The following is a 135,228-nucleotide window of genomic DNA, read 5'->3' on the forward strand; positions in this document are numbered from 1 at the left end:
GGTGGTATTTGTTGGGTGTGATGATCACTGAGGTCATTTAGCTGCCTATGTAAAGTGAACTGTTTTCTTACTTTATTTTCCTTCCGTGGAACAGCCCAGTTCAACAAAACAACAAAACAGTTCCAGATTGAGCACCAGATGAGAGATGACAGGATCATTTACACCATAAACTACCAACTACCCTAATTGGTACTGTAGTTTATGGTTGGTACCAAAGAGGGTAGTTGGTACCATCTATCCTCTTTGGTACCAACTTTTGTACCACTAACGTAATTCAGTCTGTGTACCTAACTAAGTCAAGTACGAGTTGCGATCAGCATTGTCTAGAAATCATTTCAGCCAAATATGCTGTCTATTTTACTTAAATATTTAGGAAGTGCAAACTGTCTGCTGGTTAGGCTTAGACTGTTATTGGTATGTGATATGTTTTTAATTATGCATTTTTAAATTGAGTCATCTTTAATTTATGAGATATACAGATAACTCCCTGGAGTGGTGAATGGCATTAAAGGAAGCAAACAGCACAGACTGAAGAAAGTGTGGAGCCTCCGACAGTACATATCCAACATGATTTATTATGCAAAACAAGCCTAAACCTATCTGTGTGATACTGTATTTGTTTTCCAGCCATTCCATGCATAGCACAGTTAATTACAGTGCTTGTATTAATGAGCATCTTCTATTAATCCGACAGAGTGTTACATAAATAGTCGCAACCTTGTAGCGTAGCTAACAGGGCCTGATCACAATGTGTAAAACTAACACTAAATTTATCATACAATAATGCACATACACAGTAACAGTTACACACATACACACAAACACAAGTTTGCACAGACCTTGCTGACTTAAGAGATTTATAGGTGATTTTGCACCCAGTCCATGAAGCATGTTAGATTCTATTCCCACAGGGCACTTTAATTAACACGTTAAATATTACAACATGGTGCAATATTAATGTCTCGCACATAGTGCTACCCGCCTTTCTTCCGCTTCATCGTGTATGGGTAAATGCTGACTATGTGTGTGCATGTGTGTGTTTAAGTGCATGCACATAGAATATGTCTGTGTGTGTTTGTATATAAATGGATTTCTTTCAATATTCAAACTAACGAGGCGCTGGAAACACATCTACAGTGACAGCCAACTGCCAAAAGCACTGCAAAAATGTTGATTGATTTTTGTTTTCTAATTTTGTTTTGGCACTTGTAAAAAAGGTGGCATTGTGTCTTGGGATGGAATGATAGATGCTTCTGGAGAACATTCTGTGAAATAACAATACAGTCCATATCCAAGGCCTTCAAACAGCTCTAATAACACGTTTTCCCAATTGAGCCTTCGTTAGCTGATTGTCTTTGTTGATCCGGCATCAGCAGCAAAGATACACAAGCTGTTGACAGCAGGCGCAGCCAAGTACTATGAGTCGAATATCCAAAAATATACCAGGTCAACTATTAGATAAAAATAGATAGTAGTTTGGAGCGTGACTGGAGAAATGACTGTACTTTCTTCACAGTGGCTTATTTTTTTTATTTCTTTTTACCTCCACTCTGCTTCTTGGGTTTCAACTTATTAGATTCTATTTTGAACTGATAAACTGTAACGTTTTGGTCTGTATCTTGTCAACTTTCAAGAAAGCATTCAAACAATAAAAATGCATCCCGAATGCCAATATTCTAAAGCTTACATGGCTCAATGGAATTCTTTATTCACAAAGCGACAGACACCTTATTATCTGTATAAAGTACAGTGTTCAAGCAGCTTTCCAAAAGCTCTTTGTTTGTTTGAATAATGACACTAAAATAAGTTTACATCAGGGAACAAAGCAGCTGCGTTTGTCTTCATCAAAAGGACACAGAGTATTAAGAGTTCCTCCTCTTTATTGATTTTTAAATGAAATTTTAGGCAAAATAAGCTGTAAAAAAAGTGTCTATTGATTTTGTCTAACTCAATTCAAGATCATTAGATAGACCTTGAGGAGAGATTAAGAAAGAAGTACACTCAGCTCCGTCTCAACACACTAAAGAGAAAAATGCATCTTTCACAACACCAACACTTCAGATGTGTTTAACACAGCTGTAATTTGCACATCACATCTTTAACAGCAGCGAGCTAATGGACTTGGGTTGTGACTCCTCTAACTAGAACTGTTGTTCCCTTCATTTGCAACAACACATTGTACAAACAGGTGATAAATGATCCTGATGGCTTGAAATTTGGTCATGAGGAACATTGGAAATGTTGGCCATTCACAGGTAAATGATTCAAATCAATGCAAATGATTAGTCACATCATAAATCATGATGCCAGTGATGCTTTCATCACTAAATGAAGGCTTTTAGTAATTAAAATAAAATAAAAAGTTTTCAGGATGCCCATTATCCTACATGTGACTGATATATTATGCAGTCTGAGTGTACCACTGACATAATTACTGACTTTTTCAGCATTTAATTATAATGGCTTGATAAATGTATTAATTAAATTTGCATTTAAATGATACATAATAAATCAAAGAGGAAAAAACATACTTTCAAAAATCATTTTCTATTCTGTTTTTAATTGATAAATTATTAGAACTTACCAACTATCTTAAAAGGCCTTTAAATGTATTTTTGAAATTGCATTTATTTAATATGCATGCCTACCCTGTGTGTGTCTGTTAATGTTTTTAATTTGCTATAAAAAAAGGTTGGTTATTTAAATTTGCATTTTAATGTTCGTCATAATCTAAATCTTAATGTAAAGTGCCATTAATTCCCTTTGTATATGAAATGTGCTGTACAAATAAACTTACCTTATTCAGTCTTACAATATATTTGCCTCCTAAAATATTTAGTTTTTTAATGAAAAGACAGCTCTAAGTCATTTCAATATGCCAAAATGTCATGTGTTGCTATTACCTGTCTATTCTGTTCACTTCTGTTTTGTTCTTTGTGTTCCTCTGAGATATGTCCTTATAGCACACACGTGATGGAGGGAGGAGAGGAAGCTAGCAGATAACAGAACACACCCCAGTTTAAACATGCATTGTATTAAAATGCCTTCAGCTATCAGCATGCTATAAACGTACATAAAACTATTTTACAGTCTCTAGTTAATAACTATTTACAAATGTGAGTTCTATTGGTTGTATTTGTTTATCATATGTCTCAAATGAATAACAATGGGGCAGTGTGGAATATGAGAGATGATGAAACTTACAGTAATGAACCTAAATCCCACAGCAAACATAAAAGGCATATTAGAGGCTCCCTGTGGCCTAATATGCCTAACAAAGATATTGAATGTATTTCTTTGCTCATAAAACATTTGCAGTGCTGGTTTAATTAAATATTTGGCAAACTTACTTTGTTTACATCCATGCTGTTATTCCCTGCCTTTCACTGGTGCAGTGCTACCAACTAGAAATAGTGCGAAACTGATGGACGTCATGTGTACTACAGTATGCATTTGCATTTGCATGGCATGAATGTTTAAGCCATCACCAATCTGCTTGTGCGTATACACTGCATATATGTCATTTTGTGTGCGTTAATGAACCAATACACATGGACTGCCTCCTTAAAACATTGTTGCTAGTCATAATCTCCGACAGAAATTACAATTAGTCTTCCCTTTTTGCAGTCAAACAAACTGTCAAAGGGATTTTTTAAATTAATTGTTAATAGTTTTTTATCATCAGAAGAGAGGAAATTGGTCTTTCTTCCTTTGTTCCCATGGCCTTTAAAGGAACATGCTGGTGTGTTTGACTGACAGCGGAGCCGGCAGGCTGAGCCCCAGCAGGGGCATTGGAGAGACAAAGTAAGCTGGATAAGATAGCTTGCAAGTCATGGCAAGGGGAAAACATTTGTAATGAAGCGTGAGGACCACACCAGCATTACAAATAACCAGCTTTTAAACTAACTAAAATAACTTTTAAACTGTTGTAAAGTGCTGCAGCTAACTAGCCAATTAGCTGTCACGCCTGCAAGTAGTCTGTGGTCCTCTGACATTACTTCTTTGAAGTCTTCAAATTGATTATTTAAAGATAAGTAAGTTTCTCTTTTTTGGGTTGTGATTTTTGTTTTTATGTCAAAAGGAGTTCATAGGACATATGATTTACACTGCAGATATGTATGCTTATTTTAGTTAGACTTTAAGGGCCACTTAAGATACAGACAGACTGAGAAAATCGGGGAAAATGTCGCCTCCAATTGTTTATGACATCTACAACCGAAAAGACGGATGAATAGCTCAGCAGCTCTCAAATCTCAAAGCTTCCGATTCTATAATTGTTGTTGTTGGCCCTCTGCTGACGTGTCTGCCGTACTGTATATTAACAAGCTTGCTGTATCTATTGTGTGACTTTCATCGCACAGCAGGACTTCAGGTAATGTTTGCTTTGGTTCACTTCACAGAGAAAAGAGAACACATTAAAAGTCCGTTTACTAATCTTGTCAATGCGATAGTGGCTCCAGGACACAGCTGAAGCTGGATCAGCCTTTTGTGCACAAAGGCTTGTACCATTGTTTGCTCCACAATGCCTGGCAGTGTGCATCATTCAGCTGTGTTGCTGAGGAAATCATCCTAGCTTGTGGTAACAATGGCGATACACACAGCCGATCTGATTGCAGTGCAGGAGCGTTGGCTTTCATCTGTAATGCTGGAGAACAGATCATGTAGCCGGAGCTCTTATCTTAAAGATAGATGCTGACAGCCAACACAAGTTTCCTGCACTTTGCCCTGTTTTTTTTCTCCTCCTAGCTCTTAATCTTTTATTTCCTCTTTTGGCCCTTCCTCGAATTACCGTTGTTCTTTTGCCCTGTACTTTCCACCTGTCTCTGCACCTCGTTATGCTTTATGGTCCTCCTCAGCCTACAAGGTGGCTTTTCGTATCCATGATTTCTGTGACTACCTTTTATTCCCTTTACCTATCCTCCCCCTTTTTGTTTCCTCAATCTACCCAGCCCACCTTCCATCGTTTTTTCCCACACCCTCTAACCTCTCTCTCCCTCTGCCTCATTCCCCCCTCTTTTCTTACCTTATTTAATATCTTCACCTCCTCCAACACCCTTTATCACCTCTACCTTACACTTCCATCCACACTTCTCATCCACCCATTGTTTTATCAGTCTGTTCATCGCATTGCTCGGGCCAGCTACAAGAGCCAAATGTAGCCCCCCCATCGCCTGATCTTGAGAAGATAACTGATCCCACTGATGCTATTTTAAGCCTGTCATGCATACTCTCCCTCCTCTTCTCTTCCTTGGAGAGCTGGCAGCCACAAAGAGGGACATGAAACATGCATTCTTCCCTCACAACCAGACTTTCTCTTCCTGATTGTGACTTTGAAATCAGTATAATTAACTGTATTGTCAGGGGATGAGCCACTCTAACAGAAATAGATTTCTCTCCATATGCCGTTGCTAAAAAGATGATTTAATTGTCTTGAAGTTTTGTCAGAGGACTTAAAGTAGGTAGAAGACAAGTTTTTTTTGTGGTTAATGTGGATTTTTTTTAACCAGTGTTCTGCATAATTCACTGAGAAAGAAAAAAAAGTCATCTCCTATGCCTGATTAGTCCGGTGCTCTGCGAACAGAACCCTCATAGACTTTAATAGACATTACCTTCATGATAAGTGCCTCAGGTGTAATAGCATTTCTTTATGAAGATTGGGACAGCAGAGATTGAAATAATTATCTTGGCCAGGAAGGTACATGAGTCATATAGTGTTTGGTCTTTGTCTGAATTTAATAATTCCCTTTGTAATATTAGTCAACATAATGAGACCTTCATTTTACAAAGACCAGACCGTGCTTTCTGCTGCAAGCTTTTCCATCTCTATCCATCGTGTTCTCTCTAGCTCTTTTTAATATTTTTTTCATGACTGACTCGCCGTCCTAGCATAAAGGCTTCAAAAGTCCTAAAGCATTGTCGGTTTCAGAGTGGGAAAACCTTGAACCTTCACAGACTTGCCAAAAGTAGAACTGTGCCCCTACTACATATTACATATTATTATTATTTTTGCTCCCATTTTCATGGGTTCAACTAAAGATAAGACTATGCACACAAAAGGTTTATTTTCAAAACTCAAATTCTCATATGTTAAAATATGTGTTAGTGAGCACTTCTCTCTTTATGCCAAGATAATGCATTTACCTGACAGGTGTGGCATTTCCCCCTCCTGATGACTTCGCCTCCTGGAGAAAAAAGGGGTATCTGGAGCTATGTAAAATATCCATAGTTCAATGCCTAATAAATGTCTTTTGTCATATAAAGCTGCACATTTTAGAGTGTCTTTTTATTGTGACCAGTCCACGCCACACCTGTGAATAATCCTGCTGTTCAGTCAGAATCTTGATATGCCACAGCAGTCAGGTGGATGGATTCTCTTGGCAAAGTGCTCACCAACACGGAGTTTAACAAATGTGTGAAGTCAATCTGAGAGAAGTAAGCCTTTAGTGTGCATAGAAGTCTGAGATTGTTGAGATCAACTCATGAAAATGGTTTACATTTTTCACATTAAAAAATGATTTAATAAAGATTATTGTCAGTATGTGGACTTAATTTGCTTTATATTTAACAGTTTAGCTCTATTAGCATGAGCCTTTTAGGTTTTCACTATGTTGAGCTGCCATGTTTCTACAGTAGCACCAAATGGACAAACCAAACAAGACTAGATCAGGTGTTTTTTTACACAGCCAATGTAGTTTTCACTATGTGCTGGTAACGAGGAGATAAGGCAAGGCAGTTGTGATCACTACACGGATAGATTCCTGCACATGACGTAAACCTAAAGGAGCTGTGTGTACAACGTGACAGAGTACTTTGTAGTATGTAAGTGCATAAGCTTGGGCTTGGGTTTTTATGGACTTTACTCACCTCATTTCCAATCCTGCACTCACTCACCTGCCCAGCAGATAGCATTGTCAACCTTTCCCCTTCACTCCAGATCACCTGATTTAATCATTTGCCCATACAGCTGCCTTTATTTCCTCACTGGCCTCTCAGTACTTACAGTGGGCAGTTTACACATGTTGATTGTCAGATTGCCCATCTTGCTCGAGCACTATAGCTGCTGTTTCCTGATTACCTTCTTGCCTTAACCTTCTTCTTGCCTTATGTTATTTTGGCCAGCCTGCTATGTTCAGCCTGCAGGCTTTTTCTTTTTTTTTTTTTGTGGTCATATGTGATTCATATTTGTGTGTGACCAGTACAAATCACTTGGAGTCTGATATTTAATTGTACTAATTTGTACATGTGGTCCTAAATCAGATACAAGCCTGTTTTTAGTTAGTCATATTGGAATTCATGCAACTTTTACTTTTTTACTCATTTGCCTGAATTGAATGTTTTCCCACATGATTCATCCAAAATAGCATAATCCTTGTTATCGTTTGCATGCAAATGTACTGTCTTCCCAGGCTTACGGTGTGAATGTGTCATCTAGTTAGTCTGCTCATGGATCCGAGTTCTATTGTGACATGTGACAAAAGAAAAACACCACGACTGTGTCTGAATCGCTTTCTTCTTCAATCATTCACAACTTCTTATAGTAAAGACAACTGGGAGCAGTAAACTGAGTGTTTAGACGCTCGTCATTTTGTGTCATCACATACATAGAATCAGGTATAAAATGGGACAAATTGCATTGTGACATTGTGAGCATAAAGTAGTGCACGTGCTAGGGACATGACAATTTGATACTCAGAATTTGGACATTAAAAAATTGACTTAGACAAAATATAGTGTAGGGTAAGGGTAAAGTATAGAAATATAGTATTATACCACAACACTATACACAATAAATGGTGTGAAAATAATTTTGGACACAGACCACAATTCACTTTTCTCCCTAAACATAACAAAAATAAAACTATCCCTGCAGATTACCACAACCTCCTTCTTAATACATGCAGTTGCAGGAATGTTGTATTATTCCAGTATGATCTAACCACAAAGGCTACAGCCAGTGACTAATAACACAACCACCCAAATAAACACTAATACAACATATCATCAGTGTTGCGCTTGTAGAGATTGGTATGAGCATGATGTCGTTTTACCGCTGAGATGGAGCTGATCATCTGCTCATCTGTGAGACATGAATTTTAAATGAACAATCAATTTTTATATTGTTACTGTCTTTCCTGATGATGTGTGGAGCCCAGAGGATTAGTAACCACCACAGCAAAGGCTGATGGGATCTAGGAATAAATAGAAGTCTCAGTCGCTGTACAGAATGTCTTGTTTATTGGTTGTCGTCATACATTTTCAAAATTACTATATGCTTTGTATCTAAAGACTCTCAGATGATTTTTACTGTCTCTAAAGGCAGACGTAATAACACCTGGAATACAAGGCAACTCTCACCACGGATGTTTTGGTAACATTCAGTTTGATTTCTAGAAGTCAACCTACATAGAATTTCAATCAGAAAAACTTTGATAGACAGGTTTTTATATAATTCCATAATTAGCAAAATAGTATTAATTATTATTTTCTGAATGATTCATGGTGAAAGAAGTATTTCCATCACCATACGCCTCTGGTGAGAATCACTCTGTTTTGCAGGAGCTCGGTCACTCTGCAGAGTTTTTATCTGATAATGTTATACACCTGTGGAGGAACAGCAGACACTATCAACACATTTGTGCTTATCTTTTTTTTTTTTTTTTTTTTTGCAAGTTTTCTTTTTTTCTGTTAAATATCAGATCTTTTTCCACAAGAATCTTTTTTCACAAGAACAGACTAAGTTAAATCTGTTATAAGTTTTGTATACCAACATGCTCACAATGTTTCTGAACCATTTTTTCTTTTTTTTCTTTTTAGTGTCAGAACAACAATAATCAAAACAGACGTCCTTTTTGTTTCGAAACAGTATGTGCCAGATCTACCATGGTGGTGTCAGAATAACGTGATCTTTCCTCGTGTGGTTCGCAGGCTCATCAAAGGCAGGAGGAAAACAAGACGACTGCCTGCGGTCATGTACGCAGGCTCCACTAGCAGGACGTGACTATAACTTCAGGAAAGAAAATCACACACTGTAGTCGAGCACTCGCAAAACAATAAACTGACAAACTCAATATCAGTTCACAGTCTGTTTTCCTTTTCATACATCACATTTGACTTAAAACAAAATTTCAGTCATTTATCAATAAGATTTACATTATCTGTTCTTTTCAGGCCCAAAGAACCGAATATCATGTGCTCTGAAGGTGAAAACTTGTCAGCAAGATCTACAATCTTTCTCTCTGATGACAGACACATTATTCGTGGCTGCGTTGTGCATGTAAAGTGATTATGAACATATTTATCTCTTTTCAAATACTTTCTTGTTTGTGTTTCTTTGTTCAACTTTATACATTGTGCAAAAACAGCTGTAGTCTACTCTAGAAGGCCACCAGGTGTCTTTTTTTTTTATTTTTTATTCTCTCTATGTCTGTTCAAGAGCATTTCCAATCACGTCTTATGACGAATCAGTGTTTGAAAAATGCTCTCAGATTTCTGTGACTGGTCGACCTTGTTGTTGAATTATTAGAAGTAAACAAACCCAACACATTTGTGAAATTGCAGGCAGAGTCGAGCAAACGCGTTTCCTAATATCGACTTTCTCGCTTAAACTGGGCTGAATATGAACAGCGCGACACTACTGCTGATGTCAAAAACAAATATGTAAAAAGCTACGACAATCAGAGACGTTCACCTTCCGAATGAAAAAAAAGCGTGCACCAGTTTGTGTTCACTGCGTTTAGACCATTTGACCAGGTGAAAATTGCACCAGCCACTGAAAACACGTTTCATGGGTAAAAGGAGAAAATTTTGATATATTATCACAAGTCAGCATGCTGTTCTCAGAAAGCTTAAAAGCAAAAATCAAACAGAAGCAAACTATTGTCTGGCCTAATGCTCAAAACCCAGATATTTCCTCCTTTATTTATACATGTAACTTTTAATCAGAAACTCTTGTAACTGATTAGTGAACTGATTACTGTAAATGTGTGGAAAAACCAAAACAGGGAATACCTGTACAAAGATTTCTATAAAATGCAGTCGGGTCTGTTCTCTCCACTCCAGCAAATAAGATTTGAAATGAAACAGAAGGCGGTGTTAAAGTTCTGAGTCTCTCAGCTTTAACTTGAGTGAGAGAACAGGTTGGGAAATGTAGAAATGTGGCCCCCAAATTAGGTTGTCTTACTCAATGTTTGGTTGCAAATCCAGTCCATAATGCTCACTCTGTCAGGCCTATGGTGCAGCTGTCACTTCTTGCTGGTTTTAGGCTCTTTTTGCAATCGGTCTGAATCAACAGCATTGAGGCAACTGAGCTGTGTCACCACTCCTGCATGTTTAGAACCATTGTCCTGCTGCATTTACCTATTATTTAAGAGGAAAGGGCTTCTATACTGAACCCAGTATGGATGTAAACACTCTCAAAGTCTGTTAGAAGCTGAAAGTCAGCACTTTCACCTCATAGTCACTTCAAAGCCAATGTTCTGGAGTGTAGAGCCCAGAGAACAGAAACACATCACTGTCCTAATGCTTTCTGACTGCACTGTATGGCCTCAAAAAACAACTCCAGGGTTACAATTTTTTGAGTTTTGGACCAAACCTTCCTTGTTCTGTTTTTTTGTTGTTTTTTTCTAAATGCACATTTTCAGATCTTTTGATTGCACTTCAGCATCGTCTAGTGGCTTCCTCTGTGGCACTGTCAGACAAATGTGCTGACAGTCTCTTTATGACACTGTTGTCTCGAAAAGCACATAGCTTATCATGTATTATAGTGGTAAATGTGTTATAAGTGTGTATTATATTGTCACTCATCCCTGATGGCCCAACACTCTAAATGATAAACAAGAATGGCTGTAGTACATTAGCGTCAGTCTACTGCATCACTAAGAACAGCGGAGCAGCCACACCTCATGGATTTGCATGTTATATACAGAGTATAATACATTATTCTGGTTAGGTATGATTTATGGTGTTTATTTACATATGATATGTAGTCTGGATTAACATAACAACTCCAACTGATAAGATAAATGACTTTAAAATGAAAATGTAATATCCCAGCAATGTAGAAAAATAAGTCATATCCGTTGTATTGACATGAGGAAAATGGTTGGTTTGTATCTAGCACCTATTGCAACCATATTACTTACGTACTATAATAAACCACCGCAGACACGTGGGCACCACTGAATAGAGCTAGAAATTTCTTACTACCCATGAATCACTTCTCTCAGGAAATACATTTTTCATACATTTCAACATAAGGGCATTTTATGATCTATTAATTTAGAATTTTAGATAGAAAAATAATAACATTTTCCTTTGTTATTAATATTTTTAAATAAATTGATCATTGAATAACTTTATAATATGCATACTTTAATATTGTTTGTGTGTGCTTTTAATTCAAATGTATACTTTGTGCTTTGTAAAAGCTATGATTGTTTGTAAAGCCCACTTTCATAAATGATAAGTTTTAATCATGTTCCTCTGTGAAATTTCTGTCCACTGTCTCCTGTGTTTATTATCCTTCTGTACAAGTCACGTTTATCAATAATTTCTATAACTTCTTAACCCAAACTCTATCATTCATCAAAGCTGTTCAGAAATACCTTGATTTTTACCCGAAGCTGTGATCAGAAAAAGCAGTTTCTTCTCTAAGCAGTCATTTACCAATCTTTTCAGCTATTTCCTCTTCTGGAAACTGAATCTGATCATATTTGTGTCATACATTTGATATAATAAAGGTTTGGAAGCTTCCTCCTACAGTACTTTGGAGAGCATGCTTTTTTTATAAGTCAGATTTTCTTGTACCGATGAAAGATTTTAACCTTTCATCTCACTATTTCTTTCCTTGTTGTTTTGACGGATTTATAATCTGCTGTACAAGATGTTCAATCCTTTTTATATGCTCTCTTTTTATGTATGCCTCTCCTAAAACAGAGATTGTGATGTCAATAACACTACCTGTGTAAATAAACAATTAACTATGAACAATGATTGCTTTGAATGGCATTTATCTTTAACATTTTATCACCATTTTATTTTTACAGCATCACTGAATATCTGTATACTTTTTTTTTTTTTACCATGCTTGATAATTAACTTTGCACCCTGAAATAATCAATCGTTCTGTCAGGACCATTTTATCCAGCGAGAGTCTTAAATAGAGATCAATCAACCTGCTATGGAAATTTTATTGTATTCTTGAATTGTGCTCTTTTAAAATAACTGTCTGCCTATCTCTGTGTGTTTACCACATTACATACATGAATGCATGAATAATGGTTAATTTTCATTAAATAGACAAACGGCTTGTCTTTGTGTGTAACCAATGGGCTTCATTTATAACTGTAAACAAGAACCACATCTATCTGCTCTATCACTGGACCCTATCATCAATAATTATTGATTACTGTGTCAACCGTCAGGGTAGAAAGCATCCGTCTGCGTGATGACGGGGTTAGCCTGTGTAGCAATCCTGTCCCATTCTGTGTGCATGTGCCGCGGCTGTCATATTGTGGGCTTTTGTTCATTTTGGGAAAGTAATTGACAAAAATGTCCATTACGCCGTGTGTCTCTGAATTCCTTTTACATTGTAACCTCGGTATTACCCCACATCCAGCCAACACGGCAAAAATCAGTGCAATGCAGGGCAGTTAGATTTACTCCAGGTATGTTTCCAATATAACTGATATTACAAGAAGAAAATAAATTGCGGCGCTGATGAAATTGTACCTCCTCCTGCCTCAGAAGTCCCAAATCTTGCCTAAAAGTTAAATAATCGACCTAGCTGTTTACGCCCCCCCTGGCAGCAGAGAGCTTTGGGTGTATTTATAGTGAGAGCACTGTCGGGACAGCATGAATTATTAATGGGTCCTGATGCAGATTTATCTGTGACCTCTAGGCCACCTGGGTGTGAACACACACACACACACACGCACACATTCACCTAAACTAAATCAGTGTTTGTCTTTGTGGTTTTACAGTGAAATGATGACAGATGACGGTGTGTGCAGTCCAGTAACCCTCAGTAACCCCCCAGTGTAGCCATTAGCCAGCCTTCGGTTGGTTGATTGGTTTATGGAGGATGTCTTTCGTCCACCTGGATTGGTCCTCAGGGATAAATTATTCAAAGCTCCGAAGCATTCAGCAAGGTACAGCACATACTTACAGTACATACAGTAGGCCTAAACTACATACACACACATACGTACTACATATGTCAAGAAGAGAACAGTCTGGTTTTTATGCTTCTTAGCTTCTGTGTAGACCTTCATCCTACTGGCACAGTTTCCTGCAGAAACTAAATTCAAATGAGTTTAGTGTTATCTCCCTTTTGTTGCAAAAGTCATGATCAAAAAACATGTAAACTGATCCTTGGCCTCATGTGTTTGCTCCCTCTGTCCTTTCTGCTGGCTCAGAGACGGTATTTTCTCAACAGGTCTGCCTGCCACATGTACTTCCTCTCGGGGAACCTTTCTGGGATCTTGATCTTGCGGAAGTCTTGAATGCACTTTTCCAGCTCTTCCTCAACCGTCAGCTTCTCTTTCGCCGGCCTCTTCTTGCAGGTGCTGGTGTCACGGGAGCTTGCCGTAAGCGTGCGCAGCAAGTCACTCTTCCGCCTATGTTCGGACTGCTGGAGCATGGCAATGGGGCCCTTTTTCGGCGGCCTGTCCAGGGTTTGGACGTTGGCATGGGGGTGTGACTGGCGGCTGACCGGGCCACGGATGACAGTTCCCTGGGGAGAGCTGGCTTCTGACTGGCTCTCAGAGCTGGACGTGGAGAGCTCGTTGAAGGAGGTGCCGCTCTCGCCCTCGCCATCGCCTTTGTGGTTTTTGCAGCAGCAGTCACATGGAGGGGAGGACCAACGTGATGGACCACCTGGAAAGACATAGAACCAGAATGGGAGCTAACATTAGAGTCAATGAGGAGCAAATTTTTTTCCCACCTTTTCTTTCTTTTGGTGCCATTCATCAAGAGAAAACCGTGACAATGACACAAAGAGAGCCACAAATTAGTCAGACAGGAGAAGAAAGGCGAAGTAAGAAGCGCTGAAGACTGACAAAGAAGAAAAGTCAGCTAATGCCAAATGGCTATCACCTAGAACAAAGTGACATGGCATTAAGGACAACTGGCTTGCTTCCAGTCTAATCATGGAAGTGAGCTGGCTGACTGTTTGACAAGCCTGCATTGTTCAGGGAACTACCCTCTAGATCCAACCTGTCACATTAAACAAGTGGAAGCCTTGTACACGAAGAAGGTCCAAGATACATGCTGTAAATGTATTTACTGTAAGTTACTGAAGACAATTCTGTTTAAATTGAATGAAAGAGGAGCCACCGAGCTTTTGATTTTGCAAAGATCTTTAACTGCGCGAGGAGGAATTGTAGCAATACTGGCACAGGATGTTTGTTAGACCACAAATTGATGTTGTGAATTGAAACTTCAATGAAAACTACACAGTTAGCATTGATTTAGTGATACGCAGGTCACGAGATGTGTAAATATTGTTTCAGCAGCATTCAAATGACAGTAACAGTACATTTTCAGTCCGTTGCAGGTACTAACTAACATGTCTATTAAATAAAAGTAGAGCTTGTTAGATGTCTCCTGATCTGCAAGACACCAAATCAGTGCTTGCTTGGCAAATGTGTTAATTGAGTGTTTAAAAAAGATGTTGCAACCCTTTTGCTTTCTTTGAAACTTTTGCAGTATTTTCCATCACCTCTCTAAAAATGTTTTGAAATCTTGTGCAGTGGGTGGAATCGAAGTGGTACAGGTCAGCGCAGAGTTTTTATTAAACTGCTTTCCTCTCAAACATGTGATCATATCGGAGTCTGCGACTCTTTTTACCTGACCTGGACCTTACCCTGAACTGGAATTTCTATCAAACAAAGTAGCAGTGTCTTGGTGACGATGAGGTTAAAGCAGCTGCCCAGCAGTTGCGGTTTCGCCCAATAACGAGACAAAAGCAGTGATCCGCAGTCAATCGCTGAAAGGAATCAATTGCACAGCCTGGCCTCTGTGTGAACATACAGTGGACTGAAAGACTCGGAGGAACCAGAGCAGCACACCACACCTCTCACTGCAGGAAGCAGCCATTTATTTTTCATGCTAACCTCCTGAATAATTGAAGGGGTATCTGTTGCTGATGGACTCCTCTCTGTTAAGTGAGGAGAGTGAGATCTAAACCCTTGCGGCAAACACACACATGCTACATCCCCAACCCTCCCTTTCTGATTTCGAGCCCCACCCCTCACCATAAACATTACTACACACACACACATGCAAGCACAGGCTTTCACATCAGGTTCAATGGTACCATTATTTCTTTTCATGTGCTGCTGTGCATTTTCCTTCCAATGAGATGGCACAAGACTATAAATAATGCTGTTAAAAATACATGCCCCTTTGCTTTTGCTTCTCTTTGTCCTCAGCGGTGTGTTTAGTTTGTTTATGAAGAAACAGCAGGACAGAAATCAATTCATCCAACCAAAATCTGTTCCTCAGAGTAGCACTCATAAACAGCTACGCTTTATAAATCCATTCATGTGAAAATAGAAGAAATATTAGTTGACACTGTTATTCGAAACTGCAGGAGGTCTAGCGTTCAGTATAGCGCTAAATATCCATACTGGCACAAACACACACACATAATGTATATGAAAGACACATCACCCATCAAAGACAGTGACAGAAATAGAACGTAACACCCTTTGCCAGTCGTAATTATAGTGATCCAGATCTGCTATGTGTGCTGTACATTTCCAGCTTTCACAAAAAAAGCACATACTCATGCAAAGACAGAGCGTAGTTGGCAGGTACGTACACAATTAGTAATGTATCTGACTCAGATAAAAAGATGTATCCGTTATACAGTTAGGAGACAGAGAATGTAACCAGATGCCAGACCCAATTACATCTTCCAAACCTTTGTTTAGGGACACGAGTTAATTTTAGTCAGGAAGTGAATAGGTAAATAGCTCTGATCAATGAGATGCAGATTCGTAATTGGTGTTTTGAAAAATGGCCCCAGACAGTGGTGAATTGCTGAATCCACCAGTACCCAATCTGCCTGTCCAAATAAAATTAACACGATGAGACGGGTAAAGGTGCTGTAACAAATGTCTTAAGCCTTGAGTGCGTGTGTGTGTGTGTGTGTGTGTGTGTGTGTGTGTGTGTGTGCAGCCTTGTATCTGTACATTTGATATACGACATTTTGATTAAACTCTGGCGTTAAGTAATTATGTCCACCTCTATATAACACTTCATGCTCTAAGTCTTGACAGTGACATGGTGTTTTAATTTACAGGTATTGTGAATGGCTATTAGCCTCGCTAACACTAAACACTACCAGGGAGAGATCTGATTTATCATTTTGACCGGCTGGATTTCCTGTCAAACCTTTAGCTTCATGACAAATTGGCTGGGAAATAATTCAGCTGAGGACAGCAGACGTACAGGGACTTTAAAATCGAAGCACTGATAACTCCAATTTGTTATATAAGTCACTGAGTGGTGTGTTCTTACCTTCATCTTAACAGTGATACTGTAATTAAGTTCCCAAAAGGATGCAGTGTTGATGCGCTGTAGCACATCGCAGCATGTCAATAGTAAAACTAATTTCCTCTGCTAATTGAAGTGAGAGAAAAAAACCATGTTAATGTGTAGACCTGCACTTTCTCATTCGTTTTTACACTGTATGGTTATAATGTCTTGCTAATTGAAGTGAAAATTAAACCACTGTTTATGTTATGTTCATTCAGGTTTTTTCTGTCTACTTGAACTAATTTCTATCTTTCTTTATTGCTTCTGTTGCTCCATTTTTCTGCATCATACCAGAACTCCTCCAATATAGGAAGTCACAAAGGAAGCATAGGGCCCTCAAGTGCAGTCTGTGTCCACATAACTTTATAAAACTTTAAGTAATACTGTAATACCGCCACTAAATTTATTTTGTTGTCTGAGACAATGATGCAATTTGGCAGTGTTCTCTGGAGGCTCCATATTTCCATGATGATGGAGGTGCCATAATTAAAGGTCATGGTTTTAGAATCTAAAGGCTATAGCTGCCACACAAACTGTTTGATTCTAATTATACTGGCGAGGAATAATGCATCTTGTTACAGACTGGCCCAAAGGATGAAGGCATCCATCACTCTATTGAAAGTTTTTCTGTTCTTCAGCACCTGAGGTCATTTAAACTGCAGGAACCACTGATAAACTTCTCTGCAACATGGGGCATTATCCAATCCATGTGCTGTAGTCGTCTAAGGCAGTGGTAACATATATGTACAGATCTTTCATGTGTACTGAAACAAGCTGAATTTCCTCGTGCAAATAAAAAGCATGATTATTAAAAAAAAAAGACCAGGTTCCTGTATAGTCCTGTCTAGTATTTTAGCTGTCTAAATGCCAGGAGTTTGACAGTTTCTCTCTGTGACAGGTAGGCGACTCTCCTGAATGATCTACTCACTCAAAAAATAACCCAAAGTTCATTGTTCATACCAGTCAGGAAATGTCTAGAGGAGGGGGGCATTCCCACTTTCTGTCAATCACACCCACACGAATGTCAGAATATTTGAAAAGATGTAGAATAAATCACCTGAGGCGAAATGCAGGTGCAGTTGCTGGAACAGGGACGTGTCTGAATTTGAAGTGAATGTTATTTTTTAGTAACTTATGCCATCTTTTCAGCATATAAATAATAAAATTACAGTTTTATTTCATTTCTAACTGTGATACCTGGTTAAAAAATATGTCACTTAGAAAAAGATTTGTTATATGCACCATCCAGGTACTCACAGTACACTGCATTTTTACACAACTGTGTACGTTATGTACTCAAAATAGCATGTGTAAGGATGGAAGTATCTGAACTGAGACACAGTGTAAGTCGAATCTATTCAAACTAGATGACAGATAGATGTATACTGGAGTAAGGGCCAAATAGATCACCTGCATTATTTAATGCAAAAAAAAAAAAAAAAAAAAAAAAAAAAAAAAAAAAAAAAAAAAAAAAAAAAAAAAAAAAAAAAAAAAAAAACAGCAGCCTAAAGGTAGAGAAGTGAGTTTGTGGCTGGAAGGCAGTCAGTTCAAACCCAGACCCTGAGGAAAAAAAATTGGGCAAGAAAGTGAATCAGGAGAGCTTGCTTTGAGTCTTGAGCAAGGCAATTAATCCACAAACTGCTCCGGGGACCGGCACCAAAGACTGAGCTGTTCCTGAGTCAGATTGTGTTCAACCGTGTAAATTCCAGACAAGCAAAAAAAAAAAACACATTCATATTAATGATTTAGTCTCATATATGGTCATGAAGTAATTACACTTCCTGACTTTGGTATAACATGCTTGTTGATTTGTTTATTTTCAGCCCACATCAAAAAATAAATAACGAAATAAAAAAAAAATAAGATCATTTCACGTATGAAAAGTTAATTTGTGTGTTTCTGTGCTGCTTAGTCATTCCAAATGTACATGTGTTTCTGCACATGCATCAACATGTGTGTGTAAATGTACTGAAAATGTTATATATGTGTAGGCCTAGTGCATGTACCACCCTGTGCTCTCATGCTTAAGTGAGGTCATGCTTTCCTTCAGGGCTGAGTACATATTTGCGTGGTTGTGGGTGTGTGTGTGTGTGTGTGTGTGTGTGTGTGTGTGTGTGTAGGAATGCATTATATGTACGTGCACATGCATGTATCACTTGTGAGTTGATGCATCATGTGCCTGATGTAGGTCAGTTTGTGTGCTTCACTGCAGCCTCCTTCCTCCACATAAATCATACATGTTTTAGTTTGACATGTGTTTGTGTTTCTGTGTGTGTGTGTGTGTGTGTGTGTGTGGCCTGTGGTCATCCCTCAGTGTATAAGTGACATTGGCCTTGGAACTATTATCTGTATGCCGTTGGGCAGAGAAAGGGAGGCTGATGTCAGGTGGGGTTCCCATTGATGTCATCAGAGGTGTCAGACTGTCGGCCGTGCCTCTGGCTAGCATCACTCAGCACACGCACCCTCGCTTTGTGTGTGTGTGTGTGTGTGTGTGTGTGTCTGTGTGTGTGTGTTGTGTTACACTGTATGTGTAGCAGTTGATTCATGTGATCTCATGTTGTTTCTCTTCCAGGGAGGTTGGCAGGAGGTCTGACTGAAGTCTAATGATTGTCACATGCTATTACGTACACACATACACACACGCGCACACGGTGTTTCCTGACAGGTGCTCGAGGCTCTGATGTATTGATCTCAGCAGGGACCTCCACAACTTGTGTTAGCTCTGGCCAGTAAAAAGAGCTGGCTGTCTCACACTGCACTCACAATGAAATAAACACACACACATACTGCACACACTGTGGACAAACCTAATTTTCTATCCATAACTGTCATCCATCATTTCAGCTATTATTCAAAGGTCCTTTCATTTTCTTGAACAAGCAGTCGTGAAGCATGTTATCTAATATATTCATGTAGACAGATGCTTTGAGTGTCAATATTTATGATGACTGTGCAACTATAATACAGGCATATTCCATAACAATACACTGACGCCAGTGCTGTAGTACTCAAGACTGAGACCTTTACAAAGTGGTCTTGAGACTGTTTTTAAGGTCTCATTTCAGAATCGACCGCGCTTTTACTCAGACTCGTTTTCTATTCTAGCTTGCCACATGTGTCTTGAGGTCACTGTAGGAATAGTGTTAAATCTTGGGTGTTATGGGGACACTGCCTTCTCTCCCTGAGACACAGAGCAGCTGTATGTTTGCCGTTGCATCCTGATCATTACTATGGTAACCAAGGTCAGAGGGTAGAACTGTCTCACTCCCTTGACACAACAGGTAGGTACATAACAAAGAAGAATCAGAGTCAGATAACAATGTTGGACCACTAAGTGTAAACCATTAATGACCATGTATGGACATAGAGTGGTTGTGTCACTGTCCTGAGGGCATATAGACAAACCAGAGAGGACAGCCTCTTCAGTCTTGAAGTCTATTGATAAATCCTCCATTCTCCTTGGCCCAACTTCAATAAACTTTTCCAGCATACAGTAATACATCTTGGACTCCTGTGCTCCTGTCTCTCCACATCACAGGGATATCACTAAATTGTCAGTGCATTGTCTGATTTATGTAATGTGATGTGATGTAAAAGCTCTTGTAAAAATTCAACCAATAGCTGAACTTTGTAATTTTGAACATTTTGTTTCTGTTAAGAGCTGTCAGTCCTCCTTCACAAAGACTCTTACAAAAGTGAATGTGGGAGACAAAAGAAGAACCTGTGGTTGTTTAACAGAGATGTCAGCCAAATCTTCTGTAATCAAATTTGGCTCCCACAAAGATTTCAGCTGCAAAACTGTCAAATCTGCAAGGCAACGACTGGGACCACAGACCAGATTTGGCAAATATTAGCTACATCCTGCCTTTGTTTTGGCCTTGACTTGGTTTCAGTTCAGGTGTTTTTTAATAACAACACTTGCTGATACTATATGCCTCAAAAATGTCTTGCTTCATGAAACTGCCTTTATAACCCTCGATTTTAGACACTACAGGCGGAGTACAAATTCTGCATCCATCTGGAGGTAAGCATTACCTGAGAACGTCGACAAATCAACGACTGAGTGCATCTTTGTTTCTTTCATCTTCTTTCATTTTCATTTGGGATGGCGCACCACCAGAGTTTTCAAAATCAGAGTAGAGCAGAGATTCAAAAACCACATTAAATTGCATGTCATCTCCTGCAGCATGATTTTTGCCCACAAAGTACAGCATGTCGTACCCAAACAGACTCAGATATTTTCCTCATTATATTGGGTTATTCTGGGGAAAAGAAATAATCGTGAGCGAAAGGATTCAATTGCTGAAGTACTTGGCAGTCTTTCGAACATTAGAGGACTTCTGCCTGGTACTTGAATGAGCAGATAGACACAAGCACAACATTCATTTTAAAGTGGAGGTTTCTCTTCTCTTCTTTTTTCTTGCACCTTCTTTTTTTCCGTTGTTCTTTTTTTGACTGCACTCTTTTTTTTTTACATTTCTCTCTTCATCTGCATATGCATCACCTTTACCCTTTCCCTTTCTAATGCCTGTATCGATGGGTTGGTGCGTCAGTGGGTATGAGTATGGATGATTGCCCTCTGATTGATTTCTGTCATACAGCCTCTCAGCACTGGGAGGCTGTTCACCCGAGATAAATGATGTTGGCTCAACAAAAGCAAATAAAACTCTTCTATCTATCACTCCTTGTCTGTCAATTTTTTTCTGACTCCCACCTCAACTCTGCACTGGCTTCATTTGTCTTGCTCCCCACTGCTTCTCTTCTCAGTTTCTGCTTTCTCTCTCTCTCAGCATTTTTCAGATTTTTTTCTCTATTCTTTTTTTAAAAATGTATTCTCTCTCTCTCTTTGTAACTTTCTGTTCTTAGCTGCTTAATTCTGACAAGTCAACAGCCTAGGGCTGCAACTAATGATTATTTTGGTTGCTGACTAATCCATCGATTATTTTTTAGATTAGTCGATTAATCACGATTATTTCTACTAAAATAGAACAAAACAGAAAGATGCATCATTTCAGAAGCTAAAGTCTATGCATCATGTTTATCACAGTGTAATACCAATTATTAGTGAATTGATTAAATACCTTATAAATTAATTATGAATATGCTCCAAATCACGGATTACCACTGACACAAAGTGGAGGTTTACTATTCAGTGTAATATCCAATTCATATCCTGCACATTAATTATTATTGATATCGTCGCTGTTGGGCAGCAACTTCTTATTTGGCGAACTGATTCTACTGGCCACCCTTCAAGTCTGTGCACATTTACAAGTGAAAGTATTCAAAGAGTGTGACCTGATCTCCATTGCACCTCTTGTCTGATGACACTGGGGGGACACTTGCTCCGGCTGAAATCTTTGAAAAATATTTTATTTAACAGTATGTGATCGTACAATGGGGTTTTACAATACGACACGTCAACACTAAAATTCCACGTCGACAGATTTTTGTTGACGATGTAATTGATTACTTTGACTAATCAATGCAGCCCTACAAAAGCCCTGATCAAAGGTTTTGTCTGTCAATCTATCTAAACTATCTCATGCAGCAACACCATTCAGTGTCAGAGTTGAATTTGCACACAGTTTAGATCATTAATAACTTCTTCTATCAACGATTTTTTCCCAGCATTTGTCATAAAACCTTCAGAAACACTCACAGACTGTGTGTTTGTACTTGTTGCATAAAAGTCAGCTTCACTTGAGGAAAAGTGAGTCACTGAACTCAGAATATCTTCCGGCTGCATCCATTACTCCCTTGTAACAGATGTCTCACTGTTTGACAGTTGAACACTACCGCAAAACGGAAGAAGCATCAAAGAATGACAAAAGCCCTGGTGAGTCCCAGGAAGTGACTCCTTGATCTGATCATGTTTGACACAGTTGTAAATTTTGCTACCAATTTCTGTACAATTTAAACATTTCAAACGTAGCTGCAAAATATGTAATGTTGATAAAAATTAGGCCTATACCACACCAAGTTAGAGAATTCAGTTCAGTAGTATAACAGTGTAACTTTAACACATGCATTTTTTGTTGCATGCTGTATGTTTCTAACAGTAACAGATCATTGTGTCAAACTGTCCTCCATCCTGACTCTTGAAACTGAAACACAATTCAGCACGTGTCTGTAAAGCACCAAATGTTAGCTTTTGTACAAAAAACATCTCTCTCTAAACATCTTTGACTTTGGCCTAACATTAACCTTTATAAGGCACCGGACCGTAAAGCAAAAGAAAATGTGAGCCTTAATTAGCTCTAAGCTCTTCTGGATAAATGTTAATTGTCTGCACCAGCCACCTGTTCAGAGTTTTTTTTTTTTTTCTATCAATACACAACGGATATGTAAATCATGTCAATATTTTTCACTGCACATGTGATATTAACTGCTTCATAATCAATAATCCTACACAATATGTCCATGTTTTTTTTTCTTTTCAACAGCACATATACGATGGGTCAGACTATTTAGTACAGAAGTACTGTAAAAGGGCACAATGACAACATACCAGAAGGATAAAATATGGTTAATGCTTGATGGAAACCATGCATGTATCCTCTCCATCTATGATCAGAATTTAGAATCTTATCAACCACTGAAAATGATGTTACATGATTTATGTAGGATAGATAGAAGGAAGATAGCTTTGGATAGATATCATTTAGAGATTTGAGCCCAGCATAGACAACAACCTCTGTGATCTCTCTGAACCGAGTCAGACTGATACACCATGTGAGTGTCAGATGGCCATTAGCCTGGATTATGCTGATTTCCATCTAAAATTGTAAAATAACTTTGATTAGGCCAATGTGCAATGTGGATGTACACAACATTGCTATTGATAATTTACCAAATGAGGTGGACATTAACCACCACACATCATTAGAACCATTAATTAAGAAAATCAAAGGTTCACTGATACATACTGAAACACAGATTTTTATTTCTGGTGCTAAATGTGTCTTATTACATTGTTTAGGTTTATTTTTGTAAGCTAGTTTCTAAGAAAAAGAAAAAAAAAGATTTTTGGACATACATGGTTTTCAGAATACAGCAATGATATAAGCCACAGGCCTTTCTGTATACGCCTCAGTTTCTACGGTATTTCACAATTACAAGAGCAGTGGCTTTGATGGATCACCATGCTCCAATTTAAAACTGAACTAATGGACGCTAAGCTACTACCCCAATTCCAATAAAAACTGAGATTATGTGACTGTGTGCTCAGTCTACCCCAACAAAAACAAAAGGAGAGACTGAAAGAAAGAGTTTGTTCTTCCTTTGAGTATCTGACTGATGTGTCGTACCATAGAGAATCAATCAAAAAAGAAGGAAAATGAGAAACTGGCTGTACCCTGTGTGATTTTCTGGGCATATGAGTCCATTTTCTGGTTCAGGGCTGATATCACTGGAATAAAATGGATTTTATTTTAGTTCAAAAGCTCAGACAAGCACTCTTTGGGTCCATAAAGTCAGTCTTCTTTTTATTGCTAGCAAAGCAGCACTAAGGTACAACCTCATGTCATCACAGGTTAAATGTAATAAAAATGTGATAATGTGTATATCCCTATGAGGAGATCCATTTCTTTTCCACATAGCCTCCTCTGTTCAGCGGTCAAAAGAACAGCAGCTAGAGTTGGCAGTGATTCCTTGTCTTGCCCAAGGACACTTCAGCGTGACAGATGCTGGTCAAGTCAGGAGTCTGAATCTGCAGGAGCCTGCTTTACATCTCAGCTGTCTGGTCTTTAGCTTTGGGAGAAGCTCAGTGGGTCAGATATTGATTAGACTGTCCCTGGCCGTTGGAATGAGCTATGGACAAAGATGTCAGCTGTCAAATAAAAATTCAACAGAATGCATGCATTCCTAAGCAGATTGTTTTGGTTGGAGCTACATATATTTGCAAGGTTGGCATAATAGATAACAAAAATCAATCATTTCTTCCCCCTTTTACTGTTGATGAAGCATAATTAGTCCCTCAAAAGGCAGCGTGAAATGATGACTGTTTGGGCTTCTTTTATGCCAACATTTTCTCACCCCTGTATTTAATGACTGTATGCCTCTGTGAGTGTGTTTCTGCTCTCGCACTTGTTTTGTTTGGTGTGTTTGCCGAGGCGAAAATGCCCCTTTTGCCTACAAGCAGGTGTTACATTTCACTTCAGAGAGTGACACTACATGGTGACAGGAGTTTCCATTTGTAGCGGCACATTTCTTTCCCTCTTACCCTCTTTCACTCCCTCATTATTTCTGTCTATTGATTGCCTCTGCTCCTCCTCCCCTAGAGTCTATACTGTAAGTGTGTTGTCAGTGCATCTATTATAAACCCACAGAGACCTAAAGCGTTGTGTCTAAAAATGTATACAACACATGCCAATACAGAATTCACCATATGTTGCAGAAACGCATTGGCAGCCTTTTTACTTTTCGGACATTATGAGAAGTACTTTGGCACCACGTCTGATACCACTGGCACTCACTTTTATTGTATTTCAAGGGGAACGTGTAGATGAAATGATTCTCATTATTACTGTAGGTGGAGAACGGAACAAATAGATACAGAAAGAGATTTGGTAATATTCTAAAATATGGTGGAAAGTTCAAGATAGTTTGAACATGAAGGAAAACGAGCAATTAATGTCTGACACGGTTCAGCAGTGCCCTGTCCTCCTCACATGTAGTGAAGCTAATTATAACACTGGAGACTCGAGGTCTACACATATATGAATATTATTAAAAACGAATAATTTCCTCTATGATTTAGCTCTGATTCATGCTCAAATGAAGTTTTAGGTCACTGAAATGTTTAAAACACCTTTTATGGCATATATTTTTTTAAACTCAGTGTTTCTGTGTATCCGTATGTGTTGATATGGCCAGTAACATCATCACTTCAATTTGTGCATGCATGTTGTTGCTTTGTGTAAGGAGCATGCAGCTGAAACAACAGCAGTGGTGGACTACTAGTTTGTTCATGTTTGGTGACGATGAAGATATAGATGTCAAATAACTGTAATTAAATAATTAGTAATTACTAATGTTTGTTGTATTTTTAAGTACGTAAAATAAGTATAAATATGGACGTCGTACCCGTGATGTCACCCACAGGTTTCTGAAGAGTTGTAAAGCTCAAAGTGTGGTGGCTCTGGCCACCGCCATCTTGGCAGTCCTGCCACTCCTGTCTACCGGCTAATCTAAAAATGGGCAAAGGCATTGATCATTGGTGGATCTGAGGAAGGCTCAATGAAGGCTGAGCGCTCAAACAAGCCATATGGAGCCAGTTTCAAGTGGCCCCTACGAGGAACTGCACTTTTTGGCTTTACTTTACAGCCACAGAGGCTGCCGCTTGCTTACTACAAATACTCAGAAGGCTCTCTGACACGGACTGAATAGTTTTTGCATTCTCATTATGCAATTATGTATTTTGTAAAATCAAGGTCTTTTCGTGATTTAGAGGAGGGGAACAAAAAATTGTGGGCACGACCTTATTTTCGGAGTTGTGCTAATGCAGGCACGGTGAAACTTTCCTCTTAAAGACCAATCCTACTGATTACTAATCAAGACTCCACTCCAAATGTTCAAACAGTTTCCATTTTAGAGCTTTTTTCACAGACACCAGCCTCTTTTCGCATTCATTAATAATACTTGTGCAAATTATCCCTTTCAAACCACCATATCTGCTCTCTTAAACATTCATCCTGATGCAAATTAATAAGAAAGCATCAACTCTGGTCTGTCTCCCCCAGCTCACACTGAACGTCAGGCCATCAGTGCTTACACTGTTACTTTTTATGTTTACATTTTTCTTAGCCTGCTTGTAATAATAAATGGTAGAGATAAATCAGTAGCTTCATAAATTCTTCTTACTTGGTCATTCAGAACACCTAATGGTTACACAGAGTGAAATAACAGCTGGTAGGACTGTGACTTTGACAGATTTATGCATGAACCAGCCAAAAATAAAATATGTATTTAGTTTTTTGGCTATTTATAGGTCTGTTATATTATCCCAAGGGTTAATTACAGCCATCCATTGGTCCAAAAACCTGTCAATCAATCCACCGTGTATTATTTCTCCATTAGTGCTTTACCTTCGACCCATCCATTGATTAATCATCCATCTATCTGTCTTTTCTATCATATTTATCCTTCTCTATGTACAGTGCATTTGTATGTTTAAAATTGGGACAGCAAACATTAGTGTTATTTAACATGTGTCAGATGAAAATGTTAAAAATGCCCCCCAGAGTTAACCAAACAAAAAATTCATATAGTGCATGTAAGTACAGATGGAGATTTGATTTAAACAATGTAGTCTGGCCAGTTCTTTTTGCACTGATTTCAAATGTGAATGTGACTGTGTTGTCCCCTGTGGGCTAACACGGGTGATTAATAGAAGCTCGTGACCAGGTGATTCTTTACAGTGAGAAAAAAATAGAGCAGTTTTTAATCTGAAAGCAACCAAGCGGACTGAAGGAGCAGAAAATGTTGGCACCACACAACCAGTAGTATAAATAAATACAGACCACACATACAGCAGAGTGCTGTGTTAACAATAAATAAAACAGCAAAAGGCTGGAGGAATAGAAGCAACCCCTGAAAGGCCTCTTTAGCCAATTGATTAGTATTCGTATGACTTCAAATAGAAAAAGAGCAGAGTCCATTAAAAAAAGTTCATTTCTGTGGGTGTTATTGTGTTTAAAAGTTTAAGCGCTTACACGCTGCAAACATTTGTACAATGTGCGAAGACATGTGTACACACAGTTATGTATACAGTCCGTTTATGTTACATTTATGGTAATAAAAGTGCATGGTGCATATTGCTCCCAACAAACAGAAACAGCTCTGGCACGGTGTCCAGTGTTGAATTATCTATGATGTCAGCACCAACAAACGGGCTGTAATCGGCAAACAATTGCTCGAGCATTATCACTGCCCAGCAGAGCGCTCACCAGCCGCTATCTCTGTCCCACTGTCACACACAGTCACTCATTATCCATCTGTTACACAAACACACACACACGCACACACACACACACACACACACACACACACACACACACACATAAGGTTGGGAAGGTTACTTTAAAAATGTAATTGCTTACTGATTTCTGAATGTGTCTTCATGACTGTTGTAATCCTGAACTGTGCTGGCTCTGTCATGGTTGCAGTTATATCTGAGGTTAGATGACACTTTTTGATTCCACCACTATGATCATTTGCAAGAATGATCATCCATTTGTCATCTTTTAAAAGACAACTTTATTAATTTTTTCGTCATGGACGATGACATTTTCTCATCTTTTCCTCGTCCCTCTGGTCACAATCACTCTCATCTTTGCTCAGTGTCCATTCACTTCTTTTATCCTTTCTCAATCACTCCACTCTTTGTCTCCCAGATCTGTCATCTGACCCCTCTTATCCCTTTCTGACAACATAATGGAGTGCTTTTACAGACTTCTCTCTCTCTCTCTCTGTCTCTTTTTCTTTCTTCAGTCTCAGCCTCACTTTTTTCTCTACGCCTTTCCCTCTTCCCCAGTCCCTCGTCCTCCTTCTTTGACCGCTCTAACTCTCCATCCTCTAAAGATGCTGCTTCAAAAGCATTTTTGCTGTGATAGTGGACGTGGCAGTGAGGGATGTGACAGCCCTTTTTGGTGTCCATAATAATGAGTGTTAGCCTTCCCCTGCCCCTTAGAAACCATGAGCCAGTATCCAATATAGTCTGTGCATGTGATGCAAGACTTCAGCTACGTACATTACTAACCCACCTCAACTTATAAAACATTCATGCGTCCTCCTCTGCTCTGTGGCTCGTGTATCAGTTACACCTACTTAGCAGCAGATAGGACCCTCTTTTGGCTGCAAGCACTCCGGAATATTTTTGAGGTTTGGATTCATCGGTGTGTAGGAAATGTCACAACTTCCTTCCACGTCTCACATTGCTCATTCTTTAGATGTTTTCATCCACGTGACAGCCACTGACTGCTAATGTTTTTGTTTACTGTCATTATCAGGAGGCTAAAGACACAGTTGTGCAGGATAAATCCCAGGAGGGTGGCTGCTCCTGAGCAGTGATGATAAAACCATGTTCAGTTAATTAAGTCACACAACTTGTCTGTTGTTATGTAACCTAAAGTCTGAATACTGCATGGCTGAGCTGTTTGTAACCACAGGGAAATGAAGCATAAAAATAAAAAGTGTGCAGCAGTTCCATGCTTCATGCTTCACTCAAGCAGTGTAACTCGTCAAAACTGGCTTTTCTGTGCTGCCAATGGCATCAATGTCACCTCTGTACATGTCAGGGAAAAGCATGTTGTGTATGAAGATGAGAAATGTGCTATTGCTACACCTTTCAGTGGATTTCAGTTCTACAGGAGTATATGAACAGTCAACCACAGCCCCATGCGACCATTTGAATTTAACAATTCATGGGACAGGCACTGATTTCCCATGAGGAGTCCGCAGCCAGACATCTCAAGCGAATGTGTTGTCCATTTTGTGGCCTGGATGTCTGTGTGCGCATGACTGAGGCCACTGCGAGGAGCGGTGGACTGTCAGGAACAATTTAGGCTGACATCTGAAATATTACAGATACAGAAAATAATCACTTGAGAGAACAAAAAAAAAAAAACACACTTCCACAGACTACTCGTCTGAATCACTGAATTCAAGGACTAAATAAGAGTTTGAAGCAAATATTTCAGCTTCAGACAAAATCGATGTCCATGGATGGATACTTGGAGTGATGAAAGGATTGACTGAAAAGTAGAGGAATCAAAAGATTAGGAAAGGCTGTTGTTGGCTCTGAAAGGTATACAGACTGAAAGGCGTCTGATCAATATAACCTTATCATGGTGTTAAATCCTCTCACATCCTCGCAGGACTTTGTACTTGGCCTCTTTATCTCTAATTCCATCACTCTCTCTTTTTTTACTCAATCTGTTTTGCTCTTTTTAAGCAGACAGCCTTATGGTCCAGGATTGTTTTTTCTTTATTGAGACTCAAAGCTGAAAGAGGAAACAGATGCACTGAGCTCTGGAGAGATTTGTTCTAAGGCCAGCAAGGATAATTTTCAATTTATGTGTTTAGGCAGGGTTTTACAACTATACCATCTTTTGGTGAAGGCAGTCTGCCTCTTTTATACTTCCTCTCTGTGCAGGTGGCTGTGAGAGTGCATCCTTAGAGTTTAACATCTCATCGCCATGAACTCTGGGAAAACACTCCACCACATGAACCTGAGAACTGCTTTTCCCTCTTTACACTCCAAACCAAGCGTCTACTGTATGTTAAGTGCCTGAGTCTAGAGCATCATCTGTAAATAGCTCACCTGAGTTGTCCCATTTTACCTGGAGTATTCCCAGCAGGGAGGATTTAAAGAAAACAGCACAGGACAGGGTGTGCAAGAAAAAGGAAAAGCATGGTCAATGAACCAAGAGGAATAGGATATTCCCAGAGGGTATTTGACATTCTTTAAGATAACCTACTGTAAATCTCTACATGTTGATGCTCCTTCGGTCTCTCTACGGCTCGTACATTTTGCACCCTCTTTTCCTCGTTTATTTTGCAGCTATTTTCTTTCTGCTTCCCTGCCAGTCATGCACTGCGTTGGCCATTTGCAGGCATTTTGTTAAAACTAGAGACATTATTTTTCTTTCTGTGTGGTCGCCCTGTTTTAAGTCACCGCTGATTCTCCTCTAGTGCTGCTCATGATGACAGAGGAGAAATGAGGGAAAAATGAAAAATAAACAGCTTAGGCAAACAAAATTCACGTTGAACAAGCGTCTGTAAGCAGTTTGTATGTCAGTGTTAGCTTGCCTTGTCTGGGCAGTTTCTCAGTTTGTGTATATTGTGAACAAATGGGCGTACAACGTTGTTTCAAACATCATCAGGGTATGTAGGCCAAATCTGATGGCGTTAATGTGACCGAGGGCAATGACCAAGCTGGACTGCTGGTCACCAACCCTGCCAGTTCAAAGGCTTCACAGCCTTGAAAACAACAGCTTTGAAATAAAGTTGGAACAGGGGCAGTTTTGGAGAACCACAAGCTCTGGACAGCTTCCCAAGGGCCTCATTAGGGACTATCCGTAGATGGAGGAAGTGGGGCACAGCTACCAAACACACAAACACAAAATCACTTGTCCTCATACACGTATGCACGTGAACACACACATATGCTGTTTCTCTCTCTCTGCCTTGCCCACACACATTCATACATGCAGGGAGTGAGAGACGGCCTTAGAGCATGACAGAGTGCAAAAGTAATTGGCAGTAAAGTGATGTGTCGGTACTGCTCTGTACCAAGCACCACGCAAATGCCAAAAACCAAAAAATAAAATAAAAATGACAGCATCACTTGAGATTTCTTACAGCAAAAGCTAAAGGAGCTAATTGAAATCCCAGTTTCTTTGTTGCAACATTGTTATTTTGTCAGTTTAGTTAATTAATTTCATGTGTTTTTGTGTATTCATGGGCGTGCATGTGTATATATGCATCTCTATGTGTGTGTGTGTGTGTGTGTGCGTGTGTGTGTGTGTGTGTGCGTGTGTGTTGGGTCATTAGCTGCAACAGCTTTGGCTCATTGTGACTTTTAGAGTGTCTCCAGAGTTGATCTCACACGAAGTGTCATTAAGCCACTCGTCTTTTTTCACGCAGCTGGTGAGCAAGGGCGTGCACATCTAAGTGTGCATGTGTGTGTACGTGCATATACTCAGAGCAGGCTGTGTTCCGACACCCTACATTTAGCTCTTCTACAGCTCACTGACGGAGCTCCATATGGTGTCTCTCAGTTTCTACCTCATACACCCATCACAATGTGTGATTTATGCTTTTTTAATAGGCAGGCACCCATACATAGAAAGGAAGCAGTAAAAAAAAACACAATCTAAAGTACCTTTCCATGGGAGGTGTTAGTATAAGTGACTGGAAAAAGAGACCACTTGTATATCCAAGACTGTCGTACCTGGTGTGTCAACAGACCATGCATTCTTTATACTCTGAAAAACATTTTTCAGACTTTTTATATAACATGAAGTTCTGTTTGACTCATCATGATGAAGCATGAGTGTACAGTACCATTTGCTCACTATGTCAAAGATTTAATTAAATCCAGCTCGCATAATCATCCGCTCTCCCTCACATATAATCCCTGTAACTCTTCACTTTCAGATGTACAAGCTGAAAGACAGATACTGTAGAAATGTCATTTGTCATTTTATCCAATACACTCTAAATTAACAGTAGGAAGGAATCATTGTATGCTGTAACAGTCCATGCAGTGCCATAAGTTAGTCATAAGTTGGTGCTACAGTAAGTAGTGTGATGTATTTTCATGCATTTAAAAGAATCTGTGTTGCACCACAAGTGATTATAATGTAAAAAGAAGAATTACAAGTAAAATCCGTCTGCCTTAGGAATGAGGTATAAAACCGTACCCGATGTATTCAAAGTAGGAAAAAGACAAAATAGATTTTGTGAGGCTTTGGTCTCACTGTGGGAGGAAAGCAGTGATTTATAGTGTTTAAATTAACCATCAACAACTGTATGCATCCACCGTTACACCATTACAACTCCCCATATTTTATGAATGTTGATATTGTGCCTGCATAACACACTATAGATGTGGTCTTCAATCATTAGATTAAAAAAATCCCTAAAGGTTATTTCTCTACTGTAGTTAAAAATGTCAATTAAAATTAAATATGGTAGTATTATGTAAATTGTTGCTATTTTGTAAGTTCATGGCTGGGGATGGTGAGTCGTGCAGTGTTTATCTTCAGTCTATTAATTGATCTATCTAGCCGTACTCTGCATGCATAGTAGGTCATGAATATTCTGCAACTGAATATACCTCAAAGGTACTACACAGTCATCTGGCACCCAATCAGATTTGCAGTGTAAAAAGACAAACACGTACTGTACTGCGTATGCAAATGCATGCTAATGAATACATATATATATATATATATATATATATATATATATATATATCTATATATATATATATATTATATATATTATATACAGCTAGATTTTCTGCCATTCTGATACAGTATGCACACAGTTTGTCGGTTTCCCTCAGGTAAACTCCTGCTGTTCGATAATATACAGATACTGTCCTGTAATGAGCCCAGATGGCACAGTAGGAGGGTCTGTATCCCTCTTCTCCCCACCAGGAGTAAAACCACTCACAATATATCATGCTACTCCTCGCAGCAGCAACATACTCTAACAGAGGGGGAGACAATTTTTCTGTGCTGCTATCAAGGAGAAATTTAAACGTATTCACTCATTTGATAAGTGACATTGTGGCTGAAATGTAGACCTTTATCACAAACAACATTCTGGCATGTCACAGTAGGGAAAGGAGCATGTGCAAATAATAATACTAATCATAGCTGCATTCCATTTAGCTGCATGAGTTGTACTCAGTGCCATTTCATGTGCATGTTTAATTAGTGCATAAAAAATTGGAGTGAAAAAAAGTCAAAAGGTAGCAAAGAGGTTGTTATGCCTCGCCGAGGTGGAAAAGAAAGTTGTGTTCAAAGTGCAATGGAAGCGTGTGACTTCAACATCAGCTGAAGAGAATTGCAGCGGATGAAAACATCAGATCTTTGTGGACCTGTTGTGGAACGATAAGGAGTCTGTAACGTTCCTCAAATTAATACATGAAACGAACATAAATGCCACATTTAGATCACATTTTCCGCATGGGTTTTGTTCCAACCAGATTTGACTAGCTCTTTTTTAATTACTTCATCTTGTTGCGCCCTCTTCCAATGCAGTGCTTTAACGGCCCTCGCCAACTGTTTATCTCAATGCGTCCAGCTCCTAATATTTGCATAACAGTGGATGGAAATGTGTATAACTCACAATTTGTTTTGCAGATTTTCTGTGAATTCTGTAAAATTTTGCATTATTTGTATGTAAACCTCACTGCTACTGTCATAGCTTACCAGCTTACCGGAACGCCAGGAACCGAACAGAGCAATCATCAGTCAGTATTAGTAACATGATTTTCCTACTGTGACAATTCAAAATGTCTGCTGTGAAAGTCCTATTATTGCTGGCACCAGTATGATAATCCACAGTCAACCTTTACATTACTTGTATGGCTCCTCCACCATAGCCATGCAACTTTTTTGGATCAACACAAAACTTAAAACAGCATTATAAAAGCATTCTGGATCATGCCTACAGCCGTTTCTTAGTTTGTAAATTCTCAATATGAATAAGAAATAAAGTTGAATCTTGCCACAGCTCATCAAAAAAATTGCTGCGTGAACGTTGATTGCAGGAGGCAGGTGTTGGGCTGTCTTTGCATTCATGCCAGATGTCAGCTCCCTTTAGCAATACTTGTGAGTCAGCAGGACAACGCGGGGAGCGAAAACATCTCTGGATCCCTGTTATGCTCTGTTAACCATATGTTGCGCTTTGTGTTTGGATTGGACTTTGAGGACTCTCAGTGGCCTCGATTCTAACACTCTCGACTCGCCACTTCTCGACTTTCCAGCTGTCCGTGCGGGATACACCACATCCTTAATCTTCTAATTGGTAGGTAGTCTTGGCCATTACCTGAGCGACGACAGGGTGGAATCGATAAGAGGCGCAATGCTAAACGATGTGTCCCGCTGTTTGTCTCTCTTTCTCTATTTCTCTCTGCCTATTTCTCAGCCTCTGCCCATTTTGCTCTCTCTATTACCCTCTCTGTTTAAATTCACCGTTTCCAAGGCAACAGCCATTCAATCGCAACTCGACGGTGAAATGAGCACTCCTTTAATTTGTCTTTATTACTGCCCCGTTGTTCTATTTTTCATCTTCTTCCCATATTTCGTACATGCTCCGTATGAAATGACGAGCAAACGTTTGTCTCTCCATGCTCCATCAGCTTAGAGATAATCAATGGAAACCTGGTTCTCAATCAATGCCACTAATTTACCTCCACCAGCCCCCACCCGTCTCAAATTATGCATCATTCACTGTGTGTCACTGCATGACACACAGTGCGGCCTGTTTGATGAACAGTGCTTTAATGGACTTTGATGACAGATGTAAATGGAGGGAACATCATGCCGGAGAAATAAAGAGAGGAAGTGATTGGAAAAGAGAGAGGGTTCACATAGCACGTGTATATTTAGCAAAACGAGGATCGTTCTATTAATTTCTTTGCTGCCAGAGAGAGCGAGAGAGAGACAAACTGACAAAATGTTCTAGAGTTACTCATCATTTTCACTTCCTGCTCATCCTCTTCGGTGCATAATAAGCAAATGAGTATCATCAGCATCAGCATCAGAATCAAACATTTTGGCAGCATTCATTTAGAGGCAAACAAAAAGCACTCTCAGAGTAGCACCTCACTGTGGGTAAACATTTGTCTGTCTTTCTTTCCAATGCAGCACTTTATATACACCATTTGAATAAAGGCACCTTCATTCCAAGCTGTGTGAATAGACTGCACTTCTTGGACCATTGTCACTTCTAAGCTTCTGGAATATGTGCATGCATACAGAGTAGGAAATGAATAAATTCCCCAGGGAGAATTATGTAGTGTTGAAAATCTTATTTGAAGCCTGTAGTGAGCAGCCCCACCAGATTATTCTCCTAAGCGGAGCTAGAATATGGTGACAATCAGTGATTTCTAGCGCAGGGCAGAACTTCATAAAGCTCTGTCATGGTTGACCAAATACTAGTAAACAAAAAAAAAAGAAGAAGAAAGAAACACTACATGATGGGTGAGTAGAGTGAGGGAGACATTCAGTCATGTTTATAAAAAAATGTTTGTATCTTATGGTCAATATCTGTCAGTGTCACCGGGTTTGATATCTTGTGACATAACAGTTTGTGGTCTATAACTGTTTGGAGAAAATAATACCTAATATTATACACACTTTGGCTTAGGTTTGCTGCTGTGCCCCGGAATAAGAAACACAAATTCTTCTGCTTCTATTTACTCCACATCAGATTATGTCAATTAATCTCCTGACACGAGACGTCACCAGCGTCTTATTACAGATTGTATGCTGAGAAAACAAACAGCCAGAAGTGAAGAGATGTAGATGGTCACCTACTTTCAAAACAGAGTCTCAGTTTTTCAGTGTTATCGCCTCTTTCTTACAAGCAGAATTTAATTCGAACCTTGAATAATATCCCTGCAAGCTAAAAATAGTAACATCTTTATTTGGAACAGGCCGCTGAACCTCCTGCTCGTGTGTTGTCATTTAATTCGAACATTTTCTGAATTTCAGCCTGGTAATCTGTGAATATTCCTGAAAAGCTCTGACTGTTCTCCAGACCAATTAAAATACAGCATACAAAACGGCCTTGAAGGGCCCCTTAGGTAGTCTCGCCTTGTGTTCAACAGACTCTCTGTCAAAACTTGCCTGCCGTAGAAGCGGATATTTACATATTGAGCATGGAAACAGATATAATTATACTGATACTGAGCCAGTACTTCTGTATTAAGCAGGGAGTATGGGGAGTTAATCACAGAAAGCCGGATCAGCCCAGACTCATTCTGTAGCACTTGTAACCTACAAAAGCCCTTACTCCATTTTCAAAGCAATGTCACTCTTAGACAGCAGTACACCGGGGATTTTTGTAGCAGAAGCACTTCAGTTTTTTTTTTTTATTAGCATCTGTTTAAAAGAATGTGATGTTCAGTCATTAAAAGCTTGTGTTAATTGAGCTTGCTGGGTGGTGAGTTGACATACATGAGACATTTCATGGTCTGATGATGTTATCTATGATCTTCAATCCACTTTGTAGGATTTCCACTGCATTTTACTTCTAAGGAATTGAAAATATTTTCATATTTGCTGTTTTTTATAGAGTGACATGAGATTGATCAGTCTTTTGTCTGAGCGTACGGAGTAAAAATCAGGGCATGTTTAGCTTAGCAAAACTAGAAGCAAGGGGAAAACAGCTAGCCCAGCTCTGTCCAGAGTTTGTACAGAAACAGATTTAAACTTTTTACATAGACACACAGGTATGTACACAGTATATGCAGTAGGGGGTTCCCTGGTCGACCTCTTCATCAGCTAATATTGGTCCCTGGCCTGAAGACCCCTGCTGCTGTTTTATTGATGTGGCTTTTAATGAATTGCTCTGTGGGACGTTAAATTCCCTCTGGTAAGCAGTGTAGGGCTTTTATTGTGGAAGGTAACAAGCTGAAGGAGTGGATCTGTAGTGTGCTGCTGTTGACAATGTTGGAAGCAATAAAAAATGCACCATCTAAGTTGAAAAAATGGAGCGGTGGTGTTATTATTTCATAACTATAAGTAGAGGCGCAATCTTAAGTCTTAAGTGACAATGACAATGAGTATCAAACATGCAATGAAAGGAAGATCGGATTAATCTTATTAAACAGATTCTCAAATTTACGCCAGTTTGAAATTTCTTCCAATTGGGCCAGTTTCTTCCAAACGAGGTGGTTACATCAGGTATTTTATTTAGGCTATTATTTTGATTATAAGTGTAATATTAAAATTCATAGGATTGGTGTCTAATGTGAGGTTGCCAGGTTATCTAATTGTGCCTGTGCAGAGACCAAAACCAAAACCTGTGTTCACCAATTGCATGTGATCCTGTGTTACAATTTGAGATGCTTCACGGAGGTGCTGACTGGATGGATAAACTGTTATTTGTACAACAAAAACCTCCAAGCTGTTGTCTTGTTGCAGCATTCTACACATTTAGTTTCTCATGTTCCAAAATATTTTAAGTTTGGCTTTGGGTTTTCAATACTTTATCAGTAATAGCAGCATGATGCCAAAAAGCCCCTAATCTAGACCAGGTATTAGAGACAGGGATTTAAGTGTCACGATGTAGAATAGGTAAACAGGCCGGGACTGCCGTCTGCACACAGCCAAGCCTTCCAGGCTGATGGATGAAATGGCTTACAGAGGACACAAGCGCTGTGACATTGATGGACAGTCTGATATTGCCTCCCTAATCTTGCCTCCCTTCAGTCTCTCTCTCTCTCTCTCTCTCTCTCACACACACACACACACACCCACACATCCTCTCACTCCTCCATCTCGCTCTGACTCATACTTTTCGTCTCTGCTCTCTCACTCATTTCTATTTTCTTCCTTTATCACCTCTCACTTGTTCATCTCTCATCGCGTCCTTATGGGTTCTTCTGTAGTCCTGTTTCTTTTGTTTTCCCACTGTTCCGCACTTTCCGACTGTTCCGCGTCTCTCTTACTCTGCCTCTCCCTTCAACTCTGCTGCTGCTCCGCCCGTCCTTGTTTGCACACACCAACATGTTCGCAAACACGCAGATTCCTATAATCATTTCACACGATCAAACAACCACTACTTTGTGTGAAGGACGCAGGGGAAAGACACACACATACACACTTATGTCTATGCAGAGACACTGTAAGAGACATTTATAGAAGTTGTATTCAAAAGAATTAGTCAGATCGGCAGGACACTAATGCTGCACTAATACACATTTTATCATTTGCTAATTTGGTATTCATTTACCCACTGGGTAACAGTGATGCTTTTAATGACAAACCACTTAATTATCACCTAACTCAGAGCTTTTTGGCTTCCTTTTGTTCATTGTTTTCATTCTGCTTGTTTTCATCCTTGTCATCCTTGTCTCCTGCTGAAGCAGGCAGCTGTTTTCAGGAAAAATAAGCTCTGATCAACACACTGTACACTACCTTACCAGCACCAGAGCACAGAGAAACAATGGTAGGCTGGCTAAAGAGTCCAATATTTCTCTCAGGAGTTGGTGGAAAACAAAACAGAGCTACATGGAAGTGAATGTTGGACTTCATTCATTCATCAAACGCCCAGAAACATGACTCCAAATGAATGTTACTCTGTGTTTGCTGGACGTGTCATTAGGTAACTGTTCGCCATAACAGCAGTGGCAGTAAAAGCGCATACAGTCCTCAAAAGAAAACATTTTTACTTGTGGTTTTACAATGCATTTCAGCCAGAAAACAGTGATATAGTATATAAAACAGAAAACAAGGCAACATTCAGAAGATAGCACCACAAGATGTAACCACAAGATTATAATACAATGCCTGTGATTTATTTGCAACTCTATATACAGTAGAGTGTGGCATGTCCCATCTGTTACCTTTATTAATTACAGCAGTTTGTTTCCTCTGCCTGCGTGTAACATGGGATTGCCATCTGCTGCTAAATATTTTCTTTAGGCATCCTCTTTTTTTTTAGATTCCCCTCACCTCACCCCAATATGGACAAATTGAAAAGGTGCATAAAAACAGGTGGATTGGAGACTCACTCACACCTTCAATTGAGAAAAGTACAACAGCTGATGTGTGAGGTTTTGTTATTTTGACTCACGTCTTGTCTTCGCATTAGATATAGGTTGCATTATAGATCAGGCATAAACAGTTTTCCAAAAACCATGGGTCAAACATGAAGGTCTGCAGGCTGGATGTAGTCTTTGTCCGTCTCTGCTCTGACTTCCTATCTGTTGTCTGTCTGCCAGCTTGTCTCTCTGCCAGCCGATTAACCTGCATGCACCTACTGTCACTTGTCTCTCCTCATGCCAGGGAGGACTATTTCAACTCTTTCAGAGAAGAAAAAACACTGAATTCTTATTCTTATACTTTATTTTCAACTTTTTACATTGTAAAATTAACACTGACAACATCAGAAATGTTAACTAACACATAAGGAATTATGCCATTCTCTCAATAAGCTTCATGAGAAAAAATGCTGGTCCTAATGAGTGCAAACCAGATGGGATGGCATGTCTCTGCAGAATGCTATGGTTGCCATGCTGACCTTGAATTCTGAACCAAACAAACTGTAGCTGAAACGCCAAAAAAAGTGACTCATCAGACCAGAGTACAGAGTTCCACTGGTCTAATGTCCATTCCTTGTGTTTCTTGGACCAGGCAAATCTCTTTTCTTATTGGTCTCCCTCAATCGGGGTTTCTTTGCAGCTATTCAACCATGAAGGTCTGATTCACACAGTCTCCTCTGAACAGTTGATGTTGTGATGTTTCTGCTACTTGAACTCTGTGAAGCATATGTGGGTTCTAAATTTAGTTTGGTAACTGTAATGAACTGCTCCTATGCAGCAGAATTAATTTCATAGTTTTGAGGTCTTCCGTGTTAATCTACAATGAAGAAAGTCATTAAAACATTGAATTAGAAGGTATGCCCAACTTTTTTGACTTGTCTTATATATGTCCTACTCTTTTACTTTAAGGAATGGTGGTTTTTTTCCATATCGATGCTTCTGTGTTTGCCTTTTGTTTCCCCTTTTGGCCGTGACCTCATTCATTCTGTGACCTGGTTGCACAGAAAATGGGAGTATTCCACCCAGCATGGTTCGGAGAAGTGGAAAATAGCAAGGCACTCTCATACAACCTGGCTGCAGCCCGGTGTTTGATTACAGCAATCAATCGAGTGAGATAGATAGAAAGAGAGAAAGAGGAGAGAGAGTGTGTGTGTGTCCATGTGTAGTCATGGGCGATTGTGGGTCAGACAAAGCAGAACAGACAATCACAGAGGGCTCTCAAACACACTTCACTCCACTCTTGTGCCCATCTGAAGAACACGTGGGATGAATATTAAATAGAATACCGGGATTCTTCTCAAGGGGAGATAAAAAGAATAACAAGAACACATTATATCCGTGCTGGACCACAATTTGTTTGCCTGACTTTTTGTTCTGCTTTGCGGAGGGTCAGTCAATGTGGGTGGTTTCAGTTTGACGTTAACACGCTCCACTGCTCTCAGTCGACATATCATTGGTTCCTAGTGATGCATTACCGCCCCACTCCAATAACAGCTCGAATGTGCAACACAGGTCAGGTAAACCATTCGGGAATTGAAATGACATACAGCATTGGTGTGCAGTGGTTGCGAGCTGTTGTAGTTTACTGTGTGTGTTTTTGGGGCACAAAAGCATGAATAAATGGATGATGATGATGATGATGTACACGTCAGAACTCTATCTGAATCAAAATTTCACAAGTCATATCCACCTCTCACATCTCTGCAGCAACTGTTGCCAAGTCCAGTTAATGGGGCTGCATGTTAATGTGGATATTACACAACACTTTCTTCAAACGCCATCGTTAGATATCTAGACAAGCTAGACTCATAAAATGCACCAATCTGACTAAATGACTTTGTGAAGTGTAATGATGCAACCAAAGTTTCAGAGGTGAGATGATTTACACACGTCTGTTAGCAATAGTCGGTTTAGAAGCAGCACCAGAATCAGAATGACTGGATAATGATCTCGGGGACAGAGAGATTGATCCAGTGTTCCATCATTGTAATGAGAGACCATAAGACACCCAAAACACTCTGATTGGGCTCCGTGAAGAGCTCACAGTAAATGTTGGACAATTTCTCCTGCTGGCCATAAAGGAGATTTTTAACGTCCCAGCAGAGATGGAAATCAGAGGGCTCACTGCATTAAATGACAAGACCTCAGATCAGTTCTACACATTCTGTCAGAAAGGTGCATACAGTTGCTGATGAGGCAAGGGTTGGGGTACTCACATCAAACGGCTGGATCCACAGGGATACAGATGCAGGGTCTAACCACAAATGGTTATCCTGAGGTGTATAGACGATGTGCTGTACTACTGATAATTAGGCAAATTAAGCTGGAATATAATGACTGCAAAATCACAAGACCTGTCATTTGGCAATAAGCTTTGTTCTGACACTGAATGCAAATGTAAATGTCCTTGTGTTTATGCAGTGTGACAAGAAAGCGGTGGATAAAACAAGCTAAAGATGATTTAAATAACTTAGCACCCTTCTTGATATTTTTGTAAGCACTGTTCTGACTATTGCCATAAATATCCTGCCTGCAACTGGATGACCTGACCCAGAATAGATTGTGCTTTTCTACTTATGTTAAAAGACATGCCAAGATGTTTGGGGTTGTAGGTCTTAGATATCAGTTTTCATTTTTAAATATGCTTTCTGGCAGAGAGAGATGAGAAGATTGATACCACTGTAATGTCTCCAGCAGCCAATTAGCTTAGCACCAATACTGGAAACAGTGGGAAATAGCTAACCTTGCTCTTAATACTGGTACCAAAATTCGCCTACCAGCACCTCCAACATTCAAGTATATCTTGTTTATTTAATCACTATTAAAGTGTAAATTAATCCGTCTTAAGGGGAATTATGTTGCCTTTTTTTTCTTGGCCAAGAAATTTCCACAATGTTTCTCATCAGAAATCAGTTATTGATACTGACACCTTAATACTGTTTTATTGCCCTCTACAGTGTATACTACAGTGTAGACTTACTTTGTGCATGAAAATTCATTTTGCACAATTACTTGCCTCCCCAAACACATTCAGCCTGCGTAGATGGGAAGAAAAAAACAGACAAACAAACAATAAAGCATTTGTGTCTTGCTATTACAGGTTATCCATCAGATCTACCTTCCCCCATTATTTACACACAGTAGAGCTTTTGGAGTATAATTAATAACTCCTTCCAGAACATAACAAATAAGGTAATAGATTTCATGTTGAACTAAATAATGTATAATTAATCAAAAAAAACTGTTATTCCATTAGTGAAGCAGTAATATGCATAAACCTATGCAGCGAACTCTGCACACTTTTCTGCATGTTGTTTGGTCATGCCTTTATGTTGCATGCACCCTATCTATGTTGGGCTTATTTGCAATGCAAATGACTGTGGAGTTCAAAGACTCAATGTGGCATCAAAGACATGACTAAAGTGTTGACTTCAGAGTACAAAAAAAGGTGAATGTGGCGGCTTTCATCCGACTTTTTCCTCTTGTAGACCTTTCTTTTTCGATAGTTAGCATCAACAAAGCTAAGTAGCTCTCATTTCCATCATTCGTATCATCCTCCATTCTCTACTGTAGCTTCTACTGTCATCACCTTCACCTCAGCTACCTTTGAACTAGCCAGATGCTCACATGAGTCTCATTTGCATAAATGCTTTTCAAACACACTCATTACATGCATAATTGGTGCACAAAGCTCAAACAAATGCAGCTTTCCAGTGGAAGTGAATAGAAGTGCAGGACATCAAACACCAGAAATACTCTTAACATATTTATGTGGAACTAAAAATATCTTATGTACCTGTATAGGCTCAGTGTTTCATGAGAGACACCTTGTATTTTGTGTTGCATGCTGCCTTTACTTCTATATGTATTCAATATAATATTAGTCATATAATAGATAGATAATAGATATCTTTCAAGTTGGTACCTAGTATCACTCTATTAATCACACTTCTCTCTTTGTTTCTCCTATTGCTCCCATATGCTTTGCATCACGTATTCATAGTTACTATCATGGTCATGTCCATTTGCACAGCAGCCTTTTCCCTGTCACCCTCACTTTTCATCTGCTCAGGCTACAGTCATGAAAGACATACAACTGTTGCAGTTTATGCAAAATTTCCAGATGCTCCGACTTCCTGATCCCCTTTTTGTAAGATTTATGTTTTTAAGAAGTTGTTTTTTTTAAAGTTACTGCAGCTACAAGACAAGACTACAGGTTGCACAGCGTCCCCTTGTCTCCCTTCTGTTTAAAGCTTTACAAACCTCAGTTGCAGGAACGTACTGTTCTCGTTTCCAAAAATGTAATCAGTTCCCAGCAGTTTGGCATTAAATGTATTTTGATAGAAGCTTGTGTACTGTACTCACTTCAACATTTTAACCTCAACCTTTTATGGGTTGTGACGGAAAACCAATCCAAAAACCACAGAGAGCAATCCAATTACATCTAAGATTTCATTGTTGATTCACTAGAATTTAATGCATACGAAGCAAGTTGATGGACCCTCGCTCTTCTGTCCTTATTAACCTTCACCCCTCCCACTCTATCTCTCCACTCTATCATCTATACTGTCCCATTCCCACTACTCTCCATCACTCTAGTGAACCTATGCATCACCTATTACCGATTCCCCAGTACTGCAATGGATTATTTATTCAGAGAGAACTTTATAAATCATGTCAACCTGACCAGCATGTGATGCTTGCTGAAGGAGTGAGAGAAATATGAACATTTGCTCCATCGAGAACACTGTGACACCTGGGCTGTTAGCTTCAGTGCTGAACTAATGTCTTCCTCTGGAGAAAACCCTGAATATTGAAGGCCAAACATGAAAGTTTCATAGCTTTCACTGCACGCTTGTCAAACTAGGCTGATGTACAGAGTATATGTAGTACTTTAATACTGTAATAACTGCAGAGGTGTGCCGGAATGTAACATATATGTCAGTGTAAAATATTTAAACTATGTATGAATAATTACTGTAATGAAGAGGAAGCTAGGAAAGGTATGATTGTCGAATTCGAAGAAGGCCTGCAGGCCAAAACGTCGTCTGAATGAAAGAGAAATGCTTATGAGGCCAGAGTGTGTGACACTTTTCTGCACCTTTTCCTACTCTCCGATCTACTTCCAGTGATTGCGCCTCACTGCAGCCCTTGGTGTGTGTTACTATTCTATATTATAGGAGAAGCAACAGACAAAGGACTTGCCCAACAATGTAATTCTGTTCAGGCAGATCAGGTTTGATAAAGTTATATGATTAAGGTTTATAACATGTATTTCCACATAGATCCTGCCAGGTGTAGTCTTAAAGGCCAGCTCCTTTAAAACATTATCCAGGCTTTCTTGAAATGTCTGTGACAATTTGAAAATGTTGTGTCTCAGGAGAGTGCTTTTTTTAAACTTTGGAACAAGCTAAAGATGTCAAAGAGTGAGCCGGGTGACGGTTGATGACAGTGCAGCTCCATCTGATTGGTGTCACGCACTCTGGAATTTTTGTCAGTGTTACCGGGACTATAGATAGGTTAGCAGAACTGAGATGACTTCTCTCCTCACCTGTCTGCACTGACACAGATGGTAAAACAGACTAAAAGGGTGAAAGAGAGAGAGATGTAGAGAAGTGAGAAATGGAAAAAGAGGAGAGCGACAGATCTGGTGGCTGCCTTTCAAAGTGAGCTAAAGATAAAAGGAGATAGGCAAGGGGGGTTAGAGCGATGGAAAAGGGAGTGACTTTGTCAGCCAAATGAGAACACGGCCATGTATATAATTGCAGCCATTACCATCATTAGTCTTGTTCTCAGATTCACTTGGCTCACACTGTGCCTGCACTCTTGCCAGCCTGCACAATGCCCCTAAAATAGCCCTGTTTTAAATTATGCATGGTGATAGAAATAGACAAATTGCACCAGGACAATTCCCTTCTCTCCCACAGCCATATTGCTGTTTTACAAAGATGGAAAACAATGAAAAGAAGGTGTTTTTCTCTAAATCAAAACGTCACCAAAACAAAAAATGAATAAAAACATTTTATTTCATGTTTTGGGCCATTCTAAGACACTCTACACAGTATCAACTCTTGATTTATTGTAAGTAGAGGAGGTCAATGCTTCCTTCCTGGTTGGATGGGCTCTGGGAAATGGAGTGAAAAATGAATTTGTGCAGGAGAGTGATTAAATTTGTCCCGATAATATGATATTAACTGTTTGTGTTTTTCCCTCTCACCAGTGTCATTAACACAGGTGATTATATTAAAATACATACATAGATTATTCTTTCCTAAATACCATCAATCCCATGCTGATAATATAGGTGTAATATCATAGGTAGATAACACAATGTTTTGTCAAAGGAATTTCACTGTTCCACTGAATGCACACATTCAGAAATCCCTCAGCACAGGGTAAATAAGAATCACTGTGCCATCAGAACAGTATTGGATTTTGAAAAGACATTTCATACAGTGACTCCAACGAGCATTAACAGATTTGTTGGCCACTTGGGGGCAGTGGAAATAAGTTGTGAGCACAACACTGACATCCTATACTATCACCTTGTGAATTTGATACGGCAAGCTTTTTAGCAAATATCTTATTTCACATCAGGCAGATACAGAGCAAGATTAGCATCCATTTGCAGTTTCATTCTGACCAGGCACAGAATTTAAGTCCTCACTCTGTTCAGCTCTCTCCTTGCTAAACTTTGTCTGTCTATTGTTTGGTGCTGGGTCACAGCATGTATTGAATTTTTAGGACTTTTTCACTCCAACAGCTGCCACATCTAGAAACAACTCTAATGAGAGCAATGAGAGTGGACTTAAACAGTCAAGATGTGGGCAATAAAGCTTAGTGGAGCTGGGAGTTGGGTTATAATTCTCTCTGTGTTCGCCACTACAAGGGACTCACACAGGAACCATTTTTTACTTAAAAATGTTGATTAATAATTAATTTAGGCTTTAAACATGAATACCTGAACTAGATGAAGAACTTAGTTAACATTAAAATTAGGAACAGGTTGAAATTGGGTTCTCGAGTAATTAAAGACAACAAGATAACATTTATTGACTTAATAGAGCTTTCTGTGTCTCAAGCCCTTGACAGGGAAAGAAAGCAGCCTTTTAAGGTCAAACTAATCAATAGTAAATCAAATTCCCACATACTTAAGTTGCAATACAGTGTGTTAGACTATAGTGCTAAGTAAGCAGGTTTCAGGCTTTGACGTGTACAGTAGATGCAAACATCAGTTGGATCTTGTTATAATAGGATTTGTAGCAGTTAAGCCAGCCTTTAACCGCTACAATAAAAAATAATTTAAATAAAATGTAGGACATCTAAAAAACGATTCCGGTTCAACAGAAAATATACATAAATGTCATGAAGGAGACAGGGCTTAACATTCACCATGTCTGGAATAATCCTGTAAAATAAGATTAGTACGGAGCAGGCATTACTGAACTGAAATCTTAGGATGTTGTTTACCACTGAGTGCGGTGTATGTTGTCTGCTGTTGCATATGACTTACACTGCTTTTTTTTTTTTTTTCTGTGCTTGAAAACCGAGTTTCCCCCGGGACAATGTGAACATTTGGCGTCTCGCATCTTGTAAGCTCGTTGCATCCTTCTTCAGGTCTGTGCAGCTCTGTTTGTCAAAGTATTGAGTATTTTTATGTAAATGAGAAGTTTGGAGGCAAGTTAGGCAGTAAGATGGACAAAGATTACACTCTATGCACTCTTTTAAAAAATGATTGAAACTAGTCATTGGAAAAGAGCGTCCTGATGCTGTCCCTCCCCTTGTGACTCATTTTAAGACTTTTTTAGACAGAGCAGGATAGGTGTGTTTTTGTTTATATTGTATTTTTTCATTGCACCAGCCTGTGCTGTTACAGCAGAGTGCTTTTCCAAAGAGCACCCATTAGGAATGCTAATAATGTTAGGTTCACTTCAGCAGCTACACACAGGCCTGAAAGAAAGAGGGAGGGAGAGGAAGAGAGCTTTTCATATTCATTCAAAGCTGAAGGAGGCAGAGAGGGAGTGGACCAGAGAAAATGAGAGAGAGGGGACCGAGAGAGAGGTAGAAAATAAGAAAGGTTGCAGCAAAAAAAAAGAACAAGTGGGGCAGACTTTAACACACCACTGAAATTGTTCATTTGTAGAGGAAGTGGCTTGGAGGCAGAGGAGATATTATGCTTGTGGAAATACAGTGGCACTAGTTTAAATTGCTCAAATTTTTTTTCCTGTTTAAATGCACTATGTATCCATGTGATTCACCCAGATGGCTGTTGTGTGATTCAAGCCACAGTTCACTCTCGTACTCTGTGGCGCAGTTTGAGGATTAGGCTGTTCATTAGTGTCGCTGCAGATTGCCATTTAAGTCCTCAGACAGTGATGTCCACACATCCTCTCCACCCACAGAAGCATGTTAGTGGTCGTCCCATTTTTCACTGCTGTGTTTGTCAGCGGTGTGCTTAAAGCAATCTGTTTTACCTTTTAGTCTAGTTGCATTTCTGCATGCCATAAAATTAAAGTCCCTACACATAAACCAATTTCAAATAAATCTTGTCATATAATGCGTGTATGTTTGTGATTTCTAAGAAGACTGTCAAATATTTCATCATTTTCAACTGGCTGTAGTCTCTTATGGGATGATAACTCTTGTCCGTCTTGGCATGTTGTATTAATTTCCACCCTTCCATCCATATACCCACTTATCCGCTTCAGGGTTGCAGGGAGATTGCACAAGGTTGCACAAACAGAAGGTTAGACTCTGAGCAGGTCACCTATATTTATTATTAATGCAAGTGGCTGAAAACCTTGATTGTCTGACAGGCGTAGTAATTCCCAGCCACTTTTGGACACTACTGGAAAGTTTTCTTTTTTGAGAAGTCCAGTGGGAAGGTAGGGCTGAATATGTAAAACTCCAGTTGCAGCATGTAAAAAATACTTAAAGGTCAAACTAGAGGGAATCAAGATTCTCACTGCAGGTGGCCTTTAACGGAGTGAAAAAAATGTTGCCAAATGATCTCGTCATTATGTGGGAGGACATTTGAAGAAAATGACAACATACTGAATGCATCCAAAGTTGAAAGTTTTGGAAAGAAACTAAGTAGGTGTTTATCTGCTGCTATTTTCTAGTTCTTTGTGTATTTTCCTCCACATGGCTGGCCCTTTTCTGGAAATTGGATGTTCCAGCACTAATTGTGGGACCGAAGCTTTTAATGCATGTTCAACCAGGAGGGGAATTACCATTCTAATTTCCTCATCACACTGCACTCTAACTCTCAATTACTATCTAGTGAACTCACTGGGTAACGCACACAGAGGTTTTTTTGTGTGTATGACTAACAAATAATGTTATTTAAACTGCTTTATGTCTTCGCCATCATTGCAGCACAGCAGTCCTTTGCTGACGTAACTAGAGTGGCTATCATATACCAGCAATATGCTACTTGTAGCATTTTAGCATCATTCAATCATTTTGACAGTAAACTAATTATTAAGGGATTGGCCGTCTTTATCAATCTCCACTCTGCAGTGCCACAGGATTTCATAGGAAATCTGAACAGGGGCCCTGTATTTTCAGTGCACTCAGCATTTCACAAAGACTATTAGCGCAATGGGTGTGTAAAAGGCTAATGTCAAAACCACTTCCAAGCATGGTAGAAAACAGAAAATGCTTGAGCAAAAGCAGCTTTGTAGCAAGTTTAATGGGATGGTGCCTAAATTTCCAGCGACCAGACGTCCCGGTTTGTTTGGGATTGTCCCAGTTTTAAGCTGGGTGTCCCGAATCCTGACAAATATCTGTAGAGCATAGTAAAATGACCCACTTTTCAACAATTACTTCCAAATTGTCCCTGTTTTCACTACGATTAAAGTAATAATTATAATATACTATCATGTTCTGTCCCACTCAATATAGAAACAAACAATGCACCACGCATCTGCAATTTAACACCGATATGTCTGTATGTACGTCAATCAATTGACTTGTCGTTGTCAAGGCTGTTGCTAGCCTATGAGTCACAGGCCAGATTATAAGATGTGCAGCTCTTTCTGACAGAACCTGTCAGCATGCTAATGGTTAGCTGTCGTGCCTTGAGAGAAAGTCAATCTTTAAGTATCCGTCAACAAAATTGCTGCATTTATGGCATCCGTGGTGTTGAAAGGTACAGCCCATAGATGTGCTAAGCACTAAAATAATAATTCTCCCCCATCTTGATAATGGTGTGTGCATTAGTGCATACATGTGCATGTGCATGAACTTGTGGTAGACTTAAGGGACACTATTTATATGTTTGAATATTTGGTCAGACTGTCTTAGTTGCAGGAAATACTAACTCAATGCTGCCGCAACACCGGTCCTAACTCTTTCAAAAGGAGTATTGGAAAAATGCAAAGAAAATGTTCTTTCTTTATTAAAATAGATTTACTTGTCAGGCTAAATGTTTGGCAAATAGGGCCTCCATCTGTGTGCAGGTGTGTGAGTGTACCTTACAGGCTTAGGCCATTTATCAGAAACTAGTCAAAACCCAGATCAATGATGACAACATTTGGGAAATGGAAAGAGCTACTCCTTCACCGGACTTCAACATGAAATTGATTCCTGTGAGGCGACTACTGCTGGTTATAATGATGTTTTCACTGCAGTGAAGAAGTACAGGGTGTGTTTGTGTGTGTATCTGGATAAATCAGTGGGAGTGAGGCCATCGACTGGCTGCATAAGACTGAGTAAGCCTGCCACTGTGATCCTGTCTCCCCTGAGTCATCTTCTTGCTTACCTCTCCACAGCCCTGCCGAGAGCCAGACCCTGAGCACATCTCTTGCACGGCACACATGGGGTACAGTCACAGACACAGCCTCCACTGTTTGGTACAACATCCTCATTGACCCTGATATACTGCCCTCAAGAAGCTATCAGCGGAATTGGAGAAGCGAGGTTGCAGTGATAATGGTAAGTGTTCACATGTCGCACCTGGAGATTTGCTGGAGGCCACTCGGTGAGCCATGCAGGATTATTTGTGTATTCCTCTGTCTTTTTATTTTTCTCCTATGTGTTTTTGCAAAGTTGGGCTCCCTTTCTTCTGCTTTCTTTCCAATTTCCTCTCATATTTCTCATATGTGCTCTTTTCACATCCCTTTGATCCATCCTTTTTTCCTGGCCTTGACACTTATTACTCCTTACCAATAAGAGAGTCTGAACATAAGGGGTTATTTTAGGAGGCACTTGACCTTCTTAATTTTCTGTTTTGTGGGGAACGCAATTAGGAGAACGAGACAACAGCTAAGCATAACAAGAACACCATTCAACCAACTGCCACTGCAAAGCTAGATATCGTGTTTGTGTAATTGGAACAGTGCTCGCCTCAGAACATTACAGGGAAATGGGAAAACTGACTGAAATACAAAGAGGAAGTGATAGGACTGTCCGTGGTAATTATCTTTGTGCATAATGCACGGTGCTACACAAAGAGATGCATTCATGTATGTTTACGCGCACACAAAAACAAATGCAGTCCTTTATTTGGGTGCACATAGCATTCAGACTTAATAAATAACTGTTTGAAAGGCTTAGATATTACTTACAGTGTACCAGCAGACATAAATGGGTCAAAGAGAAGTTGAAATATGTGTATAAATAAACAACTCCACCTGAAGTTCTTGCCCTATGTTGTACCAGACGCCTCAGCTCACCTCCTGTTCTTCATCCCTGCCCTCCATAGATGAAAGGAGCTGCTGACTCCTTTGGCATGCATTAGCATTCAGACACCCACCTTCCACCTTATCTGCTGTCAAAACAGCCACCTCTACCTTCCACAGAGGAACACTTTGACCACACATCAATGACAAGCTTCCTTATCAATGGCCTAAACAAGCTTGGTGCGTGTCAAAATTGTGGACAGCGGGAGACCGGGAACTGGGAAAAAAATGGACTGGGGAATGTGTGTGTGTGAGAAAGAGAGAGAGGGAGAGCAGTGTGTGTGTCTGACATTTCTAGCACTAGTATTTTGCTATATGAGGAGACCAAGAGGGAATTAAATTGAAGAAGCCTCTTTTCATCCTCCACACACCCACACATCTCTCTTTAACATTTGTTTGGGGCATCTTCACATTGACTTTCCTGGACCAATAAAGGAACACAGCGGGGTGGGGGGTTGAGGACTTGTCATACAGTGGCTCAGAAACACAGAGCAAGTAAGCGAGACAGGAAACAGAGCGAGACAGAGTGAGAGACAGAATAAGACAGAGACAGCTCAAGTGATGGCAGAACAGAGTCTAAGGGCATGTCATGATGAAGCACACATCTTGTGTCGCTGCAGGGGGCTGGTACCAGGGCTGTAAAATTTGCATGTTGTCTATTGGTAGACACTAAATGGTGCAGGGGAGAACACCTGAGAAATGCTTTCATAACTACAACATGCCCAACAGTGGAGCACAATGCTATAATGTAAGAATAAGTGGTCTTGTCTACAATTTTAAACCCCTGTTGAGATGTTTCACAGAGAGAAAATCTAGCTATAATCAATACAGATTAGCACCATATTTCCAACATTGCCACCTTTCAAATTGATTGATGGTTGTTTCAAATACATATCATATAGCAAGTAGTTTTGAACTTGAGAAACAGACTGAAAAAGAGCAGTTGATGCAGCAGAAGCTGAGGGTCAAGGTCCAAAAACACTGCAACACTGGAAGACTTCCTATAATATAGCCCTCAAAAGTTATAGATGGTTAAGAGCCACATCTTTCAAACTACAAATCCCCTGTATGTAACAAAGACTTTACGTTATTAAGTTGTGGACTCACACCAGGCCCAAGCCCAGACAACTCAGGTAATATTCTCCTAAACTTGGTCCTGCAGAGTCCCCAAGCAAACAGCATACAACAAGCTGAGTAGTGCTAAGTGAAGTCAGCAGAGTTAAGAAACCAGAAAGGTTGTCTACCAGAGAAATTGTTACCAATTTCAGCCATGGTTTGCCTAATTCATAGCTACAGAAATGTTTCTGTGTGGCCCAAACATTAATAAGTATATAAGTGTGTGTTGCTGTTTCTGCATCTACAGTCAGCTGATTAGAGAGGAGATGCTCAACAACAACAACATGTCACAGCTTAACACACATGCTGGGAAAACATGTGTCCTCAAAGGTTTCAGCCTATAGTCCAAATTGAATAAATGTTGCGTTGGAAGCCAGACAAGATACATCAACTGAGAATGAGATAACTCAATATAAAGCCAATTATGAAGATCCCATGAATGCAGAATTTATGCTGACGCCTGTTTACTTGTTGTTTTTTTTCCTCAGTTGATGCTTAGCTGTCTGGTTCTATCATCTCAGCAAACTGCTGACAGTGATCAGTGGGTACGGCATGAACTTGCCCCAGCTTATAAACCCATGCCTCTAAAGTAACCACCCTCCCCTCTTTGGATTTTTACCCCTGCTCCCCTCTCGGCTTGTATGTGTTGTATCAGCAGAGTAAATATGCTGGCGGTGATTGAGAGTTTAAAGGTCAGCTACAGTCCTTCCAGAGTCTGGGTGAGGGTGGTGGGTCTGAGGGCTAAATGTCATTCACAGTCTGGGCAGTGCATGGCCAGTGGGGAGGTCATAAGGTCTGATGAAAACAAATCCATCACATTGCTGCCCGGGTAACTACAGTGGTGCTGGAGAGCTCTAGGTTACGGATGCAGAGGGGGGATGGACGAGGATGAAAGGGAGATGTGTGTATGTGTGTGATTTTATGTATGTGTGGTGGTGGAGTGATGCTAAGCAGGGCTGCACGCTTCGGTCTGTGACCAGAGATCTCTATGATCCTAGGATAAGACGAAAAAACATTACTAAAAACATCCCAGTAATACATCACACATTGTTGTACTTGTGCATAAAATATATTTATCCCTGCAGAGATCCAATAGAGCACAGCACACGTTCACAAAAATGTTGCTTTTACACGTTAATATTCATCTCAGAGTATTTTTTTAAGGTCTCATGAACGATATCTGAGCGGTTTACAACAGTATTCAGCACTGCCAAGACATAATCCATAAAAAAACAATGACTCGGGCCAATGCAAAGTGATTCTTAAAATGATTATGTGTAGACTGTTACGATGTTCTTGAGCATGACATGAAATTCTGGCACTTCTGACAGATTCATAAATGTGGTCCAGCGGCTTGTGTACAGTAAAGCACCTTGACCTCCGACCTTGCTAGAGGGTGACTGGTAAAAAGAGAACTTCCCAATAGCGATCGTCAAGGTTTCACATTATTATTGTTTAAGGAATATAAATCATTCAATTTACATCTATTTGGCCATTTTACTACCTCTCTTATTACTCTGCATATTGCCAGATGAAGCAGAAATGCTTTATAAGTCATAATTATGAAATGTGTACAAGTGGCAAAGGAATGGAGTGCTGTACAGCCTATGCAGGAGTCGCATAAAGAAAACTGAAACAAGCCAAGTTTTACTTTTCTTCACACAAACAATGATGAATTTTATCCTGTCAAAGACATAAAACAACCTGCATCATTCCAATCTTGGATGTCGGCCTAATAAAACAACCTGCATCATTCCAATCTTGGATGTCGGCCTACACTTTCACTTTAAAACACAATAACGCCCACAAACAAATGCTTAGTCACTCTGCGTAGAAAACAGCTTTATTCTGATATCTGATTGGGCAAGAGTGCTGACTCCATCAAGTCCCAAGAAGTTTAGCCAGACAGTGTAATTGCTAATCGTTCAAGCTTGAGACACACCTAACAAGGCGTGCCGGGCCCCTCGACTTGAGTACACGCCATTCTCTATGGTTCTCTGGCCATAGTGAAAGTGATAGGCTGTCCCATGACACCAGTATAATGTACATCTTGCTGCAGCTTCTAATGGGATAATGGGTTGAGTGTAAAAAAAGAATGGAGGAGCCTCCACTCTGACTGGTGCAGATACAGAAAAACCGGAAGAAATAAAAGGCGGTGATGGTGTGAAAAAAAAAGAGGAAAACAAGGAGGAGACAAGTGAAATGAAGTGAGTGAGAGAGAGAGAAAAAATATAGGCAAGATGAAGCGACAAGTGCAAGAAAGTGAAAGATTCATAGGGGAAAGGAAGTGAGATGTGCAGCTGTATTAGGGACAGTATAGTAGTAGTAAAAGAGTGAGAAGGATAAGGAAAGAAAGGGAGAGATAGAAGGCGAACAGTAATTATAAAGATAGAAGGCGGCTGAGGGGAAAAGAGAGACGGTGAAAGGGACTGAGATAGAGTGTTGGGGGGGTGGTGGTGGGGTTGGCAGGAGAGAAACTGTGAAAGCACTAAGAGGTTGAGCGGAAAAACCATTTAGAGCTCTAATCAGATTGCTATTGAATGTGCAGGAATTAGACTTTGGCCCCCGAAGCCGTCTTGGCTACAGTACGACCAGACACACTCAGGATCCAACACCAAAAGTACAGTTGGATCTGTGTCAGCCAGACAACACTGTGGATAAGAACACCCCGGAAAACTGCCATTATGTGTACGTGTGGGCAAATACGTAAATTCGGATTGTCAAGTGAATCTATGCTGTAGCTGTGTGTGTGTGTGTGTGTGTGTGTGTGTGTGTGTGTGTGTGCCTGCGAGCCTCTGTGTTTTCGCATCTGAGTGTTACAGTAGATGAGAACGCTGCTGGTGAGATTAGTGGATTAAATAAATTAGTTTAGCGTATTTGTAATGCTTGTGCTGAAAAAGAGATAAGATGCTAGTTGTAGAGTACATTGTCCTTAAATGTGCAGGAAATATTGACACTGACATGGAATTCAATTTATACATTTCTTTAGTAGATATGCTGTTTTAAAGCCTGCTCCAATATACACAGTTGATAAAAAAAGTATTTTTTATGTACTGTACCAGTGCCCAGTGGTGCAATTATTTTTGCTTTGTCCTGTGCTGGTTCTGTGTTTTTTTCCGGCCACACAGTTTCTAGGCTGACGGCTCTTCCCATCATGTCCTATCTGTCTGAACCCCAACCCAGGACGGGCCGCTCAACAGTGGGAATAATTTTCAACACAATTCACTGTCAGGGCAAATTGGTGCAGTGGGTGATGGAGAAGGAGAGTGGATAATGAGGAGACAGACACAGTGGGAAAGACGGCTGCGAAGGAAGATAGACAGAGAGGATGATGGGGTAATGCAGAGTTGGGAAAGGCGTGGCAGCGACTGGGGGGTAGATAAGGACAAAAAAAGACAAACAGACATGAAGAGAACAGATGGAACAGAACATGGGAGTGATGGAGGAGAGGAGGAGAGGGAGATGGATGGATAGGAAGCAAAAAGGTCAAAGTTCTCTGCTATATTTTCTTTCCACACTACTATGGATTCTACTATGTAGCTACATTTTGGTATAAATTGTGTGTGTGTGTGCTCATGTGTTTAACAGTGGAGGAGTGGATGGTGTGGAGTGAAGAGGCGGTGTGCCGTTCCTCAGCATGTGAGTGAATGTGGAAACAGAAATACATCCAACTGATGAGATCTCCTCTGTGTTCTCTCTTCCTCTCCCTTATTCTTCTATCTGTGTGCAACCTGACTACTTTGATGTGCATGAGACTCACAGGCAAAAAAAACCTCAGCTCCATCCAAAGGCCCCAAACAGGGGAAGGAACAAAGAGAGAGGAGGCAAACTTGCCTAATGGTGTGTGGGTGAGTGGGAAGCACAGATCCTGGCTATAAAAGCGAAATGATTCTGTAATAGAAATGCAGTGAAATCCATGATATAATTGCATTGCTCATCCAAAACATATTTATATTTAACATCATATTTAAGCTTCAGAATGTTTAAATGTGGCACATTTATAGGCACGAAGAAGAAAGTCCAGGTGTGAATGTTAGACATTACAGAGAGAAACAGAGTGTGAGTGTTTCAGTACCATGGAGGGGGACGCTGTGCATTCACACCGGTAAACAAAGACGTCTGAAAAAGTCTGATAGTCGAATATATCCTCAACTGATTTCACAAAAGGTGGCAGCATTTTTAATTAATAAAGTACAAAAGAAAGTCGCTTGTTTAGAGTCTGAGTTGTTTCTAGCTTGACAAGGTCATAGATATTCAAGAATAAGTGGTCTCCCAAATTGTGTGAAAATCACAGATGATTCTTAATGTATTTATATAGTGCCATGACTGTGATAGGTGTAGCCTGCCAGAAAAGTAAACTTAAAGCTGGAAAAAAATATATATATACACACAATAACACCACTAATAAGGCGTTAAGCATGAGAACCTCCAAAAAAAAGCAATGAATCTCTGTTTTTAGCACTCCTGCTCTTACATCCATTTGGACTGTGACACCTAAAAAATAGGCTTTTATTGTGACGCACTGACAGCACTTTATTTAGTCATTTTCTCAATTTAAATCAAATGGTCTGGAGTACAAAGCCAACACCACAATAAATGTGTCACTATCCAAACAACAACACAATCTTTCAGGAAATGTCATTGACTAGAAATCAGCATTAAAAACGTCTGTAGTCCCAGAAGTGTGTTTTAATTAATAATGGCCATCTGCATGTTATTCATTCATCTAATAAAGCTATGATAGGAGCTTGTCTTATTGTTTTCCACTGTGACTCAGATATAAATAAAAAAATAATGAAGATTGTAAGGACCACTCTCTCTGGATACATCCTCTCCACTTGGCTGGTTGTTAAATCTTTTCTTTCCACTGGATTAATGCAGTCTTCAGATGTGTCTCTCTGAAGTACACATGAGCCACTTAAAGTTTCATGTTTTGCCAAGTCGCATATGTCCAACTTCATCATGCCTTCCTACTGCACAGGGAACAGGCTTAGGTGCTTGTCCCTCTGGGGAGTGAGTGCACTCTCCTCTTGTTTGGGTCAGCTTAGTGCTGTATGTCATCATCCTGTCCCCTTTGCCGTGCTAGATATCAGCTTGGGGGCAGCATCCCAGAGAGCATTGAACTGTCACTGGAGAATGCTCTGCATAATCTGCATCCCTGTCTATCAAAAGAGGACACTGGGCCCTTGCAACACAGTGTGGTAACTCACCTTGGCAACTCACAATGCTAACTCACCCCAGAAAATACAACTGTAACTGTGGCCTAAAAACGGTTGAAATATGTTGGCATCGCAGTGAAAATCCATAAAAAATACATTAAGGGCATAAAAGAAAATTCAGAAGGGCTTTCTTATGTGGAGCACATTAAAAAAAAAACTATGGTATGTATAAAGAAAATGTCTCAAACATGGTGAATTTAAAAACCTTTTAAGAGCAGCAGTGAAAATCCAAAAGATGCTCTGCCATCATCTATCAGCCTCCATTTAAAATCAGTGGTAGAAAGAAACTACACTGGTTTGGTAAAGTACAAACTCTGGTAGTTTACTGTGTTTACATTTTGTGAGCTTTCTACTACATTAAGGCTTATTATATTGTATTTTTTACTTTCATATTGTCAAAATAGGGAGGACAGGTAGGACATATCTGATTGGTTTATACATGCAATTTTCAGGACATGGCTTGTGTGTTCAGCGAGGAAAGGCGACATAAGCTCATTCATTTACATTCTAATATGGCAAACATTGAATTTCAAGCTCTCACTGTGCATTAAGAGCGAAGCAAACAAATTCAGAGACATGCAACGGATCAAATTAGGCCTCACAGCCCCAAACTGTCTTTCAAGTCCAAGTCTTTGAAGTTTCATAATTTTGAGTTTTCTAAATAGGAGTTGACAAAAAAAAGATGTTACTGTATGTGCGGTTAACATATCACTGAAGAGGTTAAGGAACACAGTGACTTATTTTCTTTTTATATACTATTTCGGAATTCCCAATTAATGATTGCTCCATTTATTATATTCCTTAATCGTAATGACACGCATCCTGTTGGCAGTTATGTTTTCTTTTCCTTGAGGTGTAGCCTAAAGTTTAAATGGGTGGTTACACTCTATAGGTGCCCTTTAGCAAGGCACATAGCCGCCAAATTGCTCCAGTGAAGCTGCTCAGTAACGAGTTGTTGTTCTGGAAAACTCCCCAAGGTGATGATATGAATATAAAGTGTTTCACTGTAGAGTATGCATGGTGAGGAAAATTAAGATTAATTTCCCGGATAAATGAAGGTTGCTGATTATAAAGAGACAACAGCATCACTCGCTCTGCACTGCTACAGAGAGTGAGAGAGAGGATCCAGTCACACAGGCTATCAGTGGCATTTTACTTAAAATACATTTCCCTCTGCTTATTGTTGAGAGCAGTCTCTAATTAATTAATAACATGCGATTGTAAAATTGCTTCCACCAAGAGTCCTCTATTGTGTGTAATATCAAGTCTCTGTAGCAATTATATTTTCTGTGGTATTGTGAGAGAAATGATTGAGAATCGGCTACACAGTTATCACATTAACTTCTTTCTTCTGTGTATTCTAATTCATCTTCAGAGCTTTAAGTATGCTAAGTGCCTGTTTGTCCACAGGTGTATTTGCAAATGTGAATGTGCGCAGTGAGGTTACAATTAAACCTCGTGTCTGCGCAGCACAACACTGATATTAGTACCTCGTGACACTGCTACTGTGAACATGCTGCTGAGTCACATTCATCTGAAGCGGTGATTCCTTTTAGCTCTGTTTTAATCTCCTGAAGGAAATATCCAGCCCGCAAGCTGCTAATGTTCCATTATATTCAGCAGCTCTTCGATAACTGTGATGGCTGCTGACAGAAAGCAATGATGAGAGTTATGTGGGTGAATCAAAATAAGTTGCAGCCATATAACGGAATTAGGGAGCTGAAAGACACTTTAGAAAGTTTTGGATAGCTGAGGGGAAGTGCGGAGTAAGATGATTATTCTGTGTGGGTTCTTTACTTTGAGTGATGCCTTCTAATGAGTGATTTGACATCGTCAGTCAAAAAAATTAAATGCTAAACACTGTGTAAAGAGTATTCTACTGGAACATCTGTAAAAACAGCTGCGCCTTCGATATGAAACACAAATCATCATTTACTGATCTTAATGACATTGAAATTGCATATTTCCTTTGTAAAGGCCTGAAGATGATGCATAGCCATGAGGGCACCAGACTCCATTTTCAAACTGATGACATCCTGCGCTGATAAATATATGATGTCAATAAGCAAGTCGGCAAGCTGATTCCAAAATTCTTAGGTTTATGGTTGTTTATCATCCAAATCAAAAGTGAACTAAAGTAAAGTATGCATTTACACTGAACGTAAAATGCAGATGGCATTAAATGTAAACAAAGCAAAGTCCAAAAGAATACACCTTTGACAGAGAGTGTACTGCTGTGAGACACTTTCATTTTTTCCCTCAAATCACAGTGACAGGCTGACAGCATGGCTAGACTGCCCTTTAAGAGACAGCTGCATGTTCAGTCTAACTACCCTTCATTCAGTGTTGCTAAGAGCACTCTGGACAAGACAGTCAGGTAATTACACAAAATGTCTCAATCATGTCTTGCCTTGGCGTTGACTTGACTTGACTGTACACTGTGAGCTAACATCAAACATGGTCATCCAGTCACTCATTAATGTCAAGTAGTTCATGCTTAACCAATCATGTACTTAAATGCAAATTAGTTTGTCCACTGGTGGCAGTGGCTTGCATAATTGTGCACTTTTAAGCAAATCACGTTCACATGAAATTGACAAGTTGAACTAAAGTCTGAGTTCAGCAGACGCCGCCCAATCACTGAATACCAAGGTGAGGACACATACAGTAATTACAGCTTTCATTTTTCACGATGACATAGAATAGACAAATGGACAACAGGAAAACAGCATACAGTACATTAGGTCCACTCTGGGACCAACTTAAGAGACAAACCATGAATTTAATGGCCTACTTAATCAGTAAACCCCATGTGAAGAACTATGTCAAAAATAGAATTGTATAAGAGCAGTCTGAGTGCGTAATAACTTTCGATTTTACCTTTACAATTTACTGATTAAAGCTGTGTGTTTCTACAGGACAATCCATTCAAACATCCTCTCTCGATCCAATATCTGCCTCTTCCCCTGAATTTCCATTTTCCTACCGAGCACACTGCAATCGATTATACAAAACCGCAGGTCAAAGCGCTTCACTGAATTAATTAAAGTAGAAGAGGCTTTCCTATTCAAATTAGTAATGAAAGACCTGCAACCGTCAGGATGGCAGTTATAGACTGTTTGCTGATGCAGATGTGTTTTTATTGCAAAAAGATCTGCATTTTAGTTAAATGATGTCTTAAAATGTCAGTATTCTACTTTTTTATGAGAAGACTGGCAGACCGATATAAGTAACCATCTACCATGAAAGCTCTGGAGAATGCATTATCATCAGACGGAGAGTGAATGAATGAGGTTTTAAAATTTTACTGCTAAGATCTCAACATATGCACGGACTGCTAGCAGATACTTTACTGGCAGTTATTGTTTTAAAGGCATCTGCAGCTTTCACAACACTTGATTTATCATCTATCAGTCTCTGCTGTTAACCTGCCGCAGCAGATGTTCAAGATGGGTGAAGGAATTTGTTGAGCATCACATCTGCACATGTGACTGGGACTTGATTTCCTGCATTCTTTATTAATATAAAAATATGCAAAATCTGAAACTCTCCTTCAAACAACTCTAACAGCGCACCAGGCGATCTCCTTTCTGTTCATTTCCATTCCAGGCCCCAAGCTGAGCGCTGCAAAATCAGGATGAAACATCCGTACTATATCTTTCTTTCTCTGTATACTATGGTGCTAGAGGTCCCCAGAGCACGCTGAGACACACATAAATTCAATTCAATTGAGAATTCCATTTGGGACCAGACATTTCCTGGAGCCATCAGCAGTGGTACGTAATGTACAAACGACACCCAGTACATTCCAGCCAGAACAATCATGACTTCAAAGGCCCCCCCCTCTCTGAAAATAACTGTGAAAAATCTTGGTTTTTTTTGAAAACCTCAAGGTCATGTTCTATAACGAACAGTTTCTTCAGACTGCCTTAAGATGAACACTGGTGAAAACAAGACTCATCATTTGCTCTTTTCATTTTCTCTTTTCACACTGTCCTGGTGGATCCCTGATCATGTGGTGTACCCTCTGACAAGTGGAGAAATATTTCCAAGCAACCTTTGAGGGCAGTGCGCTAATGAAGCTGTAACTTTTTTACTTGGCCACTCTCTCACCTGTGAATTAGGTGAGGTTTCACAGGTGTAAAGGCCATGGATCTCTTGGTTATCTGCCAGATGTACAGTAATTTACCAGCAACTCTCGGGGTTGCATTTAATCTTCACTGGTCTACAACATCTTCATATATAAAGTGTAAAAATGTTTCATTAAGAGCCTGTATTTTACTATTTAAACCTTTACATCCTATTTCAGATGTATGAATCATTAACTAAAGCATCTGAATATACAGTAACATCTGAAATAACTGGATTTTGTGTGCATTCTGAGAAATATGTTAAATAAACAGCATGTGTCTTACAAAATTAGGATTGTTACATAACACTGCTTGTCTGTGCCTTTGTTTGTGTCTTTGCATACCTGTCTGTCTGTCTGCTTTTCACATCTGAATTCCTATGTATCTATGTGAGTGTGTGCATACAGTATGTGTGCCACTTCTGCCGCCAGTGTGAGCTGTGGAGTGGCAGAGTCTCTAGAGGCACCGTTAGCCAATAGCTTCCCTGTCAGAGGGCTTCCTTATCTGATGATCCATGAGCGTGTGAAACAGCAGTGAAAGCCAGTCCAAAGAGTGGAAATATCACTTGATAATGCCTGATCAGATCCCCTCTTTCATAACGCATGACCTTGCGGTTTGTGATTCATATAATACTGCCGACGAATGGCGGAAACTTCCGGGTGAGACAGCGATTATATAGGGTGGCTTGACGAGATGTTTGTGTGACCTGAAAAAAAGGAAGGGGTGAAGTGAATGAGGAATTATTTCCCCCACCGCTGCTCCTTTGAGAAATGCTTGTAACTTATAATTGCCCCTGTGGAGTGTCTTAGATGCAAATTGAAGAAGACTCTGCACCCAGCAGCAAATAAAACTTGTTATTTTCTCTGTGCTTTTCTGTTAAATGAACAAAAAACAACAAACACAGAACACTGTGTTCTTAAATCTTAATCATCGTGCTGCTTTTGATGTCATATGTTAAAGTGAAACTGTGCACAACTTTCTTTCTCAAAGTTTTTCACCAGTGTTGCTGGGTGAGTTATTGGCCAAGAGGCTGACAGCAAGTCAAATGGACTACACAGGTGAGCTAAATGCAGCCACTTCCAAAATATAATTAAAAATATCCATATTGTAAATCTAAAACTACCTACTAATTTTTCAAGATTTTTCAAGAATCAAATACTTGTTAGCTGCATTATGTCATTTTTGACTATTACCCCAACTGCGATAGCACAAGTTGGTTACAATAGCTCCTAGAAGTTCCCTCCACTGTTCTCTGTACTTCCGCCTGGCATTTCGTCCCCATTATATACCATTTTGTTCAATAAAAAGGTACAGAAGAGGGCTCCAAGCTTACAAGTCTGGTCTAATAGCTAACTTGTAAGCCCGTTAAGTTTGGGAACAAACGATAAGTTCACATTCAAGATGCATTTCTACCTTCAACTCCTGTTTCCTAATTATCTGCTAAGCCTTGTTCTTTGTGGAGCAGTTTGTCCAACCGGGGAGGTGAACTAAATCTATATGGTGCAATAATCTATAACATTATAGCTCTAACTTAGTTAGGTAGCATCAAAGGCAGTGTGGAGAATGATGAATGATACCTTTGCTGAAATAGCACTGTATGATTAAATGCATAATGTTTGCTGAATAAAACTGGCTTCATGTAATATGAATCTGACACAAACAACTCAAAGGTCATTAACTCCCTGCAGGTGATCAGGTACTGGAAACATCAGCGGCCTTTACCTGAATTTACAATTTAATGATTGATATTATTTGAGAAAGGGTCTCTTAGTATGTATCCATACAGGCGAAATAAAATGAGAGCCTTCACAAGTCTGTCAGTTTCAAAGCTGTTCTCACCTAAATTCAAAAACAAAGTCATCATATCCTGCCGCAGAGGCTTTCAGCACCTCGCCTCCCCAAAATGAAGTCGAACTGACTCGCATTCATCACACCATAACCAAGTTGATCACAGGAAGTCCTCCGCTCAGCGTGAATGCACAAAGTCATCACTTCAGTTGGCTGGTAGCTGCGTGCAGTATATGAGAGGCATCCATTCACATTAGCACCCCACCCACTCATACCACATCACTCACTCTCGCTCTGGGCTACTCCATATTGATAATGGATTCCTGTCTTACCGTAAGCATTAGGGTGTGCATGTCTGTGTGTGTCTATGTGTGCACAGTAAAGCAATCATTTCCTGGATGTTTGGATAGCAGTGTAAAGTGTTTTGATTCCAATATCTGGATGTCACTATGACTCCTCCTGTGGTCATTTAGTGCCTGGCTCACTTGAACACGCACACAAATGGAGATTCAAACAGAAATGTAAACTAGGGACATAGTAAATACAAACAGACAGGCCTGAAACATGCCCGACACAATCTCAAACCAGTTATTTAGTTTATGGTACGGATGGACAAATGCAAATACACAGGCTGACAATTCCATCCTGAGATTGAAGGTTACAGTAGGAGGCATTTCTATCTGTGTTTTCAGGGAATCGCTTCCACAGACACAGAGTGGCAAAAAAAAAACAGACACACAAAATGGAACAATACAGAATCAATCAAAAATCATAAATAATAACCAAATTCACAGAACAAGCCAACAAAAACCTACACATTCACCATGAGAAGCACAGAAATGACAAGATATTTAAAGATGATGTGCTGAGGCTGTTGCTCTGAGCCATCTGTCAGGTCCACCAAGGCTGTGGCTGTGTAAAGCACTCAAAATGAAGCAACGCTCTTATTTAAAGAAACTATTTACATTCAGCGATCACAGGTTTTGGGTAGTGACCAGAGGAATGACATGCCTTTTGTTTGAAGAAGAGTACTCCACTGATTTTGATTGCATCCCTAGAACATTTAAAAAGGATGACATGTGAAAATCACAGCACAACCAGAGACATCTTTTTACATTTTTATCCTGCCAACACCGCCTGTACATTACCCACAATGCAACTTGACCACAGGGAGTTCAGGCAGAGTTCTGGGTGTATAACACCGGTAGCGGCTAATGTTGCCTCGAGCCACTAGCCTCGGGCAGAGATGAGTAGTGGCCTAGAGAGGTTCAGTAAGCTCACTTCTTTCAAACTCCAAACCGCCAGATTTTATTTATTTTCAAACTTGTACTCTTCAGAGCCAACCAACTTTGCCCCAGTCACTTGAGGCAGTTTAGCAGACTTTACACAGCTCCCTCTGGAGCCACAAAAGGTTATATTTTATTTACTTTAGCAATAGTACTATCCAAGACCTGTAAACAGACACGAATGTGCAAAACTGGCACAATTCCCCTTTAAAATGTGCAACACAGTGTGTATGCCTACGCCATGTGTCTACAGACCGCAAGAATTGTTATTGGTCACCTTGGCTTGCTTGTGTTCTCTCTCTGTTTTAGATGACAGCATCAAATACTGACATCAAGCAAGTGAAAGAAAGGCTCAGTTATCACTAGACATATGTTGTTGTCTAGCAAGGCCACAAACCAACTCTCTCTACTGTAAACACAGTAATTTTGGGGTGTGTAAAAGCAAGATACAGCTCGATGATGAATAACACCCTTCTAGTGTTGTTCTAGTGTTCATCACTCAACTATAAATCGCTTCACCTCAGGCATCTATAGTGAGACTGTCGTGACACACAAGTATAATTCGGTTGACAGGGTGTTGAGGGTTACCCTTCAGAGCAGGATGAGGAGCTCCTTTGCATTAAAAGGAGCCAGTTATCTGGCATCTGATTTGGACGCCAGTAGAACGTCTCCCTGTGGGGATATTCTGGGCACGTCTAACTGATAGGAGACCCTAGGGCAGACCCAGAACATGCTGGAAGGATTACGTTCCCCATCTGGCCTGGAAAAACCTCATGATCCCCTTGAAAGGGCAGGATGATGTGGGTGGGGAAAAGGGCATCGGTGCTACATGCACAGTTTAATTCAGCCACACTGGATGGATGGAAGGGTGGATCTATTAAAATGCATGCTAGGCCTTACTGTCCTGTATGTATTCTGTACAGTGTGTGCATGTGTATGTGGAGAGAGAGACAAATAAAACAGGCACATACTTAGATTGTGCATCGATGCTTGTATGTGGAGGGTCTTTCTTACCTAAAAACAAAGCAGTCAAGGTTACCATTGTTTCCATTATCTACTATATCAAAGTCTGAAGGTCAAAGGCTGGCAGGGGTCACTTTCCTGGAAGGTCAGATGGCCGGTAAAGAATTGCTTTCTGCAGTAGGAACTCTTTTCTTTTTTTAAATGATTGTTTTCATGCATGCTGCTTTTGGATGAAGGAGGCTCAAAGACCATACTGGGGTCACTCAATTTTAAGGTCAGATTCCTCTCTCTACCAAAACAACTGATTAACGCAGTAGAAACTAAAGCTGATAATGTCATTTTGCGGTGGAAAGTGCCTTAGGGTGCAAATAAGCTAAAATACAATAATAGAAACTTTAACAGTCGCCAGAGGGACCTGAGAAATTGTTCAAAATGTGACCTTTTTCCCCCAACTTTTCTCTTTTCACCCTTGAGCAGTGGTGCCTACTAATTGAGTATAGAATACACCTAACAAGGCACCCAGCCTCACTTACAAATGACTCCCAGTCCCACTCATCCTTCTTGTGCTGACCTTTAGAGGTTTATTTTATACTGCTGGATGACCAAAAATGTACAGTCGGTTAAACAAAGTATTTATGTTATATTGGCTTAACATAGGAGCAGCAAACAGCCAATAAATGCACCTTGTAGGCTGAGGGTAACTTCATCTCCATTGCTCTCGCTTGCTGCAAGTCTCTCCATGGTAATAGTATAACCAACGGAGAAGATATGAGAATTTAGTCAAGGAGCAAATGGTGCCAATAGCGTAAAGTGAGAGCAGAGCAGAATAAAATATATGAAATATAATAAAATGCAACAGAATGAAACGTACCAGTAGCACTGTTGTTTTGGCTGCTGTTTACTCCTGAGGTGCTTGGAGAGAAACAGAGATAGGGACACCAACCGAATAAAGAGGAAAAGGAAGATAAAGACAGAGCATTGAAAGCATTGAAAGCATCACAGAAAATGAGAGCGAAATCAAAGCCAACCTCAGCTCTTGCAGGAAGAACAACAACAAAAAAACAAAACAGAGAAGGGGCATATACAGAGAGAACGATAAACACAAAGAGACAAAGGCCTAGGGCAATGAAAACCACACTGACCACACACTCCACTCCAGCTGTCAGATGGGGACATGCAGGGAGAAAGGAAGAAAGAAAGAAAGGGATGGAGGAGGGTTAATGGGAGATAGGGCTATAGAGTGAAACAGAAGCTCAGAGCAGGACAGCGAAAACAACAGCGATCAAAAACATCTGCCGGCAACTTCAGCACAGGCAGCTATACCACTCTGTGCACTCCAGGAGAGATGAGCAGAACAGCAGCCAGAGATTGTTTACTGAAGACAGAAGGCTGAGCTCTCGGCACAACACCTTGATGCTTTAAATGCTCCTGAGGAAACCGAAAAACATCTGATCTGCACAACTGGCAGAGAATCAAATGCTCAAAGCAGCATCAGATATGGAACAGGAAGGTGAGACCCATGAAGAAAAAGCATGCTCGTGGCATATATACTCAACGCCCACTTGTAGGTTTCAATCCAAAACATATTTCTATGTTGCCAGTGATCCAAATCTAAGCATCTATTTGTATATTTGCAAGCCAGTTTGTTTCCCATGATGGATTTATTCACACTCAGCTGTCTCCACTGCCCATAGCTTTTAAAAAGGTAAGAACTGATAACTTTGCAACGCCAACAGGCAGAGAGATACACTGACATCATCACTAGAGATCAAGCTGTGCCCTGTACCCTGTGTGTGTGTGTGTGTTTGTGGGTGTTTATAAAATGTTCTTCTCTCCTCTGCTCTTATTGCTTTCACCCTCTCGTCTTCCTTTCACCATGATGTCTTGTTCTCTTTTTGCTTTTTTGCTTTATTTTATATTTTCTTTCTCATGGCACATAATGTGCCATTCGGTGTAATGTAAAATATTACATGCTGTACGTACACACTTTATTAACAAACACCCAGAAGGCCCATACGGTGAGTCTAACAGCACAGGATTGTGATGCGCAAAGTGTTACAGCGAGAACACAAACCACCCGATCAGTAAAACAAATTGGGATTTAAAACACCAAACAAGGCAAAGCCCTTTAACGCCCTTGAGGAGGTAAGGTATTCACATATGAGCCAACTTTAAAAGACTTTAAGTTCCAAAAGCAAACTCTCTTCCACAAACAGGCTTTGAATATTTATTCCGAATCTGCAGCTTTGGCTCATTGGTTGACTAACTCAATATGCATATTTTTTTTTCTTTGACTTTGTCTGTTTTTGAATCTATTTTTGTTTTTTTTTCCCCCTCACAATCTGACACATCTCTTGAACCGTGCAATCTTTTTCACAGGCAAAAAAACAAAACAAAGCATAGCAAATCGTATATTCATGAGGGAAATTTAAACTTAGGAGACACTCCTGAAAGAAAAGTGAAGCTGGGTGACGTAAAGAAGAAGCAAAGAGAAGAGAAGTGCCTCTCCAAAGGCCGAGTGATGTCTGAGAGTGCTGGAAAAAGTGACATTTTTGTTATTGGGTGTTGCATGAAAACAGGCGAGTGAGATCTGAAAAGGCCAGTGTCCTCTATTCCACCTCACACACACACTCGAGAGCATGCAACACACACTGAAAGTCCTAATCAAGATGAATGAGATTTGCTCTTCAATGAGGACATGTCATTGCATTATGAGACAACTACATTATTGCACCGTTTAAAGTGGTGTGTGTGTGTGTGTGTGTGTGTGTGTGTGTGTGTGTGTGTGTTTTTGTACATGTATTCATGAAGAGAGAACCGTAATGATCGTATGGGATCGTTGCGCCTGAATGTCAGTCTGTATCGGCTTTAATTGGCTAAATGAGGGTCTGAGGTGATGGATGTTGATAATTGTCTTGCTCTATTTGCTTGTTTCTCATCCCAACACTGTAGCACATTCATGTACAATCAATCCACCCTGTAGAAACCTGATATAGACCTTCGGTGTATACTTTGGCTGGAGCCTGCACGCAGGCACAAACACAGGTCTAAATATTTAGAAACCGTTGGCTCATGCTGCTACATCGGTTGCCTTGTCGTAGAGAGACATTCACTGATTACTAATCCGTCTAAACCTTCAGCCAGGTTAATCTTGTGGTAAACAATGTGTCTGTAGGCTAGACTCTGCTGTCTGATCTTATCTACATAATGTGCTCGTACATAGGAGTGTTTGTACATACGTACCGTCGAGTGCTGATGCATTTGTTGTTGTCCTGCAAAACCAATTTTCCAACAGACCTCCTGTCTGTAGACCATAATCACACAGGCTCACAGCCGGAAAATCATTATCTACACACAGCTAATACAAGCTTGTGTGGTTAAGAGACTATTATACAGGTAGTATGTGTACATAGGACCCCAGGTAGCAACCTATTACTTTTGCAAACAAACAGTCGGGCCCTCTGTGTTGCTGCTACAGACTGCGCAATCCTCTGTGAGCAGCACTCAATAATTTATTGCACCTTGAATAGTAAACAGCAGCACGGAAGTGGGAAGATAGCGGCCACTCTGGTTTTCTATAAATCATCGTCGCCACGGGACAGAAAACACAGAGTCATTAAACGATAACTGTTCCAATGTTTGATGAAGCACAGCCAGGTAGCATGAACAATCCCAACTGATGTCGTACCAAAGGAGTCATTTCTCTGTTGTTGTTTTTTTACATACATGTGTGTTGCTTTCCATAGATCTGTTAAACATACACTGAAACCACAAGTCATGAAAGGCGGTTGTAGGAGACATATGTGTGTATGTTTTGTTTGACCACTAGGGTGTAGTATTTTTTGTTTCTGTCTAATTGGTAACCACCCAGAATCAGCTGTATATAAAAGGATTGAAATCAGTTTGAGTTGAATGGTGGTGGGGAGCACACCAGTTCTTACCAGCATCCAGCTGAAAAGCAGCTTTATGTTAAGTTCCAGTCACTAACAACCTACATGGTAATGTAAATGGGAACCTCACCTGAAACAGAAGAAACCTTTGCACATTATTTTGTTTTCCCTAAACCGAGTGAAGAACAATTCTCAAACCACTATTGGTGACTAATCAAGTTTCTTTTTGGTAGTCACAACAGTGGTCATGCAATGTCTGCAGGTAACTTCCATAAGTTTTAGTCAAGCAACTACCTGAGTGCTGGTATAGCCTGCAGATCACTGCAAAGCATCTATTCATCATTTCATTGTTCAAATGTGAGGAAATAAACAGGCTGTGCTATGTACTCCAGCAAGGGGAAGTTTCCAAAATGCTGTTTGTCTAACTCAATGCATGCCGTCGCCCATCAGTAAACAAGACTATTGATGTTTTCTTTGCTAGCGCCAGATGAAGAAAAAGTGGGGAGTCATGCTGAATGACAAATCATGTCGCCATTGCTGTTTGAGACGCAATGTGTGGATGGAAAAATCAGGGTAGCACTCTTTTGTTCGAGTTAGGTTTTCAAAAACTACCATGTTGCTCTTTCTGGCATCTCTACGGATCCTCTCTACGTGCCACGTTATAAAGTAAAACAGGGAATGGGGACGGCTGAAGTCGTGGGCTCAGGTGAGAACTCTGATCTCATCATGATATAGATGACCAGTAGGGCTTTCAATCTTAAAAGGCAGCTACAGACGAAAGCACGAGTAGCTGGTGTTCCCAATATTTTAACCATGAATCCAGAAGAATTTGACAAAATCCATCAAGGTAAAAATAAAAAATCCCTCTTTTACATGGAGGGTTAGAAGGAATTCAAAATATCTATAGACACAGCAAGTGTGTTTAAGTGAGCGGTCTGATCTATAACCGTCCTTCTAATGAGAGTCATTTTTCATCGGTTAGCGCTTGTTTAAGTTCACCTTCAAGAAAGCGTGCGGAGGTGGTGGCATGTGTATGCCTGAATGGCATACTTATGACTACAGTATAGGTAGTATACACTTTGTGTGTGTGTTTTAATGGACAGAGAGCTTCACAGCCACTTAGGAATGAAATGGTGATGACAGTATGCTCCGGCGAGCGGCTGAGTATTCCGAAATGACACGCAGGGATTACTAATGAGACACAACACTTGGAGGAGTTTGAAATAATCCTCTGCGGTGGTATAACTTCAGGTACTGTCTAATAAACTATTATAATACAGTGCACAGTCATGACTATCAATGTATGTTAAGAGTGCCTGCTCTCTGGAATTAAAATTGCTATGACTAATAATCAGGCTAAGAGCGCCATTGATTAAAATGTATCCAATGTAACAGCCTGAGATTAATTATATGACAAGGCTTTCCCATTCTCTTTCCTCTGTGTCTCTAAAATACATGCAGAAATGTATTTGTGTGAACTATATTTTTATCTTTTCCTGTTTCAATAATTAAAACAAATATATTTTAAGCAAACTCTCATTAATCCTTTACTACAAATTAGTAAAAAAGTTGCATGATATTATATTTTTATGAAACATCAAGACACATTAGGCTTTTATGACACGTTACCATTGGTAGTTTCAGTAATTTCCTCTGGAGTTAATTTCCTCTGGAGTTGCTACATTAGTGCCTCTGGCTTTCTTAATGGACATAAAGACTTCATTGCCACTTACAAATGAAATGCCACTGACACTCTGCCCTAGGAAGTTATAAAGCACTATGGAATGAAATTACAGCGGTATGACCATATGCTCAATCAAGCTGTGGACCACTGCTGCGTGAGTGACAATGTATGATTCTAATGAGGCACAGAGGAATAAGGAATGATCCAAAACACAATCAAACTGTGAGGTTTCATCACGAAGTTTAAGTACTAATGGGTTGAATATTGACCAACTGTTTCATCAGTCACACTATCTCCAGACCGAAGAAGATGAATGAAGGGGCGGGCAGAGTTAAATGAGCAGCAGAGCTGAGGAGAGAAGAGAAACGCACGCACACAAACCTGCACGCACACACACACACAAGCAAAAGACACAGTGGTGATAGAAGTGTTCAGATACTTTAAAAGTACCAATACCACACTCAATACCACACAAAAATTCAAATCCTTACTTCAGTAAAAGTATGCAAGTATTCTAAGCAAATGTACTGAAGGCAACATAGCATAGAAATCTGTATTTTTAGTTTAGCATGCCCAGTTTCAAACCCAAAACAGACATCAAGAAAGTGCAACAACGCAAGACACAACAGCCAGCTAATACTGCAAAAAAAAAATACTACGCAACAAGCCCAGCTCGGCGTCTGTCTTTGAGCCTTTTATTCTGAAGCTCTCACCAATGACTAAAAGTCAGTCCCAGATCTATTCTAATCCAGCAGCTGCTTGGTCACTCACTCCTTCCACTTCTTAACTTTCTCCATAGAGACTGCTAAGCCTGGTTAGACTGTCAGCTTGCATAGCTCTGGTTCCCTCTGGTCAACATTCCCCAACACCAAAGGTTTTGAGAAATCCTCCTCTTCCCTGTGGTCCAAAACACCTGTGGTACAAACGCTAATACTCGCTGGTGCTCTGGTACACCTGATTATACGTCAGTTTAAGGTTATGCAATGTTGCTTTAAAGTATCAAATGTAAAAGTCATGCTTTTGCATTAATATGCATGTGTATGTTGCATTTTACTGCTGTAAATGCTTAAGTTTGAGCAAACATACATATATACTGGCAGTTTAATCTATAAGAATGTCTTATATTCTATATGTTACGGGTCCCAAAGGTGGAACCTCGACACAAATACAGTTGTCTGTGGAAACAGACGGAACAAGGACCAATGAAAACACGGAGCCGTACGTGCGCCGTCGCGAGTGGGCGGGTGTTTACACCTGAGACCACCCGGGTGGCAACAGTCCCGGCCCCAAAAGTTCCCCCTCCCAACGTTCCCTTTTTTTCCCACAATGTACATAAAAAATAAACTGTCTGTACAACAGACAACACCGGAGAATTACCTTCACTCCACAAACACTAACAAGGTTACTTTCCTTCAATTTCACATGTGGTGACACATTCTTTGGGTTCGCCACATGTACACGTTTGTCATGTGCCTAAAACTTGTAAAAACCTTCATTACCTCTGAAAGAAAAACTGCCCCGTTTTGAGCTTTGTGTGCTTTTTCCAGTTAATCTGAGAAGTTTAGTTCATTTATCTCACAAAGTAGGAGATGTAAATCACGTGAAACTACGTCAAACTGTAGTCTGCTGAAGTACTAAGAATACTTCTGGTTATATGTGGATCATTCCTCAAAGAGCACACAGCATTTCTGAACAGCACTAAAGTTGAGTAACATGATGTATGTCCTCTTCGGCAGCAGATCTTTTGTCTGAGGAACTCTAACAAATGGCAGCAATCATTAATCTGAACTGTGACGTGCACTCCTACGGTTGAAGCATCTGCCGGTATGATTAGGCGATGCAGTTACTGATGTGCTAAGAATTCTGTGCGTCCTTTACATTGTGTTTCCAAGCCAATCTGGACTCGCACATAGCGGGGCCATTAAAGCATTGATGCATTGCAGCAGCCAGCCGGTGTGTTGAGCGTGTGAAGAGGCTCTCCAGCTGCAGTTTGTGTCATTATGGCAACGCTCCACACCTCGTCACACCGTTGAGCACTTATTCCTACACAACAGGGGAAGAGCATCAGCATTATATCAACTGTGCCTACCACCGCAGAGAGAATAGACTGTCAAGAGTCACAGAGGAGGAGAAAATGGGCTGGAAGACGTCGAGGAGAGGAGGGAGTCACAGAGGGCTTAAGGGAGCTTGTTGTTGACGCTTTGGTTTTTCACTCTCTTTTCTTTACCCCTCTCTCTCTCTCTGTCTCTCCCACAGCTCTATAGTTCCCCATATCCTCCAGAGACTGGGGATTATGGGAATCTACGTTACGTAGCTACACTAAGCTTCCAGGGGAGAAGGTCAAGGGGAGGCTAGACAAACAAGAAAGTCTATCTTCTTTCCATATGACCCACCTGCCCCTTTATCCATCATTCTTTCTATACTGTCCTCATCTTACTTTTATGTAACCTCACACAAAATCAATCAGGAGCCAGCAATTTTAAAGGCTAACAAATGTTTTGTTTCATGATAGGATTACTCTGAAAAGACTCATCATGTAATTTTCTTGCTTTAACAGACACTATAACGTATTTTCTCTCATCTTCAAAAGGTGAGTAAACACTATTTCAGAAGTGAAAATTGAGTTCATTTTTTGTTAACCCTCAACTACATACAAGGTCTTACTTTCAGTCACTCACCTGCAGATCTCGCAGATCTCCCACTCTTAGGCATTTTTTTGCATTTAACAATTACTTTGTTTCTTCTAACTCAAAGCTATTCCCAGTGTAAAGCTTTTTTTTTTTAAATCATAGGTGAAGAAGGAAAAGAGTCATCTCTGTGTTCTTGACTATTCTTGTCAAAAGTCTCTTCCTTGCCTGCAGCTTGTACAAAACAAAGCAGATTATCGCTGCAAAATAAAAGGCATGTTCACGCCAGTTTTATCTCGCTATATTGAATTTGCAAAGCACCAAAGCAACATATCACTATGAAAGGCAGCAACATGAAGAAAATCTCTATATTTTTAAATACATTATGTCTGACGATTCTTTCCAGACTTTTTGAAAAGAGACTACCAGATACCAGATAGGCCGAAACCTCTAGTAAACCATCTGGTTGCTCTCAGGGTCCGCATACTAGGGCTGTCAATAGATATTCTAAATTCAAATATATATTTGAATATTTTTAAAAAAACAGATTCAATTGTGAAAATTAATATTCGTCTGTGGAAAAAAACGCATCAGCAGCTGCTTTGCGAGTGGGTGCACAGCATGACGGGTCAGGGACAGGTCACCGGAGTTGCACTTGCACAGTGTCACTCGCTGCTGAAAGTGAGACGCGACAAAAACTGTGGCAAATGCAGAAGGCAGAGAGAAAAACGAAATGACAGAAAGTTCAGTGCCCAACTCGGCAGCAGAGAGAGTGGTTTGGACTCAAAGCAACCTAAAAAGCCCCTTTTCCAAAGTCCCTTCAGATTTTGGTCAGTAGACGGCAAAAATACGGAGCCTCGAGATAAAGTTGTATGCAAGCTGTGTAAGCTACAGTTAGCTTACCATCGACCTTCAGTGATCTTCAGTCACTGAATAAAGCCTGCTTATATTATGAGAGTCGGGACCTTTAATTGCTCGCACAAGTCTTGCTCAGCACTCACTCAGCAAAGATCGAACCTATGTGGTTTTTTTTAGAGGGAATATTCGAAATGTAATTTTGGAGCAATTTTGACAGCCCTATACACTTAAAAAGGCTGATTATGTGTCATCTTTTTATACTGTCAATTCTGTGAAGCCCTCCTGCAATGCAAATAACTTGAAATTAATTCTTAATGGTGTCACTTTTATGGTCCTGGCCTTGCTTTTATACCCTTAACCTTGATTTTATTGCACTCGCTGTTGATTTTATGTGGATTTGTATTTTGTACTCCTGTACAAAGTGCTTTTAAAGTGTGCTTTGAATTAAACGCCAGGAGTTGAAGCAGCAATATGCACTGTCTTTTGGAGGTTATAGGGTCTAGAGTAAAGACACTTACATACAGGAAGACACAAGGAATCCATGCCATGCTAGCTTTTTAGGAACTGGGATAAATAACACTCCAAAGTTAGGTTAAAATTTAGTTTAGTTATGAAAAAAAGATCCTTGATGTATCACCTCAAGATACCTAAATGGAAATGGGTTCAGTGAGTATCCACAAGTCTCCTCTTTACAAACACTTTATGCTGATCCCATGCCTCATTATGTTTTTTTGCATGCAGTAAAAATATTTCTGCATATTGGTGTCCCTAAACACTATTGGAATTGTATAAATTCAGCACTAACAAGCCAGATTCAGACAGATTCAATAGATCATCCATAAAAGCATTTAATTTTTTCTTTACTAGAGTAACTAGAGTTACTTTACTTTTACTATTTACTATACTGTGCTGTATAAAATGACCTGCTGTGACCTTTAAGGTAATCACAGCCTTCTAACTGTAAATGCATTTAGGATGTTTGGCTGATTTATACTACAAATAAATAAGGGGAGTTTGAGCTGTTTTTAGAAGAGAGGTGCTCACCATCCAATCACTGAAAAATACAATCTTATCTGAAATTTCCAAATGTCAGAGGTTTTTGATGCCAAATCATGACAAGTGGTCTTGATGTCTTAATGTGGTGTTTTAGAGGGAGTTTGTGGGCCAAAGTGGTCCAAAATTGTTTTTGCACCAAATTGATGTAGCAACCCAAAAACTGCTGCAACTTAAGAGACATAATAGAGCATGGGAATCACTATCTTATTCTTCATAAAATCATAATGTTCTAAGGCCTTATACACGCTAAATGTTAAATATTTAAAAGCAAATAAAACACAATGTTTCTTGAAACTTGACACACAGCACTGAGATTAATGGAGCTCTAGCAGTACTTGTAGCTTGTAGTAGTAGTACTGAATAGCAGTAGTTGGATTTACAAAGTGCCACTGGTTGCAGTTGCATTCTGCAGCATAGCAAGATATCCTAGTAGAACTTGTGGTAACACTGAATAATACAGCCCACATTTTACAGTGTAGCTTCCCATCATTTTCCCATCGTAGCAGTAGCGCTAGTCAAAGCATTCGCATCACTAGTAGTCATGGTAACAAGTATTATAAAGTAATATAGCAGTGTTTTTTTGTCTTCTATCATACATCAAACTGTTCTCCACCTGCTTCCTCTCTCCTTGTCTTTTGTCTGAATAATGCAGTTGAGGTGTGTGGTGTGGACTCCCCTGTGGAGCTGAGGCCAGGGTAGCAGCTGTCCCTATCAAGACTCTCCTCAGAGCTGTCACGGCCTGTCTGCTCCTCGGCTAATCACTTCCTACAGCCCTGCAGCATGGGACCGCCACTGCTAATGTCGTCACTGATTGGGCCATGCGACATTCACAGGATGAGTGTAATGTAGTTTCATACGGTGATGAGCGTGTGTGCCTGCAAGGGTGTTGTAAACGTATGTGCGTGTGCATGAGGGGTTGGCGGAGTGCAGGTGTGTTTAGCCAGCGGCTCAACGGGTGTGCAAATGCCTCAGGTAGCGCAACAGGGTTCACGCATTAACGCACACACAATAATCATTACCATAACCCATTTTTTCCCACCTGCCAAAACACATTTGCGACACACAAAGTTACTCATCTGTATGTAACAAGCTAATGGCACAGTGTGTCACGCACCAGCACACATGGTCAGGAAAATGACCATTTGTAATGACAAGCACTTCACTCTGACATGTTCAACTGAGGTAAAAATAAAGCCTGGGGACATAGAGCCTGAGCCAAAAAATATGATTTTCTCATCCTCTCAAAGACTTTTTTTTCCACACGTAGGATGTTGTTCGATGGTTCAGTTGCGGTAGGCTCTGTCAGGCGGTGAATACCACAGAAACAACTGTCAACAGTGATGATTAATTATCAGTCACTCCAGTCATGCAACAAATTGGTAAATACATCTGCCTTCCGGGGGTTTCAGAGGCCATCCAGTATTTGAATAGACACAAACAGAAAGGAAGTACTATCAGAGGAGTCTATAATCAAAGCCAATAGATAAATGTGGATCGGGCTTCCAGCAAGAAAAACATAAAGCTTGTAAGAAGAAGTTGGCAAAGTTGTGAACTACAACAGCAGCTTAAGCAAAACACGTGGTTCCATTATGGAGGATTGTTGCTTGTTAGTTTTCTCTGTAAAATTTGGCCTGAACTCTTAAATGAGTCTGCTCTGCTGATCTAAACTACTGTAACAGCTTGGTCGTATATTAACAAGCTGACTTTAGCACAGCAAACAACCTTATGGTCAATAGAAGATGATAGCAGCATTAACCTTAATGGAAATGTCAGCCTCAAATGTGTAAAACCGATTAACATTACACCCATATGGGATTATTGCACAGCTCATTAAAAAACAATGAGTATTAATATGATGCCAAAATAGCCTCAACTCTTCTGAGATGGCTTTCCACAAGTTTTTGGACGGTCTGGCTGTAGCCACTGATGTTGGGATAAGGTCTGGCTCACAGCTGATGGGAAAAACAGTTACGCTTAAATTTAATCCTTAAAAATCTGAACGGGTGAGATAAAAAAAAACCCACCCCCCTGTCGGTTGTCTTGAACAGCGAAATTAGTTATAGAGACCAAAACTGTTTTTGTACCAGGCTGTAAACACATTTATTTTTGCTTTAATACGGACGTGTATGGAGGTTGACTCACTTCTGCAGCCTGTCTCAAGCGGCCGCTCAAGTAATTACAGTTTTTAGCGCTTCCGCATTGGCTTTATTTCCCAGCAGCGAAGGTTGCCGCTTGGGGAAGACATCTTTATTGTACAGTTGGCACAGGAAAAGACCTTCCCTGGCACAAATGAAAAGATCCAAACACAATGTGAGAGGCACAATGAGTTCTAAAGACCTCAGGACCTCTAATATGGCCAACAGAGGGCCAGCAAATAGGAAATACAGGTTCCATGGAATATGTGTAATAATGAGTGGCACAAACAGAAAGAAGGAGCTGAAGATGAAAGTAAATAGACAATCATGGAGATGGACAGGCAGACAGACAGAGATATGAATAAGGAGCGAGACAGGAGGTGTGACGGTGCAGTGAGGCATGTAAAGGCAACTGGTGCCGCCGCACTGCTCCGTGCTCCTCCTGTGGTGCACAGAGCGAAATGAAGCCGGAGAGAGGCAGGGCGAGAACCGAGACAAGAGAGAAAAGCCCAGTATGATTGACTGGAGCAAAATGAGAAGACATGAAAAGAGAAGAGGCAGAGGAAAGACAAAGAAGGGAGGGAAGCAGGAGTATGGGGGGGGTGAGCGTGCCAAAAATGTGACAGGCGGATAAACAAGAGACTGTCATTTAAACCACTCGGTGACTGCAGCATTTAACAAAATCTGTGTGTGTATGCACTGGTTACCTGCATTTGCATGCATACTATTGCCTCTTTGAATGTGTATTTCTTTGCACGGATGCACGTGGGCTTGTTTTTTTTTGTGTGTGTGTGAGTGTGTGTGTTGACATATAGGCCCAACACATCTACCACCATTTGTGCCCTTGCCTTTGAGTGTGCACCCTCTAACAAGCTGAACATTTGTCAACAATGCCAGGAAGCAGTTGTTGTTTGTCAGTAAGCAAGAAGAGGTCTGCAGAGGCAGCCCACAGACAGACTGCCAGATACTGCATAAGCAAGGTGTGTGTCTCTGTCCGTCTATGTGTAGTGTGTATGTGTATGTGTGTGTGTGTGTGTGTGTGTGTGTGTGTGTGTGTGTGTGTCAGCAACCCCCATCACCACTTGATTTGGCTTATTAGTGCTACTTCTGGGGGTTATGAGAGCCAAGAGCCATCCAGTCATTGTAGCTGCTTCATGCAGGCCATTAATGCGGAGCTCATTTAGCATGGAAGCAGCCCAGCGAATCGCTCTCATGTGTTTCTTTTTTTACTCCTCTTTGCTCTGTGACCATGTGATCATTTGACTTATGTGATTTATGGTGCTGGCAGTGGTTTTCCCTAAGGTGGTGGTGGATGCACAGCTCAGTGGTTCCTTACCAGCGGTCCTGGCCCACATCCCAGTCATTACAAAGACATTTTGGAACAAGATGAATAAAATATACTTTTGGGCTGTAAATAACTTTACAGATAATGTTAAAATGAGTGTTTTGTGAGTCACATCATGAACTGAAACTAATCTTTTAAGGATGTTTGCATATTGGCCCATAACTGTTTGTACTTGCCAAACATCTGGACGACTGGGCACTGAAATGAGACGGCATAGCCAGCAGCACAAACAACTGGGTTACATGTCTGTCCTCTTAGACTGAAAAAAACGCTTCCTATGAATAGGAAGCAGTCTCCATCACGTCATTGCAATTGTCAAAAGTACCAATATTGTCTGCTCTGAGGGTTTGGGTCCACAGGGGATGTTCCATATGAAGTCTATGTACAGTATTTAAATATCAATGAATCCCACACCTACTCAGTACTGAACACTTGACAAAAACTGAACTCTTTATTAAATTGTAACCTTTTAAGGGCAAATACTCCATTATTTGACCCTGTGCATATGAGAGTAGAAATCTTTGCTCTATGTTGTAATATCAACATAGCTTCCTTGACACATTGATCTCAGTATTGTGCACATTGTGCATTGTTCTACTGTATTTCACTTATATAAGAAGGCTATTGTAATTTACAGGAATTTTAATGCTGAAATTGGCTAACAGAGCCCCATATATATGTTAAAAGGTTGTCACTGTAGTAACTATATTTATGACCAAAACAGAGTCTAGTCGTATTTGCAAATATTCATGAAGCCATGCTGTGAAAAATGCCTTTCAGAGGACTTGTGTGGGCAAAAGGACATATTACTGCAGAAAAAGAGCTGCAATTATCAAAAGGGGTATGATTTATGATATCATCCTTGCAACATTTCAAATAAATTATAAATCACAAACAAGCAGAGCAGTTTATTCCCTTTTTTTTAAATTCACAATCCAGACTAATATGTCTGGTACTTCTTTGCCCTGTGTGGTTAGATACTATTAATCTGATTCAGTCTCATAGGTTACAACAATTAAATTTCCAAAATATAACTGTGCACTTTTTCTATCCTATGCATGAACAATAGACTTTTTTTTCTTTCATCTTAAAAGTGGCCTGGAGTTATTCCAGGGAAAGCTGTGTCTAACAACATCCAAGTAGCTTGTCTGGATATCCACAGTCTCACTTACAAACTGTCTCTATTATAGCAGCTTTATTGTGGCAGCTCTGTACGAGTTTGTGATAAATTATACACTGTCAAATCAGAGAATATGGATTATGTTGTTGCCTCCGAAAATCTTATGAATCTTATTTAGTAGGCCTATAAAAATCATGATGATCTCTACTTCGCTACCACTCCTGCCAGATTCCTACCTGCCAGTTAGGAGAAAAGATGGAAAAATGGGAGGCAGGAAAGGCAGAAGGAAATGCAAGAGGTTGAAAGGATGGGCTAGATGAAAGCAAAGAGGAGGTGAAGGAGAAAATTGCACCAAGATGAGAAATGGCAAGCATTGACAAATCATTGCTCTGACGATTGCAGTGGCTCGGATAGGAGTAAAATCTGGTTACATTTTGTGAAATATAAACTAGCTTGCAAGAGAGCACTGAATGCTGCAACATGCTGTAATAGGTTTGAACACACTGAGATTATAACATGAACTAGCCTGTCAGTTATGTGCTTGCTGCTAAGGTCTCATCGCTTCCAGGGAAAGATAACAACACCCCGGCTTAACCCTAATTACCAGGAGTGATCTCTAATTGGTTTTGTTCCACAGGGCTCAGACAAAACTTCAGACACTAACAGAGTCTGACTCAGTGTTTGCATTTTAACCAAGGTGATGAAGGCTACCCACAGGTCATGGACAAGTGGAACTCATGCAGTCTCTGTGCTATTTTAAAAGTGCCTTTGAGCCTGTCTAAGTAAAACAATTGTGACAGATTTACAGTTACTGTGTCACAGAAACAGGTGGGAGCAGCTCTGTTCACCACACCCACATCATTTCAAAGATGGGTGGTCCCATCCATCCCAACAACCAGATGTCTGTTTCATGCACAGAGCGAGCAAACCAAGCACGCCTTCTAGCGGTTACTCCAACTTTGTGTGTGTGTGTGTGTGTGTGTGTGTGTGTGTGTGTGTGTGTGTGTGTGTGTGTGTGTGTGTTTTCTAAGGGGAAAAAATGTGTCACTTACGGTAAAAGACGTATTCTGTGTAGCTGGACCAGATCTTGTCCTCTGTGTGCTGGTTGACAAACGAGGCTGTGACTGACGAGTTGCAGGCCACCATTTGGAAACCACACTCCGACAGCATGTCAAAAGCCCTCTCCAGGTGCTTGAACTTGAGGTAAAACCGGGAGGTGTACCGGTCCGGGGTCCTGTCTGGGTCTCGGCTCTCGTTCAGGGTCTCCCCGAAAACTTCTTTGGCGAGGGCCACCCGTCCACATATCAGTATCCGAGGTACCCTCCTGAACTTGGCGTCGGTCTGACTCTCTCGGCCCATGGTGCACGACCCCCTATACCCCACCGTGATGAAGCCGCTCTTTCTGTCTGCGGGGACGAGGGAGGGCGGCGGGCACTGCCGGTGGTCGCTGCCCTGGGATCCGTCTTCATAGTCGCTGTGGAAATAGTCGTCCGGGCTTTGCTTGAGATCATCAGGGGTCAGGAGCCTCACTAGGTCGGGCAGCAGGAAGTACTCCGCCTCTTTCCTGAGCCTCCCTTTCTCCGGGAAGTGGTCCGGGAGGACGACTTGCTTGTCTCGGAGGTAGTCCAACACATACCGGAATAAAAAACCATCTCTGTCGATGAAATACCGACCCTTGGGGTCTCTCGCCAAGTCATTAGAAGCGTCTTTTTTGGATGCGAACAGCTTACCGAGTAATGAACTCGGGGTGCTCACCAAAGTTGAGTGACGCGTGTAATAAACCTGCCCCCCTACATTTAATTCAACCACATCTGGAAAACTGTTCTGGACGGATGTTTGCTCTTTGGGGTTAGTCCTACAGTTCCCACTCAGCGCCATCGTTTCCGTCATGAAGAACTACAAACGGGCTACACACCTATTGTCTACAGCAAGTCTCAAAAGGAGGAGGAAAAAAAAATCAGTTTTAAAAGTTACTAAACTGTGTCCTCTCTGATTCTGCGTTAACGCAGGGCCTCCAACTTAATCTCAGAACAATCTGAATAAGCATTTTTCATCGATCCATTGCCATTATCACCTACCAGTCTTTAGCAGAACATGGGAGGGGAAGATGGCAGTGCAGGGCGTCCCTCTTTGAATGTTAAATCTGGAAAAGAAAAAAAAAAAGACTGAGATGGATGACTTGGAGGAGAAAGGAATCAGCACGGCGAGAGAGGAGAAATGTATCCGGGCGCATCAAAGGCGTGCATCAGTGGCTAATGTAAGAGCGTTACAGGGTGGGTGGTGGGTGGGGTGGGGGCGGTTCGAGGTTGAAAGAAGAAGCCTATAACACCGAACGAAGAAGAAACTTGTCTCGCTTGCCTTTCTTAGCTACCAGGAGTATTATCCAACAAACAGAAATCCTTTTACGCACGAAAAAAAAAAGTCCAAAGAGAAGAAGAAGAAGATGAAGGTGCTGAGGCGGTGTTGTCACTTTTGTTTTCTCTTCAACTTCCCTTGAACACCAGCAGATTTTCCGGGCCGTGCAGACCAGCAGAAGGAGGAGGAGGAGGAGGAGGAGGAGGCAGAGAAACTTCGCAGAGATTCGCACGAACCTCGGGAGTCCTGAAACGATTTTGTCTGTAGCCTGTCACCACAAATATGTCGCCTGCTCGGGACTGAACTAAACTAAAGCCTTCTCCTCAAAAAACATATCTTATTCACTCATTTTCAGAGGTGTAAAAAAAATATATATATATATCAAATATCAGTTTGTTCTCTTGTTTTCAGAGCAGCAGAGAGGAGAGAGGAGCGACCCGCTGCTGGCTGGCTGCTTTTACCGGGAGCTGTCCGCGGTGCTGAAACGAGCATCTCACCCTCCCCTCCTCCCTCTTTCTCCTCACCCTCCCTTCCACATTCTCCTACCGCCTCCCCTCCCATACAGAGCTGGGTGGTGTCTTGCTCCCCCGTCTCTCTCTCTCTCTCTCTCTCTCTCTCTCTCTCTCTCTCTCTCTCTCTCTCACACACACACACACACACAAACACACACTACATGCAAATGCAAACTTGCTGCTCCCGAAGGTTAAATAGCTGCATGCGCCCGTGTAAACGTTGCGTTTTAGTCGTGGGATTGCTGCATCCATCTTTGTGTCATTACTATAATAAGTTGCAATTTGACCCCCAGCTCGAATCAATTTGCATGCAAGTTTGAACAGATAAAAACAGAACTTGTTGTGGTTTCAATGCTGCAAAGTGTGTGTGTGTGTGTGTGTGTGTGTGTGTGTGTGTGTGTGTTACTCCCTGACTGCAACAGGTTTATAGTTTTTACTTTCCTCTTACAAATTAAAATCTCGTAATGAAAATGTCATCAAGGCTCAGATAAACGGCTCTGACTGTCTGTAGTTGTTACATAGATGAGCAACAGCGCCCCCCTCTGTTGGTACATGTTCAGCTTTTTTTTTTTTCTTTCAGACTCACACAGAACAATGATAGAAACAGCTGTTTTTGTTTTATTTCCTTTGAATGCATTCAGCATTTACAGCAAGCGTGTGCATGTAAGTGTTTCCGAATGGTGTTGTCATTTGCATTTGCAGATGGAACAAGATATATTTAAACAGAATGTGAACTTTCAAGAATATTTGTTTAAGATTCATTTTTCCCCCCACGGCTATATAATGTCTCATATCAACACTGAAACATAAGTAAGCAATAAAAACACTTATTTGGCTCATGGGTCAAAAGCGAGCAGAATACCAGCACAGTATAATCTGTAGTCTAACAAACACACATGCTCCAGCTGCAAGGCCAAATCGAGCAATGTATTACATGCAAATATATTTGTATATTTCTGGGGCGGGGTTTGTACCAGTGAATCAGCATGCAACACCTCAACTCCTGTGTAGCCTCTCAAACAGCCATGCTTATATAAATATATATTTAAACTTTTGACTTGATCAATTTGATATTCTTGAACACTTTGATCTCAAATGGTATCTGTCTATCTGTCTGTGATGTGGTGTTTCAGAGGAATATAAAAAGGCAGGAAAACATTTTAATTAGCTATTTTTGATCATTATTTTAAATATATATTTTAAATGTGGTTATTCTGAAGTTGCAATTCAGTATGACACCCACCAGCACATGACTGCATCATATCTTGTGCAAAACATATTCTCAGCTACTTTTCTTGCACAATAATTAGAACATTAGTACACCATTTAAGAACAGCTCACATCATACACAGTACTTTATACAATGACTAATTCTGTGTCAGCCAATATAATCATACTGACAGAATTTTATTAATTAAAATGCCAGTGCAATTTGAGACACTTTAGCTCTAAACAGTACCTAACAAGTCATAATGAGTCCTGCTATTCAATCAGACAGAGTTCTTTAGTGTCTGGGAGAGAAATGGGTCAAGAGTGTGAGTGATGTAAAACAAAGTGAATAAAAGACAGAGAGAGAACGAGGAGGTGTGCCTGGCTGGGACCTGAGCAGTCATCCAGAAGTAGGCCACGCTGGTAGCTTCATCATAAATACATGTAGCCACTACACCGCTCCCTGCTGTGCTGCTATTTAAAGACCAGATGATTGACCACCTGTAAGAAGTTAAAGCAGTTTCGGCTGACACAATTCAGTTCAATTCAAGCTTTCTCTGTCCCCAAAGAGCACTTGATTTAATGACATAAAAGCTTACAAAACGCACAGCAGGACCATCAGGATTTTGAATTCCCATTTATTTATTCATCCCAGAGCTAAAAGCACAGATATATTTACAGCAAACAGGCTTCGACATTTATTCTAGTTTCTGTGTATCTTTGTTGTTTTATATGTTTGAGAACGCTTCAGTACGATATTAATTAATACACAATACATGATGAAATATTAACTCCGCAAGCAGAGCGGCAATATTCATAATTGATAGGGTTTTTTTTTTCTGAGAGAGACACATTATCAGAGAGATTTTTAATTTTTGACTTACAAAAGAAAAGTTCAACCTCAAGGAAAATCCCAGGCACTTCACTTCCCTGACACAGTTCAACTCGCAGCACAGATTTTCCTGTGCAGTGCAAGAGGCAACTATTAAAGGGAATTTTCAGGCTAGTCACAGATGGTTGAAATAAACAGCACACTACTTCCACTTCCATCTTTCATTACAGCCACACTGAATGATGCCAGGCCTTAGATGGGAAATCTGCAAGTACAGCAGGCAGACGCTCAATGCATAAATTCAGTTGACTCAGAGAGTATTTACCAAAATGAGTTTCTATGTAAGCCTCAGCTATCCCTCAAACTTGGACGTTTATTATTTTTTATTTAAACTTGGTCAGCTATTTATAATTTGCAAAAGTTTCAACAGGCAGAAACTTTCTGTAAGAAAAAAAGCACATGGGGAGAATTCTGCGTTACACAGAAACAGAGCGGAGGAGAAGAGACTATGGCAAAAAGTTTGTCAGGTGGAATATGGTATTTGGGGGAAGTGATTAGAGGTGACATTGAAAAGACACTGCGGGTGGCATTATGCCTATTTGTTTTAAGCGCATCCGAGCTGCCAATAGGGAGCCATCAAGTACAGTGAGTCACCGTGTGATTAGATGGTCTGAAGGCAAGATGGAAGGGTTGTATGTTTGTATGTGTGTCTGTGAGTGTGGGTCTGGTTTGCATAAGAGCTTTGAGAACAGAGAGAGAGAGTACCAGCCTATAATGAGACTATGGCATCATGCAGCAGTCATCAGTTTATATCAGTGTGTTGTTTATTTGTCTACATATTCAGCTCTGTCTGGATCTGACTAAAAATCGCACTCACACACTGTAGCACTTTTCCTTCAGTACTTACAGTATGTATTCCAGTGAGCACATTAACCACCCCTTTGTTGTAAATGCCACTCTGATGGTGTAGTAGAATATGTGGGGCTGACAATAGAGATAATGCTAGATGATGGTGCTAAATTAAATTCAGACCATTTCTAGAATGTTACAGCAACATTGTGGCCAGTCACTGTTATTTTTTTCCCGCAACTTTACAGAAAACAAATGACTTAAGACTCAACTTGGACATAGAAGTTAGACTCATTTCTTGACTTCAGACATGATGACTTAAGTGGCTTGTCTGTCTCATTTTATGTTTTCAGTTTAAATATTAAAATGTCAGCGCTGACCTCACATGTCACATGAAGTGTCACATGTGTAACGTTACCCGGTATGTGAGTGCACACTATGTATAGCATTGTCACGATTGGATGACTACCCTGTCAGTCAAGCTCCTCGCTGCCTGATGGTCTATGGATCAAATCGGATCATCATCATCACGATCATAATCAGCTCACACCAAGAGTCATCACTTTCAGATTCAGAAGTTTCGCATGAACTGCTAAATGCAAGACGTGCTCGTCAAAGATTTCTGACAGGCAAACTAATATTGAAAGACTGCAGCATCTTAGGTGGTGGGGGTGATTTCATTTGCCTTAACTAAGGAGTTCACTTGACTTGACTGAAAGACTTCATCATCAAAATCAAACCAATCACATGTTATTGCACTTTTGTTTTGTTACTTACAGTATTTATTACAGTGAATTATCCTTTTGTTGTAAAAGACCTATTTATAATAAACCAACATGTCGATTGGCACAGAAACTGGCCAACATATTTTAGTTTTAATTAGCATTAATGTAGGCTGAGCAAAACAGAACAAAGAGAGAAAACATAAAATAAATATCAAATGTTTCTAAGAAGTGGGCTTATGATGGTGCAATGATGGTGTGATACACTGATTAGCCATAACTTTATGACCACATCTTTTGCCACCAAAATAGCCCTGAACCATCGTAGTTCCCCTCCAGAACATTGTCCAAAGTATCTCACTGCCTCTTGCCGGCTTGCCTTCTTCCCATAGTGCATCCTGGTGCCATGTGTTCCCCAGGCAAACAACGCACACACCTGGCCATCTACACAGTTAAAAGAAAACGTGATTCATCAGACTAGGCCACCTTCTTCCATTGCTCCATGGTTCAGTTCTGTTGCACGTGCGCCCATTGTTGGCACCATGGACAGTAGTGGGCACAACAAACTACGATGCACTGTGAGTTCTGACACCTTTCTTTTTTTTTCTTTAAAAAAAAATACTTTTCTTTTTTCTTTTTTCCTTCCTTAGACCATTGTTAATAGGTACTGACCAATGCAGACTAGAAAACATCCCACAAGAGCTGCAGTTTTGGAGACGACTGAAATCTTTACACTTGCCCATTTTTCTGCTTCTAACACATCAACATTGAGGACATAATGTCCATTTGTTGCCTGATATATCCCACCCACTGACAGGTGCCATGATAACATTCACTTCATTCATGTACGAATATGTGAGTGTGATCAGAACAGAAATATGAATAAGATAATCATTAATGGTGTACAAGACTTACAGCATTACTAACAGTGCATCAGTGTTCTTTTTAAAGCAGATGCAGCTCTTTTGTCAGTCCATGAATGAACCTCTCATCTTTCTTGAAAAAAATAAAAATCATTTATTCAGTTTCTGTGTGAATACAAAAATAGCCTGCTGATGTTCAGTGTCTCATGAGATAATCTTCGCAGGCTGGTGGCCGGACTGAACTCTCACTGTCCTACAAACAAGTGCACACCAACACCTCCGGGTACTAATGCAATAAGACATAAATCTCAAATGCATCTTCAACAAGGCACATGACAAGGTTTTCGTCTGATTATAGAAGTCTGCCAATGAACTTGTAATCATTAAGAAACTAAATGTCTCCTCAATACTGATCTTCAAACATAAACTTAACAAGGTCCATGTGGGTATTCACAACAAGTCCCAATGCCCCAGATTTGATATCAAAACAAAATCATTTTAGCTGATCCAAGAAAGCATCAAGCCTACTTTCCCTCAGTACTGCCATAGGCCGCCATTGAATTGAGGAAGTAGATCTAGTTTCTTCTTCTTCAATCATCACATCTCAAATGATAGAATGAATATTACAATCAACAAACACTAGAAAGCAATTTCCTCTGTGGCTCCAAAAAGACTAAATGCCAGCAGACTGGGAGCATTTTTCTTGCGTGTGTTATACTGTAATATTCTCTAGCTAGTGAGTAATAAAATGACAAAAATCCTGGATTTCAGTCTATTTTAACACGTCACAACATTAGTTCTTTCTTGCATTGTGTCGCTTTGCTGCTCTGCCCCCCAATCCCTTCCTCATCCACTCTTTGCACAGGCCGGAGTAGCTTTCCCTGCTAAACTAGGTCCACTTCTCTCCCAGGAGACAAGTCTATTTAACAGGAAGTCCACTAAACATTAAGGGCTTTGGCAGCCAGAGGAGAGGAATGTGGTGAGGGACAGACGAGCAACTCCTGGAGCCAGGATAAGTACAACATGCAACCCTGCAAGACACCACGGAAAGCCAGGAAGTTTCAGCTTGTCTTCTGGCCAGCAACACAGCAGCAGAGCTGTCATCACGCTCACTAACACTGACTCTGCAGGTGTCTGTGTGTGTGTGTTGTACTGTGTACTGGTGAAGGCATGAAGAAAGAGGCTGTACCCTTGGAGCCAAGTTTAAACAGAGCAGGGAAATATGGATCCAGAGCTATTTTGGATACAGCCAACTGAGCCAGGAGTTACTCTTGTGTTTATATGGTACCTCTAATTTGTGGAGCTGACAACAGAGATCATGCTAGATGATGATGCTAAATTAAGCCCAGGTGATTTGTAGAATGTTTGGGTTTGTGTGTGGGTTCAGATCCATTTAACTTCATTTGTTTGGTTTCATATATTTCACATATTTACGTGTTTGTTTGACAAAAATGCATTCATTTTTTTTTCTTGAAGTCTTGTAGACTTATCTTTTTTATACAGCAGAGATGTCGCCTTGAATCATTGTGACTTGTAGTCGCTGTTTAGATGACTTGCAACTTGATTTTATAGAAAATAAATGACTTGACTTGTGACTTGGTTTGAATTTCAAAATTAGATATTAAAGACTTTAAATGTTCAGTGTTGACATGCCAAGTGTCTTTGTAATGCTACCCTGTGAACAAGCTCCTTGCCAGCTACCTGATCAGATCATCATCATGCCTGTGCCAAGTGTCATGCTTTACAGATACAAGAAGTTCACATGTGGGGGGGCGGATGACTTGCCTTGACATAACCTGTGACTTGCCAAAGGAAAAATGACTTGGGACTCGCTTGAGACATGTCTGACATACAGCTATACTGTCTGACTTCTCAGTTTTGTATTTGCAGGTGGAGAGCAGTGCTTTCTTGGCTATGAATGACCTCATAGTCCATGGAGAGATCATTCATCTAAATCACCTCTCTCATGCAGTATGCCGTGGCTTTTAACTTGAGGATGTCAAAATGTGCCAAAACACTGATCCAGAAAATTACAAGATTGCATCAGATGAGTGCAAGCTGTGAGTGCAAGGTCTTCCCCTCCTCACCTGCAAGTAGTTTCCTTCAGTTCTTAACAAGGATGATGTTATAGCATTACATATCTTAGTAGACATGTTTACTGGTACAAAAGCTAACAGGCTGCATCCAATGCTTTCCTGTCAAGGGTTGCAGGGGGGCTGGAATCTGTCCCAGCATGTATTACCTTCAGGGAGCCACTCTATCACAGGCACAGCTGATATAACTGAGGGAAATTACTGTTAAAAGTCTCTTTACTACATGCTTTTTATTTTTCAGGCGCATAGTAGTGTTATCAGCCTTGTGTGTGGGAACACAGTGCTCGAGTCATGATGGGAAAGAAACAAGTCAAATCATTGTCTTCTTTACAAATCATTTCATGACAATGAGCATAAGCTGCTGAATGCATAACCATTCATTGTTAAAATGTTCAGCTGCAGGTTAATGACTGCAATGCCCAATGAAGATTGTCATGTAATGATTTTGCTTTTGAGTCTCTGAGCTTTGGATCCAAGGGTTTAAAATATCAGTATAGACAAAGTTGCTTAGATTTACTCTGCTTTTCTGCAGCTTGTGTTTTTATTAAAAGATCATACTGGGTTTAAGAAACAAAACATAACTGATTAACCAGCTAAATAATCTTTATTTCCACATGGAAACAAACAATGACATTGCTGAAACCTGATAATCACAGCATGACCTCTCTCCTAATGTTCTTTCCCACGTATAACCCATTTACGCTCATAGAAACAATCAAACTTGTACGCTGTGATAAAACCAAGAGGTTTTGTGTGTATCTTACAGTAGTTGGCGTTTGATTCAATTTGCACCATGTGGGACTCAGAAAGCAGTTGGCCCGGATCAAGTTGTGGGTGTAGTGAAAGGATGGGAGGAGGCGGAAGATCTGACAGCTCCATGAAAAAAAAAAAAAATCTCTGTTCATTTGTTTAAAAAAACAAAAAACAACATCCATTGAGTCAGAGTGTGTGTAAGTGTACTGCGCACTGACTCATCTCTCTATCTGGACTGCATCACACACAGATGAGCTGTGATGAACATGTATGGAGTAAGAATGCAGTCACATCATATATATTCATATATTCATTCATTCATATTATGCTTTCATTTTAATATAATGGATTCCATCCATCCATTTTCCATAACCACTTATCCTTATCAGTTTAGTTGAGGGGGCTGGAGCCAATTACAGCTAGCATTGGGAGAGTCAAGTCGCCAGATCATCACAGGGCTTACAAATAGAGACGAACAACCATTAACACCTATGGACAATTTAGAGTCATCAATTAACATGTTAAGTGCATGTCTTTGGACTGTGGAAGGAAGTGAAAGCACCCGCAGAGAACCCACACAGACACGAGGAGAACATGCACACTCCACACAGAACCACTGCATCACCGTGTCACCCAATACAGTGGGTTCATTACACCAAATAAAGATACAACATTAAACTTGCTGCTTCATTGGATGCATTTAAAGTAACACTCGTTATGTAATTATGTTATGTTTAGCTTATTGGAAATGACACTCTTCAGGCGAGTCACATATTTTCAGTACCCCACAAGCTGGGAGATATAGCCTATAAAAGCTGTAATGTGTTCCCAGTGTGTACCATTCAGTTTTTATTTGAGGATTTATACAGTCCATGACTTTGGGTGGCACTGGCTGATCTCCGTTTATACTTGAAACCTATTTTAAAATGGATCCTAAAAATACAGAGTGAACTAGCCAGGGAAAGAACATCTCAACCAGTCATTTTGTGTCTTATTAAGTCCCCAAATCTTTCTTCTTAATGCAAATAAAAAATAGGTTTAATAAGTCAGTACATTTGTATTTATTTAAAGTCCTTCATTTTCAATCTAGGTATCAGTTTGAATTAAAATGACACATGTCTGCATTCATACAGGCTCAAATCTGCCTTCAAAATCAAGCACCAAAAAAGTCTTAAAACAACTGCTGTGTGGAAAAATAAATCCTGAAGGCTAAAGACTGAGCCTAAACAACTCAAGAAGGGATTTTTGCCAAGAAGTGAGTCGGCTCATATCTGTGCCTTTCTCTCCATCTCTGAAGCCGCTCATCGGCGGTGCACAACACAGTCAAGTTCTCCAAGCCTAAAGGGAACTTGACCCTGTTGATTTGGCAAACCATGCAGATGACATGTTGCTAAGCACCCGCTCTCCCTCTGCCAGTGTAAAGGCCATGTGGGAACATTGTGAAGGGGTAGATAGCTGTGCTAGTTTACTGCCATAGTCAGCTCTCCTGTGGTGTGTGTTTCTGTCTCAGTGAGTGTGTGCGTGTGTTTGTGTGTGTTACAGCTCAACCACTCTCTCCCTCCCTCCAGTATTTCCCATGCTTTACTCCCTGGCTCTTGGGATTAAAGGGAGGTTTCCACAGGTCTTCAATGTGTGACAAATCTCTTGATGAGACCAAATCTCCAAAAGTCCTTAGAACTGTAAAACCCCTTTTTAAAGGTGTAGTGTCCAATTTTACTCTTCATCTAATACCATCAGCAATTTATGATTTAAAGGATGTTCAGTACTGAATGATTTTTGCTGCAACTGTGCTACTGAATCACAGGAAATATTTATTTAGTCAGTTTTCCCAGATCCTTTTGCTTCTGATCCCTCTATCTTGTACAGTGCTGTCAAACTGAGATACAACACAGTGTAAAGGAAGATGAATGAAGTGTGCAGTCGAGAACTGTATGAAGCTTTCTGCACACACCATCGAAATGAAGAATTTCTATCAGTATGAAAAAGTGAAAGCAACTGACAGTGAGGAGAAGATGTATAATTGAGTGTGTGGTGGGTCTCTGCTCACTCCTGCCATCAGTAATATCCATCAGAAAAAGCAGAATGTCCAGTTGGGAGTCACCCTAAACAAAGTACACAACTTGATTATTTGTTGTTTGCTGTTTGAAATACACCTATGCACCGTCAGAATTGCTGAAATCAATTTTGTCATCATTTTTATCAGGATAGAACACCCCATATGTTGTCAATATTTGAAGGTTCTTTGCATTTGCGGGCTTATTTCTGTGTTGTATCTAATTCTTATTGATGGCGTGAAATCTCACTGAAATATTACCAGTGCAGCTGGTGCTCACTCTCAGAAAATCCCCAAGTAACAAACTTAACCAGAAATAGTAAACTTTTCGGGTTTGTGTCAGTCAGAGCAAGGACTTCTGTGCAGACTCATCTTTTAGCAGTGATGCTCACCAGTCATTCATAGAAAAATCCATCATTAATGGACAGATATTTATTCCTCCATTGACAGTAGCTTAAATAATGCAACAATGCAATGGAGCATCAAGACGCTGTGCATCCAGTGAAACAGACACATGGTTGTCATTTTTTTCTATGCTGACGTCCAGTTAAGAGAAGAAAACACAGCCGAGGGCAACAAGATCATGCCTGTTCTCAAAGGATTGTCGAAAGGCATTCTGGGAAATATAGGATGAAGTGGAAATAGAGGAGGCAGTGTGTGGTAAAAGTGTATAGGCCGACAAAGTGCGCAAAAGAAATTGCAGCACTTCATCATATCTTCTGAAACTTCTGAAATACATTAAACATCATAAACCGATGATATAAAACCATGTGAGAGCACCTGAGGGAGGATTTTCTGCCAATGAGTGGCCAGTCTGACGATCACATAATGTAAGTTGGCAATTCCACTCGTGTCCCAAAAGAAATCTCTGCCTCTCAGTCTTGGACCCACTCTTACCGCTGTCGAATCATTAGTTTCAGTTGGGCGGAAAAATGCATTTGAAGAAGAGAGGACTATTTCAGATGGTGAATTAGACTGATGGCATTGGCTTTTAATTGGCTGTTCAGATTGATTGAATATTAGTTCATATAATCGCGTTTGCAATAAAGTGTGATATTGACATTCCTATTATCACTAATAGCAATGAGTACTGTATATGCACATATGGATTGCAGAGTCTTTTCCATTATTAAAAAAAGAGAAAAAAGGGAAATTGCTAGTTTAATTATATATATCAGCACAAAATATTGCTTATTAGCAGTCCTGTCTCCAAACAAATTGATCTCTGCATCAGTCTTGACACTGGGATCAATCTCAATTGATCCTCGCCACAACAACTTAAGAACTTGGATGATATAGAGTTTTAATTGTAAGATGTTGATTCTGCAGTCTTGAAGTGCTATAAACAGCAACACCCAAGATGCTGTCATGTGTTAAAAAAAATAAAAAAAATAAAAAAGAGACTTTTTTTTCACTTGATCTGCAATAACAAAATACTGCGGCGTTAACCCACTGGGCCAAAACTAATTTAAGTCCAGCATGACATATCTTGCAGTAAATAGAATCAGTATGGCCAAAGCCTTAAGGGAGCTGGGAAGTGAAACTTGGCAGAGTGGTGTGTTAGGGTAGGATGGAAGGAAAAAGGAGAGCCAAGGCCATGCTACTCTTTATAATATGAGACTTATTTTAGAAGCCTCTAAATCTGTTTTGACAGGTAGAACACTCGTGGGTTGACTTGTGCTGTTCCTGATGCCAACCAGAGGCAGATAAGACAAGGATGGCAAAACTCCACAGTGCACTTCATCATAAAGAATCACTCCTCGGGGCAAACCTACCCTTTAAATGAGGTTTAAATGAAATGACACTTATTTAATGGTGCATGTGTTCATTTTGGATAAAATATACATGGACGTGGACATCTCAGTCAAACACATTTTTATCATTTATACACTTTATTGTGTGTTTTTATTTGTGTCTGATTAGCAAAGAGTCTATTCGAGCAAGAATTCCTGACACTATAAAAACAGGCCAAACGTTTTACATTAGAGCGTTCTTTTGTCTTGTTTGAATGCTCTAGTATCAACACTTTACCGCAGAATGAGATGCATTTTACTGTTTGACTATCATTCTGTTAGAAGCTGCTAAATATCAAGTGGGTGGAAATCTCATTTTGGAACAAACAAACCTCACAAACTGTTCAGCTGCTGATTGTTATTTTAGTGTTCATGTAACTCACTCACAGAGTGAAGGAAGCTGCTTCAGAGAAAGCACCCTGAGAGTACCAGATGCCTACTAATTTATGATCTGTTCAGCAGTTGCATCAATGGGGAAGCAGGAAATTGAATTAGTGGAATTAAAGGAATTTATTTAATCTTGTAAATGCTCAGAAGGAAATGCGTGCATCTATTTCTAAAAATAGAGCTGTGTGTGTGTGTCTGTCTCTCTCTCTGCATGTGTGTGTGTGTGTGCTCATTCATATGTTCAATATGTTATGCGCAGAAGGAGCAAAATTATCTCCCATCTGCATATTTGTAGACGAGAAGCTTAGATAACTCGATCCATTGCTTTTTCCGCTCTTCTTGAGCCTGGAGAGGTGGAGAGAGAAATCTTAATTGAGGGTACAGTAGGTGGATGGAGACGAGGGCTAGCCGCAGTAAAGGAAATTCAGTAGTTTTAATCCACTCATCCACCCAGGCGCTGACAGCAGGATTACAGTAGAGACATTATAAAAGAAGGCAATTATGACAGCGTTTGGCAATACACTGCCCTAAATTCAATTACCCTCTCTGGCACTTTTCAATTTTCTTTCATTAAGTGGATTAAGAAGAATGACATGTTCTTCAAGTTTAGAAATGATTAAAAGTCTAAAGGAAGATGAGAGGCAATGGAGGGAAGGCGACTCGTTTCTGCTTATGATTAGTCATGGGTGTATGCTGTAGGAATTCATGTTGTGCACATCAAATTGATTTTGTTCATCATGAGGGAGAGAAATGATCCATGTCTGGTCTGCATAGCTGAGAGGTTTGTTGATAATGTCTTTTTGTTTATTTTCCGCATCCACTTTTCATGTTATGAGTTACATTTGTCTGTCCATCATAAAACGACACCTATTGCCTACAGCTATTTTGGAACAAGTGATTTAACATAAAGGCTGGAATCTAGTTGTCAGCACTGCCATCAACAGGAAACAAAATGTGACAGATGGTCACAAAGTTTCCTGGCAAGAAAATTTCCTCCAAACTCATGCAACCTTGCTGAGGCAACTGCTTTGTGCAACACTAGCCCAAAGCCCTCTCCCTGTATTTTCAGCCTGAGACCCTTAACTCAATCAGAGTTTCTCTGTCAAAGACGGAAGAGGCTGAATATGTCTCCTCTGAATAATGACGTTTTCCTCCATGACTTTTTTCCGCCAGATTATTTTTCCCATTTCTCATTCTGTAAGGAAGTCTGTTACTTCAGGCTGGGGACAGAGCCAAGTCAATATAGTTTAGTTCCTATTCACACAGCACCAGTTAATCTGTGGCTAGGTGTGTTTGTTTCAGCACTGGGGCAGAAAAAAATCTAGTTTTAATAAGCCCTGGGTAGGATGCCAAGACAGTAGATTTTGCAGATGTGACAGAGGGACATACGTATGAATTTTCCAGTATCATAAAATGTCATTTTATATTTGCAGGATATATATATATAGTTCTTCCTATATAGTCCTCTGCTCTCCTGCTTTTTAAAATGTGAAGATTAAAGAAAACTAGAAGGGCTCAACTGTTTTTTCTTGCTCTTCCTCATTTGTACTGTATTCATTACAGGTCAAACTCACATCTGTGATGCTCTTCCTGCCTCTCATCCCCTCCTATCCCTATTTCCTTTCAGCAGAGGTCATCAGCCAATAATTACTCTGCATTATCTTTCATCATCAAAGAGGACGAATCCACCTGCAGTATTTGGTCTCAGTGTAGTTCTCCTGTACAGGCAGAATGATTGATCTCCTCCTCTGCTTTCTAATGAAAGAGACTACCTTTGTTCTTGCTGGGAGCCCAGCGCTTGTCCTGTTAAATTATCTTCTTCCCTCTGTCTCTATTAGTTACCTTTAGACCCTGGTTTTCTCATTCAACGATGGGTTAGAAGAACCCAGTAGGATCTAATACCTCCCTGTAGTGAGAAAAACAGGCAGCAGTTTGAGATGATAATCATATCTCGATTCTCTTTTTTCTCAACCCTGTGTATTTATTAATTATTTATTAATCACAGTTAGCCCATAAAAAGAACAAAACATTTCTACTTGATATACAGCAGAGAGTGACCTTTCAGTGCTTTATTGGTGGTTTATTTCATCCTATTATGTATGTATCAGTATAAAATCATCTGTCTGTGTGATATTTGCACAGCATCCATGATCCTGTAAAAATGTGCTATAGCACTTCAAGTGTGTTTTGACCTTTAGAGTTATAATAATGATGTCCCAGCTATTATACAGCATTTATAAATAAGGACAAAAGAGGACAGCAACATAAGCCTGTACCAGTCAGTACTGCTTATGCATTCATCCAATAGCCCAGCTTGTAAACGCACAGTTAGCGATGATGAAATCATGCAATACCACCAGTCGCCTGTAGGCCGCGCCACTTTACCCGGCAAAGAGTATTTTTGCCCGTCACGACTTCCCGTCTGCTACGTAGCATCCCGGAACAGTTACCTTTTCTCCTGACACGTAGCAGCCGAAACCAAGTTGGCAGGGGCTCTGGTTAGGTTTAACATCACAGGTACGTGTCCGCATATGTGCGACGCTTTTATGGCTTCAGAATAATAATTATGTGAGGAGATATTACAGCCGCGGCTGACATTACGAGCTGCGATATATACAGTTGTTAGCAGAGCTAAGCGACTAGCCGCAGAGTTAACGGTACGTTAGCCACCCAGAGCTCAGCTCATCAGATTTGTTCACGTCATTGTCTCAGGTGGCTGTGTTTTAGCAGTCATTTGACAGCTGACGAAGCTGGTTATTAAAAAAAAAAGACTCATAATTGACGTTTCATTTTCATCTCTGTGCTTTTGTCTGTGGAGCTCCGTTAGCTAGCCTCTTTAGCTCCGAGTTGTGTTTACCGTGGTGCTGCTATCTGAACTAACGGCAGCAACAGTGCAGGGAATACATAAGTTAACTTTAGCCAGTTTGTTTGTGAAAGATTTCTAATGTATTTCTCCTGCTGGACTGTTTTCTTAGAGCATAGCTGTTCAGTATAACTTCAAAAATCAAAGTTCAGTATGTTTTTAGACTGACTGTAGAGTTAAGTTTTTGTTTCTGTGTCTGGCAGAGTGAGAGATGTCGGGGTTTGACAATTTCAACACAGACTTTTACCAGTCCAGCTACAGCGTAGATGACCAAAACCAGGCGGGCTATGGCTACACCAACACTGAAACCCCCTACAACAAGTAAGTGACTACTTGGGCCGGTGGTAGCTCAGTCCATAGAGACTTGGATTGGGACTTGGCGGCCGGTTCAAGTCCAGCATGGACCCAAAATATGGAAGGTGGACTGGAAGCTGGAGAGGTACCGGCTCACCTTGAGCAAGGCACCGAACCCCCCCCAACTGATCGCAGGGCGCTGGTCTGGCTGGCTGCCCGCCCATCACTCCACCATCTCTCTCTCTCCACATTTGCATGTCTATGAGCCTTGTATGTGTGTTTGGGGTTAAAAATACATGTAAATAAAAAATTGACTAAACAAAGAATTTCCCAGTTGAGGGGATTAATAAAGTATATCTTCTTCTCCATACATTCATACTGTTTTCACTTGTAATATAAGCCCAAGTGATGGTGGAGTGATGGGCAGCGATGTAACTGCACCCTCCCTTAGGAGTGCCTGAACAATGCCTTGCCTCAAGGGCACCTCCGCAGTGCACGGGAGGTGAACTGGCACCTCTCCAGCTACACACTCCATACTGTGGTCCATGCTGGACTTGAACCAGCCATCTTCCCAAATTAAGTTCCCATGGACTGAGTCGCTCCCCATCGTGTTGCCTGACTGAACTCATTATTTGAAGTGTGTTTGTTTGTATGCGAGTTTAAATATTTCATCTTATTTGCAATTCAAGAGAAGGGAGTTAGTTTGTTTTTTTTTCAAACAAGAGGAGGACATTTACACAGCATCCTTTGTAAGTTGAAGTGAAAGAGCACTGTTGAGTCTTTATTATTTTGTGTTTCCCAGGCAATACGGTCAGTACGACTACTCCCAGCCCATGGGCTACCCTTCCCCAGGGATGATGCAGCCCCAGCAGCCATACACAGGACAAATCTTCCAGCCCACACAGACCTACACTCCATCTTCGTCACAATCCATGTACAGTAGCAGCTTCGATGACGAGCCGCCACTGCTAGAAGGTAGGTGAAACACAACCTGCAAGACTAACCTAATATCTGTTTGGTTCTTAGACAGCTCCTCTCACCTCTCTTCTAATATTTCTACTTCAGGAGAACAGGACAATTGCCAGGTGGAATACTGAGACTACAATGTCACAGTATTACATGGCATATTTCACTGTTGTTAACCGTGATGAAACTGTCAAAGATTTAAGTCCGAGCTTCTCAAGCTTCATAAAAGTGAGGATTTTCTGTATGTACTCTTTTTCATCTGCAAATTGAATGACTGTTTTTTTTCTTTTTTTTAAGCAATTACTGAAAATGATCATTAGTTGCACTGTTTCTGGAATAATTGCAAGTTACAAGAGCATCAGTTGAATTCCTTGAGTGTAAAATTATAGTATTCCTATCGAAGGGTCTGCAGTGTCACTTCTAGGACGTAGACCTGTGATCTGTTCTTAAGGCGTGAAATTAAAGTTGAATTTATTTGTTGCAGTGGCTTGCAGAGTCAGAGCTCACGGCTGCAGGAAATTTTGATAGCACAGAAGGGAATGACGGATTGCCCGACAAAGTGGCAGACCTGACATTTCCAAACTTTTGCGGTATTTTCACTCGAGAAGGCTTCGCATTGGCATGCAGGCTGTGTAGCTGCACACAAACCAGCACTAAGGAAAGGGTACTCATTTGAAGTTGAAGAGGAGATGGTAGTGATTTAATTATATATAGCTGTTTGTTTGTTTTTTTTCCATCCTGTTGTAGTAAGAAATTATGACTCATAACTCTGAACACCAAAGACATTAAAGGCTCATACAGATGTAAATTCTGTTTAGTTTTACCTTACGCCTGCACGTAAAGATAAGAAAGAACAAAACAGAAAAAATATGCTTGAAGTCATAAAAAGGCGCCGCTACATTAATTATTATTAATTCTAAGGAGTTGTGTTATTTTTATGGTTGCAGCCAAATTGTCCTCTCAGTTTACATTCTGCAGTGAGTTCTACATTCAATCATCTTTTATTCATCATATCTTGCCTCCATGTATCCATGATCTGCACCCTTGTTTATTCATCATATCTTGCCTCCATGTATCCATGATCTGCACCCTTGTTGAAAACAAACCAGACGTGCCTTTGCGTCAGAATAATACGGCGCTTTTATTCTTGAAGCTTTAAAAAACTGGAGCAGATGGAGTAGATGCTCCACTTGACACTCACTACATGAAGTGTGTGTTAAAGCAGGTGGAGCTTCACCTGTTGGTGATGTTGAGGGACTAGGTCCTTGATTTTGGAAGAGCTTACAAGTGGGACTTTTTTTTTTTTTTTTTAAAGGAAAATAGCTTTCATAAGGTGCTCGTCTCAGTTGTATACATCATTATGAATAGAATATATTTATGTGTTAAACTTGTGGTCTGACAAAATAAGCAGTTTTAAGTAACCGGGGGTAGGTTATTATAAATGTGTGATAATATTTCTGGGTATATCTGCAGTAATGATATTCTTGACAATATGACAAAATACTGAAAAATATTGTTGGTTTAGAATTCATAGCTCTCGTGGGATTTTTGGGTTTGCTTGTATTCAGTTCAGCGCTCCTGCTTCAGGTGGTGAAGTAGATTGTTGTATTTCCTCCTTTTGTTGTTACAGTCTTCTTGTGTTTCTTCTAAGTCACCGTGGTCTGTTGTACATCTGATCTTTTGCAACAAAACCATTTCAACATTACTGAAGTCGCTTCCCTTTTTGTATCCAACTCTTCTTCTTCGTTACTTTTCCCTTCAGTCATGCCTCTTGTTGCTGTGCAGTATGATGACCTTACTCCAACAACACTATTATTGTTGTTACTTCTCTGGAGAATGTGAAACTGAACCCCAGTTTGCTCCTGATGTCAGTGTGTGTGACTGGCTGAACTCTCTAGAGAGTGCTTTGACAGGAAGCACTGTGTCCCTCCTGATGAGCCGTTGGCACCTTGTGCGACAGCCTGTGTAATACAGTCTGTTCACGTGCATGTGCCGATCATAATGAACAGTGATAAAGTGATTGTGTGTACGTGTGTGGCACCAACACAGTGTCAGAATGACGAAACACAGCTGAGCAGCTCGGGAATGTGCTGAGGCCATGAAAATGATCCCTCAAACTGAATTCATACCGTGATCTAGAAAGGTGAAGACACACCTTGAGGCTATTCTTAGATGAAATCATACTTTTTATAGGTGAGAGTTCTTTGTGACTACGTCCTAATGCAAAGCTCTGACTGCAAAGTCCTGAGAATCTCTGGAAGAGAAACTTGTGCTGATATAGCAAACTAGTAGCTCATGCTGTATGCCAATGCACCTCTGCTCAAGTGTTATTCTGTCATCGTTATCATTTTTTTTTAACTCCCAGTACAGTTCGTGGGTACTTATTATGTCTGTGTTTATCTTACCTTCTGTCTTTAGAACTGGGAATCAATTTTGACCACATCTGGCAGAAGACCCTCACAGTGCTCCATCCAATGAAGGTAGCAGACGGCAGCATCATGAACGAGACAGACTTGGCCGGCCCCATGGTCTTCTGTTTGGCCTTCGGAGCGACACTTCTCCTGGTAAATCCTCTGGTTAATGTTGCAGAATAATAATTCATAAACACAACTGTCAGCCATCATCGTGTAGGGGAATATTATCTGACTGTGTCATTGTGTCTTTTTTTTTTTCACAGTCAGGTAAGATCCAGTTTGGGTACGTGTACGGTATCAGTGCAATCGGCTGCCTGGGCATGTACTGCCTACTGAACCTCATGAGTATGACGGGCGTCTCCTTCGGCTGTGTGTCCAGCGTGCTGGGATACTGCCTCCTCCCAATGATCCTCCTCTCCAGCTTTGGAGTCCTCTTCTCTTTACAGTGAGTACACAGGAACAACAACAGTTTTTATTTATCTTTTATTTAGCCAGGAAGATTCCAATGAAATACAAGATTCTGATCTTGAATGTTAATATACCTGTAAATCATCTCTATAGACCGCACTACTAGGCACTGCTTAGTAGTATACACTTCTTAGATAGGGATATGTTTTATTGGTACAGTCCAGTGATCTTTGGTTGCTTAAGAGGAATAACTAAAGTGTAATATTTATATTTAAGTCTACGTAACTTTTGTTTGTTTCTTTCAGCACATTTCAGTACAGCTCTACAAACTCTGCTTAATTTTATGTCTGTTTAAAATAATAAAGTTAACCGCCTGCTTCCTTCTTGTCCTCTTTAGGGGCATGATGGGAATTATACTAACGGCAGCGATCATTGGCTGGTGCAGTTTCTCAGCCTCAAAGATCTTCATCTCAGCGTTGGCCATGGATGGGCAGCAGCTGCTGGTTGCTTACCCCTGCGCTCTCTTATACGGGGTCTTCGCACTCATCTCTGTCTTCTAAAAAAAATAATTGAGTAACAGTTTAAAATAACTGCCCCCCAGTTTCTGTAATTTCAGTCTAATTGGCGTCAGTGTAATTAGTGTAATTATTGTTTAATTACACTGTGATTACAGAAAATGGCACCAAGGGGTTTAGTTTTTTCTTCCTTTTTTTTCTTTTTATAAGCCTCCACCTCTCACTACATTCTGAGATGACCATCTGCAGACTGCAGTGTATTGTCTCACTCATGTCTTGTCTCCACCTTGCTCCCCTCATACATCTTAAAAAGCGGACTGTTGAATAAACCTGGTGATAAATAACTCTGCTGCGGACTATGGTGAGCCTGAAACGGCTTAGTACAGTCCTATGTAGGGACTGGAGGGGAAGGAAGCAGGCTTTTAGTTCACACAATGGAGAACCGAGGAGACATTTTAATTTGGACACAGACGGGGCAACAAAGGTTTGGAGTTTCTAAGAAGGACCATTGACCAACCATCAGCAAATCCTGCAGCCCAATGTGGAGCCAGGGGAAATGGCACCTATCGTGATTCTTTTCAAAAACTGTTGGAAACACTTGAAGATCCTGCAGCTACATACTACGGGAAACACCCACTTTCCTTCCGCACAAGACTACACAACTCATTCCGCTTCTCCACCCAGAAAGGGCAGATGAAATTTTGTGAGGGGTCTCCTCCTCTCTATCCTCTTTTTCTCCTCCAGGACTGAAGAGTCACGAATTTCATTATTTGCCCATCACAGCAATGATCTGTTCTTTGCCGTGAAATTCATTTTAACGCCTCTGAAGAAGACCAAAATACAGTTTGCACAAAAAGCATGGTCTCTAATTGTCCAAAGCAAACAAATTTGATTAGATGCTGAGAATAAATAGTCTGAGAGATACTGTATGTTTCTAGGTACAGACACGTCTCTATAGGTCGTTGCTATAGTTTGCATTTCCTGAACTCTTTCGTCTCCCTTTGTATGCTTTGATGTGTCATCTGTTGTTCGTGTCTTCTAATGCACATTAAAGTTGTCTTTTTGAAGGTTATCTGCCTTGTGACATTAAAAGACGTCAAGCATAGAGCTGTAAGAAGTGGTCTAACCTCTATATTAAAGAGACTGAAAGAGGGACTGTGGCAGAAGAAAGGCTTGTGAGCACAGGATGAAGTGGGTGTATGATACATAATGACAGTTCTCACTAACCTGGGCAGACGTTATCACTTCTGCTTGGTAGATCAAACAAAATAATCTGCATGCTTTGATCCACACCATTGTCATTTTATTGCTTCTTGGGTTTGGACCATCAAGATTTGAAAGGTGCACGTAGACGGGACATGTTTGCACCTGTAGCACTAAAGCTTGGTTAGGTGAGGTCAGCATTAACCACTGTATCGCCTCTCCTAAATAACACCCCTAACATGTCCACTTCTTAAGTCATGGGCTGCAGGCATCTTAAAGGTTCAGGATGGGTTATTGGGTTTACTGGCAGATGTCAGGTTCTTGTCAAATTCACAAGCTAAAGTCATAGTAATGATTGTGATATAAACAAAACACACACACGTCCTGATATTTCTAAAAATCACAGATCAGACATTTGCAGAGAATATTGTTGCACATTTGTCTGATTTTTTTTTTTGCCATCTGCATCAGTGAAACCACACGCCTTCAATGTCAGTTGTGTTTGACAGGATAAAAAAAACACAGCTTCCAACTGTTCCCAGTGTGTGGTGGAGAGATTGGTCATCCTACAGTGCAACCGTGCTGATTGACTTCCTTCTTCTAATTCAAGCTTTAAAAGGCAAGAGCCCTCATAAACTAAACAGGTTGACAAGATGAAGTACTGAGTTTTATGGTGAGAACCTAATCCTCCTTCTCCCCTCTGGGTTTTCTTTGCATTAACATACACAAAACACATACACAGGAGGGCTCCTTAAATGGATGATAACCCACTTAGGTGGAATGAATAATTCAAAAATGAAGATGGAGTGCTTTTTTCTATTCCTCTAAGCTCCGCAGAGGAGATACTTTTCATTCCAAGCAAACCCAACAGGAGAAGTGTGCTCCCGCGAGTGGCCAAGCATGTCTATATGCACCTTCTGTATGTGTAATCTGTTTTGTATATCAATTTAAAAAGGAAGTAAAAACCAACATGTAATTTAGTGTACATTCTTTTTGTAAAGTATGAAAGTGTTCAGTGTTGCACTTTCCTGCAGACTGATTTGGTTTCTCTCTAAATAAAGCATTGCTCGTATATGCCATGATTTGCTTTTCTCAGTTCATTTCATGCACACACACAAACACACACACTGTGGTGAGTGTCTGGAGGGTTTCAAATTATTCTGCAGCTCTGCATCTTCTCAGCTCTGGGGAGCTCAGAAACAGTCGAAAGCATTGTGGGCAGGATAGAAGTGAGCAGGATGTTGACATTCTCGCACCATTCGTGTATGTGCGGTATCTGGTTTCAGCCAGTTTGCAGTCAGGTTTCAGTATCTTGCATCTGGATTCACTCAGGGGCATCTCACATTTTCCCTTTTGGGTCCAGAGGAGGAATTCATCCTAAAATTCCATGTTTGTGCTTTTAAACAAGACCTCATTCAAACCTCCTCACAGTCTAAATGTCCTAACCCTGTGCTTTACTCATTTTTCAATAAGTGACAAAACTCTTTATTCGAGATATATTTACTTCATGTGTTCCTGTGGTAATATCTAAGGAAGGAAGTTAGTGTGAAAAATGAGAAAAATACTTGTAAACTGTAAAAATGTTATACTTAATTAAAAAATTGCACAGCACTTAAAGTCTCACCAGCTGTTTCTACTGTTCAGCTGATGTGCGGTGGTGTTTTTGCTTTCTTACATGTCATCAATAAAATGAAGGTAATGCCTGCACACTAACTGCATGCCACTAAAGTTTAATAATTATAAAGTTACCTGATCCAATAAATAGTTTTTGATATTTTGAAGTACAAAAGATTCAAATATCAATATACACATACATCACACACATCAAACATCGTCTACATTTAAAATATATAGTAGAAAAAGGGTAGACATTTTAAATGCATGTACAGAAAGAGGGTGTAAACCTATTTTTTCATAATAGGATAGCTCGATCAAATCCCCAAAGGACAAAAAGACACGTTATATTTATAAAATGTCATTTATGCATATAATGATATTTTTGAAGTACAGGCTTTTTCGATGGGATTTTCTGTACCATATGTTTTTGGATGCTTGTCAGTCTGGTTAGCATGATGAACCACACCTGCCATCACAGAGTTTGACAGCCTGTGTGAATAATGTATAAATACAGGTGTGCTTCCCAGTCTTTCGAACATCCTGCCCTGGAGAAGTTGGATTGAAATGTTGAAATTGAAATGTTGAAATTATTCTGCTATTTTGGTATTTTGGAGTCACTATGATGCAGCAAGAAAAAGAAGAAAATAACATTTTGGTTTAGTCACATTCTATTATGCTTCTCAAATTATACAATTAAAGACAACAAATATGGTGAACAGCTCTTATTATTGTCAGTGTGAGTAGAGAGCTTTACTCACTCCCTTTTCACCTATTGCTCCATTTTCATACTTCATCATTTCATCAGGTCAATGTGGTTTCAGAATTTGCTGAATGTGCTGCTTTGAGTCAGGCTTAAGCAGCTGCAGGACTTCATGCCCACAAAGTTTAAACAATATTTCCACTAAAACTTGCTTTATTTGTATTCTACTTAGCCAGATTTAATGGAGTCAACGGTGCATATCTTTCCATTTATAACAAATGATGAGTCAATGATTCTGCTTTTTCTCAAATTAGCAAAAAAAAAAAAAAGGATGGAATAATAGAAGCTTGAAGCCAGAACTTGACTGTTTGGGATGTTCATTCCATTCCCCACGTGGAGTATTTACTGTACTAAAAGTTTGGAAATGTTAATGGGAGCCAGATGGCTGTTGAAAGGATAAAATCAGGACCGATACAACGTGTCTGAACATTTACATCCAAGCGCCTCCAGATGACAGTGTTGAGTTACATATTGTCTGTCCTCCTGGCTGACTTATTGTTTTTTTTTTTTCTGCTGTGTTCATTGGCTTCAGCCTGACATTTCCCCTGGAGCAATGACTACATCCTCACTTCTTTTTTCAAAACATCCTTACAGTCATTATCAGGAAATTTATAGCTCAATCTGGACCAGCCCATGAGACACCCATGAGGAGTTTCAGCCTAACCCACTGTTTTACGGGTTGCTTGCTTACACATTTGTTTGTTTGGCTGGTCTTTAGGTCACTAACTACTTATCTTACATAACATATAATATGATGCCAGTAAGTGGATACATTTATTTCAATGCCTTAAGTATTCTGAATACACATACTGTATTTTTTTTTACCATGGGTGGGCCCTGAGAAATCCCCCAACAGCCCTTAATTTTGTCTCTGTAAACAGCCGTTGCACAATATAAGACCATTGCTGTTACTAAACTTTAATGATTTGGGGCAATACAAAGTGAGATGAATGAGAAACTAAAACAACAGGAAGTAATATTGCTGGATGCTATAAACCACTGTCATTACTCCATGATTAGTATTAACAATGCAACTAATCATATAAATCATCCCCTTCATCACCTACAAGCTGTTTTACGAATAGCTGACTAGTTTGACCAGTAGCCCTTATTCTCCAGAGTTTGTGGACCGTACCATTATACTATCTAATGGAGGATTATCTCACCTCCATCTGGCCCGGCCTGAGCCACAGTCTGTTCAGCCCAGCGAGCTGGCCAGCCTGACTAGTGAGTAGCAGCTAATGATGAAACTCTGCCAGAAAGAAACACATGGAGTGAGACCAGCTGGAGGGATGGAAGGGAAGGAGAGGCGTAAAAAAGGCAGGAGTTAAAAGACCTAAATTCTTAGTAGTAAAATGACTAAAAATGAAAAAAAATTATGAATTATGATTCTGGATTGAGCATCTTACAGAGCCGTTTGTCTACTTATTATCCAAATAAATCACAACATACTGATGGAGATGTAAGTAGTTTCTTAGAGTGCAGCTGAAGCTATATAAATATAGTAGTATAGTCATGAGCTTATCATATAACAGAGTGTATTATATATATATTTATATTTATATTTACTATGACATGAAATCACTTTGTGGTATGGCACAGGTTGCTCCTTCTATTTTGCTTTATCATGCCATCTCCCTGTCATCATATTACTTACAGCAAAATGATATCGACTATATTGTTATAGGCAAGCTATGACTCAATATACTTCCTTTTTTAAAATATCAGGTCTTTAGATCTGCAGTATTGCCGTGGAAGATTGACAACAGCAAATTTTAAAGTCTATCAAATACATGTATTCAAAATTAGTGTTACATGCTTAAAAATGTCAAAGCTGCACTCATTTTGTTACATGTCAATTCATAAAATGACCACTTTTAATGTTAAAGATATCACTAGTATTTACAAACCATGCACTTCACATGCCTTTGCCAGGCTCACACTCGTTTGTTGTGTTGTGTTTTCAAGCTTGTTCACCTGCCTCCATGCAGCCAAAAATCTGAATTAAAGAAGATGTAAGAACAAAAAAAACAAAACGTTATGTTTAAATAATTGTTCCATTAGAAAAAAATCAGGATTTAACTCTTACCAGGTTCAGGAGGATGACATTTTCCTATGTGCTCTCACTGAGTAAAGATCCAACGTTGATTTATAGGAATTTTTACGCCTTTATTTGTTTATGCCTCATGTGCTACCGGTGCAAAGATGTTTACTTCATGCAACAACAGCACTTTGTTTAGAATAAACACGGTTGGTTGGTTAGCATGAGCAGCGATAGTCTTTATGGATAATAATAAACCCATAATGCAGTTTTGCTGAAAGATTTGCTCCGGCCTTGAAGAACACTGTGTGTTTTAATAGCTGTGGCTTTGGAAACTTGAAATATTAAAAAAAAATGCAATGTGAATATACTTATATCAAGACATTTTTCATTGGGACTGTCTAATTTTCAACTTTGCGTTCACGTGAGAATCATCTCACCATGCTGTTTTCTCCTGGTCAAACATGATCTACTCCTTTAAAAATCTGATGCGTCTTAATTGTTTTGTAAGAGGCGAGAAGAAAGTCTCTGTTTTTAGATGGCGGACAGCCACGGATGCAGCTGGATAGGATAATAGATGTAGCCTGTGTATGCACGATGCGCTCCAAAAAGCTTCACAGCAATGAGGCTGATTAGGATGTTATCTTCACTGAGGGAGCAGATGAGCGACAGGTGGAAATGTAACGATTGGTATTCAGGAACGCAAGCGCCGTCTTTTAATGCACCTTCAAAGCCAACAGCACATGAATATTCACTGAGCAACTGTTAGCACAGCACTGAGTGTGATTTGCTCCTGCACTTCATTAGGCTAATTGTCCCTCGCCATTGCACCGCGGACTCTTCTAACAGTTGATTCAGAACTCAATGAACTAACACAAACACTGCAAGGGACGATCAGCGAGAGTCCAGATGAGGGAACCTGTATTTTTGTATGTGTGTGTTCAGTTCAGAGTATTATTGATTAGAAGTGTGTGTACGTGCTTCTGTGTACATACAGTATGTTTGCATGTTTCTTGGTGGGCATGCACACACGAAAATAATAAGCTCAACTCGACAGATTGTTTAGAAGATGTTCATCTCGTTGCAGTGTGCAAAAACAAATATGTTCATAAACTAAACAAGTTAGATGGCACATATATATGACACGTCATTCTATGTGTGGCGCATGATGGGACTTACCACATACATTCACACATAAAAGCCACCTGCTGTCGTCATTTTACCTTAACTACAGTTGCATTTCACGCTATTTTCACGTATGGATGTTTCAGAACAATACGCAAAATGTTAAAAGAGAATTATGTTTCTGAATTAAAGCAGAAGGAATGGTGTAGCTGTTTCTCTGCAGATTAACACACCACTAGTTAGATCAATTCGCACTGCAAAGTGGATTTTCACAGCAGACAGTGTGACGTGTCATTACAAGAAAAACAGATGTTGAACTGATAATTTTATTGAAGGCTGCTCTCAGTAAAGGCACGAACACCTCACTGATGAACTTGCTGGCATGACTTACTGGGACATTTGAAAAGAATGGAGTCTTCTTACATGTTATGATTTTGACGTGATTTTCCTGCACTGACACGTCAAAAGGCCAATGAGACAAGGTGTCATAACAGCGAGCATTCTCAGTCAGTACCATGGTGGAGAAAGATCCAAAGAAAGTTAAATGTTTGACCAATCAAGCCACAACACCAGCGAGATAAAACTTGCACTTGAAAAGAATTCTTGCAGGTATTATAGCATCATTATTATGGATGATTTACTGAAAAAGAAAATGCTTTTTGTGACTAGGCAGACCTATGTTTGATGCCGTGAATCGATTGTCACGGTCAGTTCGCCTGGATGGATTTTCAGCTGCTCATTCTGCTGTCTGATTGAGGAATAAAAGTCTATGAGAATTCACTCCTGAGACTTCATTCCACCTCTTGAAAGAAATAGTACTTTCTATTTCAACTCCCTGCAATGCCTGTAACCATCTACTCGAGTGTAAGAGAAGAGATACTCTTTCAGTCGATTTCCTGGCCAGCATCTTCACAGCCTACTGTTGATTCGTCACAAAATGTGTGTATGTAGCATGTAGGTCTGTGTTTGTATGTGTGAAAGCACTGTCCTCTCCAACAAAGAAGGTTTCACTGTGGCAAAGTAAAGGAAGGAAATTGGAAAATGATCATTCTTTACCCCAGAGACAGAGATACAAACCCAATAAAGACAAAGAAATAAGCATAATATTACATAAGAATTTGTATAATATACTGTAGCTGTATTACTTTTACCTTTTACTTTGACATACTACCCATAATCTACCTGAATGCTTTATAAAATGCATTTTGCTGTTCCCTTTAGGTAGAGGAATTGTGGATAAGCTTCTGAATGAACAAACAAAGACTGGAAACCCATCTGGTCTTGCTGGGGGCGTTCTTATTCAATATGCATGACAATTCAGAACATCGGCTTACCACAGCAAGCAGAAACTCGACTGACATCATTCCATATTTGTGTTTTCATTAGTAGAAATGTGACTCATCATTTGTATTCCGTTCTTGTGTTTTTCTCCTAACTTTGCTCTCATGCTTGCGCCAGTGTGAGAAATTGGATTGAAGAAAATCGGTCAGAACAACTGAATGCCAAACAAAGGAGCTGAAATAAATGATGACTTGAGCTGTGCGTGCAGTTAGTGTACATTTTTAATTCTACAGTGATTATGATTTGATGAATTCGATCTGCTTTTTAAGATCCAGTGTGTAGAATTTCCGACACCTGATGCCGTCATGCATAACATGCTCCACCTCTCACAGCTCAGCAGGGGTCTGGATCTTTCCACAACTGCCCACCTCAGATGCTCGCTCCTCTACCACTTCCTCTACCATAGTGACATCCCTTTCCTGGATGTCATCAGGCTCTTTAAGGAGCAGAGCCCCTGCAAAACAGCAGGACGTGACTCTCTGTCCACCCTGAAGCCCCGTTCAGCTGTCTTCAGTGTTCTCATGACATGAGACATGCTATGTGCCAGCCTGCTTCAAAACCTCCACCATCATCCCATCCATCGTCCCCAAGAAACCAAGAATCATAGGACTTAATGACTTACAGATCCAACGCCCTGATTTCAGTTGTAATTATCACTTGAGTGCCTTGTGCTGTCCCGCTTCAAAGGCCCAATTCAGTCTGTTCCACCATGACCCAAACTGCAGCTGGTCTCACCAACAAGGCCCGTGGCCCCTTGAACACTAACTTTAACCCCACCTCAAACCCTACATATTACATGACAACCCAGTCTCCTCCCCATCTGAGAAGGCGCACCTTCTCTTGCTATTTAGTTGTTTGTTTGTTTGTTTGCTTACTTGCTTTTAACCTATTATCTTGAATATTGCGCAGTGGTGCACTATTGCCTTCACAGCAAGGTTCCTGGTATAAACCTCGGCTGGGGCCTTTCTGTGTGGAGTTTGCATGTTCTCCCAGTGTCTGTGTGGGTTCTCTCCGGGTACTCGACTTCTTCCCACAGTCCAAGGACATGCATAGGTTAATTGGTGCACTTAATAGGTTAATTTGTGACTGTGTGAATGGTTGTTGGCGATGAGCAACAGCCTGGCGACTTGTGTTCGTTGTCTATATTATACATATTGCAGTGTTAGTGTACAATGGTAAGACCCTGAACTTATGTCAGGGTCTTACCATTGTACTCAATACTGAAACTGTACAGCTCTTTCATTAAAATAACATAGTATAAATATATTGTTAATATTCTCTTTTCAGATTAATTTCTATGTATGCTTCTTGGCGTGTTAGTATTTGGTTTTTATCTTTTTTATATTTTCTACTTAATATGTTTGTTATTCACCAAAACACAAACCTGATTCAGATTTAGATTCTGATTAGTGGCATCTATAGACTGTATAAATAAAAATGGATGTAGTCTCTGTGACGTCACCAATAACTTTCTGAAGAGCCTTTGTGAAGCCATTTTGGTAGTCCTGCCTCCACTGACTCCTGAGTGATCCAAAAATGGGCAAATACGTAGAGCGTGGGTGGAAATGAGATGGGCCAAATGAAGCCTAGGTACTGAAACTAACCCCCTGTGACAACACCCCCATGTCAGTCAATATGAGCATGCTTTTAATTATTCATAATCTTAGGCCTCACTATAATATGAACAGGATTTTAATTCAACATTTGATTTATGTAAAGTCAGGTGTTTCAAAACAAGGATTTAGGGAGTTGCTTTTGTTTTTTTAGCCAGCTTCAAGTGGCCATTCAAGGTAGTGCAGTTTTTGGCATTTCATTGTTGGTTTCATTTCACACCCGTGGAGGTTGCTGCTTGATGACAGCCAGCTATTAAGTTGCAGATTGCAGACAGCTGACTACACCTCACCTCATCCTCCCCTACCAAGTATGTAGGCCACGGTTTGGTTTGGCTATTCAGGGCTACTGTAGAAACATGGCAGTGCAACATAATGCATATAAAGGGATCATTTAAAAGTAATGAAAACACAATTATTCTTGTTTTCATGTAATTGGACACCAATGAAAACATGTCTGCCAAATACTGTTAATACATCCCCCTAAATCTTAAACTTTGAACCTTTAAAATATATTGGGATTTGCATGTGGATAAAAAAAACTTACATTAAAAATCCAAGCATTACTCATTCATATTTTAAATTTGTAAGCCACAAACCTCAACATTGTTTATGCCTTGTGCCTCTTTTTTTCTTGCAGTACCTGATGCAATAAAATATAAACTTACTTAATCATCTTGTCTGTTTATTTATTAATGAAAGCTATTGCACCCTATTCATAGACTGGGTTGTGTTTCTCTGTAAATTATGTAACAACCCTAGACCATTACAGCTGAGCGATCAAAATCTCAGATACATGCACAAAGAGAAGAATGAACAGGCAAAACGTCTGTGCTGGACTGACTTACTACTGGGGCTCAGTCACTGGATCCACTGGTAACTGTTTCAAAAAGGCAGTTCTTACACAGTGTTCATTGTCTATATTACACATATTGCAGTGTTAGTATACAATGGTAAGACCCTGAACTTATGTCAACTTACTTACTATACGGTATAATGCATGTGGTCTGCAAAGGCCTTTAAATGTAATTTAACATAGGACGCCATGTAATACATTGAAAACGATGATGACCCTGAAAAAGCGTATGCCTCATATATTGTATGTAAGCACATTTCCTGTTGCTCTGCGTTGAATAGAGAGCACAGAGCTTTTGTATTCTCTGGACACATGACGTTTGCCATAAGCTGAGAAATACAGAGTGTGAAGGAGAACCGACAGTTTGAAATTTACTGTAATTATTTTGTTTTCTATCACAGTCTGTCCATTCTTTAGGGGGTTTATTCTACACTGCTCAGTGGGGTAAAGATAACATCATGATTATTTCATCATGGTCATCAGCTCAGTAGTTAAAAGTAGGACATGGAATGGCAGCAGCAGTAGTTTGAGCTACTCCCTCTTCCCTCCAGGAACCTGGAAGTAATTGACAGCATGTCAGAGAGCTGCAGAGGGATCTATGAATCATATTTCAACTCAAAGAGAAGAGCTCAAGCGGAAGAAAAAAATACTGACAGGGCCTCGTATAACCTTGTGGCTTTAATTATTTATAGAATGGCCAGTGACAAACATGATTCTGGGTTTGACACACTGGCCCAGGACAAGAGAGAAAAAACAGAATAGGTAAGATTGTCAGGGGGAAATCAAGACTGAATCATCTAAAGCCCACTGAAAAAAACAAAAAAACAATATGGAGTCATGGAGTCATCGCTGCAAGGTCTAGCTTTTACTGGCTAGATGTTCCATCACCACGCTGTTTGCCAGAAAGTAAACATCTGGTCAATAAAACTGGCAGAAATGGAATACCATTTTCAGAACTATGTTTTCATTTGTGTATAATCACCTGACAATAATAATCCTTATGTTTTTGTTACTTAGAATTACCTTTTGTATCTACACAGACACTACACAGACACTCCTCTTGCAGTCCCCCATGTTGAAGCACCATGTTTATACAGTATCCCATAACAGATTAACTAAAGCTAGTCCTAAACGGGACCTTTCTTGTTTTTCATCTTGACACTAAGACGGAGAAGTTTAGGCAAGATGGTTGCAAGCAATGCCTACACCGCTAGATGCCACTAATTCATACACACTTGAATTTAGGGAAACAATCGCAACAATGAGAAGATACGGAGTGTCTAGGTTTGTACAATCTAATGCAATAACCTTTTGTCATTTAGTGTCATTATATACCTTGAAATATTTTGTCAATGTATGCACAAAAAAGAAAGTTGTCATCTGAAAAAATGAGTTACACTTTGTAAAGCACATTTAATATGTAATTGTTGTATTACATATTAATAGTTGTAAAAATGTTAAATTTTCCTACACCGTCATGCCTTTGGTGCACTCGGGAGATGTCTTTACTCAAGTTTCAGATTGGTATTAAGGAAAAGTATCATATTAACATTTTCAGCTTTAAGCTGATACCATACCAAGTTACCATACCAGACACTTCTCTGATTGTTCCCCCGGCTCCCGCATTCGTGCTGGCTGACGGCTGTGTCACATGTTTGACGCTCATATAGTTTCCTTGTCACATGACAAGGGCCAGCTCAATACACTGGCAGGTACGGGGGTGATTTGGCGCATAGTAATTGAAGTAAGCTATCCAAAACAGTTGAAAGTGATGCATGCACCCCCAATTCTTATTTGTTGGTTGATATAGATATTTATTTAATGAAAATTATGCCAAATGAGTAGCGTGTGAGTATCGATATATTGATACCACAGGATCGATATGCCCATCCTTACTGACTAACAAGGAACTTTGCAGTATTCAGCACATTTTTTTCTAGTAGTTACTATACTGCTAGACAACAGACCAAATAGACCAAAATTTGTAGAAATACACCAGGGGTAGGGGTGCAGTGGTATGCTCAGGGTGGCCTCAGTGTGTCATCAAGCCACCCTTTAAGACCACCCAAAAAATTCTGGACTGAAAACTGGTGAAAAACTGTTTTAACCTCTAACTCCACATTTCAGTATCATCAATATAATGATCAAAGTCTTTTTGCATGTTTTCAGCAACTATTTTCCAACATATTTAATCTATTTCAAAAGAAAGAAAAGGAAATTGCCTTTACACAGACTTTAAAGGTAGGGTCAGTCATACTGGAGAAAGATAGCGGACTGGTAAGTCTCATTCCCAGGTCGTCAGATAACATTTTGGGTTATGGTAAATGGGAAACAGTGAGCCACACAATAGGTGGCATTTGTACTCCTAGGTCATCATGTACAGACTCTTTGGGGTGCTGGCTCGAATAAATTTGATTCCTGAGTTCCATTTGCAGCATGAACGTCACCTGTTGCGTTGTGAGTCAGTTTACTTCTTTCCCATTCATGATAGAATTTGACAACCTGGTGGAATGAGACTCAATAATTAACTGTTTCTCGAGTATGACTGATCCCGCGTTTAATGGACTGGTTGCAGAGCAGACATTTTGCCTTGTTAAAGCCAGAAAAACACAGAAGGACTTAATTACAGTAGCAGCAGCTCTGTTCCAGTAAGTGTCACAGTGACAGTGACAGTGAACCAGCATGCACAATAGCAGGACCTCCCCTAAGTGGAATGCAGTTATCATTAATAAACCTATGACTCTCCTGCTTTGACATGTAAAAATGTCTGCTGGGCAACCAGTCCATTGCAGTTGAATATTAAAAAAACAGCATCTTAATGCTTGTAGGCTCACTGAAGTGTTGAAGTTGTTCTTGATATTCCTTATAATGCACAGCTGCCCCCAGTCTTTATTTTTGCTCTCTCCTCACACTACTGTACAGGCAGGGCCTCTCTCTGTCTTCAGCCATGCATACATGATGCACAGTGTAAAAGCAAATTAGATCATTGTGCTCTGATTGTTAGCGCACTAATCACCCAGAGAAGAGAACTGCTGCCTCTCTAAGAGCAAAGTAGGTTATTGCATGTGTCATGTACATAGTAGATGTACTGTCCACAGTAAAACTGTAAAAAAAATGTTTACTCGTCTGCTATGCTGCTGGTGTGCTAGTTCTGCTAGAAAAAAATGCGCTGCTACTGAATATTCATTGCATTTCATAATAAAATTGGTCTGATGATTTTAGGTCAGGAGGGCTTTGTGAAGAGTATTCCACAACTCTTTGATATATCAGCTGTTGGCCCCCTCATGCTATGTGAAGATGCCCTGTTCTTCTGCGGGTACTATGGGACCATAGTGACAAAGGGTTTATTGTTTTCTGTGTTGCTAGGGACTGCTGCTTATCTTCAACAAGCTACTGTCAGTGTTGATGTTTGTCCTATTGTGCACATTGTGAATCGTTATCTCTCTGTTGTAGTCAGTGTTTGTGGTGGATTGCTGGTGGCTGTATTATTGAACTGTTGGATAGTTTTGGTGTCTGCGGAATTTTAGCTCTTGCTGTATTTACATTCCATGGATTCATTGGAGATTTTTTTTCTTGGGTGTTGTGGTGGAATATGAATACTAATAATACCTTTAAATTTACTTCCTCCTTGGTTGTCGCCATTGTTTTGGTGGCCGTAGTGGTTACTGTCATCTCATCAGCTTTCTATTACATGGTAATGTAATGTTTAATTGGGAATGCCATAGGCATCCAAGTATCCCTTGTGAAACCTTTGCACATCAAACAAAAATATGCTGTTTGATGACAGCATGAAGTAGCGTGGAATCATGAGAGTTTTTGTCTTCCTTGGTAAAAAAAAACACCATTGTCCATGAAAATCTATCCGGTCTGTTTTCTATGTGTGTCAGCCCTGTGATGAACTGGCGACTTCTCCATGATGACCCTCAGCTGTAATAGGCTCGATGGATGGATGGATGGATGGATGGATGGATGGATGGATGGCAACTTGAGGGTGATGCCAGTGACAGGCAACCAAATGAAATGCACTGTTCCATTGAATATAGCTGGAAACATTTGGGATAATGTAAATACACAATACAACTTTGTTAATACATGAAACATAGATCTAGTGGTTTTTAGATATTTCCATGCAGGAATATTGCACATTTCAGAAATTATACCTTTACAGACTCATTTTAATGAATCATCTTTATATTTGTTTTTATTCCATTTTGCATTGTATATTTTCAGTTTTGCATAGCGGTATAAGCATAATGTAAACATGACATTTAGACACTGTAATTATTCCACTTTAATTTTGTCTCCATGGGAGACATTCACACTCTTTTTGATGTTAACAGTTAATAAAAATAGACTGCTACAAGATATGATCTTATAATATAAGTATAAGAAAGAATATGTTGTTGCTACTACTGTATTGACTGGTTGGATATTTCCTACCATTGTTGGGGGTGCTTTGTTGGGGACCGGCACATGGAGACTGGTGTTATGTGAGTAAGTATGTAAGTATCTAAGTATATATGTAAGTATTACATGTAACATAATAACTGTAGTTAGGCTTTGTAGTTAATGTATCTTCTGAGACATATTATTGTTATTATTATCATTATTATTATTATTATTATTATTATTATTATTATTGTTGTTGTTGTTGTTGTTATTATTATTATTATCATTATTATTGGCATTTCCCATCTATCGTGTATAAATGTTTGCAGGGAGAGAAAAGGACAGACCCCGAGATGCCAAATAGCAGTTCCATACATGGTATGTTGTATTCACATGTCTTTAAAAACCTTCTTTCTGTTAATATTTGGACAAAGCACAATATTATCTTCCCTGTCCACTTAACACTCAGATTAGAAGCACTCATCCTTCCATCTTGGGGCAAATTGTGCAATGCATCTTTCATAATAGCTGTGTCCAACCTGGAGTAGGCATGGGAACATTCTCTCTGGCTGCATCCTAATGGCACATTAAAACACCATGGGTCTAATTGATGTTAATTGACACATCTAATTACTCCTCCTAGATAAACAAGCTTCTCATTAGTGCTACAATTAGTCAGGTAATGAAACCCTTGTTTTTGGATGACTTCTCAATGTCATAAATGATAAAAGGGAAGGGACAGATCGAGATAACATACTTAGGAAACAGGGACATCTCTGAACAAAGGGCACATGAGGAACATGTTACCTTTAGGAGCCTTAACTGCAAAGCAAAAGTGCTTACTCAGACTACAGATGTAAACTCGCTTGATAAAGCGCCTCAGATTTAAGATGATATAATCCATAATCAGTTTTATCACATATAGAAAGTCCATAGTCACATCAGCAAGACATTTTTGTTGGTCGCTTGTTTGTTGATTTGTTTTTTGGTGGTGATGTTAGCAGATAGCATGGTATCACAGACCTCTTAAATCAACTCAGCTTTGTTCACAGTATACTTTGCTGGTACCGACTTATAGCAGAGATCACTAAAAGATGATAACAATCTGGACGGATTTAAACATTTACCCCCACATCAATCATAATAGTTATTCATTAAAACATGAATGTTTTAATGAATAATAATTATGTTTTCATGTCCAAAAATGTAAAAGTCGAAAATAAAATGGATAATACCTTGTGTCTGAATATTTGACTACATATTCAATGTGATGGTGCAAAACATCACACTAAACTCAAAAGACCATATCTGAGCCATTGTCTCTCCATTTGTCTATTCTGAGCATTTAAAGGTAACAAAAACAGAACAGTTCTTATTTTCAGATGATTATGCACTTACATAGCTATGAGTGTCACATTTATTTTATTATTATTTTTTATTTTTATTTATTTATTTATTTATTTATTTATTTATTTATTTATTTAGATTTAGCATTTATCCATCACAGTGTGATTCTCGGAGCTGGTCCATTGTAACAGATTTACCAAAACACTTATCAGTGGACATTTTTCTCCGCTTTTCTCAGTTATTATTGCAATTGTGTCTGACTGTCTGAAAGAAAGCAATTAACGCACCAGGATGTAACATGTTTTTTTTTGTTTTTGTTTTTGCCTCCAAATACGCCTTCATAAATACACTAAATGCACCTTCTTACTCTGCACCCTTACATCACTCTATTCATGATAGAAGGAAACTTGATTTGTATATAGACATATGTTGGTTTTTATGATCTTTTCTATTTTGTCACCTATTATGTCCTATCTTTGTCACGTTTCCTTTATTTCCTGTTTTATTTTGTAATTCTACCCTCTCTGTGTCTCGTGTTACTTTACTTCCTGCCTTTGTGTTTCCCACCAATTCTCCATCATGGTCCTTCTTCCTGTGTTACTGCTACTAGTTTTTATGACTGCTAGGTTTTGTTTGTTTGGTCTTCTGTTTATTGGAATTCTTTTTTTAAATTTGTTATTATACTTAATTACTGGACTTTGTATTTGTCTGGACTTTTCAGCCACTTTATGTTATTTTGTGTTCACCAGTCTGTTCCATAAGTTATTAAAGTTTCCTTTTGTTCACTCAACTTTTGCGTCACCATTTGGGACTTCTTGAGCTAAATGTGACACTAATTTAATCTTTGTTGGCCATGGGAAGTGACATCATGTGTATAAAAAACTATGGACTATTTGGCAATACGTAAGGCCTGAATGGTAATGGCAGAATGATTGTGTCTCAACTTGGGCAAAACTTTTGTGTTAAAGGCTTTGTGACTAGTCAGTCTGAAAGAGCATTATGTGGTTATTTTACTGAATCCACAGCATCAGAAAAGAATGTGTAAATGTGTTGGAACTGGTTCAGTATGACAACACAGTTTGATCATCGCTGGAAACTTTGTAAAGTTCTTTGATGACTAATACGTGAGATCTGCACATTTACAGTATAATGGAACAGATAGGAAGAACAGAAACAGAAGTAAAATCTTGACATACAAAGATAGATAGATAGAGCAAGTAGACATACATTGTCTCATTATAAAAAGGTTTCCTTTATTAGGTGCATCAGGTGAATCAGTCCAAGTGACACATTTTTAATCTAAAAAGAAATGACTGACATATCCGTCAGTTTCACGAGGTTTTTCTCTCTGACTTTTTAGTACACTGCTGAGATGAGAGCTGTCTCATTAATACACTAATTACTTTTCAGTTTTACACATTTCAAGCAATATGCTACATGCAAACTAACACCCACATGATTTCTTTCAGTCGATCCTTCATTTGCACTGGGCTCTTTCTGCCTCTCATTCTCCTAGCATGTAGGCAGTGATGTTGATGGAGAATACGATGTTAAGGTGACAGAATGAGTCAGAGTGGATGAGCAGAATAAGGACAGCAACCATCAATACAAAACAACACAATTGCATTCATATACATTTTTTTTTATTAATCACTCAGTGTATTTGTAATAGTGTAAAAAAATACATGGTGGCATCTCCAAAGCACTTTATTTGTGGGACCAAAACTTTAATGCTAACTGAGTTTTAGGTAATTCAATAACAGCTGAACTTGTTCTGAATGCACCTTATAATGTTGATATAGTAAACATGTCCAACATTTATCTCTGTCAGTCGTGTCTCTGGCCACCTGATGTATCCAAATCCATTTTTCACTTTTTCCTTTTAGCTTTGTTTTGCTCTCACCAGTTTCTGATGGAAATATCTAGCTTTCCAGCTCTTAAATGATTGCACCAATGCAAGGCAATCCGTGCTGTAGCCACCAGAGCTAATCGCAGCTATTCTAGTCCATTTCAGAAGCATCCCAGAAGCGGGTCTCCTCTTGGCTGAGCTGAGAATACGCGGCTATTCTATTTTTGTCAGACGCCGTGAGCTCCCTACAGAGCAGCTCGAGCTATCTGGAAGTCAGGCGGACAAAACGCTCCACTTCTGAACTGCTCCTGGTGGTGTCGCGTGGAGAGGGGACGCAACAGAGGCAGGACTGGTGGGGTTTCACTGGCCATAAAACCAAAATAACAAGCTAAAAAATTGTAAAACGCTCAGTAGAACCATCAGGGGAACTAATATTTCTGAATATAAAATTAAGGCAGTCACTTTTTAATCACATAGTTTTAAATACAAAAATATTTCACTGAGTAAAGATGTTCAATGTTCATTTACGATGGATAAATGAATAGTAGATAAAATTGTTGCTGAATGCATTTCTGTAGCAAATGTATCAACTAATCAGTTAATTGCCCGGTTATTTCAGCACCATTATTTTAATGCAACTTACTGTACATCAGGCCCATACTACTTACCATAAGTTAAACAATGAATCTGTCGTGGATTGACCTTTAAGTGCATCTATGTTTGTGCTCACAGAAGTCCATTCAAAACCCCTGCAGGGTATGGGTATTAAAGAAACTGTGAGTCATCTCTTTGTGCACACATTTCCCCTTCTTTATCCCATGTAAGGGTTTTATTCCTAAGGCTTCCTCCCACAGTCCAAAAATATGCACTCATAGGTTAATTGGTGACTCTAAATTGTTCGTGGTGTGAATGTGAGTGTGAATGGTTGTTTGTCTCTATGTGCCCTGCAATGAACTGGCTACTTGTCCAGGGTGTACCCCGCCTCTCGCCCAGTGTCAGCTGGGATATGGTCAGATACGTTACAGATAATGTATGTATGCATGTATCTCATGTGAACTTTCATAGCCTGCAATTGGCTGCCTCACAAGAAAGCAAAGCCAAGTGTCTCTGGTAAAAAGCAGTCAGCTCAGATCCTTTGATTAAAAACAGTGGTGATCTTTTGTGTTGCTGCTTCTAAGACAACATTTGCTGGCTCTTTAGATACCCGTTTCTTCCGAGGTTGATGGTTTATTGCTGGGATGCTGCTGTAATTAGGCGCTAGGCACGTCGGAACTACAGTTAAATCGAGGCCTGACTGTGTATGTGTGTATTGCACTTCAGGTGTGCGCTCATAAGCGTGTATGTGTTCCTTTGTGTGAACACAGCTCTACACTAAGCCGTGTCCTCTGCGCTTAGTTTATACCAACCACTTAGCACATGATAGGTCGACCCCGAAAGGTCACAACACAGAATGTATCCATGGTGACAGCTTTGCAAGTAGAAAAATGAGCTGGAACCAGAGCTGCAAACTGAACTAAATCAGCACACAAATCTATGTGTGCAAGCAAATAAACACATAAACATATGCACACACTACTGTCAGGGAAGGATGTTGGAAACGCAGGAGAAGATAGAATATAGAGAAGAGTGGAGGAAGTTAGGGTGAGGGGGAAGGTGGTCTGGGATCTCATATTCATTATTAACTTGCATCCTCACTGAGCTGCACAGAGCTAAGGGGACCAGCAAACGTGTCAGCTTCATAGCCACATGTTTTTTTAATAGACTTTGGTAATTGAAAAGATGTGTCAGTCGTTCTCGGAAACGCTCTTATTCAAAAAATTATTTCTCTGTTCTTCTTTGTGACTTCAACTGGTTGATCTTCGCCATCAGACTGGATAAATACTGTAAATGGGTGTTGAGACAGGAAGACAAAGATAGACACTCGTTTTTTTAAAGCTTGCTTTTGCAATGAATGTTCATTATGTTGTCATGGTTACAATTAACTGCTTGGCTTTTAAGGTCCCAATCCTTAATCCAAACATACATAAAAGCTGGCCACGCTGCAGGAAAATAAAAAAAGGGTGTTGATCTGCCTGTAAAATGTTCATGATTAGACTCAAGCTTACACATTATGTGTAAATATATGTCTTCACTTCCTATGAATTTCATTTGTCTCCTTGCAGTACTTGACAGCAGTTCAACCGTAGCTAAACACCTCCTCACTGAATCTGGATCACAGCCAATCCCTTCATATTCCCTGGAGGAGATTGCGTCTGTTTTCTGTGTTGTATCAATATATAAGCTCGTAAAAGAAATGCTTCATCTTACGCCAACGAAGTCAGCATACCAAACGGGCAAAACATTGCGGATTACTGTAAATGAAGGCAATAGTGTTTAGACAGACACGCATTTGTCAGCAAGAGTTTCTAAGCACTTGATTTAACAGTTAGCAGTCAAGTCACACAAGATGTTTTTATCAAAACAATTTATTTCAAACCACACACAAGTAAACAGCAAAATATGTTAAATGGTGAATCTGCTTTCAAATGAATATGTCCCTTCCTCATCATTTTTTATAGGTGTTTTGAAGGGATGGTCTTTTTTTAGATGCAGTGGCTGTGAAACCTCTGTAATCCATTTACATCGAAGTGAGGATTTGTTACCTGATCCTGTTTCACTCTTTTGCTCTTGCATAAAAGAACAGAGAGAGAGTGGGCTCGCTGTCTCTCTCTCTCTCTGTCTCTCTCTCTGTCTCTCTGATCACCAGGTGAATGAGTCACCCTGTTAAATAGAACATCTGTGTGCCACATATCAGCTGTGAAAACAACAGCTGGCTAAATCCAAAAAAACAAAATAAAGAAAAAAAAAATCTATAAAAACCTAGTGAGGGTTGCACAAATCATCACCAATGACGGGATTAACAAAATGATCACATTCCCTCTATCATATAAACGCTCTCTTCATGGAAAATGTGGCTTATTATAAACAACAGCTCAATTAAATGTGTTTCTATTGCCTGTTGCAGATGTGCATGTACGACGTTTCAGATGGTGAAAGCCTGATTCAATGGCAAATTTACATTTCCAATACCTCTTTGCTTACAATGACATATAGTACAAAATCCATGTGTAAACACGTCTACACTCCACATTAAGCTTCAGGCTCATCATAGCACTCGTATTGACGAGCGGCAAATAGACATGATGACAGTGGGGAATATCTTTTAAGGGTGGAGCACCGTGTGTGTGGTGCACTAGTCTATCATTCTGCTATTAGATGGCGCCACCACTGCTTCTGAAGACCGGGGCACTCTGCCCCAGGGCCACAAAGTGCTGGAGGGGCATCTTAAAGAAAGTGAGTCACCGCTCATGCCACAGAATGTCTTCACAGGTTTTGTCTCCTGCAAAACTTGTTTAGTAGTTGGGGCGGTGTTTAGCTTAATTGGTAGAGCAGCTGCCCCATGTGCTGAAGGCTCAGTCCTTGCTGTGGAGGCCCAGAGTTCAAATCCAAACTGTGGCTCTTTCCCGCATGTCATTCCCCATCTTTCTCTCTCCCTGCATTCCTGTCACTCTTCAGCTGTCTCTATCAGAAATAAAGCTTTAAAAGGCCAAAAAAACTTGTTCACTTCTTTCATTTATTCTCTGGATAGCTCACCATTGTGTTCTTGTATGACACTGTATGTGTGAATGAAAATGTTTGAATTTGGCTACATAGTTCTTGGATTGGATAGATTTTATAATCATTTTGAAAACAAAATTGCCGTAACATACACCTGTAGTTTATGTTACATTGGAACTATTGTTTAGCTACAGCTGTAGAAGTACTTCCTGACATGTTTTGTTCCCCAGTAACCCTAGTACACTATGTTTATAATAATACCTACTGCATATTACCCCTTTGCCCCATTTGTTTAACCTTGTTACCTAGTTCTAATATTTATAATGTATTATTTTACCTTGTCCTTCAGGAGCACCTTTTATATGTGTCCTGGTCCGACACTTAGTAAGTCCTTTATTAATACCCTGTACTAAATAATATATGTCTTGGCTGTAATCTACAGCCACTGCAACTGAAAACTGAATTAGAATTTTATTCAAATTATTTATTAACAATAACATCAAATTATCACCCATTCCCAATTTAACTAATGAAATATCTTTTCATAGAGAGGAAGACAAGTGGGTTTGTTTTTTTCCTTGAGTTTCCAGAAAGTGGCCACATGCACAGTAATCATAACTGACTATTGACACATCAAGCACATCATTTGTTTTGGGTTAGCGAGTTTGGCTTATGTGCTGGTTTCCAAATACCACAATTCAACTATTAGTTTTGTTTTCATGTCGTGTTTTGGTAATCCAGGCAATGGAAAGCTGTTGAAATTGTAACTGGTATTAACCGCTGTAATTATGCATTTGTTCAACAAAAAACAAAAACCTAAAAAACAACAATAGTATATTGACTTTTGGCCAGCCTATTTTTGTGCAAAACTAAAAACTAATGGAGCGGTTCACATGTTAAAAACTGACTCTTCTCAGAAAGTTTCTGTCAACTACAAATGTCTAAAGTTACAGAAGCTTTACATTAAGGCAGAAACTCAAACGCCTGGGGTGACTTCAGGTTGCATATCTTCATTTAGTGTTGATCACGTGGAGCTTTAAGCTCCAGCTTAGAAGATCAGATGACCTGTCTGAACTACATTTACACACCAGTATACCCACTAAATCCAGACCATATAAACTCATCATAGCTGTCATCAAGAGTGTCATTAAGCAAAGCTGAACATTTAAGATCAATTTATGCTTAAATATATCAATGGTAGTGATGAAAAACACATGTATTTAAAACTAGGCGTGCATCTATTTATCTTGTATAACGTGTGTTTACTGTGTAATTACTTTAAGCCTGCGTATAAGTCATATGGCATGCAAAACTATGGTTATATAATAAATCATGTACAGTATGTGAAGTCTTTTGTGCAGTTTATTGGTCTGTAGAATCTAAGTTCAGTTAATAATTGTCAGTCGTGAGTTATCAAGAGCAGATTCTATTTCAAAGTAACATTTTAAAGGTTCGCTTTTTTGCTTTTATTAGCTTGCAGTGGAAGGAAAAGAATGAATTAAAAAAGCTGCAAAGATGTAAAGGAGATGTAACAACTGCCACTGGATTGTTGAAGTGATAACATTATTAACGGCTGTAAAGGGTTGATGTCACCTGAGGCAATAGACTACTTCAAAAATTACATTCCTTTCACTACGATGGAACATTTGCACACTGCCATACGTACCTACTATGCATATAAGAATTTTCACTACCCTGCACTAGCTATAGGATTTATTCTTGATCTTGTCCTTTTGTGTTCTGTCATTAAGTGAGCCCTCGCTGCAGAACTAATTTCCACCCACTGAGACAAGAAAGATAACCTTGAACCTTTAGCTTACCAGACCTCTGTAGCCCACTTCTCTTTTCTGCTGTGAGCAGCTTGAGGCTGCATTAGCCACCACTAGTACAACTCATCAGAATATTGTGGGTAACGTAGGCGGTTGTTTTGACAAGTTTCGACAAGGACAAGTAGAAAGGTTCATATCTTTGATTCTGCTTAAGTGGCAACCTCCGTGGCAGTAAAGCCGATGTGGAAGTACCAAACATTGCAGTTCCTTGAACGGCCACTTGAGGCTGGCTACAGAAGCGGTTAATCTCTATAAACCCCTATGCTAAAATGCCCAACTTCACAGCAGAAATGGTTGCAGCCTGAAGTAATGTCAAAAACTACTAAAATAGCAATAGTAATGAAAAGAATTATCACTACTGATCACCATATATTTAAGAACACTAATGTTCTTCACTTTATACTGTAATTTAATCATATATAAAGCCCAAAATGCTGCACTGACAGACTCTAAATCAGACTTTACCACAAACAAGATCCTTTAAGGAAACTACAGTAACAGTCCCATACTCAACACGGTTGTTTTGAATGTTCAGCATTGGCACTTGAGAGATTTCCCCTCCAGATGTTTATAATAGTACAGTAAGCATACCAGACTCATTCTTATCTTTTATGTGTTTGCCTGCTCACACGTTTACTGCTCTGTCTCATCCTTCAGTCTGTGTTTTGTGTGTCAGCCCTGCATCACATTTATGTTTGCGTGTTGTTGTTTAGAATGCTGTCGAGTCTGCAGATGATTGCATAAATGCGAGCGAGAGGTGAACAAATAAAGATAAAGGGGAAACACACACAGCTTGCACAATCACACGCAACACATGCTATTTTAATTCTAACATCAGATATCCAGAAATCCAAATTTAGTTTTCTGGTAAGAATAACAATCTGTTCTGATGTTGAATTTGATATAAAAGTCTTGTTTCCTCTGCCATGTTGAGGAAACACTTGTTTTTACTGAGATACCAGCAACAATATGCATCCCTTCTCATCAACTGTTCATCACACAGACATGACATGCAGGCCACACTGAGAGCCAAACCTGTTTTTATTCCTGCTCATGTCGCTGCGTCTCTGTCTTTCTTTTGGACTATTGGTCTCTTTCTCCTTTTGGCCGTGCAACTAGTAGTGAATGCGATGGTTTGCTCATGGGGAATGTAAACAGCTTCTCCACCTCAGCTAACCTCATGACCTGGTTGCAGTGAGCTTACAGACTGGGTGTCCTTATAAAACACTTGAAGAGCAAGTTTACAGAACTTTCCTGTATTTGTGATGATATCTGTTTACCATAGCAACCTACAAATTTAATGAACTCAACAGCACATATCTAAGAAACACTTGATTTGTATACACTTAGGTTCAAATTATCACAGCTGAATCTTTGCAACTCTCTAATTTATCAGTGAAATGTGTTTTTACTTCACTTAACAAACAAATCCTCTTTGCAAGTGCACAGAGTCCCAGAATACACAGTGGATCAATATAGTTTCAATACAATTTTTGCTAGAGTTCGCTCACACAGTCAGCAGTAATGATTATTTTTCCATTAAGTCTGAATTTTGTAGCAGCAAGAAGCAAAGTGCTGCAAAGCAGACTGTGGATGGTAAAACCTGTCCACTCTGCTAAGCTAAGCACGTCAGCTAATCATGTTTGTAAAGCTGATCTCTTCTAAAACCCTCTTTCGTCGCTAATAGATCATATTGCCTCGTCAACTATTGAATCCAAAGGTCACTGTGGTCAGTTGACTTGAAGGTTAGGTTCATGCCTTGCACTCTCTGCAAAGTAGATGCTGATACTGAAGATCTAAATCTTTAGACCCTGTTTTTCATGTGGGACTCCCCACATGAAAAACAGGGTCTAAAGATTTTTAGATTCTAAAGATTTTTAGACATTAGTAGAACATCAGTATGTCAGACATGGTGGTGGTTTGGTGCCGTGACATTTGATTTCTGTCGCTGTGGGACAGATGTCAACAAGTGGCAGACAACAAAACAAATGAATGAGTGGGAAGGAGGACAGATGAGTTGCCACATGTTCAAAATCATGTGATCCAATTCTTGAAAGTGATGCATGATAGGCACACAGAAGATGATGCGGAGCACATATGTAGCATAATGTTTGGTAAATTGCGTATTAACATTTAATATATAGAGACAGTACAGGGTATGATGCATATTGTAAGATTTGAGAGATGGTGTGCCTTCTTTTCAACTGCCATAGTCAGCTGTGTTTCTGGTGGCTGGATGAGTTTGCCTGTCCTCTCAGTGCTCTCCCACAGTCCAAAGACATACATTGCCCATAGGTGCGAATGTGAGCGTGAATCGTTGTTTGTCTGTGTGTCAGCCCTCCAGAGTGTACTTTGCCTTTCACCCAATGTCAGCTGAGATAGGTCGCAGCCCCTACACAACCCGTTAAGCATGGGGATATATCATAAAACTCAATGTGTTATTGTTACATACATACAGGCAACATAACCACACAATATTATTTAAAACAAATCTACAGTCAATGTGAAGCAAAGTGGCTGTAAATTGCCCATAAAGTGCCACAGTGGTAATGTAAATGCAAATTGCCTTCTGCCTGGACTATTCAAACCCTTGATTGTTTTTTTTTCTTCACATGCACAATAATCCAGTCTTTTTCCTCTTGATATTTTGTCAAAACACTGTTTCTTTCCCATCTTTGGTTTCATTTTCTTTAAAAAAAAAAAAAAAAAACTTTCGGGTTTGATTCCTCATAGATTTCTAAACTCAAACACATTTTCTTCAGATGCTTTTGTTTCTTCAGACAAAAGGCTAGTAAATGTTCCATGGTGCAACCCTAAAAAAATGTGATCATGTTTTTATTGTTTTAGCATGAACAGTGTCTCCTCCTCAATTTCAGATGAAAAAAACTCATGTACAGTTATGAGGGGCCGTTCAAGACATTATTCATTCTGGCCCTCTAACATGCATATATATTCTCACTCTTACATACATATATTCTCCTCTCACATACACATATTTTATCTCTTGTTTAAATATATTCTCACTCTCACATACTGTACCTATATTTATGTCTGTTGAGAATGTATGTATGTGAGAGCTAAAGTATAGATGAAGCGGAAGGTTCAAGCTCATTAGTAAAAAAAAAAACAAGCTTGTGGTGACTTAAGTTTTAACAAAAAGTCACATGCAGCAGATGAAAGAATTAAAGAGAGAACATCATAATTAAAAATTGTGAGTAGTTACTAGGGAGCGAGTGAGGAATGAAATAGGAACGACCTGATAACTAATGAATCGTTAATAGGTAATAATGACATCACAACTGCCATAGCTTTTTAATGACAGTCTTATGATTTCAAAATCGCATAAGCATGGGCCGTAACTGTCAGCAGCAACTAAAAGACATATAGTTGCTGTTTACATGTTGTTGACAGACATTTATGATTTAGTAGACTGACACTTGACAGGTAAATTACCATGTATGTTGTTCTTACCTTTTCCTTGTTCACGGGGCCCCTGTTGCCAAAGTGTCTGATACCGCAGAGGCTGCCACAATCCTCCGGGCTGTCCTTGGGTGGCGTTCGCTGCTTGCCCTGCTAAAGCGACTTGGGAGCTTGGAGGTCAGAAAAGTTGTCTCATCTCACTTTCCGCCGAGCTGTGAACAACATTAAGTACAGATGAGCCTGTCCTCTGCCGCTCAACAGACAAGGACAAAGATGTGACAGTTTCCTGCGATGATAAAATATTTCTTAATATACCGATGACTTGTTGCAGTGCTCGTTTTTCCTCTCCACCATCTCTGATGTGCATGACATGAACGTAACCCGGGAGATTATCAGCCAATCACAACAAAGAAATGAGCTGCCTTCCGTTTCATTTATACTTGCTAGCTCTCACATACATACATTCTTGACAGACATAAATATAAGTATGTGAGAGTGAGAATATATGTGTGTGAGAGAAGAATGAATAATGTCAGTCCCTAATATACAGTCTTATAAAGCACACTGACGACTCTGGGAGAAGTCAACTTCTTCTTCTTCTGAGAGAAGAAATCCCTCTCGTGCTAAAACCATCAATTTTAAAGAAGGATATTATTATAATCCATGCTTGTGGTTTTCCTTAAGAACAGCTTGGAGTGAAATACTTAGAACTTTTATGTAACTAAGCCTGCCAATACCACAATGTAATCCATAACAAATAAAAGTCCTGCATTCGAAATCTTGCTTAAATAAAAGTACTAGTGTGCTGATCACATGTTTTCTTATAAAGTTCAATTGAAAAGGTAAATGGTAACTATAGCTGTGATATAAATGTAGTACAGCAAAATTTAAACAATCAAGTAAAGCATAAGTACTTCAAAATTGTACTTAATCGTAGTACTACAGTAAATGTACACTGCTTGGAGTAACTGGACTTTGACTTTACCTAAAATAGATTTCCTGGATTGTCTAAACTTTGTAACACTCACTTTATTTCCGTATCGGACACACCCATCTCCTTTTACAAAACATTGAAAACTATTTAAAACTGGAGTTTAATCCAGATAAGATGGCTAGACACTTCCTTTCAGGGTGTGGAGCTGTGTATAAGTGTACTTAAATTTTCTTTTGTACTGCAAGACAGAAAGAGTGCCGTGTGCCAATGCCATCCAGGAATGGTAAGTTATCATCCTGGCTCCCCGTCTGACAAGGGCGGTGTAGCTGAACTACGGTACAGTATGTGCTCTGCTGTACAACTCAATGTGCTGTGTACACCAGTAAATGAAAGACGTGATTTTCTGTAATTTACACATAATGCCATTATTTCAAAACTTTCATCAGTTCCTCTATTCACATTTCATGCTCATGTTTGAATCACAAATGTCTCTGACAAAATCTATCATCCAGTATTAATAACAGCTAGTGCATGGAACAGTCCTCATGAGGACTTGATTTGGATCAGATAAATTCCAGACATTTTATATCAAGGTGGAACTCTTTTCGTATGATTTCCGGACTATGGTTGCTTCTGCTTCTGGGTTGTTTGGACAGTTTGCAACACACAAGCACAGACTTACAAGTCACACAAAGCAATAACTTGTTTGTTTGTAGTATGTCTAGAAATCCTTGCTGTGTCATTTCCATCCTTCCTCCTTTAGATGTTTTCTACTCATTGTGTAACTCAGTACTTCCTCAGTTTCAACAACGAAATACCAAAGGGTGTGAACTGCCTGTTCACCTTTAAAAAGAAATCCTTCCTTTCTGTACTTCCTTCTAGAAAGAGACTCTTCCTTCCTCACTGCTTCCTCCTCAGAGTCTTACATAAGTCAATTGTGTTAGGAAAGTCCTGCTGTTTGAACCAATCCTTTTGGATGAGAGCGTCAATGTCCATATATGTAATAGAAAGAAAATGCTCTCTATTAATAATTAAGTGCGGTTAGATTGCAATGTAGTTCACTCCCACTACTAGTAGTGTTTGTTTTTGTTCTTTTTACTATGACCTGAAATATCTGGCTTATGTAGGTTTATGAAATTTGACATTTCAGGGCTGATGATTAATTGTTATAATTCATTGACAACATCACCAAACAGATAATATTGCAGTACACTCGATGCTAATGAAGTTTGTCCAGTGTTAACTGGTGGTCAATCCACCAGTTAACACTGGACAAACAAGCAAATAATAATAATATAATAATAAAAAAAAAGTCACCAACTGTAATGAGAAAAGGTAACCAAATTAACAAGAAATGAGTGTTGAATGAAAAGAATGTTTGTGCACAAAGAAAGAAAAGTTGATGAATAACCCAAAACCCATTTGTTCATTACACAATAACCCAGTCAATCAATTAATAATACATATAATAACAGCAGCAGCAGCAGCAGGTTAGTAACAACAATATTTGTATTAATATTATAATATTTATTTATTTGTTCATTTATTCTATAAATAAGAAAAAGGGATAATAGCTTGAGTCTTGGTGGTCACACTGGACCACCCTGCTTCTCAATTCCAAATTTAGGTCCCGTGGACTAACCAGTGGTTTGTTCATTGGACAGAGTTTGGCAGCTTGTGAAGCTATAGATGGAAAGAGAGGGAAGAGTAAAAACACTGCTGTTTCCAAACTCTAACATCTTGCACTTTTACTCAAGTTGCCTTTATTGGCATTTATACTACTTAAGAAAAGTGTTTAGAAATTCTTCTACTCCCATTTCATATTGAGCAGAAACATCCAACATCAACATGACTGGACACCACTGGATTAAATTTGAAACTCTGCTTGTGATTTGTGATTGATGAACTGACCTTTTACCTGTAATTTCAGTTCAGTTTTCAGTTTATTTGTAGGTTAACACAGAGTCAATGGTACAATGAAATGTGTTGGGCGAGAATAGCTCAGCTCAGCATTAGAAGCACTGTTGTGGTAGAAAAGTAAAGTATCGCTGTATGAATAAATATGAAGTACCTTTTAAATATGATGTAGTATGCCATATAAAATATGAAAATTGAGGATTGACAGTCATGGGTCAAGCAACAAAGTATCAGTCCTGGTACTATAGCACCAGTCATGGTTGGTGATTATGGGTGCAGAAGTCTGACGGTCTGGTGGTAAAAACTGTTCTTCAGTCTGGTGGCGCATGCAGCTATGCTCCAATAGGGTCTGCCAGATGGTAACAAAGAGAACAGTCTGCGAGCTGGGTGGCTGTAGCTGGATGCTTTCTGCAGGCACCGTTGTTGGAAGATGTTCTGTATGTCAAGGAGTTTGTTGCCATTGATGTGCTGTGCCACTTTCACCACTCTCTGTAATGATTTGTTACTGTGGGCAGAACAGTACTCAGACCAAACTATGATGCACCCTAACAGCAAGCTCTCAGTGGTGCACCTGTAGAAGTTACTGAGGATTCTGATATCCAAACTATCTCAGTCAGAGCATTCTTGACCGTGGTGTCCATGCACACTTCCCAGGAGAGGTCCTCTGTGATGCACATACCAAAGACTTGAAGCTACTGACCCTTTCCATCAGCTTGATCAGTGTGGATGTTCACATTGCTGTCTCCTGAAGTCCATGATCATCTCTTTAGTTTTGCCAGCTGGTGTCTTCATTTCCTCTTTGTAGACTGACTGTTGTCCGTGATGAGGCCCAGGATGATTGTGTCATCACCAACCTTGAAGATGAAGATAAAGATGGAGCTCTGCTTGACAGCACAGTCATGGGTGGACAGGGAGTATAGGAGGGGACAGAGCACACAGCCTTGTGATGTGCCTGTGTTGAGGATCAGTGAGGATTAGTAGCCTTGAGTCATATCTGGTAGTCATCAGTGTGCCCTACTGTGAAAGGGAGGACCTTCTTCATGCTCAGGCTTTGTCCTCCAAAGCAATGAATGCAGAAGATATTTATAAAAGGAAATGAGCACAGTGTGTGTGGATGTATGTGTGCGTCTTCTTGGGTCCAGTTATTCTTTAGGCAAAAGTTGAATACATGATGTTTTTCTTTTAAAGGCCATTGATCACATGTGAGTGCTCATCAGTCGATGAATATTCACATGTAGTCATCTCATCTCTGCAGCAGCACATTCACTGACACTAATGTAACCTACTATGGATACAGAGTGAGGTGTATTACACAACCACGGTAACATACTTCTCCACGAATTCCCAATTGCACATACGTGCACATGGAGCGCCACATGTCCAGTGTTTTTATTATTTATTGGTAAATAGGATCACCCATTGTTACCCAGCATTAAAAACTCACACTGTTCCCTGTGATGTTTTGAGAACAGTGTGGTTTTCTCAGGCCCTGGGGAGCTCCTGCCTCTCTCCAGCCACACTAGCTCTTAATGAGACATCCACATGCACAGGACACACTCTGCTCCTTCTAATCGAATGACTTGTATGGAGGGCCACACCTGCCCCCCTCCCCCCTTTCCTCTTCCTTCTCTCTTTGCCTGGCTGTTGGTTCGCATCAGCCCATCCTCGCTTCTTTTCCTACAGATAGAACGGCATGGCTGTCTGCGCCTGTCTGCACAGCCTGGACTGTCCACTTCCCTTCTTCTTCTTTTTCTTCTTTACCCTCAGCTGACTCTGCTGAACAAATTAGTCCTTGTTCTGGTCCTCTGAAGTACCATCAGGAAAATTAATTTGTAACAAAAGAACTTGTCTGGTGATGGTAACCAACAGAATAGTATAATAAAGTTATAGTCACTGAAAGGACACTCACCTGTTCTTCTAAGTAGGTCCTTCAAATACATTATAAAGATTGGTCTTTTTGAACTGTCCTGATAGATGAACTAACAAAAGCTGTTCATAAAAAACTAAGCTGTGCCTCTTGGGGCTCACTGATAATCAGTTATTTGAAAAAGACAAAATACTTGGAGTTCCTAGTGTTTGATTTTTGTGCTTTATGTCATTGTAAATGTATTATCTTTGACATCAGGGGCTTAAAAGATTGTAAATCAGCTTTAGATTTCAGGTCTCCAGAGTGCTGCTGACTGTCAACCTGCCATTTTCACCCCCCCTCTTTCCGCTCTATATCAAAAAACACTGCTCTGTTTGAGTTCCACAATTACAGCTTTGCTTTTTTTGGGAGTAGAGAAGGAGCTGGCCTAAAGAATGATTAATGTCCTTGATGTGAAAGTGCTGAAGGCGGTTTTATCTGGAGGTACTCTCCTCTAAAGTTTGCATAAAGGGATGTAGTTTAACTCTTAACCCTTATTCCCCCCTTCAACAGCTCCCCGTTTGTCTCTCAGTCTCAGTTTGATTCTCATGCTGGAACTGAATTAACAGTCATTTCCATCATGTGACCTGGCAAGAACTCTGGATGACTGCAGATCTGAACTGTAATTATAACAGAAGGTGTTAAAACAAAGCTGGTAACATATTTTTCTCTTATATTAAACACTCTACTTTGCTTTGGTGTGTTGGATCAAAACCTCAGATGGAGAACACTATTTACTTGTGATCATTTTGAGGTGATTTTAAAAGTCTAGGAGGGAGAATAGACCCTACTTTTTGACCAGAACCTTATTTGACTCTTAAAAAGACCACCCAAGTGGGTCCTTAAAAATCTCTAAAGGGAATTGCACAAACCATCCTTGTTGGTTGAAGACGCTGTTGCTGATGTTTCTACCTATAACTGGGTCCTCAGTCCCAACCTTGCCCAGAGGTTAGCGGTGGCCGACGAGGACACGTTTTGACAGATTCCCCAGCAGAGAGAGAGTTTCAACGAGGAAAGGGGCGTTCACCTGCAAGTGTCAAACTAAGAGCTGCGTCAAACTCACACACACACACACAGTCAGTGACAGGAAGCTGTGAAAAAAAAGATAAAAGCAGAAAACTCAAATAAATAAAAAGTGAAATTGGATCATTATGCTTTGGCAGAACTGATCACTGGGGTGTATTTGCCTGCTTTGAAATGACTAGCAATGTTTATTTTTTTGCTGCTGGTAAATCATGTTTAAATCACCAGGACGGTTGCAACAGCGATGCTTTTATTTTGAAAGGGCCCGCCAGTAGCGCCGCTCCTCTTCCATTCAGCTTGACACCGTTTCACTAACTGTCCGCCATGGCCTGTCTGAGTTTGCAGTTGAGAGCGCCAGGGCAGCACGGCTGTCTTATATAACTTTAGTATACTCACGGGTTTAATGGCGCAAGAGCAGAACATTGCGCCGCAGATCTGTTGTTTCATTGCGGATTTATCCTGAAATCGCGACCAAGTGAGCGGTCGATCACTTTTTTCCTGCTGCGTTAAAAGTTATCGACAGATCGGCGCGCACTGTGGATCTCGACCAGCTCCAGCTATGTCAGCGACGTTGTTGACTTAAGTTATATAATATTTGACATTTCAGACGTTGTTTTCCTGCAGTACGGGGAGACAGGCGGCAACAAATCCGACTGACATTTCACCGCGCAACATCGCTGCAAGGAACGGCTTTTATTTGTGGGATTGACTGTGTGGACGTTGCGTTAATTCTCACTATATATATTTTTTTCCCCAACTTGAGCTGACGCGAGATGACCTAACTGGTGGAGCGCATCCTTCTTTCAATACAGGTACGGTCTACTTTGAGATGCAGCCACATGTCTT

At 39.9% G+C, this 135,228-nt stretch overlaps 2 protein-coding genes across 2 annotated transcripts; one reads left to right on the top strand and one right to left on the bottom strand.

Annotated features, from left to right (window-relative positions):
- Positions 1–7,416: 7,416 nt before the first annotated feature.
- On the bottom strand, positions 7,417–82,634 carry kctd16b (potassium channel tetramerization domain containing 16b). The gene is made up of 2 exons (XM_010729309.3): positions 80,790–82,634; positions 7,417–13,875 (listed from the first exon to the last, which is right to left on the bottom strand). The coding sequence occupies exons 1-2, from the start codon at positions 81,625–81,627 to the stop codon at positions 13,412–13,414; spliced, it is 1,302 nt and encodes a 433-aa protein (XP_010727611.3). The 5' UTR covers positions 81,628–82,634; the 3' UTR covers positions 7,417–13,411.
- Positions 82,635–96,543: 13,909 nt separating this feature from the next.
- Positions 96,544–103,611, top strand: yipf5 (Yip1 domain family, member 5). The gene is made up of 6 exons (XM_010729310.3): positions 96,544–96,675; positions 97,225–97,342; positions 98,118–98,290; positions 100,700–100,845; positions 100,959–101,140; positions 101,501–103,611. Exons 2-6 carry the CDS (start codon positions 97,233–97,235, stop codon positions 101,661–101,663), a joined length of 774 nt encoding a protein of 257 aa, XP_010727612.2. The 5' UTR covers positions 96,544–96,675; positions 97,225–97,232; the 3' UTR covers positions 101,664–103,611.
- Positions 103,612–135,228: the final 31,617 nt, after the last annotated feature.

The sequence above is a fragment of the Larimichthys crocea genome, chromosome XXII (assembly GCF_000972845.2).
Source record: "Larimichthys crocea isolate SSNF chromosome XXII, L_crocea_2.0, whole genome shotgun sequence".
In the NCBI taxonomy this organism is placed as follows: Eukaryota; Metazoa; Chordata; class Actinopteri; family Sciaenidae; genus Larimichthys; species Larimichthys crocea.

What these genes read in the sequence shown, in the direction of transcription:
- yipf5 (XM_010729310.3), top strand. Translation starts at nt 97,233, where the DNA reads ATGTCGGGGTTTGACAATTTCAACACAGACTTTTACCAGTCCAGCTAC. An exon ending in CGAGCCGCCACTGCTAGAAG is followed by an intron (nt 98,291 to 100,699) that starts GTAGGTGAAACA and finishes TTCTGTCTTTAG; the next exon opens with AACTGGGAATCAATTTTGAC. An exon ending in TCGGAGCGACACTTCTCCTG is followed by an intron (nt 100,846 to 100,958) that starts GTAAATCCTCTG and finishes TTTTTTTCACAG; the next exon opens with TCAGGTAAGATCCAGTTTGG.
- kctd16b (XM_010729309.3), bottom strand. Translation starts at nt 81,627, where the DNA reads ATGACGGAAACGATGGCGCTGAGTGGGAACTGTAGGACTAACCCCAAA. An exon ending in CACAGAATACGTCTTTTACC is followed by an intron (nt 13,876 to 80,789) that starts GTAAGTGACACA and finishes ATGTCTTTCCAG; the next exon opens with GTGGTCCATCACGTTGGTCC.